Below are 116437 nucleotides of genomic sequence, written 5' to 3'. Positions count from 1 at the left end.
GAGAGCTCCTTAACCCGAGAAATCTCTATGATAGCAGTCTCCAAGTGAGACTGGTACAGTGCCAAGCCTGTGCCCTCAGATGATTGCTATCTTGCCATTTTTGCCATGTAAAGAGTGGCTGTAACTGTCAAGTTGCTTGGACTTTCTGATGTACACTCGCATCCTCAGCATAATTTTAAATATCCAGTGAAAATGCCTGATAATTGCCTTATTAGTGACCTCAATTTCCTCTGTCGCCGCACGGTTTCTCAACATCACAGTCTTCCCGCCTCTGAATGAAGTGATCAGAGGCAGGAACACGTCAGCAAACCGCTCGACACACTTTTTCAGATTTTCCTGGTGCCGACGCACCACCATCCCAACCCCCATTTCAAACCTGTCTCCAAGGGCTGATACAATTAAATAAGTTAAGAGCAGAAATTCTGATATCAATTCTCCCCACAAAAGCAATTGTGCATTCATCCTATGGTAGCTTATGTAATATAAGATGGGTTCCAGTACCCACTGAATTGGAAGACATTTAAAGAACAACTTCAGGGAAGTGTCCTGATTTCAACAGAAGAACTACTTTCATTCAATCCTATTGACACCAGAGGCAGTGACATAGGTACAGGCATTAGTACAGCTCCAGCACTGGATGGAGGAGAAAGTGGCCTGGTAATGGTAATCAGTATTATTAATTACAATGAAGGAACACTGGGCCAAAAGAACACTGTGCTGACTTTGAGTGGACCCAATCATTGACTAAGATCCCATTGTGAAACAATTGTGTTACTAGCTCTAATATGAATATGAATTTGGAAAAATGGTGTATCTTAAGAAAGTCATCCAGTAATTTAGCAATACCAAGTTGGTTCCAAAAGCATTTTTGATAGTAGGACAAATTTAATTGTTGCTACTCAATTGTTATTTGGCAAACTCCTGTGGCAACACTGAACAATGTATCTCTGGTGCTAGCATGATCGAAATTTGTGTATACAACAGGCTCTGATATGAGATTTTATATGGGCTTTAATGACTGTAAAAGGAAGTGTTTCTGTTGAAGTGCTTAATCACTAGAAACATGTTATACATGCCAAAGGTATTCTTGCACATGTAAACAAATAAATCAATTTTATTTTAAATTAATTTCAATCCATGTGTTGCTATTGCTGCTCTTTAGCCTATGGTTTCTGATCTCTCATTAAATAGAGTAAGATCCTCAAACTTCTCTTTTGTCAAACACATTTTCAGCTTTGCAATAGATTTAGTTTTCCTGCTTTTCCTTTAAATGTGATTTTATACACTGGTTTCATTAAACATAGAATCATAGAAATATACAGCATGGAAGGAGGCCATTCGGACCATTATATCCCCACTGGCTGACAACTAGACATCCAGCCCAATCCTACTTTACAACTCTTGGTCCATGGCCTTGTAAGTTACGGCACTTTAAATGCAAATCCAAGTACTTTTTAAATATTGAGGGGTTCTGCCTCTACTAATCTTTGAGGCAGTGAGTTCCAGGTTCCCACCACTCTCTGGGTAAAAAACATTCCCTTAAATTTATGAATTATTGTATTTGTTTAATTTCTAATAATTTATATATAAAGTAATTTCACAGCTGCTCATCACCTTCCGCCAATGCCCACATTCCCAGCCATTAACTATTCCCACATTTCCCACTCTGTGCACATCTTGTCTCCTTATTGTTTGCCTTGCTGTTTCTTTCCTTCCATAACTGTTCCATTCTCCCTATGGTCTTCCTGTTATATTATGTTGTACAGGTAACTAGCATATACTTCTGTATTTTAGTAATTTGTAATAATTATTAATTATGGGTAAATGTTTTAATTTGTGCATTGATTTTTTATTCCTTATTAAATTATTTTCAATAGTCCAGATTTTGCATTGAGAATAATGGTGAGGCTAATGACAGTCCTGAAACAGTATAATGAAAATGAATTGGATATCAACTTTCGGAAAACGCACATGCGAAGTGAAACGTGGAAATCTGGAAGTTGCAGTCCAACATATCCTGTTCCCCAGCAGTCTACACGAAAATAGTACCTCACCAGTAGTCTCAGCCTTGAAAGCAATGCAAGCATGTTAAGTTGCAGTTCCTACCTACTGGTTGGCATCCTTCAATCTGCAAGAGATAATGGATATGCAGCCTCAGAACTTTGGTGAGGTCGATTGAGATCATTTGCTGCACCTCTTTTGATGGCTGAACAAACCGATTCTGGAAAGGCAAGTCTGCCACAAGTGCCACACATGAAATTGTCCCTAGCCAGTAGTGCAGGGTGATCTCTGCTGATGCCTTGTTTGCAGGGCTGGCCTCTGCTTTTGAGCTTCTGAAACAACATGCCTTTGTGGTGGTGAACTCCAGCCCACAGCTGGTGTCGCTATTTGCATCAATTGTCAGCTAGAGTTTCCCACTTGTCATGATTGTTCTTGAGGGCATTCATGTCTCTTTTGGCAGTATTCTTGAATCAGAGCTTTGGGCATCTTGCTGGTTTCTTGGCATGGGCTACCTCCTGTATAGCATATCCTGGGGGATACAGCCATCCTCCATTCTGTGTATGTGCTCAAGCCAGCAAAGTTTTCTTTATTTGATTAGCGCTAGCATGCTTGTCCTAAAACAGCTTCATTGGTGACTTTGTCTTTCTATATGATGCCAAGGATGTGTTGTAGACACCAGAGATGGAGGTTATTGAGCATTTGTCCTTGGTAGGTGTAAGTTGTCCCGGCTTCGCTGCCATTCATCAATGTGCTGAGAATACGAGCCTTGTAGATAAGAACCTTGGTTCTTTGGGTCAGATTGTTGTTTCTCCATGACAATTTAGTTAGTCGGCCAAAGTTAGTGGCTGCCTTCCCAATGCATGTGCGGAGTTCTTCATCAAGTGATAGGTTGTCTGTCACAGTAGATTCAAGGCTGTAGAATTTGCTGAGTCTTTTTGAGTGTTTTTGAGTCTGATCACAAGCGGAGACACAATACCCCGTCCCATTACTACAGTTTTCCTGACACTGATGGTGAGGGAGAATGTGACACAAGTATGAGACAGACGATCCATGAACCTTTGGAGCTAGTCTTCTGGCTGATCAACTAGTGCATCATCAGCATGAAGAAGTTCTCTGATCAGGACATACCACAGTTTTGTCTTGGCTTTCAGTCGTGATGGGTTGAAAAGTTTCCCATTCGATCATGTGTGAAGACACATTCTTTCCACGTCCACAAGGAAGCAAAGGTTGTTAGGGCAGAGGAAAATATACCAAACAGAGTAGGGGCTAAGATGAAGACCTGTTTCTCCCCATTCTTGATCTCAAAAGAGGCAGAGGTAGAGCTGTCAGAGTGAATGGTGCCACGCATGTTATCATAGGAGGCCTGTAGAAGACTGCGAGCTTGGGAGGACAGCCAGTTCTCTCTAGTAACCGGCAGAGGGCTCTCCTGTTGGTGTCAAATGTTTTTTGTGAGATCCACATAAGCAAGGCAGAGTGGTGCTTACTGCTTTCTACACTTGTCTTAAAGCTGACATAGGGACAAGGTCATGTCTACCATGGATCAGCCTGCTCTGAAGTCACATTGTGCCTCTGGGTATATCTGTTGGCTAGTTGATGGAGCCTCATTAGAATGACCCTGGCAAAGGCCTTCCTAGTGACACTGAGGAGCAAGATGTCTCAGTAGTTGTTGCAATCCCCTCAATCACCTTGTTCTTGTATAACGTGATGACATTTGTGCCTAAATATCCTGTGGGACAGCCTTCACTCTAGCAGAGGAGGTAGTGTCATGGACCCAGAAGAAAAAAACAGTAAAAACTAGGAAATAATACTGGTCTGAACTGGTCTTGTATACTTAAAATGGAACACCAGTAAAGCTAGGAAATGAGAGTACTGGTCCAAACTGTTTTTTTCCTTCTGGGGAGTTATGGCAGCAGGGATAGCTCTGCTGGTATAGCTCAGCTGGTATTCCATCCTTTCCAGGTGCTTTCCTTGCTGTTTGGGAGGCAATGGCCTTTTCGAGCTGAAGTAATGAGGGTTCTGCATCAAGTTCATACATGACAGGTAGCTGCAGAGATCAGCAAGCATAGGCAGGGAGATATCCGTCTCACATGATATATAGTTCACTCACCCACTCGCTATCCACTAAACACTAAAGTTCGGGCAAGTACATTCAGGAGTAAGAGAAGGTTTAACCATGTGGTAAGTGATAATTCCTGCCAAATAATCTATATCAGGCCCTCATCTCCTTTATGGCTGTCAGAATATTTTCAAATGGTTTAAATGATAAATCAAATGTGGAAAAATTTGTAATCTTTTTGTTTCTGTGTCAACAAAACAAGTTGAAGCGTGATATCAAGCTTCCAAAGACACCACATACCGTGTACACATCTAAAGCATTCAGAACTATGAAGGCCTGAAGACCACAAGTAGATAAAGATCGGCCTATACATTACAGTGCTATAAACAAAACTTGCGTGACAGAGGTTGCAGCCGAAAAGATCAGGACATGGTGTAAACACCTCAAGCATGGAGTCAGCTTGGTGGGATACTACCAAGTGTCTGTGCAGCCCGAGGTAGCCAAATAGTATAAGGGTAAGAACTGGCCCTCCCACCCCCTTCACCTGAAGTTAGAGTGCTCTCATGGACAGCTGGAAGTCCTTTCACTTTAACAATAACCCACAAAGGTGTTAACAAGACTCCTCAGCTTGGGCTTCATGGAGGAAACAGGTTATATTAATTCCTGGGGCAGAACTTAGTGCCAGCAATGCAGATATCCACCTCCCCCCACCAACCAGTTGGAGAACTGGTGGAAGCCCCACATCACTTCTCTGGAGGAGGCCTGACATTATTTAACTGCACTCAGACACTTAACTGGCCAGCATCAGGTCTTCCAGGTGACTAAGACGCCCAGAGGGCAGAAATACCGCCCCAAGAGCTGCTGAACAATCACGTGCCGGCACCTCCACATTGCTTCTCCCCCCCTCCCCTTTCCGATGCCAGGGTCTGCGATCAGGCACTGAATGCCTTTCAATGAGGGACTCGCCCCACCACCCCCCTACCACAAGGCCACAGGCAAGCCCAACAGGGTTTGCTCAGCAGCCTTGGTGCTGCCACAGGAGACCCATGCGAGTCCCATTAAATCCCCGAGCAAACATTAAATTCCTGTGAGCTCAGGGATAATTGGCTTTAAGTGGCTCATTTATGAGCCTAATTGGCATCCCACCACCAGCGGGTGGAAGTCCCACGTTGGGCTTTCCCACTGATTAAATTGGGAACAATTTTCCCAATACTAGGAATCAGATGCGGGTACCCCGGCCCAATTCTCCCATCACCCACAATATTGTCCACTCTGGAGGCTCCTCTAAATTTAGCCCCTGGTCTTTTATTGTAATACTTGTTGTTTAAAACCACTCAGGCTTGAATCATGCCGAGGTTATTTTTTCACAGTTAACAAATCTTAGTTGTGACTGTAACGTTGGGAAATCCACAAACAATGGCTCCGCAGCAAATAAAATGGTGTATTTACTACCAAAGGAACCTGCATGTTGGTTTAATTCATGCCTTCAAACATGACATAAGAAGTTGTAGGTCTGTATCATGCTGGTTTATAGGATGTACAGATGAAACAGTTTCAGCACCCTGACATTCTGGTAAATCTGGTAAAATGATTGCCTGTTCTTCATACAATGTGCTTTAATGATTTCAATGGAATAAAAATCAGGCAAGTTCTGCAACAGGGGGATAATTTATGCCATCAGATTACTGTCCGAGACACAAATTTATGCCACAACTCATTTTGAAACCATTGAGACTACTTTTATTGAAGGGTATAAATTAAAATGGAAGACTACCTCCAACTGCATCTGAAATATACTGTGTTGACAGCAGCTAATGACTAGATAGAGACAATGGCAACTTACAGTAAGATAGTGGCTCATTGGTCTAGGGGTATGATTCTCACTTTGGACATGAGAGGTCCTGGGTTCAAATCCCAGACAAGTCCCACTTTTCAAGCACAAGGGCTTGAACTGAATACATGGTGTGATTTAATTTGTTCCTTTGGGGTTCTAAAACCAGGACTCATAATCTCAGAATGAGAGATGGGCCATTTAGGATAGAGATGAGGAGGAATTTCTTTACTCAGAGGAAGGTGAATCTTGGAAATTCTCTACCCCAGAGGGCTGTGGAGGCTCAGTCGCTGAGTAAATTCAAGACAGAGATCAATTTTAGATTTTTAAGATGTCAAGGGATATGGGGAGAATACAGGAAAATGGCTTTGAGGTAGAACATCAGCCATGATCTAGTTGAATGGCAGAGTAGGCTCGAGGGGCTGAATGGCCTCCTCCTGCTCCTATTTCCTATGTTCCTATGTGAGAAAGAGATTGTCAGACTTATTAAAGAGGCAGTGGAATTGAAGCCACAGAAGCGTTGCTTTCTTAACGATTGTATTTCTTAAATATGAACCAGCCTCCAGATTTGAACTTGACATTCAGCTTTATTACAATTTTTGAGGTACAAATTGATTTTCAATCAACCCAATGCCATTCCACTCTGTTAAGAAATTCAATTTGCAGATATGGCATGGTAGAAATAAATTGCATTTTAAAAGCTTTGAATAATTCTTTCTGGGGGTTGCCTAATCAATGTATCCCTCTGGAATTGATTTGGGTTTAATAAATCATTTACAGGCTGTTTATTGGAACTTGGCTTGTCTCTACATCCAGCTGGATAATTAGGTGCCCTCCTTTGTGTGTTGCACTTATCTTGCATGTGATGGCAGTGGATATCAAAGATCCATTGTGTTACAATCCCGGTAGAAACTGATAATTTTAAACGAGATTTGGATTCCTAATGATCAATTTAAAGGAAATGCACAACAAGATTTCACTTTTACTGTAACAACTAAAAACAACATTCACTAAACATTACCCAGTAAGCAACTAATACTCCATACTATGGAAAATTAACCCTTACGAATGCTTTAATGCGACTGATAACCCCACACCCCATACATGTACATTACAATACATTTCTCATTACAGTCTTTGTAGGAAACTGTCCACAGTCGCCATTTTCTTGGCCTGCAATACTGCACCACCCCTCCAGCAAATTACCCAAAGCGCGGACATAATCTATAGAATAGACAGGAAACTGTTCAATCTATGCCACCTTCAATCGAAAAGCAAATTCATTCCAGCCCGTCATAGAGCTTTGATATGCAGATGATGCTTGCATGTGCTCACCCAAAAAGTGAGCTCCTGGTCACTGTCGACTCATTCTCCAAAGCATATGAGAAAATGAGCCTTTCACTAAATACCCAGAAAACTAAGGTCCTCGTTCAACTAGCTCCCATAGCAAAATACATCCCCCCGTCTATTAAGATCAGTGGTGAGATCCTGGAAAATCTGGACCATTTTCTATATCTTGGGAGCCTCCTTTCGATGAAGGCAGACATGAATGACACAATTCATCATCGCCTCTAAAGTGTCAGCTCTGCCTTCTGCCAACTGAGGAAAAGAGTATTTGAAGACAAGGATCGCAAACCCAAGATTAAGGTCAGGGTTTAACAGGCAGCAGTGATCCCCGTGTTCCTATATGCTTTAGAGACTTGGACAACCTACAGCAGGCACCTCAAAGCACTGGATAAGTACCATCAGCGGTGCCTTCACAAGATTCTCCAAATCCAGTGGCAAGAAAGGCGGTCCATCAGCAGCGGCCTCTCCCAAGCCAACTTGCCCAGAATCGTTGTGCTAAAAACCAGGTGTGCTGGATGGGACATGCTGTTCATATGCCTGACACCAGACACCTGAAGCAATTGCTCTACTTGGAACTCAGTTGAGGCAGGAGAGTCTCAGGAGGACAGTGGAAATGCTTTAGGGACGTCCTCAAAGCATACCTGCCAAATCATGGGAGACCCTGGTTTGTGACCAACCAAAATGAAGAAGGTTCATTTGGGAAGGCACCGAACACATCGAGAAATTTCTTCGGGATCTTGCAGGTGTTCCTCTTTCCCGCTATGGTCTGTATCTGCTGTATATGAACATTAGAAATACTACAGAAATTTAAAGCAAAAACAAAAATAGCTAGAAAAATTCAGCAGGTCTGACAGCATCCGCGGAGAGGAACACAGTCAACGTTTCGAGTCCGTATGACACTTCATCAGAACTAAGGAAATAGAGAACTGAGGTGAAATTTAAGATGGGTGGGGTGGGGGGAGGGGGGGTACAGGTAGAGCTGGATAGAGGGCCAGTGATAGGTGGAGGCAAAGAAGAGATTGCCAAAGATGTCATAGACAAAAGGACAAAGGGGTGTTGACGGTGGTGATATTAGCTAAGGAATGTGCTAATGGTGACATTAAGGGTAGAAAGCAGGACAAGCAAGTGTCAGATGGTCCTAGTGGGGGTGGGGTGGGGGGAAGGGATTGAAATGGGCTAAAAGGTGGAGATAAAACGATAGATCGAAATAAATTTAAAAATAGGTGGGAAAAGAAAAATATATTTAAAAATTATGAATTATTGGAAAAAGGGGGATCGGAAAGGGGGTGGGGATGGAGGAGAGAGTTCATGGTCTGAAGTTGTTGAACTCAATGTTAAGTCCAGTAGGCTGTAAAGTGCCTAGTCGGAAGATGAGGTGCTGTTCCTCCAGTTTGCGTTGAGCTTCACTGGAACATTGCAGCAGGCCAAGGACGGACATGTGGGCATGAGAGCAGGGTGGTGTGTTGACTTCAGATCATGAACTCTCTCCTCCACCCCCGCCCCCTTTCCGACCCCCCATTTTCCAATAATTTATAATTTTTAAATATATTTTTCTTTTCCCACCTATTTTTAAATTTATTTCGATCTATCGTTTTATCTCCACCTTTTAGCCCATTTCGATCCCTTCCCCCCACCCCACCCCCACTAGGACCATCTGATACTTGCTTGTCCTGCTTTCTACCCTTAATGTCACCATTAGCACATTCCTTAGCTAATATCACCACCGTCAACACCCCTTTGTCCTTTTGTCTATGACATCTTTGGCAATCTCTTCTTTGCCTCCACCTATCACTGGCCCTTTATCCAGCTCTACCTGTACCCCCCCTCCCCCCACCCCACCCAGCTTATATTTCACCTCAGTTCTCTATTTCCTTAGTTCTGATGAAGTGTCATACGGATTTGAAACGTTAACTGTGTTCCTCTCCACAGATGCTGTCAGGCCTGCTGAGTTTTTCCAGCTATTTGTGTTTTTGCTCACATATTCCCTGGCAAAGGCTGGTACTCCTTAACTCAGCCAGCCAGCATTACTGCACTGAAGCCCTTTCCATGCACAGGGCCAAAAACTCTTGGCTTATGGAATCTCTGCCTCTTGCTCAGTCTCTGGTCGATACTTGCCTTCTAGAGGGTGCACAGAAGTTCTGCCCCCTACAAGGCTGAGGAAAATCTCAAACTGCAGAAACCCAACAGAAACATTTTTCACTGTATCTCCTGATACCAACTGGAAGGAACTGCATGCGTAGTTTATCCCATCGGTGATGTAATTGAAATGCGCCTGCATCTGCCGGTGCGAGCACCAATTTGCACAGATACAGAGACATGCTTGATGGTGTTATCATGTATTGACACTTGCGTGGTGACTCCACAAACTTAATGAGTACCCACTCAGTGGCATGATTTACAACACTTTTGAGTTGCAGGCTTCAACAGAAGATTTTGAAAACAGTGCGTTTGTTTCAGAGGTGAGAGTATTTCTGAGCATTCATCTACAATTTAGAACTTGTAGTAAAATGCCATTATCTGTGAGAGGTTAAATGGCTCTGGGGCTGATGTGCTCCTCTGCTGTAGATCTGAACCTACATCCATTCATTGTTGTTTCATCTCTCCCCTCTCTGATTGCTTCCATGCCATTGTCCAAGTTCCTCTGCTTCTAATACAGATGTATTTTATGAACATACGAGTTAAGAACATGAGTAGACCACTCGGCCCTTTGAGCCTGCTCCGCCATTCAATAAGATCATAGCTGATCTGACTGTAACTTCCTACTTACCCCCGATAACCTTTCACCCTCTTGTTTATCAAGAATTTATCTACCTCTGCCTTGAAAACATTCAAAGACTATGCTTCCACTCCCTTTTGAGAGAGAGTTCCAAAGACTCGCTACCGCTTGAGAGAAAAAAATTCTTCTCATCTCCATCTTAAATGGGCAACCCCTAATTTTTGAGGAAACACCCTCTCCACATCCATCCGATCAAGACCCCTAGGATCTTATATGTTTCAATCAAGTCACCTCTTACTCTTCTAAACTCCAGCAGAAACAAGCCTAGCTTGTCCAATCTTTCCTCATAATACATCCTGCCCATTCCTGGTATTAGTTTAGTAAACCTTCTCTGAACTGCTTCTAACATATTTGCATCCTTCCTTAAACAAGGAGACCTATACTGTACTCCAGATGTGGTCTCTCCAGTGTCCTGTACAACTGAAGCATAACCTTATGACTTTTACATTCAATTCCCCTTGCAATAAATGATAACATTCTATTAGTTTTCCTAATTACTTGCTGTACCTGAATACTAACCTTTTGTGATTCATGCACTAGGACACCCAGCTCCCTCTGAATCTCAGCTCCACAATTTCTCACCATTTAGATAATTTGCTTTATTTTTATTCTTCCTGCCAAAATGGACAATTTCATATTTTCCCACATTATACTCCTTTTGCCAGATCTTTGCCCACTTGCTTAACCTATGTCTCCTTGTAGCCTCCTTATGTCCTCTTCACAACTTCCTTTCCTACCTACCTTTGACTCCTGAGTAAATTTAGCAACCATACCTTCTGTCCCTTCATCCAAGTCATTTCTGTAAATTGTAAAAAGCTGAGGCCTCAGCACTGATCCCTGTGGCACACAACTCGTTACATCCCATCAACCAGAAAAAGACCCATTTATGCTAAATCAATTTTCTGCTAGCTAGCCAATCTTCTATCCATGCCAATATGTTACCCCCTACACCATGAGCTTTTATTTTCTGCAATCATCTTTGGTGTGGCACCTTATCAAATGCCTTCTGGAAATCTAAGTACAGGACATCCACCTTTAAAGTTACCCTTTAACTGCAGCTCGTGACTCAAAGAACTCCAATAAATTGGTTAAACGTAATTTCCCTTTCACAAAACCATGTTGACTCTGCCCGATTGCTGTGAATTTTTCTAAGTGCCCTGTCATAACCTTTAATAATAACTTCCAATGTTTTCCCTATAACAGATGTTAAGCTAAAAAGTCTGTACTTTCCTGCTTTCTGTCTCCGTCCCTTTTTGAATAAAGGAGATATAGCTATTTTCCAATCTAATGGCACCTTCCCCAAATCTAGGGAATTCTGGAAAATTAAAACCAACACATCAACTCTTACAATAGCCACTTCTTACGTATTCTAGTCCATCAGGATCCAGGGATTTGTCAGCCAGCAACTCCAACAATTTGCTAAGTACCACTTCTCTGATGATTATAATTTTCCTGATTTCCTCCCTCCCATCCAATTCCTGATTTACAGCTTTTTCTGGGATTTTACTTGTATCCGCTACCATGAAGACTGATGCAAAATACCAATTCAATTCATCTGCCATGGCATTATTTTCCATTATTAATTCCCCAGACTCACTTTCTATAGGATCAACACTCAATTTGTTAACTCTTTTCTTATTTAAGCATCTATAGAAACTCTTACTATCCATCTTTATATTTCTAGCTAGCTTTCTCTTGTATTTTAATTTTTCCCTCCTTATTCATCCTTTAGCTATGCCATTTTTGCCATGTTTAGTATTTTAATGTTACATCTGCTAACCATGTCTAACTGAGCCTTCCAGCACTGTCCATCCCTCGACCATGCACTGCTAGGTACCAGCTTTATCTTCCCTCTGTATCATCAGGAATTGATTTTCCTGCACTAAAGTATGACAGCATAGAAGCACTCTGGTGATACTTTGGAAAAGATTCAATAGAACAGGCCAATGGTGCATGTTGACCTACAAGCAACCCACATCCAGTCATTGCGTTCATGACACCAACAATGAAGTCACGTCAGGAGGCCTTTCCAGAACTGCAGCTCATTAATGGGACGTACAGAATCAACCAAGTGCGGCTACCCTCCGTATCAGGTGATGGTGCAGGATAAATTTGGCAGTGTTGTGTTCTATGCTATGGTGAGGAATGAGATGGCTGAGGTGCTAGACCAGATTGTAGGCGCGTTCATTGAAATGATGGGATCCCACATTGATTGGCTGAAGATAGCAATTATGAACATCAACATAAATGCAATTGAAGCATCTTCCAGCTGTCACAATGCTCTTGTGCTGATTTCACGCAATGCAGAACATGAGGACATCACCTTCACATTGCTAACTCTGAATGACGAGTATCCTATTCCCTGGCCTAATGAGCACTTGGACCACAGATATGCCTGCCTACACACTGCTCCACTTTCTTCACCTGTGTGGCTCTATTTTAAGTTTCCAATCACATTGGGAAGCCAGACATCTCACAGGCCACAACAGGAAGAAAACAATGACACTTGCTCATAAACACCAACTTCCTGAGTCCCATCTCAAGAAAAACCAAACAGAGCCTCCAGAAGCTCCATGGTGGTCTGCTGGGGTCTGTCAAACAACAAGGATGGCTGAAGGCTCGGGTAGCAGTACGTGAAAAAAAGAAATTGCACCATGTGCCACAAAGGCAAGCTGCCCAACCATCAGAGCATCGAGCCCATGATTGCTTTACGAAGTGTAAATGTGGATGCTCTTGCTGGTTCCACCTTTGTTGCCTCCCACCTGGAGTGGACCCTCATATTCTAGTGTAACTATCATGTGTCATGACCAAAGTTGTGATCATGCCTCAATTAGCAATATTTCTCTTGTCTTGCCTCTCCATGTCTCTTTCCTCCTTTAAGATGTTCCACAAAACCAACCCCTCTGACCAAACTGGTCAAATGCTATGTTAACTTTTATGACACAATGTGAAATTTCACCTTCAGAATCTTTTGTGAAACCTTTTGAGATGTTTCATTGTGTTATGGGTGCTATGTAAATACAAGGTGTTTTGTTGTTGGAAAGAATTATTGCTTTTGAATTCAGCTGTATTGTGAAAGACAGTAAAATAACCTTACTTGGATATGAAATTGTCATTCTGTTAATGATATCTTCTTTTTCCTACGGCGAGCAGCCCCATCACATTCAATTCCACCACACCATGGCCGAGTAGTTAAATAGAGCATGAGGTGCGTTACTTTGAACTCCACTCTCTTCCACCCATCAAGGGGCTTTGGCCAGAAGATCGAAGCCTTGCATGCTTTTTGTCACTGATCTATCCTGTTTGCCTCTCTTACCCTCTGCACTGAATGACTTCTTATCCACAGTGATTTCAACTTCCATCATCATGTTCCCCCTCCTCCGATTTCACTGCCCTCTTATGTTCCCTTAATCTCTTCCTCCATGTAAACGCCCTAACTCATGTACACATCCAGCTGTAAGGGACTGCACTCAGCTGCTTCCATTCTAATCTATCTAAACGTAGCCAGATTAACACCCTTCTATCCTCACCCCTTCCCTCTCAAAACAAGTTCCTCTAGCCCCCACTTACCACCCCACCACATCCTTCAATATTTCCACCAGCAGGAAAGAAATTGGAGCCTCTACCATCACTATCCATAGCTCCAGGCTACAACATGCATATAAAAGTGTAGGTTGCCACAGGAACTTGGACTCCTTGGGGTGTGGTTGGCTCAGTTGACTGAACAGCTGGTGTGGATCAGATTGGTGCCAATAGCACAGGGTTCAATCCCCATTCCAGCTGGGATGGATTTGGAACCTACCTCCCTGTCCTATCCATGGTGGAGATCGTGGTATTGTGGGTTGAACCTGCTTCAGTGCAGAGAACTCACAAAGAATATAACCTCTACATTACAATACCTCTAACATTGTAGCTGTAGATGTGTAACATAAAACACCATTGAGCACTGCTTATTTTGCCCTTTAGGTACAATAATTTTTACAAATAGAATTTAGCATTTGAGAAGACACAAAAGGTTGAGTAGAACAGATTAAAACATATGATAATCATAAAGGATGACAGGTCTAGAGGTTACATCAGTGGAGTTTACAACAGCAACCTAAATATGGAGTCTATTGTAAGAGTCAAAGCTCATTATCCTCCACCTGTTAAAAGTGTGCACCCAATATTCCAATGTTGAAGAAATAATGAGAAGTGTTAAGTGGTTAGTAGAGCAGGGGTGTCCAAATGCCCCAACCATTGTGTTGCTTGTTGGTCCGGTTTGAATTTTATGAGGTTAGAGCTATGGAAAGAACTGCTTATAGCACCACAGCCTCACTGGTGGATAAATCCTAAATTAGAACCCCGAAACGGTATCACCAACTCGAGATCGATGGAATCAAAAGGGAATTAGGTTGCTGTCTGAAAAGAAAGAATGTGCAAGGTTACAGATATAAGGCAGAAGTGGGACTAGGTAAAAGGCTGTTTCAGGGAGCTAGTGCAGACTGGATGAGCCGAATGGCCTCCTTCTGCACTGTAAAGATTAGGTGTGAATTGTACGGAACTTGGATTTCTTTTTTAAAAGTGCTGCTTCTAAGGTTCCATGTCAGGTCCCTATGAAAGCAGGACACCAGTTAGTGGAAAATAAATAACCCCCGTGCAAAACTAACATTTAAAACTTCATACAGTGCATGTAACATTTGCATTTAAAGTGCAAATATTTGTATATATTATATTCAAAGAACAAAGAACTTAAACATTGCTGCTGCCAACGAACCAACCAGAAAGCGCCTGTTAAGAGATGCCCTCACCTCTCAGTCCTCCTAACGCCCTTTCGCCGGTCTGGAAGGACTCCGGGACCACGCCATGCAGGCAGCTACGCATGCGCACGAAGTATACGTACGCCCCCGGACAGAAATTGATGGGAATTAGTGGTAAACATAGTTCAACAACGGGAGACGGGCTGAAGGATGTGAATTTATGCGCTGCTATAACTAAAATAATTATTTCATTTATATTTCAGTATTGATCTCCGTATACAGACTAATCTTTGGGCCTCACTGCTCAGATTGCGCAGTTTGTTTAAAAGTATCTTTATTTTCAACTTTTTTTGGCAATTTAGAAGTCGGGTCAATGTCAGTGTTGCTTATAAACAGAGCTCAGAATCAAGCCTAATTTCTTGTAGTTGGATTGTGCAAAATGAAGACAATGCTATCCTTTCTTTTACTGATTTCTATCCCAGCATTAATATCCACTGATTACATAATAACGGAGTCAGAACATCAAAGGTAATGCACTATTTATGAACGAAATATTTATAATAACTTTCTTAGTTTGCTGATTTACTGTTTGAACCTTTTAAACTATTTATGACACGAAATATTTATAACTTTCTTGATTCGCTGATTTACTGTTTAAACTGTTTATTCTTTCTTTTGCATTTGAGCAGAGTGATTAAGCGAACTCGGTCGAATGTTGCGAAACTTTCGGGAAGAACGCTGAAAGTATTCAGCAGCGAATCCGTACATGTAAAAATGCTGTGCTTCATTTTTAAAAAATCTCTGCGAAATGTTATTTCAAGTAAGGTATCAAAGCACTAACTATTAGTTATACACTTCACATCTGAGCTTTTATCAATGCCAGTCATACCAGGCGCTGTCCTCACCAGCTATGAATTACAAGTCCCGTACGGGACTGGAATTATTTTCTAACCACCTACCCCCTACTGCAAATAAGAATGATACAATGCAGAATAAAATAAACCGAGGGCAATTTTATGGATCTTCGCTGAACCCTCTGGTTAGGTTCCATGCTTATAATCACTATATAGCGTGTCATTTGCTGTAACGGTGGATGCTGCTTCAATTCGGTGTGAGGCTTGTTTTGCTTTGCTCTTGGTTGGCTATAACTGTCAATGCAGCCGCCATTTGAGGACGATCTTTGCGCTAAAGGATCAATTATTATGACGTCTTTACTGCAGGTTTAGCGGTAAGTGACTTTAATACCAATTACATTAAATGATACTGTAGTGTATCGCTGTGCTTATTTTGTATATAAATCTGATCTCCAGTTATTTAAGCTCAGATAGCAGACAGATAGCTGATTGAAGTCTGGGGTAAAGTTTTTTTATTATAAGCTTTTATTCTAAGCTTTGGGGTCCTATTTATTGCAATTCATAGTACACTGTTCCAGTTTATTAAATGTGAAATATGTTCTTAGATTGCAGTGGTACGTGAGTTCTTACGAATCCATGAGGTATAACTGTTGATTCACAAAATTATATTATCAAATGCAAGACTGTAATGTGTATTTATGTTAAGTAATCTGATTGATGTGTAATAATTGTTAAAATTAGTTTCTTTATTAACAAAATGCAAGAACTGTGAATAAACTGTTGCAACATACTGAGCTGTACCCAGACCTGTTGTGCATTAAATATTCTACTTCACAAAAAAGAGAGGAACACTTTACAGTCTGATATTTTAATCTTATGTATCAAACATGTATTTCTTTGAATTTAATTTAGTTTCTTATACTATATTTGCTTGTACAATTTGTGTGTATAACACATGCATTTTATAACGCGTTGATCCTTTTCTTGGTTGGCAACAGAAAAGAAGTACTGAGGAGCATGGCAAAAAAGTAGGTTTGTTTTCTCTGATACTATTTATTTCAGTAACAATTTGTGTTTATTTTTAATATGTTGGGTGATTTTTATCCGTTCTGTTAAATCTTATTATTTCTCTGAATAATAGTTTGAGTGGCTTTTAATTTGATTGGGGCTGCAATTTTGAAAATATATTTCTGAGGTTACCATTTGTACACTGACCATTTAGAGTGAAAATATTAGATGCTTTATCATTACTGTTCCACTAGAACAACACACAACACTGATTTATTTCAAGTTGGACCTTTCCAGTTATTTTAGTTACTCATATCAATCATTTCTCATTGAAATGTTTCTCTTTAATTTCCTTCAGCCTGAGAGGGAGCTTGAAATCTACAGTATGAAGTTTGAGTCCCAAGTTACATCTCGATTTGCTCACAATGTGGTAATCAGCCGAGTGGTAAATCGAGCAAATGAGTCAAGGGAAGCTTTCTTTGAAGTGGAACTACCCAAAACAGCATTCATTTCCAACTTCAGCATGTGAGTATCAGCTCGATTATTCAGTCAAAGTAACTAATTAGAATTAAAAGCTCTTATTTACACTGTGTGAAACTTTTATATGTAGCGTGAAAATTTTAGATTTCTTGGTTGTAAAACAAGAGATAAAGAAACTGCTACCTCAACAAATTAATGTTCCTAGTACAAATTGCAGCTGTATAAATGTTTTGTCATGATACTGGGCTTATTTATGCATCAGGTAGGACTAAAGTCATCTGTAAAAATATAACGCTTTATAAACAGAGACATAGGGTGGAATCATCCGTTCCCATTTGCGGTGGGCAAGGGGGGAACAACACAGAAGGAAGGGCAGAAACCTGGAAACTGCCAGTGTGAAATCACAGCGGGTCATCTGATGGTGTCCGCCATGGCTCGAGGTTGGCGTGCCTCTGATTTGCGTCCCATTTTACTATTACGCCAGCGGGAAAACACGTCAGCCCAGAACACGGCAGGACAATGGAGACATGCAGAAGTTGGGACTCAACTTTACAGCCTTGCTCAGATTGCGGACATCTGAGGAGAATATAGAACAGCAAGCATAGGGTGATAGATGAACAGGACTTGTTGTGAGTTAAGACACGGGCAGCAGAGGTTTGGGTGCCTCCAGTTTACGGAGGGTAGAATGTGGGAGACCAGCCAGGAATAGTCAAGCCTAGAGATAACAAAGCTATAAGTGAGGGTTTCAGCAGTGGATGAGCTGATAAGGGGTAAAATTGGAGTAAAAGAAGACAGGGTAATATTCGCACCACAGAAGTAAGTGCCAGGCAATGACCATCTCCAACAAAAGAAAATCTAACCATCCCCTTGACGTTCAATGACATTACCATCACTGAACCCCCCACTATCAACATTGGTAAATCCCCCACTATCACCATTGACCAGAAACTGAACTGGACTAGCCATATAAATACTGTGGCTACAAGAGCAGGTCAGAGGCTAGGAATCCTATGGCGAGTAACTAACCTCCTGTATCCCCAAAGCCTGTCCACCACCTATAAGGCACAAGTCAGGAGTGTGATGGAGTACTCCCCGCATGCCTGGATGAGTACAGCTCCCACAACACTCAAGAAACTTGACACCGTCCAGGACAAAACAGCCCACTTAATTGGCACTACATCCACAAACATTCACTCCCTCCACCACGAGGCACAGCAATAGTATGTACCATCTACAAGATGCACTGCAGAAACTCACCAAGGCTCCTTAGGCAACACCTTCTAAACCTACAATCACGACCATCTAGAAGGACAAGGGCAGCAGATTGATGGGGACACCACCACCTGAAAGTTCCCCTCCAAGCCACATACTACCCTGACTTGGCAATACTTTGCCATTCCTTCATTGTCGCTGGATCAAAATCCTGGAACTCCCTCCCTAACAGCACTATGGGTGTACCTACACCACATGGACTGCAGCGGTTCAAGAAGGCAGCTCACCTTCACCTTCTCAAGGGCAACTAGGGCAATAAATGCTGGCCCAGCCCATGAATGAATGAAAAAAAAAGTCTAAGAGATGGCGTGAATATGACGTTGTAAGCTCATCTCAGGGTTAAATGTAACAACAAGGTTGTGAACAGATTGGCTTTATCTCAGACTGTTGCCAGAGAGAGGGATGGAGTCAATAGCTAGGGAACAGAGTTTATAGTGGGGACCAAAAATGATGGCCTCAATCTTCCCAATATTTAATTGGAGGAGATTTTGCACATCCAGTGCTGGATGTCGGATCAGCAGTCCAATTGTTAAGCAACAACACAGGTGTCGAGAGCAGTGGTGGTGAGGTAGAGCTGGATGTTGTCAGCATAGATGTGAAAACTAAAGCTATGGCTTTGGATGATGTCACAATTCATGGACTTTGGAGAGGTTGGCGATGGGATGGTAGTTTGCAAGGAGGGTAGGGTCAAGGGTTGGTTCTTTGAGAAGATGGCTGATGATGGCAGATTTAAAGGGGAGTGGATGAACACCTGAACAGAGAATTGTTAATAGTATCAGCTAAGATTGGGGACCAGGAGGGGAAGTTGAGTGCTCAGCAGTTTAGTGGGAATAGAATTGAGGGAGAACAAGGTGGGTCTCAGATGAGCTCAAAAGAGGGCAAGAGGGGAGATAGGAGAGAAACGAAAGATGTGAGTTCACAGCTGAGTTGGGGGGAGCATTAAATTAAGTTTGGCCAGGTGGACTGGTGTAAGGGAGGGACGCATCAGAGGCAGCTGATCAGATGGTTTCGATTTTAATGATAAAGAAATCCAGGAGCTTCTCGCACTTAACTGCTGGAGGTGAGGGTGGAGGGGACAGGGGTAAAGGGTTTAAGAAGATGGTTTGCAGTGTAGAAAAGAAGCCGGGTTACCTTTGCATTCTAGAATGATCCTGGAATAGTGAGCAATTTTAAGAGATGAGACCAGGAGTTTTAAGTGGTAAGCCAGATCTGGAGAGAGATGGCTTAGCCAGTTGTCCGCTGTATCCTTTCAAGCCTGCTTATGCAGTTAAATACACATAAGAGCACTCCCAAGTCTACTAACATATAAGCTGTTTAGAATTTAGTGCGTCTATTTGAATTTGCCTGATGATTGTAGCTCTGATTTGATATTTTTCAGCATGATCAGTGGGTTGGAGAAAAGTGGTACTGTGAACTGGGAAGGGAAACAGTTTATTAAACAATTTTGAAAAAAAGTTCCATTTCAGATTCAGCAGTACAATACCAGTACATAGCCGTGGTATTGGCAATTTCCATGCAAGAAATGCATAACATTCCAGCAATCTTCTAATTGGTCAGCTTGTAGATATAATTATAAAGTAATTTCATGGAGTCATAGAATTATTACGGAACTGAAGGAGGCCATTCAGCCCATCAAGTCCATGCTGGCTCTCTTGCAAGCAGTCCAATCAGTGCCATCTCCCACTCTATCTCCATAGCCCTGCAAGATTATTCCCCTGAAGTGACTATCCAGTTTCCTTTTGAAATCATTCATTGTTTCCCTTCCACCATCCTCGTAGGCAAGGACTTCCATTTGTAATTTGAGAACTTATTGGATAATTTTTCTTTTAGACTCATTTTTAACTTTCGAAATCAATGGGCAGAATCTTCTGTTCGGCGTGCAGGGGCGGGCCCCGCACGCCGACGCATAAAATGACGCGCAGTGACGTGCGTCCCAACGTCACCGCACATCATTCTGATCTTCAGTCCGGTGGGCGCGCACCAGAGTCGGCTGCGCGCCCGCCGAACTGTCAAAGACCTGTTAAAGCCATTAATGAACTAATTAAAGTACTTGTCAGGGCTGCCCGTCCAACCTTAAGGTTGACGGACAGGCGAACAGCCTAGGCGGCCTTCGCATTTTTCATGAAACCTCATCCACGGGTGGGATGTGGTTTCATGAAGGGTTTGTTAATTAAATAAAATGTTTATGAGAATTCATAAAGATGTCCCAGCCCATGTGACAATGTCACATGGGGGGACATGTCTGAGTAATTTTATTTTTTCCTTTTTCCAATGTTTTATTATGAAATTAATCTCCCGGATACAGCTCCATGCTCCGTCTCTCCCTCTTCCCCCTGCCCGCACAGGTAGCACTGAGCGCTTCCGGGCGCGTGTCACGCTGGGCTGGACTTAATTGACCTACCCTCGTAAAATGGTGGCGCGCAGCCGATCGCAGGCGGCAATCGGCCCCATGCCCGCTCCCGACCATCCTGCCCAATAGGTAGAAAATTCTCCCTCTTATCTTTCTATTTTGTATATCACCTGTAAAAAATCAATGATAGAATGACAAATGCTGCAAAGTTGAGTTCGATCAGAGATTAGAATTATTGAGGGTCTCTTAACTCGCACTAATCTTGACAAAAAATGTAATCCTCCTTTACATTATACCTTTTTGATGAAATGCTCTGTTATATGAAGATTTTTCTTCTTTCATAAGAATTGAAACTTGATAAAAATTTGTTTAAATCTAGAACAGTCCAGACTTGAGTATTTCTCCATTCCGTTCTCTCTGACAGTTTTTTTTTCTGGAGGTTTTTGCAACAGATGTCAACTCCTATTGCTGCACATTCCATGCTCTTCAGATTGTTCCTTCTATGATGTTTAGTTCTCCCCGCTTTATTCCACCAAGGTCTCATTTTTATCTCCTCCCTGACTTTGCTGTGCTCTTACGACCATCTTTCCTCTTTCAATTTGCTACACGTCTCCAAGACTTCTGCAACCCCTATAACTCTGCAATTTACCCCTCTCTCTGAAATTTTCCTCTTTGCTCCCTGCCTCCAAGATTCCCCTGTTCATAGTGTCTAGTATCGGTCTCTAATCTCTTTGTCTCAAAGATATCCTCAACTCTGTTTTGAAGACAGTCCCACACACTTTTCTGCAGCCATGGCCCTGTACAGTGACCACTCAGTGTTTTAAAGATCGTCCTACTAGGTGCACAATGAACTATGTGTCAAAACATAGTACAGCAATTAATAATTAGAAGCATATTAAATTAGAGTGAATATTCCTCCTGAAACAGTACAAATGGAATCGTGGCTTCAAAGAAGAAACCAATGGAGTAGGTACAAGATAAAATTAATATATCAGATTTGCATTATACCATCCATATGATTTCTCTCTCTGTAGGACTCCAGATGGAGTGACATATGTGGGAGCTGTGAAAGAGAAAGAAGTTGCTCAGCAACAGTACCAGCAAGCAGTTTCACGGGGACAGACTGCAGGACTTGTAAAGTAAGAATAATTTCCTAGCTTTTAACTAAAGACCTCCATTCTTCATTAGTTTATTCCCTGCACAATTTGATGAGCGAAACTCTTTGGGATTGAGCCCATTTCAACATGAACTGCAAAGAAGTGAGAATAGGTACATGAAATTCCAATGGGCAGTGCCCCTCCTCCCGCCCCTAAACACGTCCATTTATCATCACCTCTTGCCAAGGCAGTTTTCGACACAGCTGGCTAATGTTTCATTAATTCTGTGCAGTCTTGTCTTTTTCAAAGTCTTCCAGTATGAGGGGAATTCTGCTGTTCTGAGCACCCACAGGAAGCTAGCTGAGATTGAAGGTTCAAAAATTGGGGTTATACTGTTGTAACACTGGGCAGAATTTTATGTTCGGGGTGTGGGCATGCGCCCCACACGCCTGAGCGTAAAATGATGCGTGATGATGTTGGGCGTGCGCACTCGCGCGATACTTCACTTGGTGGGCACGCGCCAGAGTCGGCTGCACGCCCACCGATAGATGAAAGGGCTAATAATGCCGTTAACAAGCTAATTAAAATTAAATTTACGCTGCCCATCCAACCTTACGGTTGGCGGGCAGGCAAAAAGGCCAAGTGGCCTTTACATTTTTTAGGAAACCTCATCCACGAGCGGGGTGAGGTTTCCTAAAGCAAATGAACGTTAAATAAAAACTTTATTTTGGAATTAAAAACATGTCCCATCTCATGTGACAGAGTCACATGAGGGGACATGTTTTAAAAAATTTTTATTGTCTTTATTAATTTCTTTAAAAAGCGCTTAAATCCCCCTGAGGCAGCTCCATGCCTCAGGAAGATTGAAGCGATCTTTCGCGTGTATGTGCGAACTGCACGCCAGGCCTGCTCTCCCTCCTTCCCCCCGCCCGCACAGGTAGCGCTCAGCGCTGCTGCTCGCGATCCATGCAGAGCGGGCCTTAATTGGCCCGTCCGCCTGAAATCGCGGTGTGGAGCCGATCGCGGGCAGTGCCCGGCTTCCCGACTGCCCCTGACCGCTCCTGATGAACCTGCCCGACGAGGGAAAAATTCTGGCCACTGTCTCCAACACTGGATGCCTGCACACACAGATTCTCTGCTGGGAAAGCAAGGTCACAGAAGCACTCCACCTAATTAAATAGCTTCTGACAAGTATATTATCTGTACCCAATATGTAGTTTCACTGATTGAGACAAACCAATCTAAAGTTGTAACTTGGGCAAATCCAATTGGAAGAGCTGACAGGGATCTGTAATGCCAGATCTACACTCAATTTGTGCATCACACTCATTTCTGGGAAACTGGAAAACAGAACAGGAAAAAGCAGGGTCCTCATTTAAATATTCATTCAGGGGCAGCACATTCTGCTGACCATTTCTTGAAACACTGGCCTGCAGGATGTAAGGGTTTAGGAGAAATACTTTACTTTTAGAAGAAGTAACATGTCCATGCTGCTGGCAGCATAAATAATGCCCAGATCAAATAATTAATTCCTGCCACAGTTTAAGTTAAATCTTCCGCTGAGATATGAATGAGTGCCATTTGATGCAATTCTTATGTTTGATGCAGTTGTTGTCATTGTGTGTCAGTTGTGACTCAGTTGGTAGCACTCCTGCCTCTGAGTCACAATGTTCCGGGTTGAAGGGTTAAGTCCACTCTCGGATTTAAGTATAAAATCCAAGGCTGACACTCCAGTGCAGTACAGAGCATGTGCTGCACAGTTGGAGGCCCCATCTTTCAGATGAAACAATAGACCAAGGCCCATCTGCTTGCTCTATGGTGGATATAAAAGATCCTGTGGCACCCCTTTGAAGGAGAGCAGGGAAGTTATCACCAGTGTCCTGGCCAATAATTATCAAACAGACGCTTGGTAATACAGAACTTGAATATTGCTGAAAAGGGAGACATGTTGCTGAAGCTTTTCATCAGCCTCATCATGCCAAATGCAAGAATGCCAAATTTCAAATGATCTCTTCAATTTATACTGCAGGAGAAAAGGTTGCTGATTGGTTGGCAAGTCAAATCTGGTCTGCCCAGGCATTGCTATGGAGAAAGCAATGGGGAAAACTATAGGTTCCCCAAGCTCCCGGGTAATGCAAGAAAGGCACAAGGCTTGAAAATATTCCCTTTGTTTGCACAGAACAGCTCCTTTCATATGAACTTATGTCGTTTCTAGCAAGTGTAAATGAGTCATGTTATGAGTTCCACTGATTATCTTAAATGAGTTGTTAGTGTAGCTATTAACACACTCAGGATTGTTCAGCAAGTATTGCCCAATCACAGGATCACATTTAACAGTAAAAGTTTTGCTTTGAGTTTTGCCACTGCAGGCTGGTTGAATACAGTCTTTACACTGCCTTTTACGAACAACCGAAGGAACATGCTGTTTGATTCGACCAGCCAATCATTTTGATGAACGACCAATGTACTTGACATCATACCAGCACTGAGAATCATACACGGCATCGTTCAATTGTGTGATAGGCGGAACATCTTTTTGGGCAGAAGGCAGCCTTCTGTAAGTGGAAAATACCACTCGCATAGCTACTGCTTAGTGACAGAGTAAAATTGCTTACTTAACCTGTTGTTCAAATATTTTGGATAGTTTGCCTGCCCAAAGTAATTTGAAGTAAATTGGGCACTTTTCAGACCTGAAAGTGATGGCCTTGACCCATTTGTGCATTTGCGCGATACTCAGTGAACAATGTTCTGATCAGGATAACCATTGTCCCACAGGATAGCTTTGATGCCTTCTATTTCTGCATCAGGCTTGCAAGGTGAGCAAATGGCTAGGGCTCTATTTACAAGATTGTTGGTAAGACCAATTTTATAGCATGTGGAGTTATACAAATTACAACATGTATATTGACCAGTAAAGGTAGGCTTGTTGTAGACAGTGATGGAGAACCCATTAGTAGATTTCTCAACTAGCATGTCAAGGAAAGGGAGCATTAGACTGCTCCATCTAAATGAAGTGAAGCCCAACGCAAACTGGAGGAACAGCACCTCATCTTCCGACTAGGCACTTTAAAGCTTTCCGGGCTGAATATTGAATTCAACAACTTTAGATCTTAAACTCCCTCCCCACCCCCATCCCCACCCCGTTTCTTCCCCCTCCCTTTAGTTTTTTTCAATAATTTATATAGATTTTTCTTTTCCTACCTATTTCCATTATTTTTAAATCTACAACTAACACCTTGTCAGTCTTTCCACCCCACCCCCACTAGAGCTGTACCTTGAGTGTCCTGCCATCCATTCTTAATTAGCACATTTTCTTAGATAATATCACCACCTTCAATACCTCTTTGATCCTTTTGTCTGTGACATCTTTTGATTATCTGCTCCTATCACTGCTTGCTTATCCCTACAACCACACCCCCCTCAACTTCTCACCCCCCGCCCCCCACCTTAAACCAGCTTATATTTCACCCCTCTCCTAACTATACTCAGTTCTGCTGAAGGGTCATGAAGACTCGAAACGTCAACTCTTCTCTGCCGATGCTGCCAGACCTGCTGAGTTTTTCCAGGTAATTCTGTTTTTGTTTTGGATCTCCAGCATCCGCAGTAGTTTTTTGTTTCCATCTAAATGTAAATTGGAGCATGCGATGGAGCGTATTAAGGCCTGTAAGGAAATCCTTACGCATAATTGCAGATTCCAAGATCACAAATGTATCATCTACATATCAGACATATGCATGGGGTAAAGGTTCAGCTCGTTCCATCAGAAAGACATTTGGCTACACCATCTATTTGGGCATACATGATGTCATTAAAATGGAACTCAATGATTCAAGTTGCTCGCGCCTACAGAAGCCTCTGTCGATGCTGGGACTACAGGCAGTCCCTGAGAAGAAGAGGTAATCAAGCCCAGACTTAAAGGTAAGTCTGAGATTTTGAATGGCCTTGCTGGCAGATCCCAGAGAAGGGGGGAGGGGATTTTGAGGAGGTTGGAGGACCGGGTTTGAGAGGCCTGGGGGACAGGATTAAAGGGGGGGATACAATGATGTGGGGGGCACAGGGGAACCCACCCCCCCCCACCCCGAAAGGAGGTATTCCCACCCCCCGGCTTCCTGCCCAACAGAAAACCGCACAGTGAATGCTGCCAGGTTATCCGCCTTGTCACCGCTTAACCCCTGTTGCACATAAAGTAGAGGGGCAATGAGGCCTTTAATTGGCCATTAATTGGTCACTTAAGGGCCTTAATAGGCCTGAGGGTGGGCAGCCTGATGCCTTCCCCGCCCACCATAATATGGGAGACAAGTTAGGGCTAGGTGAGGAGGCAGTGGGAAGGCCATCCCCTTTACTTTACCAGCCCCCAAATATGCTACTTTCAAATATGCCACTGGGAGGCTGTTAAATCCATCCCCTACATTCATTCACAGGGACCTACCCTCTGCAAACAGAAGAAATATATTCAAGCCATGCGCCTTTTTTGAATTACCTAGGAGCTTGGAGAGCCTATAGTTCCCCATTGCTTTCCCCATGGCAATGCCTCAGCCAATCAGAGTCGACTAGCCAACCTTTTGTCCTGTGGTATAAATTGTTGTGATCATTTGAAATTTGGCATTCTTGTGTTTGCCCTGATAGGTGCAAGATGAAAAACTTCGGCAACATGTCGCTGTTTTCAGCAATATTGGGCAGAATATAGCGCTCCTCGGGCGGGCGTGTGCCCGTCCCGAACGAGTGTAAAATGACGTGTGGTGACATCAGGCAAGTAACCCAACGTCATCGCTCACTCGCGTGATATTTCAGCCTGTGGGCACGCGCGGGAATCGGCAGCGCGCCAGTCGAAAATTAACAGGCGTGTTAAGGCCATTAAAGTAATAATTAAATTAAATTTTTCGCCACCTCATCTATGGGCGAGATGAGGTTTCCAACAGCAAATAAAAATTAAATAAAAATGTTTAAATTTCATTCATAACATGTCCCTGCTTGTGTGACAGAATCGCATGAGGGGACATGTTTATAACATTGCTTAAGTTTTTCATTTTTAATTTTAAAAATCTTCAGCTCCCTGATGCAGCTCTGTGCCTCAGGGAGCTTTTACTGCACGCACCTACATGTATGCGCAAACCTCAGCGCTCACCCTCCTCCTGCCCCCACCCCGGCAGTGCTGAGCGCTGCAGCGTGCATTTCACACTGGCTGGTTGTTAATTGGCCAGCCAGCATGAAATCGTAGTCGGAGCCCGATCGCGGGCGGCTGTCGACTTCCCGACCACTCCCAGGCCTGCCTGCCAAGCCCGTCTGACCACCGAAAAATCCTGGCCATTGAAAACTCATCCCTCAATCATCATCACAAAAACAGATTATCTGGTCATTATCACTGCATTTTCTACAACACAAAAGTGACTACACTTCTAAAATACTTAATTGGCTATAAAGCTCTTTCAGACGTCTGATGATCGTGAAAAGCATTATATAACTGCAATTACTTTTTTTATTGAACTCTGATAACATACATAGTAATGGATAGAGGGGAGTGATCACAAGATTGTGATCTACTTGAGTGATTCATATACCATAAACTGAGATTAAATTATGCTATAACACAGCAGTTGGTAAAGGCTGTTATTTAAAATCCCAGAGGGAAACTTTAAACAGCTGTCATAACCAATATTTTCAATTGGTATGTTTCAGATGCAGCTCCAAATTCAGGAAAACGACCACCAGTTCTCAAGAGGTTTTTATAGCAAACTAAATGAGACATTCATTAATTTACAACAAATTAACCATATACACATGACTACAAATTATAATATCATAACTTTTAACAAATTTCCAAATTAATCTCCACTAAGGCAACAATAACCAATAGACTTAACCAGACACCAGGTAAAGCATTTTCACCTTATGAATTCAGAATGAGGTTCCTTTCAATTTGGCTCCTTTGCAGACAGATGTAGGCTTACAGCTGCTTTGATGTTACATGCCTCTGCCCTATACACACAAAACTCCCTTCTGTTATACCCAGCACTTCTCTTTGAGTATAAATTCTCATTGTATCACCAGGCCCTTTGAACTCCTTTCATAGTACCAATTTTATTAGTAATATAAATATATTGCTTGGTGTCTCCTAGCTAAGTGCAAGATTTCACTTCCACCCTTGAATGCTCTATTCAACAAAATGAAAATGTACCTCTACCTCTGTTTACATCTCAAAATTACTATATATCAAAGCACCCAGACTAGCTGGCTTTAATCCAATTAAGACACACACAGACACACCCACAGACTCTATTTAAAGGAAAATAATTTCCAATATCATTATATATTTTTTCTTCTGTCCATTTGAATTAGTCCCTTCAATTAACACCTCAAAAAGATTATTTGGCCATTTATTTGATTGCTGTTTGTTGGACCTGGTTGTACACAAATTAGCTGCTGCCTTTCCCTACAATAGTGACTACAATTCAAAAGTAATTCAGTGGCAGAGAGGTGCTTTGGGATGTCCTGAGGTTGTGAAGGGCAGTATACAAATGCAAGTCTTTTTTTGCTGACCCCAACTTTGCATATTTTTTTTAATGCAGCCCTTCTCATTATGATGTAAATCTCACAGTTGGACAGTAACACATGATAGCAAGAAAATGAGAGCTTTTTCCTGAATGTATCACTAGAATTCTGTATATGTAACAATAATATTTTAATTTGTGTTTCTTTCTGATTTCCAAAGAACGTCTGGAAGAAAAATGGAGAAGTTTAAAGTGTCAGTAAATATTGAACCAACCAAAAAAGTCACATTTGAACTAACATATGAAGAATTATTAAAATGTAACCTGGGGAAATATGAGATGAACATCAGATGAAAACCCCAGCAACTTATCAAACATTTCCAGGTGCATTTCTAATGTAGCAACACAACTAATATATTTTAGTTGTGGCTGTTTTTGATTTTCTCATGTGACAATTAAATTCTCTTACATTTTGAATTGCTGTTTCCAGATTGATGTACACATTTTCGAACCACAAGGCATTGCCTTTCTGAATGTTGATGCAAAGTTCCTAACAAATAATATGATTTCAATTGTGAAAAAGATGCTTACTGCAACAAAGGTAGGTTCATAGCGTTGTTTAAAAAATCTTTACCTTAACAATTGCTGTTAAAATTAACACTAAGTCACTGCTTCATTCAGGCACATGTTTCCTTCAAACCAACACTTGAGCAACAACACAAAAGTCCTGATTGTCATGAAACAATTCTGGACGGAGATTTCATCATAGAGTATGATGTCAATAGAGACCTGTCTGCTGGTAGTGTTCAGGTAATTGAAAATTATACTTAAAACTGAAGTCTCAAAGGATTATTTATTCTGGTGACTATTTTATTTTTTTGATTTTACATTTTTCAGATTGTAAACGGATATTTTGTACATCATTTTGCACCTGCTAATCTGCTCAGAATCCCTAAAAATGTCATTTTTGTGATTGACCACAGTGGATCTATGTCGGGGACTAAAATGCGTCAGGTGAGAAAAGCTTTTAGTCCAACTCAAGCTTCAGCCAAAAGAGTAACTAACTTGTTTCACACATCCACCAATATGAAAAAGAAGGAAAAGCTTTCATTTATATAGGAGGGAATCGAGGAGGACCCACTGTCAAAGAACGGAATAACCCCAAACATTACATTGCTGCAGTGTTTCTATCCTTCCCTCCTCCTCAAACCTAAAAAAAAAGAGAGGAAGAGGCAGTGCCTTCAGGAGTGCACCAGGCCTGCGAGGGGCACTCTTCTGAAAGTGGATTTTAAAGAAAAAGCAGCTGATTGGTGAGTAAATCCTGGGAGCAGACTTGGAGGAAGGAGCACCGGAGCGGTGAGTATAAATCTAGCTTGCCTCGGGGATTCGCGGCCTTGTCTCCAGGGAGTAGACTCGGAGGGAGGAGCACTGGAGCGGTGACCTCGGGGCACAGAGTAACTGAAGCCAAAACGGGAAACGTGACATCACAGGAAAGCTGTGACCTGATTGGTTGGTAGGAAATCTGCACCAAATTTGAAAAAAAACACTGCAAGCTAATTAATAAATTAATTAACTAAATCGAGATGGCTGGGCAGGTGATGTGCTGTTGCTGTATGATGTGGGAGCTGGCAGATCCAATTGCGAGCCGCAGTGACCACATCTGCAGCAAGTGTTGGTTGCTGGAGGAACTCCAGCTCAGAATTGATGAGCTGGAGTCTGAGCACCGGACGCTGCGGCACATCCAGGAGAGGGAGAGTTACCTGGACGCTTTGTTTCAGGAAGCGGTCACACCCAGTAGATTAAGTACCTCAAATTCGGTCAGTGGTCAGGGTCAGCAGGGTGTGACTGCAAGTGAGGCAGGTAGAGGGATCCTGTGTTCAGGAACAGAGGAGCCTCTTGACCTTGTCCAACAGGTACGAGGTACTTGCTCCCTGTGTGGATGAGGAACAGGGCTGTAGGGAGGATAAGCCAGCTGACCACGGCACCGTGGCACAGGAGGCCATTCAAGAAGAGGGAACAAAAAGACAAGTGGTAGTTGTAGGGGATTCTATAATTAGGGGAATTGATAGCATCCTTTGTAAGCAGAATCGAGAGTCCCACATGGTATGTTGCCTGCCCAGTGCCAGGGTGAGGGACATCTCTGACCGGCTTGAAAGGATATTGGTGAGGGAGGGGATGGATCCAGTTGTTGTGGTCCACGTCGGGACAAATAACATAGGTAAGACTAGGAAAGAGGACCTGTTTGGGGATTTTCAGGAACTGGGAACTAAATTAAAGAACAGGTCCTCAAGGGTTATAATCTCCGGATTACTACCCGAGCCACATGCAAATTGGCATAGGGATGCGAGAATAAGGGAACTAAACACGTGGCTAAAGAAGTGGTGTGGGAAAGAGGGGTTCCATTTCGTGGGGCACTGGCATCAGTATTGGAACAGGAGGGATCTGTACCATTGGGATGGTCTCCACCTGAACCGATCTGGGACCAATGTTCTAGTGAAAAGGGTAAATAGGGTGGTCAACAGGACTTTAAACTAGAAAGTGGGGGGGAAGGTAAGGGTAAAACTCCAAGAAGTATGACTAATGGGAAACAAAGCAGCAGGTTAGCGTGTAGGGGGGTGGATTCAACTTCATGGAAAATTATGAAAAAACTGAAAAGAAAGGAGAGCCCAGGAGAGGCTATTAAATTCTCCAGACCACAAAATAGGATAGAGTGTTTGGAAAGGGCTAGGAATCTAACTTCAAGCACATCAGATAAAGGGACGACAATGAGAAAGGGGACGGGAAATACAGGACTGAATGTGTTGTATCTGAATGCACGCAGTATACGAAATAAGGTAAATGAGCTTGTGGCGCAGATTGAAATTGGCAGGTATGATGTGGTGGGCATTACGGAGACATGGCTGCAAGGGGATCAGAACTGGGAGCTAAATATCCAAGGATATACATCCTATCGAAAAGATAGGCAGGTTGGCAGAGGGGGTAGGGTTGCTTTGTTAGTAAGAAATGAAACTAAATTGGTAGCAAGAAATGACGTATGGTCAGATGATGTAGAATCTGCATGGATAGAGTTGAGGAATCGCAAAGGTAAAAAAACCATAATGGGAGTTATGTACAGGCCTCCGAACAGTAGTCAGGATGTGGGGCACAAGATACATCAGGAGATAGAAAAGGCGTGTAAGAAAGGCAAGGTTACAGTGATCATAAGACCATAAGACATAGGAGCAGAAATTAGGTTCAAAATCAGTTAACGGGAAGGTAAATATAGAGGACTACATATTCTTCAAGCATAACCCATTCATTTTTCCTAGTACAGTTCTCTCTACTACTTTTATTCCAATCAGGCTATTAGGTGACCAGCTGGTTACTGGGTTACAGATGCGAAGAACACCGTGGATGGCTGTGGTGGGCGATTTTGGCAGAGTTATGTCTGCATTATCACTTTCTGATATGAAGGGGATAAATGAGGGTTAGCTTTAAGTGCCAAGGGTGAGCAGAGTTAGAATTGGCTGCAGCTTGTCATGCAGAGTGTAAATGGAGAGCTGGAAGTAAAAAGGGGAAAAAGTGGATAAGATGTGATGTCTTTTCCAACCTTTCCATTCATCACAGCCTTGTTCATAGGACTCCTCCCCTGTCCATGATGGCCAGCACATTTTCTTCCATAGGGTAGAGGATAAGCAGGGTGGTTTTGGTCTTCTTCAAGAAAGAATGGTGTGTCTTAGTGGCATGTCTGTCATAGTTGTATAGTTCATATGTAATATAAAAGACATGAGCTCTGGGAAAGTGAGAGTTGCAGTAGTGGTGAAATTAGGAAGTACAGAGAGAATGAGATGAACTGAAGTATATTGTAGTGACTTTGGGAGATTGAAGGGAAGCTGAGAAAGGGTGTTGAGTAGCAAGGCTACAGACATTGCAAATATGAGATTAGAATTGTTGAGGTGAGAGGAAAGATTTTTACCTCGAGAACCGTGGTGAGGTCATTGAACTTATTTCAGTAATTCAGTCATGTCCTCCGAACTAAGCTCCTGGCATTAACTTCCATAGCAATCCTGTCCCTGGCAGTGGAGGTGTTTCTTGAAGTGATTCCTGTCTCAAACAGGATATGTCTTCTATCCTTTACCTGGGCCAAGGCCTCCAACACTTTATTAGTGAATTTGGTTGCTCTCTCTGGACCTTGTTTTTTTTTTAAATTTATTCATTCATGGGATGTAGGCTTTGCTAGCTTTTATTGCCCATTTATTGCCCATTCCTAATTGCCGTTGAGAAGGTGGTGGTGAGCAATTATATCCACTCACGTGTTAATGAGACCGAGACTGAATGAGTCGCGAATTAGGCTCACATGGGAATTTGGTGCACGAGGGAAAAGCAGTGTGGTATACATAGGAATTATTCTAAGTTGGGAACAGGGGCAGCTGAGCAGAAATGGACCTGGGTGTAAATCTCACTTTTGGAACTGAGTTTCAATAAACAAAATCAAACAGTGATATCACAGGAAAGCTAAGTTCATTGGTTGGTAAAAACCTGTTGCTAGTGCTGGGAGTGTCTTTAAATAGCTGTAAATTAGAAAAGTATATTATTTTTAAAGAATTAGCTACTTGGATTTCAGTAAGGATCACTAGGAATAAGGGGAAGTCAGGGCCAGTAACATAATATAAGTAAACCAAAGTAAAATAAAGTTAACGTAAGGGAAGTAAAGTTAGGACATGGCAGGGCAGCTTGGTCATTTGGAATGCATGACCTGTGATATGTGGGAAGTCGTGGACACTACTGGTGACCTGGAGGACTACATGTGCAGGAAGTGTGGAAGTGCTGCCAGTTGCAGAAACTTGAGCTCTGGGTTTCGAAGCTCAAACGGTAGCTGGAGTCACTGTGGCACATCTGTGAGGCTGAGAGTACTTGGATAGCATATTCAGAGATGTGGTCACACAACAAGTTAGGAGCATGGAGGCAGAAAGAGAATGGGTGACCTCTAGGCAGTCCAAGAGAACTGGGTAGGTAGTGCAGGAGGCCCCTGGGGTCCCCCTCACTAATCAGTTTTCCGTTTTGGATACTGGTGAGGGCATTCGTTCCTCAGAGGAGTGCAGTCAGAACCAAGTTTGTGTCTCGGGTGTACAGGAGGGGAGGAAGAAGAAAGGAGGAGCAATAGTGATAGGGGATTCATTAGTTAGCCGTAGACATGACTCCAGGATAGTATGTTGCCTCCCTGATGCCAGGGTCAAGGATGTCATAGAGCGGCTGCAGGACATTCTTCTGGGGGAGGGTGAACAGCGTTGTTACCAATGACTTGGGTAGGAATGGGGATGTGGTCCTGCAGACAGAATTTAGGGAGCTAAGTAGAAAATTAGCAAGCAGGACCTCAAATGTCATAATCTCCAGGTTACTCCGAGTGTCACGTACAAGCGATTACAGAAGGAGGATAAGGCGGATGAATGCATGGCTGGAAAGATGGTGCAAGATGGAGGGCTTTAGATTCCTGGGACACTGGGACTGGCTGTGGGGGAGATGGCACCTGTAAAAGCTGGATGGGTTGCACCTAAACAGAGCCAGAACTGAGTTCCCTCCGGGCAATTTTGCTAGTGCTGTTGGGAGGGCTTTAAACTAACTCAGCAGGGGTGTAGGAACCGGGAGAGAATATTAGAGTAATACAAATGTGCACAAAATACTGGGAGAGATAGGTAGTACTAGAATAGAGAATAATAAGTTAATAGGCGGAGTTGGAGTAAGGGAGAAAGCAATGAAGTCTAAATCAGGGCTATACTACATGTACCTGAATGCATAGTGTATAGTAAATAAGATTGGTGAGTTACAGGTGCAGATTGCCACAAGGAATTATGATGTTTTGGCAATACCAGAGACCTGGCTCAAGGAAGGGCAGGACTGGGTGTTAAATATTCCTGGGTACAAGGTGTTCAGGAAAGATAGGACAGGAAGAAAAGGAGGAGGGGTAGCTGTATTGGTTAAGGAGAATATTGCAGTGCTGGAAAAAGAGGATGTTCCAGAGGGTTCAAGGACAGAATCAATTTGGCTAGAGCTAAGGAACAAAAAGAGTGCAATTACATTGCTCGGTGTAGTCTATAGGCCCCCAACTAGTGGGAAGGATGTAGAGGAATAAATCTGCAGGGAAATTACAGAGATTATAATGGGGGACTTTAATTACCCAAATATAGACTGGGATAGTAGTAGTGTAAGGGGCAGAGAGAGGCAAGAGTTACTAGACTGTGTTCAGGTGAATTTTCTACAGCAGTTTGTGTCCATTCCAACTAGAAAGGAGGCACTGCTAGACCTGGTTCTTGAAAAAGAAGTGGGCCAAGTGGATCAATGGGGGAACATTTAGGAGACAGTGATTATTATATCATGAGATTTAGGATGATGGTAGAAAAAGACAATGGGCAATCCAGAGTGAGAATAATTAATTGAGAGAGAGCTGAATTCAATGGGGCAAGAACGGAGCTGGGCCCGATAGACTGGAACCAAAAGTTGGCAGGAAAAGCTGTAGCTGAACAATGGGCTATCTTCAAAGAAAGAATGGTTCGGACACAGTCAAGGTATATTCCCTCAAAAGGGAATGGTAGGGCAAACAAATCTAGAGTTCCCTGGATGAAAAAGGAGATAGAATTTCAGATAAAGAAGAAAAACTGTGTTTATGACAGGTGTCAGGTAGGAAATACGATTGAGAACCAAGCTGAATACAGAAGGTTCAGAGGAGAGGCGAAGAAGCAAATAAAAGAAGCGAAGTGGGATTATGAGAAAATCTGGCAGCCAACATAAAGGGGAATCACAAAGTCTTCTCGAGGCACATAAATAGTAAAAGAGTGGTAAAATGAGTAAGGCCAATTAGGGACCAAAAAGGGGATTTACACATCAAGGTAAAGGGCATGACTGAAGTGTTAAATGAATACTTTGCATCTGTCTTTACCAAGGAAGCAGATGCTCCCCAGGCTATGGTGACAGTGGATGAAACTCTGTCACTCGAAGGGTTCAAAATTGATAAGGAAGAGGCATTGGATAAACTGACGGTACTTAAATTTGACAAGGCACTGGGACCGGATGAGATGCATCCAAGGATATTGAAAGAGTGAGAGTGGAAATTGTAGGGCCAGTGGCCATAATCCTTCAGCCTTCCCCAGACTCAGGGGAGGTGCCAGAGGACTGGAGAATTGCAAACATTACGCCCTTGTTCAAAAAGGTTGTAAGGATAAGCCCAGCAACTACAGACCAGTCAGTTTAACTTCAGTGGTGGAGAAGCTTCTAAAAACAATTATTCAGGATAGAATTAATAGTCACATGGAAAAATTTTGGGTTGATTAGGAAGAGCTAGCATGGGTTTCTTAAGGGAAAATTGTGTTTAAGTAACTTGCTGGAGTTTTTTGAAGAGGTAACAAAGAGGGTTGTTGATGGTAATGCTGTTGATGTGGTGTACTTGGACTTCCAAAGGGCATTCGATACAGTGCCACACAACAGACTTGTGAGAAAAGTTATAGCTCATGGAATAAAAGGGACAGTAGCAACGTGGATACAAATTGGCTGAGTAATAGGAAACAGCAAGTAGTGGTTAATGAATATTTTTCAGGCTGGAGGAAGGTTTGTAATTGAGTTACCCAGGAGTTGGTATTGGGACCCTTGCTTTTCTTGATATATAATAATGATCTAGATCTTGGTGTGCAGGTGACAATTTCAGAGTTTGCAGGTGATAAAAACTTGGAAGCATTGTAAACTGTGAGGAGGATCGTATAGAGCTTCAAAAGGACATAGACAAGTTGATGGATTGGGCAGATAGGTGGTAGATGATGTTCAATGCAGAGAAGTGTGAGGTGATTCATTTTGGTAGGAAGAACATGGAGAGACAATATAAAATGAGGGGTACAGCTCTAAAGGGTGTGCAGGAGCAGAGGGACCTGGGTGTGTATATGCATAAGTCATTAAAGGTGGCAGGATCTGTGGAGAGAGTAGTTAATAAAACATACAGTATCCGAGGCTTTGTTAATAGGGGCATAGAGTACAAGAGCATGGAGCTTGTGCTGAACTTGTATAGGACACTAGTTAGACCGCATATTGTGTACGGCTCTGGGCACCACACTTTAGAAAGGATATGACGCATTGGAGAGAGTGGAGAAGAGGTTTACAAAAATGGTTCCAGTTATGGTCGCAGTTTTTTGCTTTTATCCGGTTATGAAGATAGATTGGAGAAGTTGGGACTGTTCTCCTTGGAGAGGAGAAAGCTAAGAGGAGATTTGATGGAGGTGTTCAAAATCATGAGGGGGCTGGATAGAGCAGATAGGGAGAAATTGTTCCCGCTCGTAAAAGGATCGAGAATGAGAGGGCACAGATTTAAAGTTATTTGCAAAAAAAGCAAATGAGATGAGAGAAAAATCTTTTACCCACAGCGAGGCGTTCAGGTCTGGAATGCACTGCCTTGCAATAAGCAACATTGAATTTGCCCTCTTAATCACTTGCTGTACCTGCATACTAACTTTTTGTGATTCATGTACCAGGATACCCAGTTCCCTTTGCACTGCAGAGTTATGCAATCTTTCTCAATTTAGATAATATTCTGCTTTTCTATTCTTCCTGCCAAAGTGAACAAGTTCACATTTTCCCACATTATGCCAGCTGCCAAATTTTTGCCCACCCACTTAACCTATATATATCCTTCTGCAGAATCCTTAGGTCCTCTTCACAACTTACTTTCCTACCTATCTTTGTCAACAGAAAATTTAGCAGCCATACATTCGGTCTCTTCATCCAAGTCTTTGATATAGATTGTAAATAGTTGAGGCCCCAGCACTGATCCTTGTGGCACTCGAGTCATTACATCTTGCCAACCCGAAAAAGACCTTTTTATCCCTACTCTCTGCTTCCTGTTAGCTAACCAATCCTCTAACCATGCTAACATGTTACCCCCTACACCTTGAGCTCTTATTTTGTGTAGTAACCTATGATGTGATACCTTATCGAATGCCTTTTGGAAATCCAAGTACACGACATCTACAAGTTTCCCTTCATCAACATTGCTTATTACCTCCTTAAAAACTACAATAAATTAGTCAAACACAATTTCCCTTTCACAAAACCTTGTTGACTCTGCCTAATTGCATTAAGATTTTCTAAGTACCCTGTTATAACCTCCCTAATAATAGATTCTAGCATTCTCCCATGACAGGTTAGGCTAACTGGCCTGAGGTTTCCTGCTTTCTGTCTCCCTCCTTTCTTGAGCAGAGGAGTTAGATTCACTATTTTCCATCTGATGAGACCTTTCCGGAATCTAGGGAATTTTGGAAAATTAAAACCAATGCATCTACTGTCTCAACAGCCACTTTTTTTTTAAGATCTAAGATGAAGCCCATCAGATCCTGGGGACTTGTCACCCTTTAGTTCTAACAGTTTCTCAGTACCCTTTCCCAGGTGATTGTAATTGTTTTAAGTTCCTCCCTCCCTTTCACCTCTTGATTTATAATTATTTATGCGATAATACTTGTGTCTTCTACAGTGAAGGTAGACACAAAATATCTGTTCAACGCAGTGAAGCAAAAGGGTGTACAGAGAGAATCTTAGGAATTACATCTGAGACAGCAGCTCTGCCACTGATGACGAAAGGGAACGAGGGAAGGATGTATACGTGACCAGAATTAGGGAAGTGTAGAGCCCAAGACAGGGCATAGCAATGGAGCATATCATGGAGGCCCATATCTTGAACCTTCTAATTTAGAGGTAAGTGTGCTGCCATGGTGACATTGACTTAACTGGGTTAACATTTTGTGTGTAGCTTTCATCACATCCTCTGCCATGCCTCCTTTATTCATACCTCTTTAATCACTTCTGGCCATCTTTCCTAATCCTTCTTGAAAAGTTCGTTTTGGGATCTGATCTCCATGTGAAGTGCCTTGGGGTGTTTTGCCACCTTAACTTGCCTTATAAATGCAAGTTTTTGTTGCTATTTTTGTTACTCTTTCAGAAGCCATCCTGCATTTCTGCCTCTTCCCCTCTCAAAGCTCATCTCTATTGCAACGTGAATCACGTGGGCCTTGTCTCCAGGTAGTAATGCTAATTAACTATCCTCTATACCCCCAGATGCATTTTATCTTGGAATTAAGTACACAGTTTAAAGCACAACCTTTTTATAAAACCAGACATTCCTGACACCTCCCTGAGAGACTTGGAGAATAACGGTCTACCCAAAATCAAATTGACACTAATGCTATTGTCGACAGGTCTGAACATATTGCACCTTCTTCCCAGCAAGGCAATATGGGCCCCCCTTTGACCTTTTAAAACCAAGTCACTAAAGCTTGTTGTCAGGCAGAATTCAGAACAGGTCACATGACCCCTTCATTCCTCCATTTTATTCTAAATTAAAGAGACAGTCCCAAAATGTACCGATCTTATAAACTTCATTTTTGTAACATACATTAGGGAGGCCCATTGACTTCCAGAAGCATGTACACTGTTGCGCTTAAATCCAAAATTTGCAGTGGGCCAATCCATGCTACTCCTGAAGCCTCACAACTTCAGTTGATTAGCTGCAGGTTTAAACAGCATGTATGAACCAAGTGAGAATTTGGGCTATGTGTCCACTAATTGCAAACTACTCAGAAAGAAAAATTTTAAACTTGGTATTTCTGGGCGTTTGGGGCTTACTTTCATTTCGCAAAAACTTGATAAGGGGTCTTGCATATTAAAATGCATTCATATAAATTAACCTAAGAACATAAATTTGACTTTTTAAAGGTTTTAACAAGAATTATCAGACTTTTTTATAATGTAAATGACTTTTTAAATAAATCCAATAAAACTTGTTAAGGTCAACTTGAAAACTTGTTAAAAAGGAAGGCATTTACATTAAAATCTGATAAATCTTGTTAAGAAGCCAAAGCTATGCGACTTTTAACATGGTTTATCAGGTTTTTAAAATGTATAACACTTTTTCTAATGAGTTACCTGATGTCCACAAAATACATATAGGCCAGGATTTTCCGTTTTGGTGGTGGGGGGAGAGCGAGAGCGGGCGTGGGTGGGCATGGACCTGATCGCCACCCGCGATTGGGTCTGCTCTGCCATTTTACGCAGGCGGGCCATTTAAGGCCCACCCAGCGTATTTGCCGACTCCTGTGGATAGCAGGAGTGTGCGGGCTGCGGCGGGCATACACAGACCGCCAGGTCCAATTGTGACCCGGCAGTCTGTTTAAAAGAAGGCCTGGCAGCCTCCTGTAGGCTGGTGACAATGGCCAGTTCTAGGCCGCACCAGAAGTGTTCGGGTATGCAGGCCAGGCTGGATGGAAGGCCAGAGGAACAGGCCAGGCTGTCTATCTCCTCCTTAAATTTATTCAGCGTCCCAGCATCCACTGCACTCTGAGGCAGTGAATTCCACAGATTTATGACCTTTTGAGAAAAATAATTCTTCCTCATCTCTGATTTAAATCTACCACCCCTTAACCTAAAACTATGGCCTCTTGTTCTAGAATGCCCCATAAGAGGAAACATCTGCTCCACGTCCACTTTATCTATCCCCTTTAGCATCTTATATACCTCAATTAGATGTCCTCTCATCCTTCTAAACTCTAGTGAGTATAGGCCTAAACTGCTCAATCTCACCTCCAAAGACAAGCCCCGCACCTCTGGAATCAATCTGGTGAATGTCCTCTGAACCGCCTCCAATGCAACTACATCCTTCGTAAAGTAAGGGGACCAAAACTGTGCATAGTACTCCAGGCGTGGTCTCACCAATGCCTTGTACAGTTGCAACAACACTTCCCTATTTTTATACCTATTCCTTTAGCAATGAATGCCAAAATTCCATTTGCCTTCCTTATTACTTGCTGTACCTGCAAACTAGCTTTCAGTGATTCATGCACGAGGACACCCAGATCTCTCTGCACTGAAGCATTCTGAAGTTTCTCTCCATTTAAATAATAAGTTGCCTTTTTATTCTTCCGACCAAAATGGATAAACTCACACTTTTCCACTTAAACTCCATCTGTCAAATTTTGGCCCATTCACCTAACCTGTCCATATCCATTGGTAAATTTGTTATTTCTTCATTGCAACTTACTTTCCCACCTATTTTGGTATCATCTGCAAATTTAGCTATAGTACCTTCTATCCCTGAATCCAAGTCATTAATATAGATTGTAAATAGTTGGGGTCCAAGCACCGAACCATGTGGCACCCCATTAGTTACAGCTTGCCATCCAGAAAAAGACCCATTTATCCCAACTCTCTGATTTCTGTTGATTAGCCAATCCTCTATCCAAGCTAATATATTACCCCTAACTCAGTGTGATCTTATCTTGTGTATTAATCTTTTGTGCGGCACCTTGTCAAAGGCCTTCTGGAAGTCCAGATATACTACATCTACAGGATTCCCATTATCCACTTTGCTTGTCAAATCTTCAAATAACTCTAGCAAATTAGTCAAACATAATTTACTCTTCATAAAGCCTTGCTGACTTTGATGGATTGCATTTTGACTTTCCAAATGCCCCATTACTACTTCCTCAATAATGGATTCCAACAATTTCCCAATGACAGATGTTAAACTAACTGGTCTATAGTTTCCTACTTTCTGTCTCCCCCCCCCATTTTGAATAAGGGCAATTTTATTAGCATTTAGTAGCATTTTTCCAACCCACTGGAACCTTTCGAGAATCCAGGGAATTTTGGAATATTATAGCCAATGCCTCCACTATCTCCGCTGCCACTTCCTTTAAGACCCTGGGGTGTAGGCCATCAGGTCCTGGGGACTTGTTACCCTTTAATCCCAATAGTTTGCACAGTACTTTTTCTCTAGTGATGGTGATTGTTCTAAGTTTCTCCTTCTCTATACCCTCTGCACTACCTGTTACTATTGGGGTGGTACTAGTTTCCTCCATCGTGAAAACTGAGGCAAAATATTGATTAAGCATCTGTGCCATTTCTGCATTCCCCACTATTAACTCCCCAGTCTCATTTTCCAAGGGACCAACATTCACTTTAGCTACTCTCTTTCCTTTTATATACTTGTAGAAGCTTTTGCTATCTTGCGCTAGTTTTCTTTCATAATTTACCTTTGCTCTTTTTATTATTTTTTTAGTAACCCTTTGTTGATCTTTAAAAGTTTCCCAATCTTCCAGCTTGCCACTGACCTTTGCAATTTGGTATGCCTTAGTTTTGGCCTTTATGTTATCTTTAACTTCCTTGCTTAGCCATGGATGCTTTTTCCCCCTCTTACCATCTTTCTTCCTCTTTGGAATATATTTTACTTGGGAGGAATTGAATATCTCCTTAAATATCTGCCACTGTTCATCAACTGTCCTACCTTGTAGTCTTCCTGCCCAGTCCACTAGGGCCAAATCTGCCCTCATGCCTACGTAGTTACCTTTGTTTAATTCCAGAACACTAGTGTGGGACTCAGGTTTCTCACTCTCAAACTGAACTTGGAGTTCTAGCATGCTATGATCACTCTTCCCTAGAGGATCCTTTACTATGAGATCATTAATTAACCCCATCCCATTACACGAAACCCAAATCCAGAATAGCCTGCTCCCTGGTTGGTTCCACAACATATTGCTCCAAGAAATGATCTCTAATACGCTCTATGAACTCTCCCTCGAGGCTACCCTTGCCAATTTGATTAGTCCAGTCTATATGCATATTAAAATCACCCATGATTATTGCCGTGCCTTTCTTACATGCTCCCAGTATTTCCTGGTTTATACTGTGCCCTACTGCTGAATTACTGTTTGGGGATTTATAGATTACTCTCGTCAGGGACTTCTTTCCCTTGCTATTTCTTATTTCTACCCAGGCTGACTCTACATCTCGCTCTCCAGTGCCTATATCATTCCTCACTATAGCACTGATCTCTTCCTTTACCAACAAAGCTACACCACCTCCTTTTCCTTCCTGCCTATCCTTCTGAAACACTGAGTACCCTTGGACACTCAACTCTCAAACCTTATCTCCCTGTAACCACGTCTCAGTAATCGCCACCAAATCATACCTATTTATCTCGATTTGCGCTGTTAACTCATTAGTTTTATTCCGAATGCTACATGCATTCAGATACAAAGCCCTTAAGTTTGCCCTATTGTCAATTTTCCCTAATCTTATATGATTCTTTGGTGCAATATGGCATTCACACTCTGTCCCTTCCTTTCACTTCTAGGTAACAATCAGCCTCATCACTAACCTGCACTCTTACCCTCTCCTTAAACTTTGATTTTTTATATTTCCATGCAACTGAACCCTCCCACCCACTATTTAGTTTAAAGCCCTATCTACAACCCTAGTTATGCAATTCGCTAGGACACTGGTCCCAGCATGATTCAAGTGGATCCCCTCCGAATGGAATAGATCCCTCTTTCCCTAGTACTGGTGCCAATGTCCCATGAATTCGAACTCATTTCTCCCACACCAATCTTTGAGCCACGCATTTACCTCTTTAACCTTATTGACCCTGCACCAATTAGCTCGTGGCTCAGGTAGTAATCTGGAGATTATTACCTTTTTGGTTCTGCTTTTTAATTTAGGCCCTAGCTGCTCGTATTCCCTCAGCAGAACCTCTTTCCTCGTTCTACCTATATTGTTGGTACCTACGTGGACCAAGACAACTGGATCTTTCCCCTCCCACTCCAAGTTCCTCTGCAGCCCAGATGAGATATCCTTAACCCTGGCACCAGGTAGGCAACACAGCCTTCAGGACTCTCGATCCTGGCTACAGAGAACAGTATCTATTCCCCTAACTATACCATCCCCGATTAGAACTACATTTCTCTTTTCTCCTCCCACATGATGGTCAGTTTGCTCATCCTCCCTACAGTCCCCGCTCTGGTCCACATAGGGAGCAAGAATCTCAAACCTGTTGGATAAGGGCAAGGGCTGAGGCTACTGCAGTGCTAATTCCTGGATCCCTCTACCTGCCTCACACATAGTCACACCCTCCTGTCCCTGACCACTGGCTGAATTTAAGGTAGTTAATCTAAGAGGTGTGACTGTCTCTTGAAACACAGCATCCAGGTAACTCTTCCCCTCCTTGATGTGTCGCAGTGTCCAAAGCTCAGACTCCAGTTTATCATCTCTGAGCCGGAATTCCTGGAGCAACCAACATTTCCTACATACGTGGTCACTAGGAACCACAATGGGGTCCACCTGCTCCCACATTATGCAGCTACAACACATCGCCTGGCCCTGCATCTCTATTTTATTTAATTAGTTTTTCAATTTGTTTTTAAAGTTCCTACTGGTCTTTAGTTTATCAATCTGTAAAATATTTCTCCTATTTACCTTTAATCTGAAAGCAAATTAGAATAGAGATTCAAAATACACTTTTTAAAATCAACTGAAACTTGCTGTCTCTGCTGAGTTGAAGCTGAAGTGTTAGGCCTCCGATCCTGGGCCAGGTAGTCACCTTTAATCTGAAATCAACTTAGAATAGGTAGTTCAAACTAGCAGTTACTTACTAACCAATGAACTTACGGTTTTCCTGTGATGTCACTCTTTGTTTTTTTCACTCGGCGACAGTGACTGCAGAGGACACTCTTCCCAGACTGCTTCACGGCGACGGTGACGGCAGAGGACACTCTTCCCTGACTGCTTCACGGCGATGGTGACTGCAGAGGACATTCTTCCCAGACTGCTTCACGGCGACGGTGACTGCAGAGAACACTCTTCCCAGACTGCTTCACGGCGACGGTGACTGCAGAGGACACTCTTCCTAGACAACCTGGAGGAGCTGCAGCTAGGCACATTCAGAGCTCCACGACATGTCCTATTCAAGGTGCTGAGATGGTGGAACGGGAGCCTCAAGATGTCGTGGCAAAGAACCATCTGCTGCTCTCTACGCTGCAAGTGGTTGCGCCTCCTTGCTATGGGAGGAAATATCGTGTCGTTCCTAATGTGATGTACGCAGCATGTGTCCATGGGGGCATTGGGAGGGTTGGAGAGCAGGCCTAGTATCTTGGTCTGAGCGATCAGCAGCAGCGGGGAGAGGAGGCACTGGAGGCCTGATATGCCCCACTCTGTTGGGGTGTGGCGTGCGTGAACATAGTCCATGTGCGATTTGCCCTAATGAATGGTCTTCTCTCTTTTTCAGGAGAAGAACGCTCATAATGCGTCCGAGCATGTGAAGACTGGAGGTGGCCAGGCACAGCTCTCCAAATTAAGCCGTTTTGAGCAGGAAGCCCTTGAGCTGGAAAGGCACCACGCACCAGGTCTACTGGTGTCGGTGAGGCTGGGGTGGCACCGCCAGGTATTTAAGGCCATCAGTGAGGTCCGCATTGTCCTCCCAACAGCCAATAGCACTGAATATTGTTAAATTAGTTATTGTTGCAACATTGTTGGGCCATTGGTTCGGGAAGGTTGAGCGCATAATGAGCTGGGGGGACAGACATGAAGTTTGTCAGTGTGTGCACGCCAACTGAGCCACTGTCCTTGTTCTTCCTGTCAGCATCATGAGAGCAAGGCCGGGAGGAGGAGCAGCAGAGGCCCCCTCTCACACCTGAGGGCCCTGAAGTCTCACCAGTGTCACACCATTTCTGCGAGGAAGGCACCAGCTCAGATACTAGCAGCTCGGTGGGAATTCCAACATCGGCTAGTGTCCTGGGGCACACTGGTGAGGGCACATCACATTTGCTGGAGGAGCTGGCAGAGACAGGGTGTGCCCATGGCGCCAGCAGTCGGAGGACTGCAGGGGACCAGGCATCATGCTCAGTCAGTGCCTGATGATGTGCCTCTGGAGTCGTCCGCGACGCAACAGGTGCAGGAGCATCTGGGGGAAGATACATGAGGCTATGCTTGGCTTGGTCTCTGTGGTGGAGGATTCTACGCGTACGATCGCCGAGGCAATGAGCCACATGTCTGAGCCCCGTGCGTCCTCCACGGAGAGAGTGGCGACTCTCATGGAGAGCCTCCACCAAGAGACCCGCCAGGGCTTTCTGGGGACGTGCTCTGGCCAGCAAGCCCTCACATCAGCATTGACCTCAGATGGTCTGTGCCAGTATGGGAAATGTTCTGGGCATCAAGCTTCCCAGCTCGGTGCCCATCCATCCACGGTGAGCAGGGAGGTCCGAGGCAACCTCACATTGGCGCAGCAGCTGCCTGTTGTCTCTGCGGGCTCCTCTCAGGGCGCTCCAGATGTGGGCACCAGCTCCTCCGCCCCTCTCCCAGTAACCGTATCATCCGGTGAGTCTGCGACGACTGGGGAGATGCCAACTGTGGAACTGGCAGCTCCCTCCCAGGCAGGGCTAGCACAGGCTTCATGGGCCAGAGGATGGCCGCCAAGGTCATCGAGGCCATCAGGACAGCAGAGTCAGCAGGCTGTCTCAGATGCCACTCCAAGCGATGGGGCAGCACCAAGATGTAGCACCTGTAAACAAAAGCATCAGGCACATTAGGGACACCATGGGTTTCTCATTGGTGCTTTTCTGTTGGCCCAAGATTAGGTCCTTATGATTTATTTTGGATTGTTTACACTATTGTTTAATAATTGTGAGAACTTCTGATTTACCCATTAAATGCCAGATGTGTGTCCATGGCTGAGGGTGGCTCGTTTCTTCTGCATGTGTACATTTAAGAAAAGTGTTATGAGTGTTTATTTGGAGATTCATCTTTATGTACAAGGCCCTTTGTTTCTGCTGATGACCTGGCAGATTTTGCACTTAGGTGTTGACGATCGAGGCATCAGCCCAGGCTTGTCCTGGTGATCCATCTGTGTTGTGCTAGCTGAAGGGTTCCTTGGATTAAAGCATCCCGGGTGTCCCTACCTCCTTGAAGTAGTCCCGGGTCAGCGTCTACCCGCTCAGCATTTCCCTGTGCATGCTTATCCTCGGAATCACTGCTGAACTAATTGGGCTGAATATTCCCCCCATCGGAGGGGATGTTGATGGACGGGCGCGTACGGGCACGCTTCCGATCGGCGCCCCCGTTCGGAGGCACGGTGCCATTTTACGTGGGCGTGCCAATTAAGGCCCACCCAGCGTGATGTCCGCACAGAAGCGCTATGCGCTCCTTGTGCAGGCGGGGGGGAAATCCCAAAATCGAGAGTGCGCTCTTTCGCGCATGCACACGAAAGAGCGCACTCATCTTACCTTGGTGAGGCCACAGCTGGAGTACTGTGTGCAATTCTGGTCGTCACATTATAGGAAAGATGTGATTGCACTGGAGGGGGTGCAGAGGAGATTCACCAGGATGTTGCCTGGGATGAAACATTTAAGTTATGAAGAGAAGTTGAATAGACTTGGGTTGTTTTCGTTGGAGCAGGGAAGACTGAGGGGTGGCCTGATCGAGATGCACAAGATTGAGGGGCATGGACAGGGTGGAGAGGGAGCAGCTGTTCCCCTTAGTTGAAGGGTCAGTCACAAGGGGACATAAGTTCAAGGTGAGGGGCAGGAGGTTTAGGGGAGATGTGAAGAAAACCTTTTTTACCCAGAGGGTGGTGTCGGTCTGGAATGCGCTGCCTGGGAGGGTGGTGGAGCCGGGTTGCCTCACATCCTTTAAAAAGTACCTGGATGAGCACTTGGCAGGTCATAACATTCAAGGCTATGGGCCAAGTGCTGGTAAATGGGATTAGGTAGGTAAGTCAGGTGTTTCTCATCTGTCGGTGCAGACTCGATGGGCCGAAGGGCCTCTTCTGCACTCTGTGATTCTGTGATCTCCCTGAGGCTAAGTGTAGCCTCAGGGAGATCGGCTGTAAATGTAAAAAAGATAAAAATAGAAAAGTAAAATTTCCCTTACATGTCCCCTCATGTGACAATGTCACATGAGTTGGGATATGTCCATAATTTTTACAAAATCATTATTAAAATTTTTTGAAGCCTACATGAAACCTCATCCTGCCTGTGGATGAGGTTTCATGCTTTTTCTAGTTCCCGCCAGGGCTCCTGGCCTACCTGCCAACCTTACGGTTGGACGGGCAGGTCCTTTAATTACTTAATTGACCCTGTCAATGGCCTCAATTGGCCCTTGATAGGTCGGCAGGCACACAGCTGATTTTGCTGCGCTCCCGCCTTCCTGAAAATTTAAATCGGGCACGGTGACATCGGGAGTTCCCCCCGATGTCACTGCATGTCATTTTATGCGTCGGCAAGCAGGCCTCTCCCCCGCTCGCCGACGTAAAATTCAGCCTATTGTGTGCAGCCGCAGCATCAATGTCTTCGTCATCCACTGCGTCCCCCCTTTCCAGCACAAGATTGTTGAGAGCGCAGCATGCAACCACTATCACTGAGAGACGATCTGGGAGGTACTGGAGTGCTGAATGGTCCAGGCATCGGAAGCGCATCTTGAGAAGACCAATGGCTCTCTCCACCACAGCCCTAGTGGTGCTGTGGCTCCTATTGTAGCACTGCTCAGCTTCTGTTCTTGGATGGCGGACAGGCATCATGAGCCACCTTCTGAGGGGATAGCCCTTGTCACCCAGCAGCCATCCATCAAGCCCGGCCGGAGCACCTGGGAGTGTCTGAGGGTGTAGGAGTCATGGGAGCTGCCTGGGTACCTTGCACAGACTTGTAGAACCAGCATCCTGTGATCACACACTATCTGCACGTTCATGGAGTGGAAGCCCTTCCTGTTGCAAAATGGTGGACAAAGTAGCCATTCAAAATCTGAAATAACATTTATGAGGCAATTGGTGAAAAGTTACACAATGTGAACAAATAGAAACTATTTCAAATTGTCATCTAATCACCTGTATTTCACCACTAGACAGGTCTCTATTGACATCATACTGTATGATGAAGTCTCCGCCCAACAGTGTTTCACTGCAATCAGGACATTTTCGCTGTTGCTCCAGGGTTGGTTTGAAGGAAATATGAGCCTAAATTGAGTTTGATTTTAGATTTCAGTTATTCCATTCTGAAATTCCAATAAAGGAAATGTTGAAGATGCCTCTGTCAAGTTCAGAATTGCATACCTTTCTCCCAGTTCTATTCTTCACCACAGCTTGTTCAAGGTCATTGCCCTTTGGTTTGAAAATATGGGCATCAATCTAAAAAAAAACACACAAATATCAAGGAATTTAATAATAATTTTATTGTATGTCAAGTTATAGTTAAAATATTTTAGTTATAAAATATTAAATAACCATTTTACCGGGAAATGGCTGACAAGCTGCATAGGTCTTACTCTGAGGATCATCTCATATTTTCCCAATTTGCGCTTTAATAATTCTTCATAAGTTACTTCAAAAGTAACTTTTTTGGCTGGTGCAACGTTTACTGATATTTTAAATTTCTCCATTTTTCTTCTGGATGCTCTTTGTCCACCAGAAAACAAGTAGAAGTTAAATGAAAGGAGTTATCAAGTAGCGGTGCCTTCACTTTGAGAACAGACCATGAAAATAATTCAACCTGGAAAGCTTGTCACTCCTGAACTCTCTGGGTAGGGTTATGAACCATGTTTCCACATCACGTCGCCCACCGCCCATCCCCACCACGCCCACCCCGTATGTATTTCACATACTCAATATTCTCTGCCAATTATTTTGTAATTATATGAGTATAATTTAGCCCTTACTTTACCAAACCTGCAGTCTGTCCCCTGGCAACTGCAGCCTTGTACTGTTGATGAGCAGCTTCTTTTTTCTTCACATCTCCAGAGTACTTCACTCCATCTATAGTCATTACAGAGGAAGGCAACAGAAGAATGAATTAGCAAACTAGAATTAAACTCACTATTAAATCCATTATTAGCCATACCCATAGCTTGGGCAGGTGGGAGAGAGGTTAAAGAAGGAATGAAGTTAATTTTCCACAATATTTTTCTGTGAATAAACGGGCCCAGTAGGAGAACAATTCAACTTGCATGGTTTTTAGGCTGGGTATTTTCTGTACACTTATCCACAATGCTTGAAATGTTGCAATACAAACAATTGAGAATTCAATCTCTTAACAATTTACATTTAATAGAATCAAATCCTTTAAAAAAGATACCATGAGCATCAGTTCTGTTTCTTCAGATTGGGTTGTCAGCTTTAAATAAACGTTGGAGGGCTTAATTCATAATTCCATTCACGTGAGGCAAATATGTAATGTTAATTTGGGTTTTGGGAATGTGTGCGCTAGAATTATTAAACAAAACATTTCTTCAGTAATCCAAACTAAAATGGGTCAAAATTAGATCAAAAATACACTGAAAAATGTTTATAGTTATGGATCAGTCGCTCAGAAATTAATTTGTGCAGTCATTTTAATCTTTTTAAAAACTAATTTGAGTGATACAATAATTGTATCAAAGTGCCTTACACTTAATATGCAAATCAAAAGTGTGTCTGAAGCACAATCTTTTATAATATTTCATTCAACCCTGAAAGTAGCAGTGATTTGCCTAAATGACAATGAATTTTCATTAGCTTTACATAGTGTTATTAATTTAATGGAAATTTGGAAAAAGATCAGATGCATTGGAAATTTATTTTTTCTAAAATGCTGACTTGATAGTCTTCTGATGGTGCATATTCTGATGATGCATAGTTAAGAGAGGCAGCAGCAGAAAGTGGGCCTGTTAACAGTACTCAAACTGCACTCTTGTCCTAGTCTCATTAGCATTATGACCTTCATAGTGCATGATGCAGTCTCATGATGTGGTTGGGGGAAAAAAAATCACACAGTCGCATGCGAAGCTGATTTTCTGAGGTACCTCATTCAATTCCAGCTCTATATTTTTTCTTGTTCATTCACAAGATGTGTGCATCATTGGTAACGCTAGCATCTATTGCCCATTCCTGTATAAATGAGTGGCTTGCTAGGCCACTTCAGAGGGCAATTAAGAGTTAATCACATTACTGTGGGTCTAGAGTCACATATAGGCCAGAAGAATGGAATGGCCTATTCCCTAAAAGGCATTAATGAAGCAGATGGATTTTTTGCAACAATCCAATAGTTTCATGGTCACCATTAATGAACCTAGCTTTTTGTTCTAGGTTTATTTAATTAACTGAATTTAAATTCACAAACTGACATGGTGGGATTTGAACTCACATTTCCACATTATCAGCCCAGTAAGATAACAGCCAATCATGGAAAGTCTCAGGTTCATACTCAGTTCTCAGCAGAGTGGAACTATCCTAGCTTGGTTCCATTCTCATCTATCAAGTCACAGTCAGAGAATCATCTGCAATGGCTTCTCCTCCCAATCCCATAATTTTACGTCTGGAGTTCCCCAAGGATCTATCCTTGGCCTTTTTTAAATCATTGTTCGTGGCATGTCAGCATGGCTGGTAAGACAGCGGTTATTGCCTATCCCCAGGTGTCCTTGAAAAGGTCGTGGTGAGCAGTCTTCTTGAACTACTGCAGTCCATGTGATACAGATACACCAATACTACTGTTAAGAAGGGGGTGACAGGATTTTGACCCAACAACAGCGAAGGAATGTAAATATATTTTCAAGTGAGGATGGTGTGTGACTTGGAGCAGAACGTGCAGGAACTGGTGTTCCCATATACCTGCTGCCGGTTGCAGGTTTGGAAGGTTACATCAAAGGAATCTTGGCGAGTTACTGCAGTGAATCGTATAAATGGGACACATTGCTATTACTGTGCATCAGTGGTGGGGGGAGTAAATGTTGAAGCTGGTGAATGGGGCAGCAATCAAGCAGGCTCCATTATCTTGAATGGTGTCGAGCTTCTTGCGTGTTGTTCAAGCTGCACTCAGGCAAGTGGAGAATATTCCATCACACTCTTGACTTGTGCCTTGTAGATGGACAGACTTTGGGGAGTCAGGAGGTGAGCTATTCACCTCAGAATTCCATCTCCAACCTGCTCTTGCAGCCACAGTATTTATGTAGCTGGTCTAGTTAAGTTTCTGGTCAATGATGATCCCCAGGATGTTGATGTTGTGGGATTTAGGGATGGTAATGCAGTTGAATGTCAGGGGAAGGTGGCCAGATTCTTGTTGGAAATGGTCATTGCCTAGTGCAAATATCATTTATCAGCCCAAGTCTGAGTGTTGTCCAGGTCTTGCTGCATGTGGGCAGAGACTGATTCAGTTTCTGAGGAGTTGCAAATGGAACTGAACATTGTGCAATATCAACAAATATCCCCAATTCTGACCTTATGATGGACAAAAAGTCTTTGATGAAGCAGCTGAAGATGGTTGGGCCTAGGACATTGCCTTGAGGAACTTCTCCTGTGATGTCTTTGGGCTGAGATGATTGGCCTCCAACAACCACAACTATCTTCCTTTGTGTGTTAGGCATGATACTTCCATTATTTGTTTAATTATCCACCACCATTCGTGACTGTATGTGGCAAGTCTGCAGAACTTTGATCTGATCCATTTGTTGTGGGACCGCTTAGCTCCATCTATAACATGCTGCTTCTGCTGTTTAGCATGCATGTAATCAATGCATGTAATCCTGCATTGTAGCTTTAACAGGTTGGCACCTGATACAATGCCAGGCATGTTCTTCCATGCTCCTCACTGAATTAGGTTTGGTCCCTTGGCTTAGTGATACTGGTAGAGTAAGGGATATAGCTGGGTCATGAGGTTACAGCTTAGGCAATCAGCAGAAATAGAATTGTTTTCAACCACACAGTGCCTCATGGATACCCAGTTTTGAGCTGTTAGATCAGCTCTAAATCTATCCCATTTTATACTGTAGTAGTGTCACACAATATGGTTGAGGGTGTCCTCAGTGTGAAGATGAGACTTTGTTTCCACAAGGACTGTGCGGTGGTTGTCCAACAATCATGGACAGTTGCATCTGTAACAGATAGATTGGTGAGGACAAGATTAAGTAGGTTTTTCCCTCATGTTGCTTCGCTCACCGCTTGCCGCAGGTCCAGTCTGGCAACTATGTTGTTCAGGACACAGTCAGCTTTGTCAGTAGTAGTGCTACTGATTTAGGTTTGGTGATGGACATTAGAGTCCCCTCCAGAGTACACTCTGTACCCTTGCTATACTCAGTGCTTCTTCCAAGTGGTGTTTAACATGGAGAGTACTGATTCATCGGCTGAGGGAGGGCGAGGTAGGTAGTTATCAGCATAGGATATCTTTCTCATTTTTACCTGATGCTGAGACATCATGGGATCTGGAGCCAATGCTGAGGACTCTCAGGCTCACTTCCTCCTGACTATATACCACCGTGCTCTGCTGTCACTTCTGGTGGATGTGTCCAGTCTGGATCTGTTGGGGCAGTTAATACTCAGGGATGATGATGGAGGAGTTTGGGACACTGGCTGAAAGGCATGATCTGAGAGTGTGACTGGTCTGTGGGACAACTCTCCCAATTTTGGCACAACTCCTCAGATGTTAGTGAGGGGGGCTTTGCAGGGTTGGCTGAGCAGGGTGTGCATTTACCAATACCACGTCGTCCATCTGCTTCATTTTATTTTCTGTGGCGGTTCGGTACAACTGAGTGGCTGCCCATTTCAGAGAGCAACTTGCTGTGGGTTTAGATGCACATGAAGGTCAGACCAGGTAAGGACAGCAGATTTCCTTCCCTAAAGGACATCAGATAAAGATATAATGATATAAGTGGAAGCATTTGTTGTTAAGTAGCTTGGAGGTTTTATGTTAAGTGTGTTATATAAAGGTAAGTTGTTGATCTGATAAAAGGTCATCAAACTGAATATGAACATTGTTTGTCTCTCCGTAGATACTGCTTGACTTTTAAGTATTTGCCACATTTTTGGCTTTTATTTCAGAGTTTTAGCATCCACAATATTTTATTTTTATGTAAGTTGTTCTTTTTAAGCACATTACAAGGAATTTCACTCATTATCCTTTCTTAAGTAAGTTTTTTCCTTTCCTTTTGATCTTATTTAACTATTCATTTTTCAGCACCGATGAAGGGGCCCATTCCCAAACATTCACTTGTCTGTCCTAGCCAACGATTATGATTGACTTACAGTATTTTTCCAACAGTTTCTACAGATATAGTGTATATTTTTAAAAATTTTTATCTGAATTAACTTCCAGCTTCAGATTTTTTAAAAACTTGTTGTGCATTTTCAACAATAAGAACTACCATTTATATAGCATCTTTAACATTGTAATATATCCCAAAGCACTTCACTCGAGTGTTGTTGAACAAAATTTGATGCTGAGCCACATAAGGAGATATTAGTTCAGGTTGATCATGGAGGTGGGCTTAAAGGAGTGTCCAATATGTCTTATTTTTATCTCTCAATTATGTATGCCTGCTACTTCTGGGGCTATGCAAAAATGAATTTAGCTTAAATCAGCAAAATTGCAAGCTAGAATGTGAGCCATCTGGTGCACTTGTTTAACTGTGGATCAAAATAGAGGCCAGATCATGCACAGAAATGCAAATGGCCAAACAAATGCTTAACAAATATGTGTACAGGGGCCACTTGAGTATGTCACTGTGACCAGAGAACAAAAAAGTAGCTCGCTATTTACAATTCGTGACACTGTAATGCTTACATATAGGGATTAATTATAACCATTAACTAGCTAGTATTAAGTATAATCTGCCTCCATTCTAACTCTAACCTCAAGCACAAATCACCTTGCAAACTCAGAAATTAAAAAAGAAATCTCCACTTTTCATTTCTCAATTTACAAGCTGTAAGTGAAGCAGCTCCTATTTAAGATTGCACTGGTCATCAGTTTGGGCTGTACCTTGTTTCTAAAACTGCCTGACTGAAAAAATGTGAAAATAAAAGGAGTGCATTACACCACTGCTTGCAAAGGCTAGTTGCATCATTCTACAATTCCAAAAAAACATAATTAGAAATCACACAAGTACACTTGCTATGTACATTGCCCACCAAGTGCTTTGTCCATGCTCACTACAGATAGCCATCTATAATGGCATTAACCATTTGGCATCACCAGAGATGTCAATTACAATTAAAATGCGTTAAATGCTTTGGCTATTTTGTGCAGCTCAGTGCTTACTGATTTAAAAGTGCTGCTGATTTCAGGTAAAGTCAAGTCTCCAATGTGCTTAAAAGCTCCACTTTCTGACTGACTCATGTAATTATTAATAGTGTGAATAGTTGATGGAGATTTCAGGAAGCTTCAATCGGTTGTTGGCACTGTTAACAGCTACACAAGGCAGTCAGAAAGTGGAGAATTCAAGCAGCTTCATTCTGGCGGTTTTACATTGCACCACATATAATGGGAAAATTGTCTTAGCAAAATCGCACCGATTATATGTGGTGGAGGCTACAGCCAAAAGTATATGATAAATGGCAAAGTCATTAAGATTTGTGAGAGCTGGCAAGAGCCTGCCATCATATTATAAAAAATGGCCAGGGATCAATAAGTGACTAAAAGAGAGAAGTCACTAGTAATATAAAATAAAAATGAGGTAAGGGAGTGTGTCCATTTTAACCTCAATTTGGTAGTTTGTTAGGTAATTGTAGCAGATACACACATGGTAAAGTTGGTAATGAAAGCTGTTTTGGGCAGTTCAACTTCAAAGAGGGCTTCCTTGGACTGAGTTGCCCTGTTTACCACTCAGCTTGTTATCACATTGTGAGCGAATCGAGATGTAATTTTGGAATCGATCTTCAAGCTGTAGACTTCAATCTTTCTCCCACCCTGAAGAAATTAGAAAAATATTTTAACTGGTGAAGAATTACAATGAATCACTGTATTATGAACAAAGTAAAGCTGCTCTGATATTGAGCTTCAGCCAGGCTGGCACTCATGGCACATCTTGTTAGAATAACATGTTTACCGGCCCAAGGATAACCAGCAGAACTGAGGCAGGCCTAGTAAAACAGGCTGTTTCTAGCCACTTGTCTAAAGAAAATGCCTGAAAAGCCTCCCTTTATGAAACAATGGCTGCAATAGAGCCCTGTCCTGCCCAAGGTGAAATCAAACCCACTCACCGAACATTGCATCACTTTGTATCAGATGCTACAGTGTCACATTAGCACCACTGAAGAGGTGATAAATCTCTTTGAGCCTGTGTTCAAACTATGATGAGCAATAACCTTTCAGGAAGTTCTTGAATGACAAAATCCCAGAACAAGAAAAATAGATTAATGCAAATTAAGGTCAAGGCTTTTTCCCTGTAGAATTTGGATTCCGAATATGTAAATCCATTTTGCTTAGGACCCTACAGATAATACAGAATTTTGTCTGATCAATTTAGGCTGGATTTGCATCTAAGCCTCAAAAGGCAGAATGTCCAAGACACCCTGCAAATTTTTGCATTCTCAGAGCTTAATGGAAATTGTTTTAAAATCCCCTGATGTTGACAATTTCATACTGTATAAAATTTCCTCGTATCAAAATGAATTATAATTCATATTTGGGCTCAGATCATCCAAGGTACAATTGAAATGAATTTAAAGTCCTAAAAATGTCAGAAATACAGGCACCTCCTTCACTATTTGGATACAGATTTCCCTTCCCTTACTGACTAAATTATCAGCTAACTTAGCACCATCTTGCTTCCACCAGGAAAACTGAACAAATCACAACAATCATGATCATGGTGTGACTCAAAGAATTATAGAAATAGTGCCCCACACCCTGCCAGTCTGCCCCGCTTCTCTCTGTCAGTTACCAGCATCAGTCCACAAGCACAGTCAAAATGACAAATTGACAAAATCAAAAGGAATTAACACCAACTTTCCACCAGTCCCACCAATCCCAATCACCAAACACCAAACCCTTTATGGCCTCACCCTATCTCTGTAATTCCTCCAGTCGCACAGCCCTGCGAGATATCTGTGCTCCATCAATTCTGGCCTTTTGAGTAACCTGATTTTAAACGCTCTATCATTGGTATAGCTGTGACTTCAGCTGTCAAGGCCCTTAGCTCTGGAATGCCCTCCCTAAACCTCTCCACTTCTCTGTCTCTCTTTCTCCCTTTAAGACACTCCAAGCTTTTGGTCATCTGCCCTAATATTGCCCTACGTAGCTCTGTGCCAAGCTTTTGCTTTATAACATTCCTGTGAAGCACATTTTATTGTGTCAAAGGTACTCTATGAATACAAGTTGTTTTTGTTTGTTTTTAAAAAGGTTAATTCCTCAAAAGAAAAGCACATAGATGTGCAAAGAGCCACTTTGGTGTTTAATTCCTTTTGATTTTGTCAATGCTATCTCAGAATTCACAGTAAGCATTTTGTGGACTGATGCCGGTAACTGACAGAACCGGGGCAGACTGGCAGGGTGTGGGGTACCATTTCTATAATTCTTTGAGTTACACCATGATCATGATTGTTGTGATTTGTTCAGTTTTCCTGGTGGAAGTGAGATGGTGTCGATGTCTAAGTTAGCTGATAACTTAGTCAGTAAGGGAAGGGAAATCCGTATCCAAATAGTGAAGGAGGTGTATTTCTGACATTTTTTGGACTTTAAATTCATTTCAATTGAACCTTGGATGATCTGAACCCAAATATGAATTATAATTCATTGTGATACAAGGAAATTTTATACAGTGTGAAATTGTCAACATCAGGGGATTTTTAAACAATTTCCATTAAGCTCTTGTTGCGGGAACCAAAGATTTTGACTTTGCCCTTCTCAATATGTAGTTGGAAGAAATTTCTGCTCATTCATAATTAGATGGTAGACAAGCAATCTGACAATATAGAGACAGTGGAGGAATAAAGAGCGGTGGCAGTAAGGTAGAGCTGCGTGCCGTCAGTATCTGTGTCGAAATAGACACCGAGTTTTCAGATGATGTCGCTGAGGGGCTGTATACAGAAATAGAACGGGCAAAGGATAGATCCTTGGGAGTAAGAGAGGTAACAATAAGGGAATGGGAAGGGGATGAGAAACCACTGCAGGTATTCTCTGGCTATGATTTGACAGTTAAGAACAGAGCCAGGAGGGTGCAGTCCCACCCAAATGGATGAGGGTGGAAAGGTGTTGGAGAAGGATGGTGTGGTCAACCATGTCAAAGGCTGCAGACTGGTTGAAAAAGAGGAGGGATAACTTACCTTTGTCACAGTCACATAGGATTTAATTTCTAACTTTGAGAGCCATTTCAGTATTGTGGCAGGGGCAGAAACTGATAGAGGGGTTCAGACATGGAGTTCTGGGAAAGATGGGCACAGATTTGGGAAGTGATGAGAACTGTGGAGAGGAAAGGTTCTTTGAGATGGATGATGATGGCAGATTTGGGAGAGAAAGGGACAGAACCTGAAGAGAGAGAACCATTAACAATATCAGCTAATATGGGAGTCAGAAAGGGAAATTAAGTGGTCAACATTTTACTGGCAAAAGGGTGGAGTGAGCAGGAGATGGGTCTCGTGGACAAGATAAGGCTGGAGAGGACATGAGAGGAAATTTTATGGTTCATTAGACTAACTGGGGAAAATATTTAAAAGTAGCACAAAGGCTCTTGTGAAAAATATATGTGCACATGTTCATATATCCTAAAGTAGTTATTCCAAAATGTGAAAGTTCACTTATCATGAGGAACTGTATGATTCAGCAATGCGCAGTGGGTTGAAAAACCAGTTTAACTGTTAATGCGCAATAATCAAAGTAACTTCAAACAAGTTTCCAAATACAACAACTTTCATTTCTATAATAGGAAAATATCTGTGCAGGAAAATATCTGAATATTTTATATATCAGGAAAATGATACTGTAAACACAGAGTATGGAGAGGGGAGAATAAATATATGACACAAATAACATATCCTGCCAAGTCCTTTGTGTTGCTGTTGTGTTGTGGAGAGATTTGTCACAGACATTACAGTAGGCAAAGGACATTTGCTTCTTCATCCAACTAGGGTTTCCAACCCTCCAGGATTCACCTGGAGTCAACCTCAATTGAGGATTAATCTCCTGGACACTGTTATGAGCACCGGAAGGGAAAAAGGGGGGCATTAAAAATTGTTTTGCTCATATTCTTTGAATAAGTTTGTTTATTAATTATCAAAATATTGGAAGTAGGAAAATTGGCTTTTGACTATGTAGACCTGTTGAAGGTGGGAGGTCTTGTAATAAATCCTACAGAAATACGTCTAACCACAGTATACAACCCTACATCTGACAGTACGCTATCTGCAATTCTTAGTTTGCAGATAAGTACTGTTACAATCCTGTTAGGGACTGTTAACATTTAAAGAAGAAATCAGAACACCCTGCAATTACCCGACAAAACTATGCCACAAGATTTTACGTTTTTAAACAAAAACAAACTTTATTGTATTTAAAGAGAAATTAAACAAAGCTAACACCACGAGCTTAACGTTATAGCTCATAAAGACTTATGCTATAAACTCAGTTCTATGTTTTACTTACATTTCCGTTCAGGAAGCCAACCACTGCCCGCAATCGGGGCCGGAAGGCAATTTCACGCTGGTGGGCCAATTAAGGCCCACCCAGCGTGAAACACGAGCGACAGCGCTCAGCACTGCCTATGTGGGCGGGGGGGGGGGGGGGGAGGTGTGCGAGCTGGGTGAGTGCGATGTTCATGCATGCACATGAGTGCATGCTTCATAATCTCCCTGAGGCACAGAGCTGCCTCAGGGAATGAAGAGATATGATATGAGGTAAGAGTTCCCTTACTTTATGAAATCTTGAAGGTTCATTCACTCTTCCTGGGACCAACCCAAAAGTATGCCACAGCCCTCCAGAACTCACTTTAATTCTCCTCAGTGTTCCAGCTATCCTCCAAGGTAAGATTCTATGGTGGTCCTTCCATTAGGCTTTTGGCTGTTATGACACAGCCGATGGTAAATGCAGACCCGTTCAAATCCCAGAGGGAAATTTGAAACAGCTGTCACTACTACTTTTTAATTTGTATAAATTTAGAGATGAGTGCCTTGAATTCCATAGTAATAAGACCACCAAGTCTTATAGGTTTTTATAAAACTAGATTAAACATTTATTAATAAGAGAAGTGATTTTAAATAGATATATAGTTCTACAAATTACTACTATGATAACTCCCAAATCCCCCAATCAATCTAACTCCCAGTTACACTTTCGTTAAGGCAACAATAAGACACATAAGGCAAAATTTCACCCATGTCAGCCGGGGTTGGCGGGGGCAGTCAGGAAGCCAACCACTTGCCCTCGATCGGGTCCCGGGGGAGGGGGTGGTGGTGGGGGGGCGGGGGGTCGGAAGGCTATTTCACGCTGATGGGCCAATTAAGGCCCACCCAGAGTGAAACACGAGCGACAGTGCTCAGTACTGCCTGTGTGGGCGGCAGGGAGGAGTACAAGCTGGGCAAGCGCGACGTTCGTGCATGCGCATGAGTGCATGCTTCATAATCACCCTGAGACACAGAGCTGCCTCAGAGATGTGAAGAGATATGGAAAAAAAATTTTTTTAAATGTAATGAAATATGTCCCCTCATTCAGGGACATGTTATTAATGAAAAATTAAAGTTTTTATTTTAATTTTATTTGCTTTTGGAAATCTCATACTGCCCGTGGATGAGGTTTCATAAAAAATGCAAAGTCCACTGGGCCTTTTCACCTGCCCGCCAACCCTGCCAACCGTTAGGTTGGACCGGGAATAAAAAATTTAAGTTAATTGATTACTTAATGTCCTTAACAGGCCTTTTAATTGTCAGCGGGTGCACTGCCGGCTCCAGCGCACGCCTGCCAACTGAGCTATCACGCGACTGCGCGTTGACATCAGCACAATTGGCCGATGTCAACATGTGTCATTTCATGCTCGAGCAGGTCAGGCGTGCGCCCGGTCGCTGAGCGAAAATTTCTGCCCGTAGATTTTAAAAGACCCAGGTAAAGAAACATGATACCCTGAACAAGACGAATTCCATGTGAGTTTCCTTAACTTCAGTCCTTTGAAGACAACAGCTTGAGGCATAGGCTTTTCACACACTTGTAAGATCTTAAAAAGATCTTTGCTCCTTTATACATATTTTCCCCTTCGAATGCAAATACCCATTGTTTCACTATGTCTTTGCTCTTTATCTCCTTGATAATAAAACCTTCTCACAGCACTACGTTTTACCAGTAATCTTTGGGAAAAATAAACACACTGCTTCTAAACTTCACCTAGCTAGGTGACACATTTCACCCCTACTTTGAAAACAATCTAGTCTGGTTTATTTCAAAATGCAAGTGTTCCCTTGACATCTATGTTTCTAAACTTCCCCATGCTTATCTAATAACATTTCAAGCCTAACTTCTCTTCTTAGATCAAAGCACCCAGACTAATTCAATTAAGTCACTCTCTCTCACACACACACATATAATCACATCCCACTATCACTCTATTTTGCAATAAATTCCAATAACATTGAGAATTATTATATCTTCTTGATATCCCACTCCATATTGAAAAATGAGGCATAATTTAAAAAGGCAGCTTCATTTTTATTAACCCACCTTATACTATCCCAATGCTTATCTATATGCTTACAGTATTACATTACCAGATGCATGCATTAACATAACAATATATATCCAAATCCTTTGCATCAGTGGAAATCATTCCAATTCGGAGTACAGGTTTTTAAATGTCCAATTTTCCCTTTAAGCTTCAAACTCTTGATAAAGCATCTGCAAACAGATTGTCTTATCCAGCAACATGTATAATCAGTAGATTAAATGATTGCAGTAATAAATTCCATCTGAATAGCCTTGCACTTCTGTCTTGAAATTTGTCCAGAAACTTTAAAGGATTGTGGTCTATATAAACAATTGTTTGTGACAAATTCTTGACATTCTCATATGAATTTCAAAATGCTGCAATGCTAACACCAAACATAAAGTCTCTTTTTCGATCATTGAATATCTTCTCTGTTGTACATTCAACTACTGTGAAAAATACCCTATCGGTTTTTCAATTCCAGTGTCATCCTCTTGTAACAGTACGGCCCTGATGCCTTGCATTGACGCTTGTGTCAATGGCCAACTTAAATTGCTTGGTGTAATTGGGTACTGTCAAAACTGGTGTTGTAGTTAATACGGTTTTCAGATTGTCAAATGCCTTCTGACACTCATGCGTCCATTGAAACTTCTGTTCTTTTTAAATAGTTCGGTCAGTGGAGCAACCACACTGCCAGAATTTGGCACAAATTTCCGATAAAACCCACTCATGCCCAGAAATCTCAAAATTTCTCATTTTGTTGTAGGCACAGAGAAATCCATGATAGCCTTGATTTTCACATCTCTCGGAGCCATCTTACTATGTCCAATGGCCTAAGTAACTTGCGCTTTTGCAAATTCACTTTTAGCCAAGTTCACCACCAAATTAGCTTCTTTTAATCGAGTAATTCTTCCAGATGTTGTAAATGCTCCTTCCACGTAGGACTGAAAAATATCAAGTCATCAATATAAACAGCACACTTGCTGAGACCTGCAATTACTTTGTTCATCAGTCTTTTATACGTCACAGGTGCATTCTTCATACCAAATCACATGACTTTAAACTGATATAGTCCATTTGGCATCGCAAAAGCCGATATCTCCTTAGCTGTCTCCGATAATGGTACTTGCCAATATCCTTTCAGCAAATCAATCTTTGTGATAAATTTTGATTGTCCCACTTTCTCAGGACAATCTTCCAACCTTTGTATAGGATATGAATCTGCTTTTGTCATCACATTCACCTTTCGATAGTCGACACACAGTCTTTGAGTTCTATTGTGAGCTGCCTCAGAGAGATGAAATGCTGTGTTTAACAATGTTAAAGAAAATAAAAATGTCATAAAAAAAAGTCCCCTCATGTGACTCTGTCACATGAGCAGGGGCATGTTTTTAAATCAAGTGTAAAATTTTTATTTGATTTTTATTTGCTTTAGGAAACCTCATCCCACCCACGGATGAGGTTTCCTAAAAAGTGCAAAGGCCACTTGGCCTTTTCACCTGCCCGCCAGCCATTAGGTTGGACAAGCAGGGTAAATTTGAATTTAATTACATTTTTAATGAACTTAACAGGTCTTTTAATTGTCGGCACACACGCACTGGAGTCAGCAGCCCGCCTGCAGAACAAAATATCGTGGAACGCTTGCCCAACATCATCACACGTCATTTTATATTCGGCCAGGTTGGGCGCTCGCCTGCCCACCAAGCTAAATATTCTGCCCATTATGTATAGCTAAATCTGTTTTCCACAACGTATTTCCACATTTTATCTTTATCTTTAAATTCCACAAATAGCTTTGTGTGACTGCAATAGTTTTCTCAAATCACTTTGACACTTGTCTGGAACGTAATTCAATATTACATTTAAATTTTCAAGTACCCTTTCATTATCCAATCTGATTAGAGGAAAATCAATTGCAGAATCCTGCATTTCTACTTCTTTCTCTTTATTTACTACCACTAACCCCTCCCTTTGGTACTCTTTCCTGTCACAGTACTTTTTAAGCACACCCTCTGCTTCTTTCTTCTATTTGGAGTATTTATTAAATAATTTACTTCACTCAGTTTCTTTTCAATCCTGTAAGGCCCACTAAGCCTTGCCTTTAAGGAATCACCCAGTATTGGTAACAGAACTAGCAATTTCTCTGCAGCAACAAAATTCTAAGCGGTAGCTTTCCTGTCTGCTTTCACTTTCATCACTTGCTGTCATATCTTTAAATGTTCCCTAACCAACTCACATGCTCTGTCTAATCTCTCTCTCTGAATTTTGATACATAATCCAGGAGAATAGTTTCTTAATTTTGACCCACCAATTTCTCATGAATCAATTTCAGTGGTCCCCTTACCTCATGACCACAGACTAAAGCCAGTCTATGCATTAGGAGCATCCCTAATAGCAAATAACAAGGATGGAATTCCTCCATACCAATCCTGTGGATAATCCTGACTGTACGCTCTCATCATAGTTTTTAAGAGTTTGATGCCATCTTTCCAAAGCCTCTTGTGACTCAGGATGATAAGCTTTTGACTTAAATTGTTTTATCCCCAAACTGTTCATTACTTCCTTAAACAGCTGTGACATAAAATTTGAACCTTGATCTGATTGTATTTCGTTAGGTAAACCATATCTTGTAAAAAATTTAGTTAACTCTCCAACAATCTTCTTTGTTGTAATTTTTCTAAAAGGTATTTCTTCAGGAAATCTGTTAGACAATAAATATTGATTTCCACTTTTAGTCTTAGGGAGGGGTCCTACAGAATCAATCATGACTCTAGTAAAAGGTTCTTCAAATGCTGGAATTGGAATTAAAGGTACCAGTTAATCACTGCTTGTGGCTTTCCTATCACCTGACATGTGTGACATATTCTACAGAATTTGACTACATCCCTATGCAATCCATTATATTTGTATCTTTGCCTATGTCTAATTCCTAAATGTCCCTTCATGGAAATTTCATGAGCTATCCTCAGAATTTCATTTCTATAACCAACTGGGATAACAACCTGATGCACCTCCCTTCAGCTTTCATTTGCTGAAACATGATATAGCCTCCATTTTCTCATTAAAATATTACCCTTAAGGTAATAACACTCTGGAATACATTTTGCCTGTTTCTGAGTAAGCTATCTGATATAAATGTTCCAACATTATCAGCTGACTTCATAATTTTCCTCTGCTAACCTGCCTGAAATAGTGAGATACTGGTGGAAAAGATGGGAAAATTTATGTTTTTTGGGCCTAAATTTTCTCCTTGTCATTGGTAGGACGTCTATCCACCATAATCTGGCCTGTTTTCTTTGGCTGAAGCTCATAAAAAATGCAGCATATAATCCTGTTGCAATCCCTATCACCAAGAGGGAGCCAGCTGCTGCAAGGATGAAAAATTCCAGTAGTGTTGCAGCATGAACATCACCTGAAGAGTGGGAGGAGATTTAGAGGAGAAACTCTATAGAAGAGAGCTGACTCCAAGGCCTTAAAGATTTTATTGTTAGGCCTATATGGAGGTAGGGGTGCCAACTACAAGTCCTTCTCTCTTCATCCAGTGATTACTAGATGCTCCCAGTGTGATTATCACCATCCTTCTCCCGGCAATCCCTTGGGTCAGCAGAGAAAGCAATGGTAAACAGGAAAATGTAGTGGCTTGCTGGGAACTGCTTCCTGCCAGAATTTACATTTGGCCGCCAGGGGAAGGGTCACCAGCAGGGAAGAAGAAAATTCAGATCGGGGTGAAAACACAGCAATAGGTTTTAAACAGTACATAATTTTTTTTTAATCCAGAAGATTGTTTTACTAAGAAGAGAATTTTAGAACTCACACAATGCTTCTTTCTAATTTTGGACTGGATGAAAGATTTGCAAACATATTAAAAGCTCCCTTCGTTTTTCTGCCTGTTTCTTAATAAATTATCTCTTGCCTCTGAATAAACTAGTTCCAGAACAGGATTCCTGCCTTTTAACAAAACCTAAGGCTCAGTCAGGCTGACCAATGCACACTTGAAGAAAACAAACTTGCAGCACCCGGGAGATTGAGCAGAAGAGTGAGTCTGACTGGATTGTTCTGTGGGGAGCCAGCATGGACTGAATTGGCTGAATGGCCTCCTCCTGTGCCATAAATTACTCTGATTCTGTGTTATACACAGAGCAATGAATGCAGGATATCATTTAACCAGAAATACCCGTCTTCCTGAAAACATATTAAGGAGCTACATGATTCTGCCATCCAGTGGGTGAAAGAAGTTAACACATTTGGGCATTTGCCATTATAACTTACTGTTTTCCACTGCACTCTACTTCTAACAAATCTGTAATGGTGCTAACAATCAGCCCCGAAATTACACAGGAGATTTGGGCAGACAAATGCTTAAAGCATGTTTCCCTGAAATTCCTGAAACTATCCTGGACACTTTCACAGAACCCCACCCCATTTTGTCTTAACCCATACTACCTTAGCACAGCTGCAATCCTCTACACGACACCCTAGTTACAACTGTAAGCCTCTAGATTGCCTACAAATTGTACCTTGATTTCTTTTCCATTATGTACTAGTCTTATCTAATCCCCAGGTTCTTTCTTTTTCAGAATTCAATGCAGACTCCATCTATAAATCCTTTAAATAATTTTCACCTATGCTACATTACATTGCTCCATTATAATTAATGCCCTATTCCCCAGCTTTATTTCTAATGCACTGCATGCTTGCATGAAAATGCTGCAGCCTAACATAACCATAAAGCACAGTACCCTTTTGTTTTTATTTTCCTTCACCAGTCTTCTGATTAGTCTCTCTTCTATCTGCCCTCATGTACATCCCCAGCCCCTAAATGTGCTATATTTTTAACTGCAATCCCACTTGACACACCTATTTTTAACTGACTTATGTCTTCTAAAGTTTGCTTCTCTGTTAATCGTGTATTAATTGTACTTAATTCGATGCAGACTGTGGACATTAACTGGTATTCACTTGAGACCCTTATAAATAGATATACTAAAATTGTGGTTGGTAGGAGGTGTAAGTCTTGTTTACAGAGTTACAAGCAAAGTGTGTAAAGATGGGTTCCAGTTCTATCCTTCACCTTGGTGATTGTTTTAATCCAGAAAGCTAGTTGGATGGTCATGAATTCCAGAAACTGCAAAATATTACAGATGGCCATAAGAATTGTCATTGAGTCCATTTATTATGAAGGATAAACATAGAAATTGAGAAGAGTTTCAATGTCGGTACGCTTCATTCACTTAGTTCGCATTGTGTAACTCTATAGCTCTACTACTCATTTAAACAACAGGAACATAGGAACAGGAAGTCATTAAGTTCCTCAAGCCTGTTCTGCCAATAATGGATCTGCCAATAATGGCTGATATGTGGCCTAACTTCATTTAGCTACCTTTACCTCATATTCTTTAATACTTTGTTATCACAATCTATCAATTTCAGATTTAAAAATCAACAATTGATCTAGCATCAATTGCCAAACTTCTACTGTCCTTTGCATGTAAAATTATTTCTAAACTTCATTCTTGAAAAGTCTGGAGGCTGCATTTTGTGTGGGAGTTAGACTGCTCGCCACCACACCCCCACCCACCCAAAAGTCATCTTGGAAGCTGAATCACTACGTACCAGCCCATTTTGTAGCCATTACATGCTGCAGGTGGACTAAATTGGTGAATAGTGGGACTTCTGCCCCTCACTCGGGAGGAAGTCCCGCCCTCAGAAGTTGATGGCTAATCTGATTGAGCAGCAGGTCCATCAGTCCCAGCAGGACCAGGGTTGAGTAATGGGCACTGCTGGTACTACAGGAAGAAGGCTCAAGAAAGATCATGGATGTTCTGAGAAGGTAAGTCCAACAGCTTTAGGGCAGGGAGAGCTTCCAGAGTCCAGGAGCGGGTGGGAACAGGGGGTAGGGAGGCCAGGTCCAGTCAGGCAGGCGGAGGGTGGTGACACCTCAGGGGCAATGCCCTGCCGATGCACACAGGGTGCTCCCTGAATGTTCTGCCACCCCCTTCCTTCCCATCACTTCTCATATAGGCCTTTAAAAATGGCCTGCCAGCTCCCGCATAACTGTCCACACCAACTGTTACTTGGACAACATTTTATTCAGGTCACTATTAACAAGCCTAAATGACTATTAATTATTTATGTACATATGGCAAGCGGATTGCCAATTTCAGAACCCACCACCTAGCATATTATAGAGGTAAGCTCGGGGGTGGGCATGAACAGGGGTGGGTGTGAATATAGTGGGCTAGCCACCCGACCTATTTTCTGTGCACCCCCTCCCCCCACCACCAAGTGAGGACAAGTACAATCCAGCCCTGGTTCCAATTTTTAGGCTACATACCCCAAGTCGTTGACTCACCAAATAGTTTCTATTTACCCTATCAGTTCCATTAATATCTCAAAAATGTCAATCATATCACTCCTTTACCTTCCAAATTCCAAGGAATATAATCCTAGTTTATATAATCTCTCCTCATAATTTAACGCTTGGGATTACAGGTATCGATCTGGTAAACTTATGCTGCGCTGCCTCCAAAGATAACAACTCCTTCCTTAAGCTTACAAAACAGTAGATTCAAATTTAAGTAACACCTTCACAACTGGAATCACATCCAGCTGCCAGTAGGTACACACATAACTTGCTTGCCCTGTCAGTATTTGCAGAAACAAGTACCTGAACATTGAAGTAATAAGTTCAGGTCAAATCAATTGCAATGGATTTTTAAACCTCAAGTTGAAGACCTGCCTTTTAATTGTCATGACTTTCCAAGAAATTTAGATACAGATGCTTAGAGGCTGAAAGGACCATAATACCTATTTTAGTGTCCAAAGGTATAATAATTTCCATGTTATTGGAATTTATTGTAAAATAGTTTAATAGTGGGATGTGTCTATATATATATATGTGTGTGTGTGTGTCTGTGTGTGAGACTTAATTGGATTAGCGGCAGCTAGTCTGGGTGCTTTGATGTAAGAGAGGTTAGGTTTTAAATGTTAATTAGGTAAACATGGGAAAGTTTAGAAACATAGGTGTCAAGGGAGCATTTGCATTTTGAAATAAACCAGACTAGATTGTTTTCAGAGGGGTGAAATGTGTCACCTAGCCAGGTGAAGTTTAGAAATAGCGTATTTATTTTTCCCAAAGATTATTGGTAAAACTCAGTGCTCTGAGAGGTTTTTATTATCAGGAAGGTAAAGTCCAAAGACATAGTGAAACAATGGGTATTTGCATTCAAAGAGGAAAATATGTATAAAGGCAAGACTGTTTGTAAGGATAGGCATTTTATGATCTTAATGTGAAAAGCCTTCAGCATCTATGCCTCAAGCTGCTGTCTTCAAAGGACTGAAGTTAAGAAAACTCACTTTGAATTCGACTTGTTCAGGGTATCATGTTTCTTTGCCTGGGTCTTTGAAAATCTGTGTGTCTTACTGTTGCCTTAAATTGTAACTGGGAGTTAGATTGATTAGGGGATTTAGGAGTTATCATAGTAGTAATTTGTAGATCTATGAATGTATTTAAAAATCATTTCTCTTATTAATAAATGTTTAATCTAGTTTTGTAAAACATATAAGACTTGGTAGTCTTATTGTTCCTGAATTCAAGGCACGCATCTCGAAATTTAAACAAACTGCAAAACAAGTTGTGGCAGTTGTTTCAAGTTTCCCTTTGAGATTTGAACAACTCAGCATTTGCCATCAGCTGTGTCATAACAATAGGCAAAACCTGCACTTGAATAAGACAGCTGCAGACAAGAGTAATAAAAGATAAGGTTTTTGAAGTTGGAATATTAGAGGATGACAGTTGAAAATAATCCAAAGAGTTGTGCTCTTTTATCAGCTGAGAACATGAATTCATTATGTTTACCTGTGCTTTGATGTTCAAAAGTACATTCTTCCTGTCACCACTGCAATCTGAAAATGGATGCTCTGTAGCAGCTAGACTTAGTCTATCAGGTTATTGATTTTGCTCTGCATGCGTTAGTGCACAGGCAGGTCTAAAAATTACATGCCCTGGGGAATAAATGGGGATTTATTTTGAGCTAAAGTATGTTTTTGTCAAAACATGCTAACATCTAATCTGAAAAAATAATGAAAAATCTCAAAGCTTTGATACACTTGAATGTGGCAAATATCCACTGAATTAGAAACTGTTAAAAGCCAAATTAGTAATAATAGTACAAACTTATTTTATATTGATGTTAGCAATACTTCATTGTTATAGGTTACGTAGTATTGCAAGTTAAATGCAGGAGACATTCACAATAATGCCATTTACGATTCATTTTTCTTTTAAAAATTCTAGTTTGCTTATCAGGTGTACTTTCCAAAGTGTCCATGAGTTCACCTGCTGTTTAATGAATAATCTGGAAGAATATGAGCTTCTCATTCAAGACAGAGGACATTATTTTTAATCTGCACGCCCATCATGCAAACGTGTTGACTTTGTTGGAATACCATTGTATTGATGCCAGTTACCCAAAGAGACCATTACTTTTATGCTTTTAACAGCAAGTGCAGTTCAGATTTGACTAGGGCAGAATTTGAATCTGCTAGATGAACCAAATTCTCCTGTTGAAAACATTGTTGTGTGACTACAAACCTGAAGCCAAATGAGTTACCATTTTAAAAATGCTGAAAATTTTTAATGTCAATAGAAAATCTGTTCAGATATTAACAGCACCAGGGTCCTTTACTCAACATATAGTTAAGAAAATCACTAATATGAGCAACACATCATCACTGTATGCTTCACACAAAATTGGACACACCAGGAACTGTGCATATTCAAGTGAGTCTTTTTTGGGCACATGAAAATTCAACTCTCCCCTCAAAGTTGGGCTTTTTTCAAATCTTCGGGTAGAATACGTCCCTTCTTTCTTGCCTTGTCCTTCTTCCGTTCTACCTTGGCGTGCTTCTTTTTCATTATATTACTTTTTCTCTTATTTTGACGATGTTGCATCTTTTCGACAACATGCTCTGTTCGTTTTTCCCAGCTCTTCTGCCGCTGGGATTTGAGCTTTTCCTTTCTCTTTAATGATGCTTTCAGCAGTTCTTCATTGTCTTTGATTTTCAGGCCTTCAGCTTTGTACAGAAGATTGGTCCACTTCATCTTGGCTTCGACTTTCTTTGCTTTATTTTCATCTTTGCTCTTCAACTCTTCCATCTTATTCTTTTGGGCTTCCAGCCTAGTTAAGAGCTGCTTGTAGTTTTTGCCAGTCAGAGGTGTGATGCCACCTTTAATGTTCTGCCGTTTCTCTTTTTTCTTCAGCTTTTTGTCTTTAACTACTTCAGATGGCACGTCCACTTTATTGAAAAGTAGTTGCTCTTCCATTTTCTTAAATGTGTCTTTTTTCTCTGTATCTTGAGTCTTTGATGCAGAGCTGTCCTCCTGGACAGTTTTCTGTTTTTTCTTCATTTGCATCTCTTTCCGTTTTTGTTTTTTCCTTTCTCTCTTCTGCTTTCTGAGCAGGCGTTTCTTCTCTAATTCTTCAGGCAGCAAGCCATTTGGATTGCCCTGATGAAAAGCAAGCAACAGTACAATTGAGTAATGAAAAGGCAGTAAATTGAAATCTTTGCAGGGTAATGACAAGCTGGCAAATTGTGTAAACTCTTTAACTGACCTAAAATTTGAACACATTTATCTTTTTATCTGTAAATTAAACAGGGTGTGTACGGTTCAATATAGAAACAAAAGTTTTCAGTCAGCAAATCTCTGGTTTCAATCCCTTTACCACCAAATCATTCTTACACAAGAACTTTCTTTGAGAGAATTACCTTAAGCAGGGCATTATCTACCAAACTGCTAAATGTCTACCAGCAAGAGTCTTGTGTGAAAAGACTTCCCATCCATTGGAGTTTTACATGGCTGACTCTAGACCAATGAAAAAGAACCAGCCTTTCTTCTGTGACCAGCCTTCACTCAAAAGTCGGTCGCAATCGGTGGTTGACTTTTTTGAGTGTTCGTTTGTGAGCTTCCAAACTGCATAAATATCATCAGTGTACTCATTACCTTGGCACGAAGCGAAATTACATATAAATTTGTTCAGAGAGCAGAGAAAAGAAGCCTAAACTTACTCTGAATATACTTGTGTAGCAGAAGTTTTATTTCATAATTTCATGCCATCCCACCCAATCCCTTGTGTTTATTACATGAGGTGGTATAAATCAGTTTTCTATACAATGGGAGGCACTTCACAATAGTCTCCCATTATTAAGCACAGCATCCATTATGCATTTAAACCCTTTCTAATTAAGATCCCTACACGTAAATCTTTTTGCACTGTATTTCAATGTTTTGAACTATAGAAGTTTGCCAGGAGGAGAAATCTATACTTTAAAGTTCTAATTTAATTCAGTCTAATCTAATCTCTGACATCATCTGTGACTACAAGGTTTTTTGTGGAAACTTTCATACTGCAAAACAACAATGGCAGGACCATTTTAACAACAATCCAAATTAAATATTTTATAATCCCATTGCATTTTAGGCCACCAGAACTGTACTGTCAGATCTTTAAACATTCAAACTTTTGTACATATACTTTGAAATTTAAAAGTCCTGGGTATTAAATTTCGCAGTAAATGTAAACATTAGACTTTAAAAATGGGCAAACTTTTATATTCTAATCAACAATATCTTATTCCAAGTCCTGTAACAAGTAGCTTTCATTGCATCTGAATGGCAGTTTTCATTCCTTTTTCCTGTCTGAAGCAAGTTAAGTTGTGACCACTCCAGAACTGACCGACTGACTAGTTGTCTTTAAACATAACTCCAAGGACTCCCGCATGTAAAATTTAAGGCATTTCAAAATACCATACCTGCCCACGGCTTTCTTGAATTTTCTCATGTAGTCTCTGACGCAGAATGTTTACTGTTGAAAATGAACTCGTCTCCACGTTGCTGACTGAGAAAGCAAATCAGAAGTTATTATTTATAATCATCTGTGCCCTGAACTTACATTACCTATGTGAAAGCAGGAGCTTTAAACGATACAATCATTTCAAGGGACTTTTACAGAACATAATTTTGAGAATCTTCATAATTTTGAGAATCTACTTCATAACATTTTCAGTGTCATGGTGAAAGCATGGGTAGGCTCACAGCAAAGACGGAAGGAAATAAACAACAACTTTTATGGCATAATGAAACGTCCCATGGTGCTTCACAGGGGTATTATAAACAATTATGACACCGAGACACATAAGGAGATAATGGTCAGGTGATCAAAAACTTGATCAAAGAGTTAAGTTTTAAGAAGCGTCTTGAAGGAGGAAAGTGAGGTAGAGAGGCGGAGAGATGTAGGGAGGGAATTCCAGATCTTGGGGCCTAGGCAACTGAAGGCACAGCCACCAATGGTAGAGCAATTATGATTGGGAATGTACATGAGGCTAGAATTAGAGCAGTGCAGATATCTCAGAGGGTTGTGGGATTGGACGAGATTACAGAGACAGGGAGGGGAAAGATCATGGAGGGATTTGAAAACAAGAATGAGAATTTTAAAATCAAGACGTTGCTTGGAAGCCAATGTAGGTCAGTCAGCAGAGGAGTGATAGGGGAACAGGACTCAGTGCAAGTTAAGACAAGGATGACTTCAAGTTTACAGAAGGTAGAATGTGGGAGCTGGAGGTCTTGTGGCACAGTGGTAGTGACCCTGAATTCAAGACCCACTTCAAGACTTGATGGCCATTCATAACGTGGACAAACAGGTTGAATATCAACCTTTAAATTCTTCCAATATGCCTGATGGCAGGCAGTAAGAGCAGGAGAGTTTCCTGGTCAGCCATACTGCAGAAGGCAACGGCAAACCACTGCAGTACTTTACAAGCATAATCGTGGACCAATCCAATGGAAATCCATGGTCACCAATTCCCTGCTAGGGCATGGTAACTGGAGGAGGAGCAGGAGAATGTGGGAGACCAAACATGAGTGCATTGGAATAGTCGAGTCTAGAGGTAAAAAATAATAATAAAAGATACATAAGTGTTTAATCTAAGTACCTCATTTGTGAAACGAGATATATTTCACTACCCCAGTGGAGAATAGGGAAATAATACTCATTGTAAGATGTAGTTCACACACCTCTGGGACTTTGCTGGATATTGTTCTCTTTCATTCCACCTTCTACAGTTTTAGGCCGATCCCCACTCACTGGTCGAAAATTTTTCAGCTCCTTGGTAGTTTCCTTTCTTCTTTTCTTCCTCTTCTTTTTAGGTTGGGTCCTATCTTCTGAGCCCTCCCTTCTAGAAACTGAAGAGCAAACATAACCAGACATAATCTAAACAGGGCTCAAACTTTATTGAATTCGCAACATTTAGTCATTAACAATATCACCTGATTAGGGGATTTAGAAGTTATCATAGTAGTAATTTACAGAACAAAAACAAAAATACCTGGAAAAACTCAGCAGGTCTGACAGCATCTGCAGAGAAAGATACAGTTGACGTTTTGAGTCCGTATGACCCTTCATCAGTAATTTACAGAGCTATGTATTTAAAATCATTTCTCATTAATAAATGTTTAATCTAGTTTTATAAAACCCTATAAGACTGGGTGGTCATATTACTACTGAATTCAAGGCACGCATTTCAAAATGTATACAAATTGAAAATCAGTTGTTTCAAGTTTCCCTTTGGGATTTGAACAGCTCAGCATTTACCATCAGCTGTGTCATTACACTTTCTATTGGACCAACGCTTACTTTGGTAACTCGTTTCTTTTTAAAATATTTATAGAAACTCTTACTATTTGTTTTTATATTTCTGGCTAGCTTTCTTTCATACTGTAATTTTTCCCTCCTTATTAACCTTTTTGTCATTCTTTGCTGTTTCTTATATTTTGTCCAATCTGCTGGCCTTCCACTTATCTTTGCAGTTTAAGTTTCTTTAAGTTTTTCTTTAAATTTGACACTATCTTTAACCTTTCTAGTTAACCACAGATGGTGTCAGTTCCTTCGACTTTTTCTCACTCGTTGGAATATATCTATTCTGTGTATTCTGAAATATCCCCTTAAATGTTTGCCAATGCATCTCTATTAACCTATCCCTTAGTCTAATTTGCCTATTCTCTACAGCCAGATCAGTTTTCTTGCCCCCATAACTGCCCTTATTTAAGTTTAAAAACATTGCCTTGGACCAACTGCTCTGTCCCTCAAACTGAATGTAAAATTCAATCATATTATGATCGCTGTTACCTAGGGGATTCTTCACTATGAGGTCATTAATTAATCCCATCTCATTGCACAATACCAGGTCTAGTATAGCCTGCTCTCTGGCTGGCTCCAGAACATGCTGCTCTAAGAAACTATCCCAAAACCATTCTATGAAGTCATCTAGGCTACCTTTGCCCATCTGGCTTTTCCAGTCTACATGTAGATTAAAATCTCCCATGATTATCGCCTTGCCTTTCTGACAAGCTGCTATTATTTCTTCCTTTATGCTCCATCCTACTATGTGGTTACCATTAGGTGGCCTGTACACAACTCCAACAAGTGACTTCTTGTCTTTACCATTTTTCATCTCCACTGAAACAGTTTCCACATCGTGGTTTCCTGAACTTAGGTTATCCCTCTCTACTGTACTAATACCATCATTAACTAACAAAGCCACCCCTCCACCTTTTCGTCACTTCCTGTCCTTCCTAAATGTCCTATACCCTTTAATATTCAGGTCCCAATCCATGTTCTCCTGCAGCCATGTCTTTGTAATGGCTATCAAATCGTATTTACTTATTTCTATGTTCACTCTCAGTTCATCTGCTTTGTTTCAAATGCTTCAGGCATTCAGATATAGAGCCTTTAGTTTTTTTTTATCCTTTTTATAACCTCCAGATTGTTCTGCTGATTTACTGTTAGATTTGTACTCTCTATTCCTTCCTATCACAGTCTGTTTTTCATTTCCTGTCATAATACCTTTCTCTTTGCCTTGTCTCTAGTATTTGATTTACCAGATCTTGCCAAATTTGTACCTTTGCCCCCACAACTTAATTTAAAACCCTCTTTACTTCCCTAGTTATGTGGCTCGCAAGAATACCAGTCCCAGCATGGTTCTGATGTAGACCATCCCAATGGTACTGATCCCACTTTCCCCAGTGCTGGTGCCAGTGCCCAATGAACCGGAACCCACTTCTCCCACACCAGGCTTTCAGCCACGCATTCATCTCCCTAATCTGATTTGTCCTATACCAATTTGCACATGGCTCTGGTAATCATCCAGAGATTATGAACTTTGGGGTTCTGCTTGTTAATTTGGTGCCAAGCTCTTCATACTGACTTTGCAACACCTCCTTCTTTGTCCTGCCTATGTCGTTGGTACCAACATGGACCACGACGACTGGGTCATTCCCCTCCCATGGCAAGTTCCTCTCCAGCAGATGTTGCGAACCCTGGCACCAGGCAGGCATCACAGCCGTCTGGACTCATGTTCTTTGCTGCATTGAACAATGTCAATGCTTCTGACTATACTGTCTCCTACTATCACTACATTCTTTGTAATTCCCCCCACTTGAATGGCTTCCTGTACCACGATGCCATGGCCTGTTAGATCATCTACCTTGCAGCCCCCATACTCATCCAAACAAGCTGAAAAAAACCTCAAACCTGTTGGACAATTGCAAGGGCTGAGGCTCCTGCATTCCTGCCCTCTGGGTCCCTTACCTGCCTCATTTACAGTCACACCCAGTCCCTGGCCAAACCAGAAGAGTGTATCCTAAGGTGTGCGACCACCTCCTGGAATAAAGTGTCCATGTAACTTTACCCCTCCCTGATATGCCGCAGTGTCTGCAGCTCGGCCTCCAACTCAAAAACATGGAGTTGAAGTTCCTGCAGCCGTAAACACTTACTGCAGGTGTGATTGCCCTGGATCACACCAGTATCCAGAAGTTCCCAGATCCTGCAATCACAGCACATCAGCTGCCCTGCCACCTCCAATATGTGTTAATTAATAATTGCTAATTAATTATAATTAAGAAAGCCTACACCTCCCAATGGGTTTTGGCACTGCCAGTGAACTTTACAATACTGATAAAACAATACAGTACTTACAATACTGATAAAACTAATAATACCAGTTACTGGTTTGCCTGCTCCTTCTGCTGCACCCAAGTGGAAATCAAATACTGGAGGTTGAAAAAGAGTAGAAGAAAAAAGCACCTCCTCCCCTCCCTTCACCAAACTCCCCACTCAGCACACTACTTTTTGCAGTGAACCTTACCTAAAGTACCTCTTTCCCCTGTGCATCGAATTCCCACTTTGAACTAAATTCCCAAATACACTAGGTCTCTGTCTCACCCAGGACGAAGTCTCCCCTCTGACCATGTGCCTCTTACTGACCATGTGCTTTAAAAGTCCCTTTCTCTTATAGAGCTGTGATGAATCACTCTCTAACTTAGCTTCCTGTAACGGTAATCAACACCTATTCAGGAAAGGGCTTTCAGGTGATTGACAGGCAATTGCCACTAAGGCAGTTGGCTGTTTAACTAGGCTATTTAGCTTACTTAAAGGCTGCTAGTTCTAGGTCAGAATCTGACTTTTACTCTAAAAGATTTGAAAAAGATTTACCAGCTGAATTTCCACTTTGAACAAAATTCTCAAATACACTCACTCGGTCTCTATCTCACGCAGGCCAAAATCTCCCCTCTCTGACCTTGTGCCTCTTACATGATTCAATAAAAATGTTAATCTAGATTTGTTCTTTTCAGCTTTATGTTCCCAGCATTTGAGTTTTCATTTCAGAATTCCTAAATGGTCAATTTATATCAATGTATTTCAGCATTAAGTCCACAAAATTCACTCTCCTTGATCCTCTGTTTTCATTGGATAACCTCCAGCAACGCACCCTCAAACAGCTCTTGAATTCACTCCCTCTACACAACCAAATGCAAGTCTGTACAATGGTTTGTCAATGTTACAAGCTGACTCCACAAGTCAATATCCTCCCAGCACTATAGCTCACAATTTAACTTTCACCATACTCATGCTGTATCCTCCACATCCTCAGTTTATAATCAGGATGCAAGTTTTTTAATTCTTTCATGGATTGTGAGCACCACAGGCAAGGCCAGTATTTGTTGCCCAACCCTAACTGCCCTCGAGACAGTGATGGTGAGCTGTCTTCTTGCACCACTGAAGTCCATGTGGTGTAGCTACACCCGCAGTGCTGTTGGAAAGGAAGTTCCAAGTTTTCGACCAAGCGAATGGTGTATGGATTGGGGGGGGATCTTGCAGGTGGTGATGATCCTGTGCACCTTCTGCCCTTGTCCTCCCTGGTGGTAGAGGTCATGGATTTGGATGGTGCTGTCAAATGAAGCTTGGAGAGTTGTTGCAATGAATTTTGTAGATGTTACATACTGATGACTCTTCTAACTTCTGCCATGTTTATGTAACCTAAGTTTCCTTTTTGCTTTTGTATTTGTAAAATGGGAATATACAAAATACTCTGGATTCCACAATAAGAACAGAAAATGCTGGAAAAACTCAGCAGGTCTGGCAGCATCTGTGGAGATGCTCCCAATTCTGCTAGTTTTTCCAACATTTTCTGTTTATATTTCAGATTTCCAGGATCCACAGTATTTTCCTTTCATACAGAAAATGCTGGATATATGGACAGGTAGCATCTGTAGAAAGAGAAACAGTTATCTTTTCGGGTCAATGGGCTTTCATGGTCATTGATTTGAAACGTTAACTTTGTTTCTCTCCAAAGATGCTGCCTGACCTGAGTATTTCCAACATTTTCTGTTTTTATTTCACATTTTACTGCTGTCCCTTATGTAAGCCCATTATTTCTACCATACCAGTCATCTCCTCTACTATTCTGTTCACTTTTACCTATCAAATTGTAGCCAGAATATCCCCAGCAGTGATTTCTCTTTTAATACCCACAGTTACATCTGATGTCCCTCAAAAATCTATTTTTAGTTCTCTCCTTTTCCTCATCTGCATACTGTCCTTTGACAGCATCCTCCAGATTTTGGATCAGTTTCCACATAAAAAGGAAAGTAGGCACTTGGATAAGAAATTGGTTGAGTGACAGGAAACAGAGAGTAGTGATAAATGGTTGTTTTTTAGAATGGAGGAAGGTCTGTAGCGGAGGTCCCCAGGGGTCAGTGTTGGGAGCCTTGCTCTTCTTGATATATATACACCTAGACTGTGGTGTGCAGGGCATAATTTCAAAATTTGCAGATGGTATGAAGATTGGAAGCACTATCAACTGTGATAAGGATAGTCTTGAACTTCAAAGGGACATAGACATTTTGGTGGATTGGGCTAATAGCAGATGAAGTTCAATGCAGAGAAGCATGAGGTGATTCATTTTGGCAAGAAGAATGAGGACAGACAGTATGAAATAAAGGGAAAAACTCTAAAGGAGGTGCAGGAACAAAGTGACCTTGGTGTATATGTACATAAGTCATTGAAGGCAGCAGAGCATGTTGAGAGAACAGTTAATAAGGCATATAGTATCCTAGGTTTTATTATTAGGGTCATTGAGTACAAGAGTGAGGAGGTCATGTTAAACCTCGTATAAGGCACGAGTTAGGCCTCATATGGAGTACTGCGTCCAGTTCTGGGCGCCATACTTGAAGAAAGATGTGAAGGCTTTGGAGAGAGTACAGAAAAGATTTACAAGAATGATTCCAGGGATAAACAACTGTAGCAATGAGAATAGATTGCAGAGGTTGGGTCTGTTTTCCTTGTAGAAAAGAAGCTTGAGAGGAGACTTGATAGAGGTATTCAAGATCCCGAGGGATACGGACAGGGTAAATAGTGAGAAACTGTTCCGTCTCAAGAGTACATCAAGAACTAGAGGGGACAGATTAAAAATAATGGGCAAAAAGAGTAGAAGTGATGCGAAGAAAAAACTTTTCACCCAGAGGGTGGTTGGAGACAGGAACAAACTTCCTGAAAGGGTGGTGGAGGCAGGTTCGATTGAGGTATTTAAAAGGGAATTGGATTGCTACCTGAAAAGAAAGAATATGCAAGGTTACAGGAATAAGGCAGAGGAGTGGGATTAGGTAGATTGCTCTTTCAGTGAGCCAATACAGACTTAGTAGGTCGAATGGCCTCTAATGCACTGTAAAGATTCTGTGAAAGCTGACATCATCCTGTTGTACCTCTCTACCTCCTGTGTTGTCAAACTACTTGTCCAACATTCAGTCTTGGATGACCTGCAATTTATTCCACATAAACTGTGGGAAGACAGCAATCAGCATGTCAGTTATCGTCACACACACACACGACCTTTTGCAATGATTCTGTGCCCCATGTCACAGGCTGAAACAATATGTTCTCAACCCAGAGTGGAGATTCCAACCCCACATCCTCTCCGTCACAAAAATTGCCTACTTCCACCTCCCCTTGCTTCAATTCATCTGTTGCTGAAATCCTTATCAAAGCCATTGTCACCTCCAGACTCCAATCCCCTTAAACTTCAACTCATACAAATTGTTGTTGTCCTCATCATTATCAAGTTCAGCTTACTCCTGTCCTTGATGACCTACATTGTCTCCCAGGCCTTTAATGCCTCCAATTTAAAATTCTCATCCTCCTGTTTAAGTTATTTTTTGGCCTTTCCTATCTATGTCAAAGGAAGGGATATTATTAGGACAGATGACTAAAAGCTTGATCACAGGGGTAGGCTTTAAGGAGCATTTTAGAGGAGATGACAGAAATGGAGAGAAAAGTTATCTTGGGAGAAAATGTCAAAACTTAGGGCGTAGAAGGATGAAGGCGTGTGGTGTGACGAAGGAAGTGGGGGTGTGCACAAGAAGCCACGAATTCCAGGGGTTCCTAAGACTGGAGGAGGTCGCAGAGATAGGGAGGGCGAGCAAAATCAATTTGGTTTAGCCTAGGTGCCCAAAATATTAGTGTATTTTTGAATATCTAATTCAAACATTGCAACCATGCTGATTTCGTCCCTCATCGTTGTTCACCAGGAGACCCGGGTGATCCGCTCAAGATAACAATTTGTAACACAGGCCTTACCAAATTTTCGTTTACGCGGCTCCTGGTTCGGGGATGCACATATTTTGCTTCCCAAACTCTGAAAATACTTGTCTTTTGCAGCAAGGCTTGGATCAGCCATTCTGATTTCAACCCAACTGTATTTGATCCAGGTCTAATTCCTAATGGAGGGAGAAAGACAATCAGTCACCACGCGGCTAACAGAACTGCTCGGAAATGAAGCGTTGGAATAACTCGAGTCTTTTATGTGTGCAGTGGATTAAAAAACACAACTCATTGTCTTTGAGAGGATTAAAGAAGCGGGTTAACTAAAATTTGACTCAATATTCACCTTCACGCTGACCAATGTAGCTCCCGTGATGTCATCATTATGCTGCCAGCTTCTACTCCTCGGGCGCGTTAGGATCGCGTCACGAACTCACCGGGACTTTTAGCTTTTTCCAAGTGGCCTGGTTAAGGTATTGCAGGATGTCAGGGCCTACAGTTCATAAAGGGTTTCTTCACTTTTCACTCCAAGCTGGTGCCCACTGTGCTTGATTACCAGCACAGTAGGGTTGTCAACCCTCCAGGATTGGCCTGGAGTCTCCAGGAATTGAAGATCAATCTCCAGGACTCTGCTGTGTGCAATCCTGGAGAAAAGCCATGGTGACATTAAAAATGATTGTATTTTATCTGTCATTTCCTTCAAAGATTTCTCTTTACCAGATATAAAACTATTGAAAATGGGAAATGAAGGTTGGTTGGCTGACAGTCAAGCATTGCCCAATTGGATATGAGTTCTTGTGAACTCATTTACTTCATTGACCCTGACCTACCTGATATCTGCCTTTGAACATTTCTCCTACGCCGAGAAGTATCACAGTTAATATTGGTAGCTTGATCTGTACAGTCTGGGTTTTATTTATTCCATGCTTAAATAACATAACTGAAAATGCACAATAATAATACTGTTCACTTATTGGTTAATACAAACACTCCTACATCACGATCTTATTTTGTCACGTTGCAGTGAAGTGCACTTCCATAAAAGACAAGTAAAATACAGAACAAAATAAATACTGTTTCTGCACTGATACAGTTTATTGTCCTGAGTTAAATAGTTTTAACACAAAATTTAATTAGTATGGTAAAGATGAAAAAGGACCCATTTAAAATACGTAAAACCATACACAATGAGCCAACATTCCAGCAAAACATATAAATAGCCTAGATAGCACAGCTGAGAAGTTAGAGAAACTTAATTAAATGCAAATTAATTTAAATATATTTATTTTGGGTGTATTGTCAACGTTTAGGTGCACAACTTATAAATAAATAGAATGAGATATATATAAATTTTAAGGCTATTCAAACTTTTTTTTTTAAAAAAAAGAATGAACCATCTGTCTTATCTTAATTAGACCAAAAAACAGTGGCTCTTTTTCTCTAATCAGTGAGACTGGGCAGGTTAATGAGCCAATGTTCCAGCAAAACAGATATTAAAAAGCCCAGACAGCACAATTCTGAGAAGCTAGAGAATCTTATTTAAAAATGAAATGAAAATAAAAATGAAATTAATGTAACCATATTTATTTGGGGTGTATTGTCAACATTTAAATGCAGGACTTACGAATAAATATAATTAGATATATATTTTAAGGCTATTCAAACACTTAAAAACAATAAAGAGCCATCAGTTATATCTTAAATAAACCAAGAACCAGCGGCTCTTTCTAGTCAGTGAGGCTGGGCAGGTCCGTTTGCTGGTCCTCCTGTATCCCACAATTCTCAGAGAAGAAGCCGGCCGGTTGAATGGACTGACGGATGGACAGGATGTGTCGAGTACTTATTGTGTTAGAGACACCTCGCAATGAGTATAGGTACAATATTTTAAATATTTATATGTATTGATCATCAGCAGTGCCTTGACCCTGACTGGAGTCCGCCGGCCGGGCTTTGTAGCCTCGAAGAGCTGTGGCTGAGTCAGGAGAGCTGGTGCCTTTCCATCATCAACCAGAATAAACTTCCTTCTTCCCCCATGCAGAGAAACTCGAGCGGCTGCTCCCGAATCCAAATTAGTAACAGGACCAGAGTCCTGCAAAACAACAGCAGCAACTTCCTATAGCGCCTTTAACCCAGAAAAAAAAATGTCCTAAGGCTTTACAGGAGCTCCGGGGGCTGGAGAAACCAAGGGTAATATGGGGGGTGGGTGACCAAAAGCTTGGTTGGAGGGTCCAAGCTGTATTTGAAATGAGGAGAGAGAGAGAACAGGTTTTGGGGAGTGGGGGGGGGGGGGGGGGGCGGGGGTTTATGAAATAATGAGTTAAGAGCCATGACGGAGTTATAACAATAGAGTTATTGATTTGGATGTGCAGGGAGATCTAAGTTCTAGGTGTGCTGAACGTGGGTGAGGGATGGGAGATTGGCCAGCAGAACGTTGGGCTGGAGGTGACATAAATGAGGATTTTAGTGGCTCAGTTAGAGATGGAGATGGCTAATGTTACAGAGGTAGAGGTGATGGAGAGAATTTGGGGGTGAGCAGCATTGCTCAGTGTCAAGCAGGACTCTGAGTTTGTGAACAGTTTGATTCATGCCAAGTAAGTAGCCAGACAGGAAACAGAGTCAGTGGTAAAAGTATGGATTTTGTGACAGAAGTTGAAGGTCTGGTGTTCTCAATGTTTACCTGGAGGAAGCAATGTTGCACCCAAGATCAGGTATCAGACAAGCAGTCTGATAACTAAGAAGGGGATCAAGAAAGCTGGTGCAGAGACAGAGCTGAGTGTCATCAGCATACATGTGGAAGCCGATCCTGTGGCTTTGGATGGCATTGTAAGGAACAAACATACTTAGATTTGAGCCATGTGCCTAATTTTGGAATTGTTTTTATAATGCTGTATGCTGCTAAGCTATGGGGTTTCATGTTAAACTCCTGCACCTTGGAGGACTTGGCTTTTGCTAACCTGTGCTTGAGCTGTTTGGACTTGGGTAAGCAAAATGTGTCTTGACAACCAAAAAAAGTTCTGTAAAATGCAATCACGTTCTGTGGCAAAATCCATGAACTACATATTCACTCTCTAGTAACTGCTTACCTCTATCTCAGGGAATATTTATGTTCAAATGCAGCAATAGGACTTGAGCATATAATTTAGGTTATCACCCCAATGCAGTCACTGCATTCTAGAAGTAAATCAATTTACAGTGTTTTGGGGTCTTTAGCTATATGCTATATAAATATTAGTATAAAAAAGGCCATATCTGCCTCCTCCAGGCATTTGGTTCCAATAGATTTAGTGTGATTGTTGGAGTGGAAAAACCTGATTTGCTTTTTGTATGTGAGAAATTCTCATATTTCACAATTTATTTTGGAATTCTGGAAAGCCATTCACAGAGGTCAGGAACTTTTAACACATCAGCCAATCATGGAGGAGCAGGGCACAATAGAACAGTGTATTAATTGTGCGCCATCTGTAATAGTCCCATTACATAAAATTATACCCAGGCACATTATATAAATGCACATTGAGGAACAGTGAAGCATAAAACTTACTTCACTCTGAGGAAAGCCTTCCAAGTTCATTCAGGAACTAATGGGTCATTTTCAATTATCTTCCACCCCAGTGTATCTACAGTAATTTCACTGTGTTTCTTCTGTGCATCATTTGTAACTGCATGTGTATTGACAGTAGTTAGTATTTCCCATTCTGTACTTCATAATTCTTAGTGCCAGCCATTAGCTTTAGTCTATATTTACTTTCAGATTAAAAATGCAAAAAGAATCTAACTGGAGTCATCCTGATAATTACTGAATTTTCATCTTTTTCCCTGAAGGTTTTTGAGGCCCAATCAGCACCTTCCATAATCTAGATCTCTGGGACAGTGCTGAAATCAGGAATTTGACAAAGAAATCCCTTGTGACCAAAAACAGAGCGAATTTAAATAGTGGCAATGACTGCGAAGATTAATGCACTTGGAATGGACTAAAATAATTGACTTCTACATCATCCAATACAGAAATCACAAATGGCATTGCTTCATGCAGATCAAGACACCGAGAGTGCGGAACCTGCTTCAAATCAAATTATCACGAAGATTCCCAAAACTTTAAATCGCAGAAGGTCAAAACTGATTGTGCACTTGGATTTAAATAACACAGTCCTCTTGTCTGACACAGTTACTAGACAAGGACCCAGGAAAGCTCTTAGTTCCTTTCTAACCACTGTTACTTGGGGCCGGATCAACCAGGAAGGTAAGAATCATTATTATGTAGCAGCAACGATTTTTTTTCATATGGCTGGGTAATCATTTATAGCTCGATGACGAGGTTAACTATCCAACAAAATAATCTGGAGGAAAAAGATAAATATTATTTTTTCCAGATAACTTCAGTGGTAAGTAAAGGAGCCATTTACAGAGAGCTGGAAGTAATATACTGGTTCCTTGTTACAAATTTTTTGTTATATCAAGTAATCATACCCCATATTCGGGGGTTTGGCTTAACTTCCAAATATCTAGCCATATGAATAGCATAACTCAGGATCATAACAATGCAACCTTACAAAAACTATATTACTGCATCTGGAAATGCATTACAGAAAACTCCTTAAAAATTCCTGCCTGTTATCAGTTGTGCTTTCAGTCTGAACATGTTTCCCAGCAGTAGAAACTCTGGTAATGGAGTTGGTGAGTGCAGCAGGTTTCTGGGGAATGTTCTTTTTTGATTGACAGTTCTGTACCCAAAAACTTCCTAAAACTGGGTATGATATACTTTTGCTAGTTCACCAAATCTCCTCTCGTAGTACCGCTATAGGTTCATTAATGTCCTTTAAGGAAGGAAACAGATCTGGTATACTCTACATACGACTCCAGTCTCCAGTTCTACACTACATGATAGGCTCTTAATACCCTCAGGGCAATTAGCTATGGGAAATAAATACTGACAAAAATAAAAGTCTTAGCCTTTATTTTATTTATAGCTTTTGGAAAAACTTTAATTCCAGCTGATCCTAAATTTTAGTTTTGGAAAAAAAATTCAGTCAAAAAAAATTGTTTATTGCAAGTTTTCATTCTAGTTTATCCGTTTGACACAAGGCTACAAAAATATTGAGAAGTAGTAAACTGGGACTGGAATAATGGTTGAAGTGTTAATCATCCGTTTCAACTCCCAACACTGGAGAATGACTGATCAGCATTGATTTAGTTCTAGAAATCATGTGTAGGATGGTGTTCTACTCTGAGCTGAACTTTAAAACCCACACCCCAGCCCATCAGCAATGGCCCACTAATTCTACCTCTGCAATGAGTATCAGACATTGGGAGAAGAGTTTGTGCAAGAGGGTCACTCATGGCTGGAAAATTAGGTTTTGAGGGAACTTTTTGAAGGTAGAGAGAGCTATAGCAAGGAAGAGGATTCTAAGGTGCAGAGAATGTGATAAATGCAAATCCCAATTCCCCTGTCTGACTCAAAGTCACAGCTAACTGTAAATGAAAGAGTAGACTTGATCTGACTTGACAGAATACAAAATTTAAAATGATCTGAAGCCCTATCGCTTGTGAATTAGGCTGTGGATAATCATTCAAATTGACATATTATTTCCTCTCTAACTCACTGCCAGCTCTGTAATTTTTTTTATTCGTTCATGGGATGTAGGTTTCGCAGGCTGGGCCAGCATTTATTGCCCATCCAGAATTGCCCTTGTTTAGAGAGCATTTAAGAGTCAACTACATTGCTGTCGGTCTGGAATCACATGTAGGCCAGACCAGGTAAGGGCGGCAGATTTCCTTCCCTGAAGAACACTAGTGAAGCAGATGGGTTTTTACGACAATTGGCAATGGTTTCATGGTCATCATCAGACTGTCTATAACTCATTCCCAACTTTCTAGTGCTCTGTATAGCTCACTCTCATCCCTCTAAAACTCTGTATAACTTGCCATAGTTCCTGTAACACACTGAAACTCTGTGTAACTCACTGCCAGCCCTCTAATTTGTATGTAACACAGAGGATGTTAGGACCTAGGGGAAGAAAAAAACAAAACCAACCAGTCAGTCTCCTTGATCAATCTACAAACATCCAGGGACTATTGTCCACCGTTGGTTTTGTAACAAATTTCAAAATTGAATGATATCAGATTCTTTCTAGTGATTTCTTCTTCTGTTCGTTAATACTCAATTACACACACTCCTGGTACAGTTGCATTTCTAGAGTGTGTGCAGTGTGCTACAGATAAAACTAAGTAGCTCAAATTCTGTCCCAGCAATGCCCCAATCCTCTTTCCTTAACCTGAGTCACCAGGCTCATAACTGTGTAGAGGGAAGGAATACGTCTTGGAGAATCGGGCCATGAGATCTTAAATTGTTTTCTTTGACAGGCTCTGACTTCAAGGTTTTCAAACACGAGATTTACAACGTTCTCAGTTCTTGTGTCACAGACATACTGGGCTTTGAACAGCATCAAGTAGCAACCTGACCAGGGTAGGAAAGTTAGTTAATTTATTTACTTGGCAAGAGTATCTCCAGGGCTGCCTGAACTGGGGCACATGTGTTTCATGGAGATAGGCAGGTGGCAGCTGGGAGCTGTTGCCTGATTACAGGGCCAGAAGTGATGGTCTTTTGGCCACTTGTATTGGTAAGGTTGATGCCTTTTGCTGCAGATCTGTTTTGACCTGTCAGTTTCGGCTGTTTCAGAAACTATTGATACAGTAGAGACCTCCAGCTGGTATTGTTAGTTTGTATATGCTTATTGGCTTCACCCATCTGGGGAGGAGCAGGACATGGCAACCTACGAAAGACAAATTTACAAGAATGCCTGTGAAAAATCCTTAGATTTCAGGGGTCCATTTCGATATCATGAGTGAGGCTCAGTTTTACATAGAAATCGCATCGCTTGTGATAAATTTATAAGAGTTGGCATGTCTGTATTGTTTTGACATTTCCTTTTTCATTCAACAAGAAGCCAAAATTTTGACCCATAATATTGCCTCAGCACTCAATGCCTAATTGAGATGTCAGTCAAACCACCTACTGCCCTGCTAGATGTGAGCTCCCTTAGCAGCGCACACTGTTGGGCTCACAGGAATTAAACAATTCCAGTATTTTAATCTAATCCAACTGGGATGCATTAATCAATCTCAAACTGAAGTGGTTGGTTAAAAATAAATATTCTGCTTAGAAGCTTCACCTGGGCTGAATTCTTTGTGATAAATCCAAATGCCTCCCAGATACTGCATATTATGGATTTAATCTCTGCAGAGCTAAGATTAACTTAATCATAGTATTAACTAAAACTCCTCTTGGGATAAAATAGTCAAAAATTTTGAAATGTTTACACCTTCAATCGAATCAAAGCAACTACTCTCCTTGAACAAGTTTCACCTGTTCTCCTGACTCCAGTGAGTAACATTCCAACTTCTGAAGAGAAAGAAAAATCCACCAACACCAATTTCACTTTGGAGAAGGATTTCTGAGAGCACCCAAGATCACATTCTCAAGTGAGTGGGAAAGATGTTAAAGTACAACTGCTGGGTAAATGTGCTCCACATTTTCCTCAAAACTAAAGAAGGAGGTTGGGGAACATTTAGGTTTCTTTGTCTTGGTGGTTTATGGCACTGTCAAGCCATTCCCTCAAGGCAAAAGAAAAAGATATGATGGTTATGTTGACTGCTCTGCAAACTTGTAGGCTTCTGTTATTCACTCATATATTCATCATTCAAGGATTCTGCCTCAATGTATAGTTTCTCTCACTAGAGATGATTTTGATCTAATTCTAGCAAACAATATAATACATGTAGTGGTGAATTTATTGAGGAATGGAAACCACAGTATGGTTAAATATTTTTTCTGGTGCTGAGCGCTGGATGATGAATTTTAAAAATAGAAACATCAAAGGATTGAGGAATAAAGTAAAAGAAATTATCTGAGAAGTATCGCTGAAAGATTTCTCCAGAGGAGAAAGCAGAATACTCTTAAACTAATATTGAATTTAATTCACCAAAATCTATTCACTTATCACCCAATGCTCACTGACCTAAATTGGCTCCTGGTCTAGCAATGGCTTGACTTTCAAAATTCACATCCTTGTTTTCAAATCCATCCATGGCCTTGACCCTCCCTATCTCGCTAATCTCCTCTAGCCCACTGATATATCTGCACTCTTCTAATTGCTTCCTGATCATCTCCAATTTTAATCGCTCCACGATTGATGGTTGTGCCTTCTTCTGCCTAGGTTCTGGGCTCTGGAATTCCCTCCCCAAACCCCCCTAACTCTCCATCTTTCTTTCTTCTCTTAAGGCGCTCCTTGAAACCTACCTTTTTGACCAAGATATTGGCCATCTACTCTGATATTGCCTGATGTGACTCTGCGCCTAATTTTGCTTTATAACATTCTTGTGATGCACTTGGGACATTTTATTATGTTAAGGTGCTCTACACCCAACAAAAAATATCCAAATGTAAGAGGAAAGAAGTTTACTTGCTAGGGCCAATGTTAGGCCACTTTCACCCTGCTCTGAATGCAGAAAATGGAACACAATTACCACAGTCCAAATGAATTTTCTTTAGGGCCATGAATGAGATTTATTTATAATAACCACATAGTCATTTCCTAGAGTGGGTAATGGGGTCGGGTAGGTAAGGTAAATGGGAAGGGGTTAAGGTGGTAAGGTATGGGTAAGGTAAGTGGGCAAGGGATAGGGTGGGTAAGGGGGTATGGTGGTAAGGTATGGATGGGTAAGAGGGTAGGGTGGGTAAGATGAGTGCGTGGGGTGTGTGAGGTGAGTAGGTAAAGGGGTCGGGTGGCAGCTGGGTAGGGTGGTAGGTGGTACAGTTGTGAGGTCAGATCAGGGGGAGTTGGGGGACCTAGGGGTAGTCGGGTGGTGAGGACCAGTCAGGTTGGGTTGGAGGAGAGCCAGAGGGTCAGGGGCTAGACGAGTGCTGAGGTCCAGTCAGGTCGGGGGGGGGGGGGGGGGGGAGGGGGGAGAGTCGGAGGTTCGCGGGTGGGGGGGGTGTTGAGGGGGAGTCAGGGTGGTCAATGTGAGTGATTGGGTAGTCAGTTGTATAGTTACCAAGGAATTAGACTAGAATTTTTCTGTCTAACATTCTGTCTAACTGTCCAAACTCTCCGACTCTGGCTCAGAGTTGGAGACCTTTTCAGAGGGTCCCAGGGAGCAGAGGAATTGCCATCAGAAGTTCAGTCTTCTCAGGCAGTTGGCAATTCCTGCACAGTCATTGCGTTGGGACTTCGAGGGGTCCCATAATGCATCTTGGGGGCTACGCCTGGTCTCCAATTATTTGGAGACCGGAAGATCTGGGCCGTAGTCTCATCTTGGCCTTCTCTTCAAACCAGAAAATAGTGGTCGTGCCATTGTCCGGGAGGAGAGAGTGGTTACTCTGCTGTACACAAGATCACCTTTAATCCAGCTTTAAAGGCCTAAAATTTCAGGATTAGTACAATGTACTGCTAAACCTGAATGTCCTAAAACACAGCTAGATAAACTACTTGCACAATAATAAACTGGGGGTTATTCATCATGCTTTGCACAAGCTAAACAGACAATTCCATGATGGCTGAAAGCAATTCAAAACAATTAAAATAGTAAAAAAAAGAAAAACAACCAAATGACAAAAAAGAAGCAAACTTGGTTGAGCAGTGTATAGGAACTTATATAGCTTAACATAGTAAATTGCTTAACAAAAAATTAAGATGTTATGCGTAAAAAAGATCCAAGAGATTAGAATAGTGAAAGGTGTTTAACATAATAACAATTTGCATTTATATATCATAATCTATAAATATTTTCTGAAAATCTTTGAGTTGGTAAAGCCCTCACACCACCCCACAGCCTATGAAATAAATGGGTAACACCTGGCATTCTTCCTCCCTGATTTTTTGTAAATGAAACGTTTCCTTGTTTCTCTTGTTTAAAAGGAAATGATATTGCCTCTTTCCTTCTAGCTAAAAGAAGTACTATTTCCTCCATCAATCTAGAGCAAGGCTAAAACTCTGCTGCCTGTGTCCTAACTTGCACCAGATCCTGTTCACCCATCATCCCTGTGCTCACTGATCTAAATTGACTTCCGGTTAAGCATGCCTTTATTTTAATTTTTCATCTGTGTTTTCAAATCCCTGCATGTTCTTGCTCCTCCCTATCTCTGTAACCTCCTCCAGTCAACACCCCTCAAGGATCTCTGTGCTGCTGTAATTCTGACCCTTGATTCTCCTGGGCCCCAAGCTCTTATAATTCCCTCCCTAAAACGCTCCGACTCCCTACCATTCTTTCTTCCTTTAAGATGCTCCTTAAAAACTACCACTTTGACCAAGCTTTTGGTCATCTTTAATATCTCCTTACATGAAATCCTCTGGGCCAGATAATACACATTCTAAGATTCTGAAGGAGCCTGAGGAGAAAATTTACAGTGCACGAGTTTTTGCTATAAAGGAATGCTGCTGCACAGGACTGGCTGAGAAGAACTATCATATTAACATCGTTTATCAAAAAACTATCAGCTTAAATTTGCCTAACAGACCTTGATTTTGAATACCATACAAGTGAAATAGATAGTGAACCTGTGTGTGGTACAGTTTGATTGGCTTTTTAGAGATATTTGATAAAAATCTGCATGCAAGATTTCCAGTTGAACTAAACTTCACAGGAATTGAAGTAGAACACGGACAACATGAAAGCTGGGCATTTGGCTCGACTAGTCCCTGTGATGTCTATCCACCTTATGAAAAGTAGTTTCAATCCCTCTGCCTGCTCTGTTTGCGTATCCTTTTATTTTGATTTTCTCCAAAGACCTACCTAACTCATGGCTAATATAGAAACAGAAAATACTGGAAATACTTAGCAAACCTGGCAGCATCTGTGGAGAGAGAAGCAGAGTTAATGTTTCAGGCCTGTGACCTTTCGTCGGAACTGGGGAAAGTTAGACATGTAATAAGTTTTGAGCCAGTGAAAGGAGGAGGGTGGGAAAAATAACAAAAGGGGAGTTCTGTGATAGGGTGGAGAGCAGGAGAGATTAAATGACAAAGGGTTTCTGGTGCAAGGCGAAAGGGACTGATGATGGGATAAGTAAAAAAACAAACAGTGTGTCTAGAGGAGGTGTGACTGACAGGATCCTGAATAGCTACCATCCAAAAGCAAAGGAGGAAAAGAGCGAAAAAGAAAACAAACCTGCAAAGAAAAACAAAACAAAAAATGGGACAGAGGTCACAATCTAAAATTGTTGAACTCAATTCTCAATTGAATTGAATTCCAAGTGTGGAAGGTTGTAAAGCACTCAGCCGAAAAATGTGTTGAACCTTGTAGGAAAACTGCAGGAGGACAGAAAGGTCAGAATGAGATCAAGGTGGAAAAGTAAAGTGGCAGGCGACTGACAGTTCAGTCATGCTTGCGGACAGAACTGATGTGTTTTGCAGAGCGATTGCTGAATCTGCTGTTGATTTCTTCAATGTAGAGGAAATCATACCATATGCAGCAAACACAGTGTACTAAATTGAAAGCAGCACACATAAATAGCTATTAAGTAGATAGTTGATATAGTCCCTAATAGTGCATTCCACAACCTCACAGTCCTTTGTAAAAGTACTTGTCTTACTCACTACATATAACCTTAGTGAAAGTGTTCTTGAAGGAGGTGTAATGTCAGAATCAGCTGAGATTGCTGATTGTAGTCATGGATGGGGTCAATGCTTCGGCCCCTGTTGATTTGTAATTTACATTAATAATTTGGATATACAAAACCTTGTCAGATTTGTTGATTGCACTAAAATAGGGAAAAAGCAGCAGGGACAGAGTATGTAGCAAAAGATTTATAGAATAATTGGGCTGTACTGTGAATTGTCCAGAAAATTGATGATTACATTTAAATGTACAATACTGAAACTGCACCATAACTTACGATATGAATGGAATTGAACCACAGAGGGAGATTTACAAAGTGGCTAATCGGGGTGCATCACTTTTGATGCCTAGGCAATGTGGTGAACTAATTTTTTTTTAAGATTTACCCAGAGTATGCATGTGTGCACACGTACATGTTGTTCAATTACCCACTACCCACCTATGATTAACTGACAGTCCAGGTCATTGTTCATCAATAAATAAAAAATGTAGGCAGCCATGATTCAGAATTGAAGTGACATAGCAACAGGAGCTGGACCACTTAGCCCCTCGAGCCTGTTCACCGTAACACCTCAATTGTACCACCTCATAATCTTCCAAGCCCTAGGTAATACAAGCTTAGTGCTATGCAACCATTCCTTATAATGTAACCCTTTCAGCCCTGATTCCATCTGATGAATCTGTGCTGCATTCCCTCCACGGCCAGTGTATTCTGTGAAGTATAATGTCCAGATGTGATGCAGTAGTCCAGATGTATTCTACTCAGAACTTTTCCAGCTTTAGAATAGTTTCTATTCCTTTGTATTCCAGCATCCTTGAGATGCAGGTTACCATTCTACAGCCTTTAAAATTATTTATTGTGTCTGTTCACTGGTTTTCAGTGTTTTCTGTACATGAATCACTAAATCTCTCTGCTCACCAACAGTTCGTAGTTTCTCGCCATTTAGAAAATACTCTGATCTATCTTTCTTGGGTCGATAGTGGATGATATTGCATTTCCTCACATTGAATTCCATCTGCTACAGTTTTGCCCAGTCACTTATCAATGTCACTTCGCAACTGTTTGTTCCCGTTTCCATTACTTATTGTGCCACCCAACATAGTCTCATTAGCAAACTTGGATGTACAGCTCTCTATTCCTTTGTCAATGTCATTTGTAAATATAATGAAATGCTGAGACCCCAGTTCAGATCTCTGGGGACACTATTAGTTGCACCTTGACAATCAGAATACATACTATTAACCCTATCTCTGCCTCCTACCTCCTAACAAATTCTCTACTCGTGCCAAAAGGTTGCCTCCAATACTATGTGCTTTCGTTTTTCTAATGGTCGTTTGCATATGTAACCCTTTCCTGTCTGATCCACTTACCTTAATCAGTAAGAAGATGTGTAATCCACTTATTTTTGACTTATTAGCCTTCTGTGATAATTTCTTTATGTTGTGTTGCAATAAATGTTACAATAAATCTGTTATAATAAGTAAGGACAGTCATTGGAACCACTTCCTTTTCCACTTGCACAGAATTTTTTGGTTTGCTTTTTAAAAATCAACCAACTAAAAAGAATTAAGATCAACATTGAAGGCCTTCTGATATTTTTCTCTCATTTCAGCTGCTTTGAAAATAGTTTTGGTTTCAAAATGATAATTACTGATGTTGCCTAGTGAGAATGGCAGCAAGTTATATTTTTTAATCATGTAAATGAGTAATCTGGCCTAGGTTGGTAATATTAACTGATGTTCACTCAGCTCCGTTTTGTTGGCTGGACTGGGAAATCTTTAAAGTTGAATCTTTATTAGTACTGGACTCATAAAATTAAATTTGAAGACCATAGGCTATGTTTTTATGGGCACCAGTTATCACCTATCATTTACCCAAAAGACCATCACTCATGTATGCCCATCCACCCTTTTATTTTTGAAGGTGAAACTCTTTAAAGGAGAGATTGATCAAGCGCAAGACACCTGAGCCAGTGTAAGTGAATAGCTGGCTATCTTGGTACAGTTCTTGCAGTTGACAGAATTTAAGGTCCAGTGTAAACTTGAAAAAACCATTCAAACAGTGGATTAGGTCAATACGGTTGAGAAGAAATAAGGTAAAATTGCGCAATACCTTTTAGAACAGCCTTTTCCTCATGATGGAGTATGATTTGGTGTTAACAGTAATAGGGAAGGATTTAAATGTGGCCAATAGGGGGCAGTTTCATATCACACAGGAGTGGAATGATCATATATTTGCAGCTAAAAGAGTTTTACCTATCAGACACCCTCTTAGTTCACATATCCAGCTATGAAAAATATTATGTAAGTATGATGAATATTTGACTGTTAACAGTGCAGACATCAAAATGAAAATCAATTGTTCCAAAATCATTTAATTACTGATCAATCTTGAATTCTATCTCTATACCGTAGACTTTAGTCACAAATTAGAAAGGGATAACTAAACTAATTGGTTTGTACGATGAAAAAATATTTTGCAGGTTTCCGTTTAGCTGACATAAGACATAAGTTTTGTAGCTTGATATTTTGCAACCTGTAGTTTTCAAATGTGTGAAGATGACATGTATCCTACTTAAAAATCAGTTTTGTTCTGGTAGTGTGGAATATGCATGCTAATATGCCAACAGACAATGAAGCACTTAAGGTAATAAAATAAAAACAGAAATACCTGGAAAAACTCAGCAGGTCTGGCAGCATTGGCGGAGAAGAGCAAAGTTGACGTTTCGAGTCCTCATGACCCTTCAACAGAACTAAGTAGAAATAGGAAAGGGGTGAAATATAAGCTGGTTTAAGTGGGGCTGGGGGGGGGGGGGGGGGTGGGGGGGTGTTGGGACAAGCAAGCAGTGAAAGGAGGAGATAACCAAAAGATGTCACAGACAAAAGAACAAAGAGGTGTTGAAGGTGGTGATATTATCTAAAGGAATGTGCTCATTAAGAGTGGAGAGCAGGACAAGCAAGGTAGCTCTAGTGGGGGTGGGGTGAAATAAACGATGGGTGGAATACATTTTAAAATAATGGAAATAGGTGGGAAAAGAAAAATCTATATAAATTATTGGAAAAAACAAAAGGGAGGGGGAAGAAACGGAAAGGGGGTGGGGATGGAGGACGGAGTTCAAGATCTAAAGTTGTTGAACTCAATATTCAGTCCGGAAGGCTGTAAAATGCCTAGTCGGAAGATGGGGTGCTGTTCCTCCAGTTTGCGTTGAGCTTCACTGGAACAATGCAGCAAGCCAAGGACAGACATGTGGGCAAGAGAGCAGGGTGGAGTGTTAAAATGGCAAGCGACAGGGAGGTCTGGGTAATGCTTGCGGACAGACCGAAGGTGTTCTGCAAAGCGATCACCCAGTCTGCGTTTGGTCTCTCCAATGTAGAGGAAACCGCATTGGGAGCAACGAATGCAGTAGACTAAGTTGGGGGAAATGCAAGTGAAATGCTGCTTCACTTGAAAGCAGTGTTTGGGCCCTTGGATGGAGAGGAGAGAGGAAGTGAAGGGGCAGGTATTGCATATTTTGCATTTGCATGGGGAGGTGCCGTAGGTGGGGGTTGAGGAGTAGGGGGTGATGGAGGAGTGGACCAGGGTGTCACGGAGGGAACGATCCCTACGGAATGCCGCCGGGGGGGGGGTGAAGGGAAGATGCTGCCAGACCTGCTGAGTTTTTCCAGGTATTTCTGTTTTTGTTTTGGATTTCCAGCATCCGCAGTTTTTTGTTTTTATTATTAAGGTAATAAAATAGTTGGCTGAATGAATTGTCTGAAAAAGTGCTACTGCAGACAAGAGCTCAGCATGATTTTTATCTCACCAGTGAGTTTTTCACTGGCCTGCATCACAAAAGAAATAAAAATTGTATCAATTTCTTTAAAAGAGCATTTTGTTTCATAAATATAATACTACTTTAAATTCATTTTCTGGTTGGTAATCATTGTTTTAAGTTACATTCTTGGTAAAGAAGCAACTTTAGGTACAAATTGATATAATCCTAGGGTTCAAAATTGCAGAGATCTAACATGCAAGACCAGCTTTTTGGGATTTAGAGCTGTGAACCTTGGGATAAAAGCAGTGAAGATGAGGTAACTGACTGTAATCAAACCACTATAATGTTACATATGTTTACTTTCACACAGTCAGAATATATAACTGTAACTCTGGTTTTGTCACTCTTTTTCTCTCTGTCTTTCCCATAGAAGAACTTTAGATAGAAATGAGAGGCAAAAGGCTACAAGGATGGGTAGAAGGAGAGGTCATGGATAGACCAATAAGCTTAATGACTGAAGATGGAAGCATTTATTGGAAGAGATTGCTGCTGACAGAAAGTGGGTGATATGGATGGATAAGGGGATGCATGAAAGCAATAGGTAGATGTCAGGAGAGGTGGTTGGTGGCAGTGGATAGATAGAAGGAAAGAAAGTTGATGGTCAAGGTCAGAAGAAATAAGAGTTTGATGCTGCAGAGGGTATAGAAAGGGTTTCTCGCAATGGGTGGGAAAGTAGACAGCTTTGTGTGAGAGGTAAGAGGAAAGAGGATAGCTGGTGAACACTCTTGTTAAATTTTTATTCTGGTTATGTTAAATATGGACAGAATAAATAGGTGACAACTAAACTTTAGAAGCAACGATATTGTACTTTGGGCTACTTCCTATGAATTTATACAATATTTTACCTACTGTAGGTGATGAAAGTGCTCCCTGGCTAAATTAGAGCTTTTTTCAATACCACTGACAATGTGATATGGGTTAAACTGATTGAAATGTGAATTTTATTTCAGGAAAGTGGGAATGGCTGAGTAATGTACCTTCCTTGAACCCACCCTGTGATGGTGCTGTGAGCTACTATTCGCAGTTTGGGAAGCCGCTGGATTTCACAGAGACTAGTGACGGCTCTCTCTTTAAAAAAATTTTCACTGACCACCTACAGACGGTAGAGTGGATGGATACCTACAATGAGCTTCTGTCCATGACTGATGAAGATGGGAAAAAGTACCATCGAATCCTGCCATCTTTCTTTGAGCTGATTGATTATTTATCGTCACAAGGCAGAGAATTTGCTATAGTACTTCGAACATTTGGGTCGGATTTGAGTAGAACTTTAAAAACCATCCAGGTCACCCTGTCAGGTCAGCATCCTCAGTATCAACATCTTCAAATGAAACATGTAAGTGAAGTTCAATGTTCAATCAGATGCATGCATAAATTCATCAAAGTGTTATTCAATATAATACTTACACAGCAGCTAATCCCAACACAAAAGCTGACACAAATCTATTTATTACATCAATGGAGATACTCCATTCTTACTGAAATATCACATGTACAGTAAATTAAACTTGCAGCATAACACACAAGTAGCTAAGTTGCCTCTTTTCAGATTCACAAGTGCATTACAACAGCAATCATTTATTTATTATTTATTAATTAATATTATTTAATTAATTATTTAATAGTGAACTTGTATGGATGGAACTAGGCATTAGAGAGAGGAATGTATACAGTTACAGAGCACTAAAATTTCTAAAATAGTGATCCAATAAACCATAGTGTTTTTCGTTCCTGATATTTTCCTGAACCAAAAAAACATAAATTTTGCCCTATATGTGGGAATTCAATGAGGGAAACAGGGGGCTCTAAGTCCATCACCAAAACTGGCAGCACCCCTGCCAAACCTGATCTCTGGGAACTCCAAGGGAATTAAAGTCCCTAATTGGCAGCAAGAACCCTACTGTGACCGACTCCATGGGGAACATTTAATCACTGCACTTTCCCTATAGGGTGCATATTCTGCCCCTGAGAGCAGCCAATTAATTGGATGCCTGCAGCTCTCCATTACTGGCTGCGCCATCAGGAGCGGTGGCTGATGCCATTAATACACTTGGGTCATCACCAGAGTTCACGTTTGGATCTCTGAAGCAAGGTGACGGTAGGGGGATTGGAGGAAAGGGCATGGAGGTTGATCTCAGCAGCACCCCACCTCCCCGCTGCCCCATTCAATGCTGGGTTCCTAGTTTGGCTACAGACAATCTGTGAACGAGAGACTTCCCTCCCCCAGTAGGCTGATGGCAAACCCGATAGGGTTGAATACAGCGGTGATGGGATGAGGCCACTAAGTGGGCATTAATTTCCCACTTAAGGGCCACAATTAGCATTCAGGTGGGAAAGCAGCCGCAAGTCTGCCTGCCCCTTACATAACTGGGAGAAGGCAGGAGGTGGCGGGGCCCCAATTCTGCACTCTGTCCCATTTCAGAGCTCGCCGCTGGGGGGAGGGGGACATTAAATTCTGCCCCTAAAGTTCCAAATCTTAGCAGTTCCCCCTTAGCAGATCAGAAACTAGATACTTTTACTCTACTACCAGGAGGAAGAGGAATCAGTCAAGGCAACCCAGATTGCTGTCGTGCATCTCTTAGTAGTTGGCTCAGAAGCAACATTGGGCAAAACCTGCCGTGGGTGGTCAACTTGTGCTTTTTGCACAATGGAACTTAAGAATTAATATTGAAGGAGAATGAAAAACGCATTTAATTAATAACTGTTGAAAGATTGAAACTTATCATTCTATATGTGGGTGTGTTTAAACACTGTATCAATTGGTTTGTTCCAAGTGAAAAGGTAAACATTGTACGTGCTGTAAATCTGAAACAAAAACAGATAATGCTGGCAATCTTAGAACAGTGTATTAGTTAGCATTTGTGGTGACAACAGATAAGTTAATGTTTTTGATTTGAATCCTTTTTTTCAAAGAGGAGTTTGCACTTGAAACGTTAACTTTTCTGTTCTCCTTACAGAGGTTGACTGTGTGTATCTAGCATTTTCTGTTTTTGTTTTAGTTTGTTTCTTTTTGGTTTGTTAATAATTTGATGCGGAGAGAGAAAATTAGATTTTTGTAACAGCCATAAACCCTGGATTCTTCCAGCCTCAGATATAAGGCTTTAGTAAAACATTAAGTAACAAATGTTGCCCTTATTTTTCCCTTTAGCTTCCATTGAGAATAGCCCCGGGTAAAATCCGTTGTAACAAAAAGAATGTTATGTTGACCTTGGGATCTGAGCGGATTTCTACACAATCAAGTGCTAGAGCTCTGTATCATTACTTCTCTTCCTTGGAAGGAATTGTAGGTTTTCAGGATCATTTTGACTGGTGAGTCTTACAAGTTAATTGTCCATTGCAGATTTAGTACATTTTAGTATAATTAGCATTTCTTCACAAAACCAAAAAGAACGAAGTGCTAAATGATAACTATTACAAATTGCATCTGCTGTAGATCTCTTCTCGGGTTCAGTGGTGTTCCTCTCACATATCTGAGATCACAAACAATGCGAAGATCATTGCAATGCATCCCTTACCAAGCATCAGTGGCCATCCAAAAGTTGGGGTCAATTTTAATAGTTCTTGCTGAGCAGGAAATGGATGAGAGCAGGTTGGCTGCCCATCTTATACCGGTTTTCAGTAAGGGAAAAGTCCTTTGTTGTTTAATGTTCCAAAAGGTTAACTATATCATTTATAGTAAATATGGCTCGTTATTTTGTTTACTGTTCAGCAAACTTGCCTAGCAGTTTGGAGCTTAAGTCACTGGTTTATCGTGTTTATCCTTCCATTTGTATTAAAAATATGAAAACCACATGATGGTGTGCGTTATATTCATTTAAATACTAAGACAATGTTCTCTTCTGTCTGTGTGATTACAACATTTACACTCGAGTACGATGGGAGAGAGAACCGTTTACACAGAGGCCTGTGATGTTGAACCTGAGGAAAAGATCTAGTGTAAAATGTCAAGCATAATGGGGTTTAAGTCCATGGCGGAGTCAGCGTGGTTAAGGTGGGGGAGTCACAACATTTTCTCCCCACCTCATGACTTTGAAGCCAGCCAATTTTGTATGTCAGGACCTCAAATAATTGATTCAAGTTTTAACTTACTGATTTGAAAAATCAGAAAGACTGCTACAGTTTTCCATTCATAAAAATCCTAAACACATGTATACTAAGCATGTTAAAAATTTTGCTGTTATTAAAAATGGTGGTGATGCCTTCAAATAATTTCATATCAAACTTCCTAGCTATGGTTAGGTTTCCATTTTGTTATTGTACGTAAGCAGGCGTATAACCCAAGTATCAGAAAATTGCTTCATTGATTTTGAAAAAAGTCTAAAGCTTTTATATGTTCCTCATTTTTTTTCAGGTGGGCTCGAAATAACTTCTCAAACCAAGGTGGTAAACCATTTTGGATTGATCCTTCTGAAACTGAAATACAGCATATCTTTATAGATGACAATATCCGTCTGAATGATGCAGAGAGCATTGTTCATCCACAGGTACAACACTACTAGGAGTATTGATTTAGAATATATATTAATGATTGGATTCTACAGCTAACTGACAAAATTCAATTCTGGAACCAAAATAGTGACCACATAACTTGCTGCTGTACACGGTTTCTCTGTAGATTTCATTTTGCTTTACCAATATGCTGCTAGAACTGTTGTGATCAATAATCTCTTCACCAGCTGCACTTCCTATTGGATTCAGTGACTGTCTTCTGGGAGCTGGGGTGGGTCCATGGTTTTGCTGCTGTTTTCCTTCAACAGTTTTCTTTGTAGCTCTACATTTGAGCTGGGTCTGGCCTGATAACCTTCCCCCACCGGCATCTGTGATCCAAGTTGTCAAGGCAGTGGATCAAATAACTTCTGCCTAAATCTGCCTCTGCTACCCTTGGTATTTAATGGCACATTACTTTGCTTCTGCTTGGCATTTTCCAGTGCTCCAAAGTTTCATCAATGATCTAGCTCTGTGGAGCATCTCGAATCTCCTTGTTCACCGTGTCTTCCTCCAACAACTCATTGATACAGATGCCTTCAACCAGATTAATTCAACCTTCCAGATTGACCCTGGACTACCTTCACTCTCTCTGAACTTCTCTAATTTTCCTTTCTGACCTTGTACCAACCACTGGATTGTTAACCTCAACCATTTTGACTACCAAATTGGTTATCTTCACTCATCAAATTCCTACTCTGACTTCCTTGCTTAGCCCTCTCCAACCAGTTGCTGTAATTTTACGGTTTTTATTTCCACATATCAGCTGGAACCAAGATGTCCCTGTTGTTGTATCGGTCATCTCGTGTCATTGCTTTACATTCTTCTTCCACCTCCTGATCTCATATCCTGTTTTCTCCCCAATCCCCTCTTTTCTTTCAGCACATACGCCTTTAGGATCACCCACTTTACCTGATTCTGTTCTCCAGCTATGCATATCCTTTGGTGCCACTCCAGCCTTGCTACCGATGGCAAAGTCAACAGCTGTCAAGGTCCTACTCCCTCCACCTTTAAAAGCCATTTCAGAACTAATCTCTTTAACTAAACTTTCAGTCCCCTCTCCTAACCACTAAAGGCATGCAATCTATTTCTCTTCATCTCTTTGAAGCACCTTAGGACCTTTTACTATGTCAAAAACACTGTGCAAATGCAAATTGCTATTGTTGATTGAGAGCCAAATTATTGCATACAAAGACCTGTAAGAACATTCCGCTGTCATAAGATCATTTAATTTTTAAAATTTTGTTCAACACCCTATTTGCTTAATTAATTTACTTTCTCTTTCCTTTGAAGTATACTTGGATCATATGTATTTTCATGACGCAGAGGATAAGCAAACAACTAGGTCCCAAAGCTCTGCAGCATTACCTGCAATTCCCTGTTAGTAGTTGTTACAGAACAGCCCAGACTCAGTCACTGGCTGAAGCCAAGACCTGTGTGTGACTCATTGCAAACACTAACCCCTGCATTCTATCAACCATATCAGTTCCAACAGTGCTCACTGTTCGAATAGAGATATTCCAAAAAGAATCAATATAAATGGACATCAGTGAAAGGATGTTAAAGGTGTTATTTTCTTTATAAGTAGCCATAACACATCCTGCTGAATGATCAAATTCCAACAGCCTGTCTGTTGTTCATTTTGAGTGCTGCAGAAAATTGTAGCTTAACAATTGTTTCCTTTGTAGCCATGAATAAAAGATTTAAGTTAACCATTAAGTCCCTGCACTGCATCTATATTTCACTGTTCAACACTACTATATGCTGCTGTCTCACAATATGCCAAATTCTTACTTTTAAAAATTGGGTTACATTCTAGATCTGCATCATAAAACATTCTTGGTATGAGTACAATGATAAATTTAAATGATTAATGAAGACTGTAGCACTGAGCCCTCAAACAGGAATAATGCTAATTCCATTTGGGTGCATTGTGGTTGAAAACAAATTGGGCCAAACTCTCCAAAATAGGGTCACAGAGTTCAACAATTGTTTTCTCAAAAAATGGTTCAAAGTTAAGAAGAGGTTGGCCAAAGTTAGGAGAAAACCAACAAGTTGTTTAGGAGCTAGAATCCCTTTGCAAACTAAATTCTGAGAGAAGCCAGCAGGAACTATTCTTGTCAAACCTGAGGAAGTTGAGGATATAGGAAGAGTGGATATGAACAGTCTGATATATAGACTAGATAGTCTATATCTAGATAGTCTATAGAAATAGACTATTTTCTAAATGGGGAGAGAATTCAGAAATCTGGAGTACAAAGGGACTTTGGAGTCCTAGTCCAGGATTCTCTTAAGGTTAACCTGCAGGTTGAGTCGGTAGTTAGGAAGGCAAGTGTAATGTTGGCATTTATTTCGAGCGGACTAGAATATAAAAGCAGAGATGTGCTGCTGAGGCTTTATAAGGCTCTAGTCAGACCACATTTAGAATATTGTGAGCAATTTTGGGCCCCGTATCTCAGGAAGGATGTGCTGGCCTTGGAGAGGGTCCAGAGGAGGTTCACGAGAACGATCCCAAGAATGAAAGGCTTAACATATGAGGAACGTTTGAGGACTCTGGGTCTATACTCGATGGAGTTTAGAAGGATGAGGGGGGGTCTGATTGAAACTTACAGAATACTGAAAGGCCTGGATAGAGTGGACGTGGGGAAGATGTTTCCATTAGTAGGAGAGACTAGGACCCGAGCGCACAGCCTCAGAGTAAAGGGAAGACCTTTTAGAACAGAGATGAGGAGAAACTTCTTTAGCCAGAGAGTGGTGAATCTATGGAATTCATTGCCACAGAAGGCTGTGGAGGCCAGGTCATTGAGTGTATTTAAGACCGAGATAGATAGGTTCTTGATTGGTAAGGGGATCAAAGGTTACGGGGCGAAGGTGGGAGAATGGGGTTGAGAAACTTATCAGCTATGATTGAATGGCGGAGCAGACTCAATGGGCCGAATGGCCTAATTTCTGCTCCTATGTCTTATGGTCTTATGGTCTAACAGTAGAGGATTTTTTTTTCACTGAGGACTGATGAACTTAGAAAGCATGAAATTAGAGATGGCATTTGGACCATCAGGTCCTCTTCTTTTTCACCAGACTCTACAACATGATAGATCATGGACTGGATCCCACAGATTAAATTTCTTGAAGGGAACTTGTATAAAATTTATTCCCGATCAAAAATAATCGAATTAAACTTCAGACAGTCTATCCTTCCTTATACCTACAGGTTCAACCCTTGCAGAATGTTTTCCACAGATAACAGTTGTTTGGTTTTCTGGCATTAAATTGATGAAGCAAACTTTGTACCCATTCGGTTCAACTGCTGCTGATCCTGGTAAATTTCCTGGAGTAAGTCCAGTTTAAATTCTTTTAGGTCACCTTGCTGGGGGAAGCTACTGAAATTACTGCTGCTCCAGGAGTCAACCAGCTGCAGCTGCTTAAAGTGGCTTGATGCAGAAAAAAAAGTCTTCAGTTAAGTGACAAACCTACTGACAGATTTCTATTTAAAAATTTGGTTCCATTCCACCTCTCCTAGCAACTTATGCAGATGTTGTTAGGATCCATCTTTGCTAAGGCAATAATGATAGAAAATGTGGCTTCTAATATCGCTGTCATTGTTACAGTTAGAATGTGGACACATGTTTCTGGGAGCCAGTATAACAAGTCCCTGCCTAATTTTCAGCTCTTTTCTCGTCTGGCCCATTCTTTGCTGTCATTAAAATGACAGTGGTCCTGAGGAATATCCTGTTTGATGATTCCGATGCTGTTGGAAGCATGGAGCAATTGTGGTCTGTGATGATTGATGAACCAATTTGGAACCAGATACTCTGCAAGCCTGTGCCAAGATGGACAAACAGCAGGAAGCTTACTGGCGTTTTGTATTGGTAAACTATGTAGTTTTGGTTGGTTAAATACAGTAGCACATACACACTTGGGGAAGCGTGTGTCCCTGAAGCTCTGGCTTGTGCCAGCCTGGGTTAGAGTAACTGGGATACGTTTCTACAGGTAGAAAATGTGCACTACCTGGGCTGAATTGTCACACTTGTCAAACTCCTCTCCCAATTACACATTGTTCAAACTCCCTGTTGGCTACTCTCACTTCTGCTGGTTGTCCCATGTAGATTTCTTATGAGTCACAAAGGCGATAAATCCAAAGCTACCTGCTTACCATGGACCACCATTGAGCAGGCCATTGAGCTTCTGAAGGTGTGATTCCAGTGTCTGGATGGGTTGGGCGACACTCTCCAATACTCTACTGCAAAGGTCTCAGTCATTATGATGGTTTGCTGCGTAGTCCATAACATGTCCCCCTGTGTCACTTACTTAGTGCTCCACGCAACTCGGCCACTCCTATGTGGTGCTCCCCTTGAGGTCGATAAGGCCCAGGAAGAAGACAGCTCATCGCTGGAGAAGCAGGAGCAGGAGGCGAGAGAGGAGGGGGAATGGAGGCAGGAGATCTTGCTGAGCAAAGAGGTGCTCTGGCTGTGTAGGGAGGTGGCTGGACACGAATCAGGATACAAAGGGCTCCTGAGGCTGCTATGAATGTCAGGAATCTTCTGATTCAGTAAAAAAGCTGAGGCTCTCTCACCCAGGATAAAGGGCATGGCATGGAAGGGAGTCTGAGATGCCTGTACAAACATGTGCGTAGAAGATGCAGCCTGGACCATCTTAATCATTTACCACCAATGAAGGAACACATCAACCCAGAGGCTTTGCTGTCATGGTGGAGGATCACGCTATATCTTTCACCACCTCTTACCACTTTTCCTGTTACGTCAGCAATAAAAGGAGTCCTAGACATGTGCCTTAACATACAATTCATAGTGTATACTGAGAGGAAACCAGTTCAGCAAAGGGAGTAGGAAGACACACCAGTTACTTATTTAGTGCTCCATGCAACTTGGCCACTCCCCTTGTGGTCTTGGAGGAGGTGGAGGCAACCTGTTCGTTTGTCAGCTAGCAGCTGTGATGCATATGGTGGTAATCCCCATCGTGGAGGTGCTCATGGAGGCATCTCCAGAAGCTGCTGCACTCACGTCATTGGAAGGGCAACTCTATCACTTCGCCTTACAGATGGCCTCTCGATCTGAGGGGCCGAGGATGATGAGGGTGTCCCATGAGGAAAGGCACCCCCGTCCTCCTCCATGACATCCTTAGCCTTTCAAAGATCTCTGTGCCACTAACACCACTGACCAGTCCACGTTACCCACTATCCCATAAATCCTGTAGACATGATTCCTGCATCCACTTTGATTAATTCCACAGAGGAAGATTGTGGCATAGTGATAATGTCACTGGACCAGTAATTCAGCAGCCCAGACTAATGCTCCGGGGGCAAGGGTTCAAATCTCACTGGCAGCTGTAGAATTTAAATTCAATTAATAAAATCTGGAATCGAAAGCTAGTCTCAGTAATGGTGGCCATGAAACTATCATTGGTTATCATAAAATACCCATCTGGTTCACTAATCTCCTTTAGGGAAAGAAATCTACCATCCTTACCCGGTCTAGCCTATATGTGACTTTAGATCTACAGCAGTGTGGTTGACTCTTTAACTGTCCTCTGAAATGGCCTCGCAAGCCACTCATTTCAAGGGCAATTAGGGATATGCAACAAATGCTGGCCTTGCCAAAAAAGTCTATATCCCAGGAAAGAATAAGAAAAAATGGCTGTCCAAGATGTTGGCCACTCTCAATGGAGGAGCTTATGCGCCCATAGCCCCGAGCCATTGTGGTGTGCCTGAGCTGGGTGGATTCCTATATCCTCAGCCCAAGAACCCACAATGCCTCAGGGAACATTGACATGTGGGAGCACATTTTGCTGCTGTTCAGGGTAGAACCTTCTTTCTTTCCTGTGACTCCTGAACTCTGCACCTGTGCCCAGCTGACTAGGGCTGTCTGCCCCCTTTACTCGGGAACTGACCACAGCCCCCTCTGCCCCTGCACACTAGCAATGTGATCATCACCCTGTGCTACCCTATCTACATGCATGTGAGGACCCACAGGTGAGAATATCTGCGCTGGTGGATTGTACGCTCATAAGGTATGATGGTGCTGCTGCTTCTTGCTCTTGCCTGCAGATGTAGAGGGAGAGGGTGTGCCTTGGGTTGGTCTGCACCCGAAGAGATGAGGAGAGTAGAAACCTCAAAATTACTGTGTGTGTGTATGTGACATGCTATCGGATGGGGTCGAGGGGGGGTTAGTGTGCACTACACCCTCAACAATTTGTCCTCTGCAATCACCAGGCCCTCCAGGAGCTCCTTCGCCAGATCGAAATGCCTCCTCGACCACACCCTGACTATCTCCATTGCCATTTGCTCCATGGGGGCTATTTGATGGAGGAAGGGCACCCTCCTCCTGTCTGGGTCCCCTCCCTCATATTATGTGTCTGTTTTTCCTGCAGAGACAAAAGAGAGTAAGGTAGACACTACTGTCCTCTGTGTTCAATGTCATATACCCCTATCCATTAGGAGATGCGTGTCTCAATGGTGGGAAGTCCTCAGAAGCTCTGGCTATGAGCCATTCTGAGGCATCAATAAGTGCCCTGGGTGAAGACCCCTCCTATATTCAAGAGCAACATGCATCCTGAGGCTCCTCAAGGTTGTGTGTCTGCTGGATGGTGCAAGTGAGGTGCACCATCAGACATACCTAAAAATAAAGTGTCAACCTGCTGAAGCTATAACACAAGCATGCCAAACAGCGAAAGCAGCATGCGGTAGACAGAGCTAAGCAATCTCACAACCAACAGATCAGATCTAAGTTCTGCAGTCCTGCCACATCCAGACATGAATGGTGGTGGACGACTAATTGGAGAAAGGGACTACCACAAGTATCTCCGTCCTCAATGATGAGGGAGCCCAGCACATTGTTGCAGATGCTTCAGCCTTGTCTTTTACATGAATCTTCAGCCAAAAGTGCTGAGTGGATGATCCATCTCTGCCTGCTCCTGAGGTCCCCAGTATCACAGATCCTAGTCTTCAGCCAATTTGATTCACTCCCCGTGATATCAAGAAATTGCTGAAGGCACTGAATACTGCAAAGGCTATGGGCCCTGACAAAATTCTGGCAACAGTACTGAAGATTTGTGCTCCAGAACTAGCTGCACCCTTAGCCAAGCTGTTTCAGTACAGCTACAACACTGGCATCTACCCAGCAATGCAGAAAATTGCCCAGGTTATGTCCTGTCCACAAAAAGCAGGACAAATCCAACCCAGCTGATTACCACCCTATTAGTTTACTCTCGTTCATCAGCAAAGTGACGGAATGGGTCATCGTAAGTGCTACCAAGCAGCACTTACTCAGAAACAACAGGCTCACTGGCGCTCAGTTTGGGTTCCACCAGGGCCACTTAGCTCCTGACCTCGTTACAGCCTTCATTCAAACATGGGCAAAAGAGCTGAACTCCAGAGGTGAGGTGAGAGTGATTGCCCTTGACATCAAGGCTGCATTCGACTGAGTATGGCATCAAGGAGCCCTAGCAAAACTGGAGTCAATGAGAATCAGGGGGAAGACCTTCCACTTGTTGGAGTCATACCTAGCACAAAGGAAGATGATTGTGGTTATTGGAGGTCAGTCATCTCAGTCCCAGGACATCATTGCAGGAGATCTTCAGGGTAATGTCCTAGGCCCAACCATCTTCAGCTGCTTCATCAATGACCTTTCCTCCATCATAAGGTCAGAGTGGGGACATTTACTGATTGCACAATGTTCAGCACCATTCGTGACCCCTCAGATACTGAAGCAGTCCGTGCCCATATGCAGCAAGACCTGGACAATATTCAGGTTTGGGCTACTAAGTAGCAAGTAAGATTCATGCCATCCAAGTGCCAGGCAATGACCATCTCCAACAAAAGAGAGTCCAACCATCTCCCTTTGACATTTAATGGTATTACCATCACTGAATCCTGCATTATCAACATCCTGGGGTTACCATTGACCAGAAACTGAACTGGATTAGCCATATAAATATTGTGGCTACAAGAGCAGGTCAGAGGCTGGGAATTCTGCAGTGAGTGAGTCATCTCCTGATTCCCCAAAGCCTATCCACCATCTGCAAAGCACAAGTCAGGAGTGTGATGGAATACTCTCCACTTCCCTGGATGAGCGCAGCTCCATCAAGGACTCAAGAAGCTCAACACCATGCAGGACAAAGCAGCCCGCTTGATTGACACCCCATCAGCCATTTCCAACATCCACTCCATCCACCACTGATGCACAGTGGCAGCAGTGTGTACCAGCTACCAGATGCATTGCAGCAACTCACCAAGGCTCCTGCAACAGTACCCTCCAAACCCGCGACCTCTACCACATAGAAGGAGTAGGGCAGCATATGCATGGGAACACCACCACCTGCAAGTCCCCCTCCAAGCCGCACACTATCCTAACTTGGAACTATATTGCTATTCCTTCATTGTCATTGGGTCAAAATCCTGGGACTCACTCCCTAATAGCACTGTGTTCCTACAACACATGGACTGCAGCGATTCAAGAAGGTGGTGGTCAAGGGCAATTAGGGATGGGCAATAAAAATGCTGGTCTAGCCAGTGATACCCACATCCCGTGAGTGAATAAAAATAAATTGACCATCTGCTTATGCTAAAACATAGAAACATAGAAAATAAGAGCAGGAGTAAGCCATCTGGCCCCTCGAGCCTCCTCCGCAGTTCAATATGATCATGGTTGATCCTCTATCTCAACGCCATACTCCCGCTTTCTCCCCATACCCCTTGATGCCTTTAGAATCTAGAAATCTATCTATTTCCTTCTTAAATATATTCGGTGACTTGGCCTCCACAGCCCTCTGTGGTAGAGAATTCCACGGGTTCACCACCCTCTGAGTGAAGATATTTCTCCTCATCTCAGTCCTAAATGGCCTAACCCATGTCCTGAAACTGTGACCCCTTGTTCGAGAACCCCAGCCAAAGGAAACGTCATCCCTACATCCAGTCTGTCCAGCCCTGTCAGAATTGTATACTTTTCAATGAGATCCCCTCTCATTCTTCTAAACTCCAGTGAATACAGGCCGAATCGACCCAATCTCTCCTCATACGACAATCTTACCATCTCAGGAATCAGCCTGGTGAGCCTTCGCTGCTCTCCCTCTCTGGCAAGTCTATCTTTTCTGAGGTAAGAAGACCAAAACTGCACACAATACTTCAGGTGTGGTCTCACCAAGGCCCTGTACAACTGCAGTAAGACATCCTTGCTCTTATACTCAAATCCTCTTGCAATGAAGGCCAACATACCACTTGCCTTCCTAATTGCTTGCTGCACCTACATGCTTGCTTTCAGTGACTGGTGTACAAGCACACCCAGGTCCCTTTGTACACCAACATTTCCCAATCTATCACCATTTAAATAATACTCTTCCATTCTGTTTTTCCTACCCAAGTGGATAACCTCACACTTATCCACGTTATACTGCGCCTGCCATGTATTTGCCCACTCACTCAACTTGTCTAAATCGCCTTGAAGTCTCTTTACATCCTCCTCACCACTCACATTCCCATCTAGTTTTGTGTCATCAGCAAACTTGGAAATATTACATTTGGTTCCCTCATCCAAATCATTGATATATATTGTGAATAGCTGGGGCCTAAGCACTGATCCCTGCAGTACCCCACTAGTCACTGCCTGCCACTCTGAAAAAGACCTATTTACTCCTACTCTTTGTTTTCTGTCTGCTAACCAATTCTCAATCCATGCCAATATATTATCCCCAATTTCTTGTGCTTTCATTTTGCACACTAACCCCTTATGTGGGACTTTTTTGAGAATCCAAATATACCACATCCACTGGTTCTCCCTTATCTATTTTACTAATTATGTCCTCAAAAAACTCCAGTAGGTTTGTCAAACATGATTTACCTTTCATAAATACATGCTGACATTGCCTAATCCCGTTGATATTTTCTAAGTGTCCTGTTATCACATCCTTTATAATAGACTCTAGCATTTTCCCTACGACTGACGTTAGGCCAACCAGCCTGTAATGCCCTGTTTTCTCCCTCCTTTTTTAATAAGTGGGGTTAAATTTTCCACCCTCCAATCTGCCAGGCTGTTCCAGAATCTACAGAGTTTTGGAAGATGACAGCCAACACATCCACTATTTCCATGGCCATCTCCTTTAGTATCCTGGGATGTAGATTATCAGGCCCTGGGGATTTATCAGCTTTCAGTCCCATTAATTTCTTCAGCTAATACTAATTTCCTTCAATTCCTCCTTCTCACTAGATCTTGGTTCCCTAGTATTTCTGGGAAGTTATTTTTGTCTTTTTCCGTGAAGTCAGAACTAAGTAGTTGTTTAATTGCTCTGCCATTTCCTTGTTCTCTATTATACGTTCTCCTGTTGCAGACTGTAAGACCTACATTTGTCTTCCCTAATCTATAAAGCTATAACCTTCAATCTTATTCAAATCCAGATTTTTTTTGAGGCACTACTTAACAGCATTAATTAGGCTTTGCCTGAGTCTCTATGATTTATTCTCTATTCTGTTGAAGGAAAGGGAGGATAAGCCTTCTAATCCTTAGTCTGGTCTGGGCTTGTTTATGTGTACCTATTTCCTCTAATAAGGCACTCAACATCGTCCGAATTAAATAATCTTGCATCCAATTAGTCATGGTTCTCAACATTTTAACTATTTTATCTCTGCTCATCATCATCTTCTCTGCAACGAATTCTTCAGTTGAGTTTTTTTGTTCACCACTTAGCACCCTGGATCCTAAAGACATCCTTGTTGCTGCTCATTGATTTTTCTGAAAGATTTTGGTGTCCTTTTCAAAATAGCATGCATTAAACCAGGCAGCAGTATTCAAAAGTCAGCTTGAACACATGATGTGTGAGGGTTACAGTAGCTTGTTTTAACTTGTATTCAAATTTACATTGTATTCAAATGACTTTGTTAACCATTGAGTTTCTAATACAAAAACAGAAACAGAATTACCTGGAAAAACTCAGCAGGTCTGGCAGCATCGGTGGAGAAGAAAAGCCGAAGGGTCATGAGGACTCGAAACGTCAACTGTTTTCTTCTCCACCGATGCTGCCAGACCTGCTGAGTTTTTCCAGGTAATTCTGTTTCTGTTTTTGTTTTGGATTTCCAGCATCTGCAGTAGCTTTTAGCTTTTTGTTTTTATCTTTGAGTTTCTAATGCTTGTTTTGGCTCATAGCATAGCATAGATAGCTTCACACTGGCAATACTTTTTGTGAACAGTCAATAATGTGTTTAACAGAGAGTGCCTTTTATAAGGATTCTTTTTGTTACATCAGCTCACTTCAGCTGTCACCTTCAACTCTCTGCTATGCTAAGTTAGCATGACCGAAGAACCCAGTCACACTAAACTGGTTACTTGAATTTCTATAGGAGATCCATTGCATCTTGTATCGATCCAGAGGTGGAAAATATCAGAGGCTAAACCTAATTATGTACAGATTAAACTACTGATTGAATATATTTACAATTACATGATTTACAGAACCAAAGATAAAGACAAAATATTGTACTATATAGCATATTTAGTAATTTAAAACATGCACATCTGAGCTGGCAGTTTTGAGCTGGTTGTTCCCCTAGTTCCATCTACAAATTTTAAAAATGAAACAGTATCCTGTTATAAATAGCAGTTTAATGCGCTTGACTTTGCTATTCAATCCTAAAACTAAAAACTAGCAGTCTGCTACTTTCAAGATTGCCTTCAACAGCCAACTTCACTGAGCTCGCAAATTCTTAAAACAAGATCCTCCAGAATGCCACTAGTTATAGTCACTGGCAACCCTTCCTCACTAGTTTTTTTTCCATTAATCATCACCAGCTTCTTTCAATTTTATAGGCAGTTTTTAATCCAAGTGAATAATTTCCCACAAACCTTAACTTTAAATACTTCACATGGGAAACTTAATCAAAAGCATCTGAAAATCAAAGCAAATAATAGCACTAAGTTGACTGTGCTTTGTGACATCTAGCACTCTTCACCTTTAAATTTTGACCTAGTTGAAGTGTCATGTTGAGAGAGTATCTGCCACGTCAATTAATTTTAAGAATATATAGCCTACTGTTAATTTGTTAAAATGTATTGTGAATTTAAAGATCCTACAATGGATTCATATGGGATGAGACTGTTTGAAAATAGTATGACCTCAAAAGAAAAATGATGTGCATATGATTGTTCTGCAAAGATATGGAAAATGCTAGTTTGGGTTATTTAGTCAGGTCCACCCACACTCTAATTGGTTTTATTTGTGTTTTGTGCATGATGCAATAATTCATTATAGCTGGGTTGAAATGCTTGTGGAAAATATGCATTGAGAGAATTACAGTAAATGCAGCCTGTGCTAATGTGTATCAAAAAGCTTGATAACACTTGCACACCAGTTGATTTCAGCAGATAAAAATTTAATGCAAATCTACTATTTAATTTAACAATTTTTACATTTTGTGTTTATCCACCTTTAGATGTCTGAGTGTCTTGTGTCCAAAATAGAGGTCACAATTTGCTGTATGTGCAAACCAAACAAGTAAATGCCACCATTTCATGTTGAGGTCTTTTGAATTTAAGGTGGAAATTTACTAGCAGCTACAACTACTCTTGAATTGATCTCACTGAACCAGTTGCAATATCCAGGATTTTGCCTATTAGACAGTTCCTGAACAATGACCTGAAAGGGACAGACAGGTTAACCAAAGTTCTGTTTTAGCAGTATCACTAATACTCTTCTTGACTGTGAGGAATATCATAGGAAATCTGCACATGTCCCTGCACCAGACTCCTACTTCCCCTTTTAACAGAGAAAACCCAAGTACACAGAAACTTCTCTTTTTGGCCTACAACTAAGCTTGTCAACTGTGATTAAATGCATTTCTGGAGGTTTCATCACATGACTTGCCCCACATTCCAGCCACTAATCAGCCTTGTGACACTGCCTTCCTATGCAAATAGAAAGCAAAAACACTTATTACCTAATTGGATGATGCTTGACTGTCAGCCAAACAGCCTTTTTTTTAACCATTTTCAATTATTGATATCTGGCAAAGAGAAATTGTCAAAGAAAATTACCAAAAAAACTTTTTTTTAATGTCTCGATGATTTTTCTCCAGGGTTGCACACAGCAGTGTCCTGGAGATTGCTGTTCAATTCCTGGAGACTCTGGGCCAATTCTGGAGGGTTGGCAACCCATTAGTTGAACAGGAAAGTCAGTTCTGATTTGGACATTGATGGCTGATTGTCAATGAGGTGAAACTCTTTCGAGTTATCAACAGTCACAGATTGCAACTCTTTCGAGTACAATCACAGTTCTTGGTTTCCGGGAGTGGGACATGAACCCACAACCCTCTGATTCAAAGGCGAGGGTGCTATGAACTGAGCCACAGCTGACACCTCGTCAATGAGGTGAATAAAGACACAGCTTTCAGTGATCCTGACGAGGCATAATTTGTGGTCTCCTTGACACTAGGGAGACCAAACCCAGATTGGGTGACCACTTTATGAGAACACCTCCATTCGGTCCACAAGTATGACCCTGAGCTGACATCTCTGTCCCTGGTCTGTTGCATTGTTCCAGTGAAACTCCACGTAAGCTTGAGGAACAGAACCTCATCTTTCGATTAGGCATTTTACAGCCTTTTTCTCATTCGTTCACAGGATGTGGGCTTCACTGGCTGGGCCATCATTTATTGCCCATCCCTAGTTGCCCTTGAGAAGGTGGTGGTTAGCTGCCTTCTTGAACTGCTGCAGTACAGATGGTGTAGGTACACCCATAGTGCTGTTAGGAAGAGAGTTCCAGGATTTTGACCCAACGACAGTTAAGGAACAGCGATATATTTCCAAGTCAGGATGGTGAGTGACTTGGAGGGGAACTTCCAGGTAGTGGTGTTCCGATCTATCTGCTGCTCTTGTCCTTCTAGATGGTACTGGTCGTGGGTTTGGGAGGTGCTGGCTAAGGAGCTTTGGTCAATTCCTGCAGTGCATCTTGTAGATAGTACACACTGCTGCTACTGTGCATTGGTGGTGGAGGGAGGGAATGTTTGTGGATGTGGTGCCAATCAAGCGGGCTGCTTTGTCCTGGACGGTGTCAAAGTTCTTGAGTGTTGTGGGAGCTGCACTCATCCAGGCAAGTGGAGAGTATTCCATCATGCTCCTGACTTGAGCCTTGTAGATGGTGGACAGCCTTTGGGGAGTCAGGAGGTGAGTTACTCATCACAGAATTCCTAGCCTCTGAACTGCTTTTGTAGCCACAGTATTTATATGGCTAATCCAGTTCAGCTTCTGGTCAATGGTAACCCCCAGGATTTTGATAGTGGGGGATTCAGTGGTGGTAATGCTATTGAATGACAAGGGGCGATGGTTAGACTCTCTTGTTGGAGATGGTCATTACCTGGCACTTGTGTGGCACGAATGTCACTTGCCTCTTGTCAGCCCAAGCCTGGATATTGCCTAGGTCTTGCTGCATTTGGACATGGACTGCTTCAGTATCTGAGGAGTCGTGAATGGTGCTGAACATTGTGCAATCATCAGCGAACATCCCCACTTCTGACCTAATGATGGAAGGAAGGTAATTGATGAAGCAGCTGAAGATGGTTGGGCCCAGGACACTATCCTGAGGAACTCCTGCAGTGATGTCCTGGAGCTGAGATGACTGACCTCCAATAGCCACAACCATCTTCCTTTGTGCCAGGTATGACTCCAACCAGTGGAGAGTTTCCCCCCTGATTCCCATTGACTCCAGTTTTACTAGGGCTCCTTGATGCCGCACTCGGTCAAATGCAGCCTTGATGTCAAGGGCAGTCACTCTCACCTCACCTCAGGAGTTCAGCTCTTTTGTCCATGTTTGAACGAAGGCTGTAATGAGGTCAGGAGCTGAGTGACCTGGCGGACCCCAAACTGGGCGTCAGTGAGCAGGTTACTGCTAAGCAAGTGCTGCTTCATAGCACTGTTGATGACTCCTTCCATTACTTTATTGGTGATCAAGAGTAGATTGGTGGGGTGGTAATTGGCCGGGTTGGATTTGTCCTGTTTTTTGTGTACAGGGTATACCTGGGCAATTTTCCACATAGCCGGGCTGATGCTAGAGTTGTAGCTGTACTGGAACAGCTTGGCTAATGGTGCAACAATTCTGGAGCACAAGTCTTCAGTACTGTTGCCGGAATACTGCCAGTGCCCATAGCCTTTGCACTATCTAGTGCCTTCAGCCATTTCTTGATATCACGTGGAGCGAATCAAATTGGCTGAAGACTGGGATCTGTCATACTGGGGACCTTCGGAGGAGGCCTTCTGGACACAGCATTGAGTTCAACAATTTCAGATTATAAACTCTGTACCCCATTTTGTTTCCTATTCTTTGCATGTTTCGGTTTTCTTGTACTTTCGTCTTCAGACAGTAGCACAGTGCTCTAGGCAAATCCTTTGTTTCTTTTCTTATTCCGTCAACCATTCCCTTTGGCCCCATAAGACTACCTTTTCTCTTGTCATTCAACCTCTCCTGTCTTCTACCCTATCACAGTCCTTCCTTTTATCCTTTTCCCACCTACCCCTTGCTCAAAACCTATTACATCTCTAACTTTTCCCAGATCTGATTAAAGATCATTGACCTGAATGCCTATTTCTCTCTCCACAGATAATGCCTGACCTGCTGAGTATTTCCAGCATTTTCTGCTTTTATTTCAGATTTCCAGCAACCGCAGTATTCTGCTTTGAGAGAATTTGTGTAAACATTGAAATCTCTTTCACTTACTCAGAATCAAATGCATAGAAAGTAACTCATGCCCTTTGGTGGGGAAATCTTGACTACTAGAGTTATCCAATAACTGCTACATATATTACTTGTCTCACAGGAAGACTTGGAGCGATTGGTAGAAGTTCTTACCAACAAATGGAGTGGCTGCCTAATGCTAATTTATTACAAATATTTATTGTCATTCACAGATTAACACCAAGATATTCTGGTGCAAATTAATAGCAATCATTTGCTTAGAGTGAAAGGCATGAATGACTGAAATTGACTAAATACTGTCTCTACAGGGTTTTATATTGATGTACTATCAGTCACTGCCAACAGAATTGTTGCACCACAAATAGCTTACTTGACAATTTGTTGTATACCAGCATTCTCACTGAGATCTCTACCTGGGATAATGTTTCTGTATAGTGAAAAAAATGTTTCACTAAGGAATTAATTCCAGGTATTCCTTTACATACATGTCATCCCACACCACTGGCATGAGTTAACCTTTGAGATTTTCAAAATTACGAATGAATTACTGTGCCTCACTTATTGATATTGATCATTTATTGAAAAATACATGTACATAACTTTGGCTATGACATAATTTTCAAATCAGTGAATCTCCTTTTTTGTTTAAAAATAAACAGGTATTTGTGGAGGAAGGTGTTGGAACCAGGACAGCCACAACCTCAGAGCTGTATGATATTTGTCTGGTTCAGACAGACCTACTTGGAGCCATCCGTGACCGGAGTTACTTCATCAAGTGTATTCAGCAATGTGAAGAGAATTACAGTAACTACACTGCAATTTCACACTGAAGATACCCTACCTAGCACATTATCATCCTCAGATAGCTGAAAAACTCAGGGCATGTGTTTGAAAATGCAACTGGATAATAAAATTATATACAAGTTAGTTAATTATATTTAGGATGAAAGTACAGTTTGAGATAAATTGGTTGAGTTGTAATGAAACATTGTGATTATAATGGTACAAAACTCTGAGAAAGATCTATTATTTATGGTTACTGTGGAAATTGTAATAAGTTTCTGACACCAGAAGATAGTTTGCAGCGACTCCTGGCTATTTGTATTAAACCAAGTCCAGATACACACACAATATCTTTAAGCAGCAGCAATACAGAGAAATATACCATACAACTGTGTGTTCTTTTCCTAGGTAAAGATATAACTCGGTCGTCGTTCCTATCCAATACTGAGTCCCTCTACAACTTGTTAAGAAAAGCACCTTTATATTTTTTTAATTCATTCATGGGATGTGAACATCGCTGACAAGGCCACCATTTATTACCCATCCTTAATTTTCCTTGAGAAGGCAGTGATAAGCTACCTTCTGGAACTGCTGCACTCCATGTGGTGAGAGTGGACCCAAAGTGCAATTATGGAG

At 41.7% G+C, this 116437-nt stretch overlaps 4 protein-coding genes across 5 annotated transcripts; 2 read left to right on the top strand and 2 right to left on the bottom strand.

Annotated features, from left to right (window-relative positions):
• The first annotated feature begins 16573 nt into the window (after nt 1–16573).
• On the top strand, nt 16574–31379 carry LOC144681617 (inter-alpha-trypsin inhibitor heavy chain H3-like). Its single transcript, XM_078543380.1, has 7 exons — nt 16574–16632; nt 16971–17137; nt 21749–21853; nt 28521–28683; nt 28790–28900; nt 28981–29109; nt 29283–31379. Exons 2-4 carry the CDS (start codon nt 16998–17000, stop codon nt 28651–28653), a joined length of 378 nt encoding a protein of 125 aa, XP_078399506.1. The 5' UTR covers nt 16574–16632; nt 16971–16997; the 3' UTR covers nt 28654–28683; nt 28790–28900; nt 28981–29109; nt 29283–31379.
• Nucleotides 31379–116149, top strand: LOC144681612 (uncharacterized). 2 transcript variants are annotated; one of them, XM_078543369.1, is made up of 6 exons: nt 31379–31701; nt 83244–83661; nt 95797–96182; nt 97995–98155; nt 99198–99330; nt 115678–116149. In XM_078543369.1, the coding sequence occupies exons 2-6, from the start codon at nt 83436–83438 to the stop codon at nt 115846–115848; spliced, it is 1077 nt and encodes a 358-aa protein (XP_078399495.1). In that variant the 5' UTR covers nt 31379–31701; nt 83244–83435; the 3' UTR covers nt 115849–116149. The 2 variants fall into 2 exon arrangements, with proteins under 2 accessions (XP_078399495.1, XP_078399494.1); XM_078543368.1 differs by lacking the exon at nt 31379–31701 and adding an exon at nt 81095–81295.
• On the bottom strand, nt 47935–65023 carry LOC144681448 (inter-alpha-trypsin inhibitor heavy chain H3-like). Its single transcript, XM_078543034.1, has 6 exons — nt 65007–65023; nt 54605–54678; nt 48778–48874; nt 48355–48517; nt 48176–48250; nt 47935–48079 (listed from the first exon to the last, which is right to left on the bottom strand). The coding sequence occupies exons 1-6, from the start codon at nt 65021–65023 to the stop codon at nt 47939–47941; spliced, it is 567 nt and encodes a 188-aa protein (XP_078399160.1). The 3' UTR covers nt 47935–47938.
• On the bottom strand, nt 69098–80065 carry surf6 (surfeit 6). Its single transcript, XM_078543370.1, has 5 exons — nt 79768–80065; nt 79458–79597; nt 72563–72730; nt 71302–71387; nt 69098–69997 (listed from the first exon to the last, which is right to left on the bottom strand). Exons 2-5 carry the CDS (start codon nt 79555–79557, stop codon nt 69311–69313), a joined length of 1041 nt encoding a protein of 346 aa, XP_078399496.1. The 5' UTR covers nt 79558–79597; nt 79768–80065; the 3' UTR covers nt 69098–69310.
• Nucleotides 116150–116437: the final 288 nt, after the last annotated feature.

The sequence above is a fragment of the Cetorhinus maximus genome, chromosome 6 (genome assembly GCF_964194155.1).
Source record: "Cetorhinus maximus chromosome 6, sCetMax3.hap1.1, whole genome shotgun sequence".
Classification (NCBI taxonomy): Eukaryota; Metazoa; Chordata; class Chondrichthyes; order Lamniformes; family Cetorhinidae; genus Cetorhinus; species Cetorhinus maximus.
The sequence above is the reverse complement of the archived record's forward strand: the minus strand, read 5'-3'. Positions and strand labels throughout refer to the sequence as shown.

Excerpts from the sequence above, each read along its gene's own strand:
- surf6 (XM_078543370.1), bottom strand. The coding sequence starts at position 79,557 with ATGGCTGATCCAAGCCTTGCTGCAAAAGACAAGTATTTTCAGAGTTTG. Across the intron at positions 71,388-72,562 it reads TATCCAGCAAAGTCCCAGAG|TCAGCAACGTGGAGACGAGT; the intron begins GTGTGTGAACTA and ends TTGCTTTCTCAG. Across the intron at positions 69,998-71,301 it reads TTCAAGAAAGCCGTGGGCAG|GGCAATCCAAATGGCTTGCT; the intron begins GTATGGTATTTT and ends GCTTTTCATCAG.
- LOC144681448 (XM_078543034.1), bottom strand. Across the intron at positions 48,875-54,604 it reads CATTACCAACTTTACCATGT|ATGGAGTGAAGTACTCTGGA; the intron begins GTGTATCTGCTA and ends TAATGACTATAG. Across the intron at positions 48,251-48,354 it reads AGCTTGTCAGCCATTTCCCG|ATTGATGCCCATATTTTCAA; the intron begins GTAAAATGGTTA and ends GTTTTTTTTTAG.
- LOC144681617 (XM_078543380.1), top strand. The coding sequence starts at position 16,998 with ATGAAGTTTGAGTCCCAAGTTACATCTCGATTTGCTCACAATGTGGTA. Across the intron at positions 17,138-21,748 it reads TTCATTTCCAACTTCAGCAT|GACTCCAGATGGAGTGACAT; the intron begins GTGAGTATCAGC and ends CTCTCTCTGTAG. Across the intron at positions 21,854-28,520 it reads CAGACTGCAGGACTTGTAAA|AACGTCTGGAAGAAAAATGG; the intron begins GTAAGAATAATT and ends TGATTTCCAAAG.
- LOC144681612 (XM_078543369.1), top strand. The coding sequence starts at position 83,436 with ATGGCATTGCTTCATGCAGATCAAGACACCGAGAGTGCGGAACCTGCT. Across the intron at positions 83,662-95,796 it reads GGGCCGGATCAACCAGGAAG|GAAAGTGGGAATGGCTGAGT; the intron begins GTAAGAATCATT and ends ATTTTATTTCAG. Across the intron at positions 96,183-97,994 it reads AACATCTTCAAATGAAACAT|CTTCCATTGAGAATAGCCCC; the intron begins GTAAGTGAAGTT and ends TTTTCCCTTTAG.